General features: G+C 37.0%; 2 protein-coding genes and 1 non-coding gene across 6 annotated transcripts; 2 read left to right on the top strand and 1 right to left on the bottom strand.

The window, feature by feature from the left end:
- Positions 1-29,455: 29,455 nt before the first annotated feature.
- On the top strand, positions 29,456-29,587 carry LOC139185496 (small nucleolar RNA SNORA72). Its single transcript, XR_011569078.1, has one exon. It is a non-coding gene; the product is annotated as a small nucleolar RNA SNORA72 (small nucleolar RNA).
- A 447-nt stretch (positions 29,588-30,034) lies between these two features.
- Positions 30,035-55,136, bottom strand: AP5M1 (adaptor related protein complex 5 subunit mu 1). 2 transcript variants are annotated; one of them, XM_019968972.2, is made up of 8 exons: positions 54,800-55,136; positions 47,555-48,200; positions 43,979-44,206; positions 43,272-43,411; positions 42,466-42,551; positions 42,257-42,375; positions 38,884-38,980; positions 30,035-35,855 (listed from the first exon to the last, which is right to left on the bottom strand). In XM_019968972.2, the coding sequence occupies exons 1-8, from the start codon at positions 54,871-54,873 to the stop codon at positions 35,773-35,775; spliced, it is 1,473 nt and encodes a 490-aa protein (XP_019824531.1). In that variant the 5' UTR covers positions 54,874-55,136; the 3' UTR covers positions 30,035-35,772. The 2 variants fall into 2 exon arrangements, with proteins under 2 accessions (XP_019824531.1, XP_019824532.1); XM_019968973.2 differs by lacking the exon at positions 38,884-38,980.
- A 179-nt stretch (positions 55,137-55,315) lies between these two features.
- On the top strand, positions 55,316-112,977 carry EXOC5 (exocyst complex component 5). Of its 3 annotated transcripts, XR_011568925.1 has the most exons (19): positions 55,316-55,641; positions 70,568-70,662; positions 71,292-71,439; positions 72,483-72,677; positions 76,350-76,414; positions 79,188-79,216; positions 80,234-80,343; positions 81,079-81,123; positions 81,228-81,368; positions 82,375-82,457; positions 83,454-83,663; positions 84,919-85,066; positions 94,587-94,695; positions 99,577-99,697; positions 102,029-102,115; positions 103,966-104,074; positions 104,270-104,485; positions 105,103-109,395; positions 110,894-112,977. XR_011568925.1 is itself a non-coding variant. In XM_070797649.1 (18 exons), exons 1-18 carry the CDS (start codon positions 55,519-55,521, stop codon positions 105,289-105,291), a joined length of 2,223 nt encoding a protein of 740 aa, XP_070653750.1. In that variant the 5' UTR covers positions 55,316-55,518; the 3' UTR covers positions 105,292-112,977. The 3 variants fall into 3 exon arrangements, 2 of the variants coding, with proteins under 2 accessions (XP_070653750.1, XP_019824530.1); XM_070797649.1 differs by having other exon boundaries at positions 105,103-112,977; XM_019968971.2 differs by having other exon boundaries at positions 55,318-55,545; positions 105,103-112,977.
- Positions 112,978-135,915: the final 22,938 nt, after the last annotated feature.

Below are 135,915 nucleotides of genomic sequence, written 5' to 3'. Positions count from 1 at the left end.
TGTCTGTTCTTTGTGTACAGCTGGACTCAGCTTGAACCAAAGAATCAGCAACTGAAGCTGGAGCCTACCTTTCTGCAGAGAGAGTAACGTTTGATGTTTCTGGACATTTTTGCAACACGTAACCCCTATCTTGAGCTCCTGCTGCCTTACAAGCCCTTCTCACACGAAAGTACAAGGTTCTAAAACAGTACCTTCCACACACTGTCCTCTCGTTTAGGAGGCAAGCAGACAGTGTTTTCTGACAGTTGCTTGTCCATCTGGTGTTTGATGTGGCAGAAAAGCACAGTGGGGTGATAAGGGAGATGCCGTTTCTCTAGGTGACAACTCTGCATTCCTGAGAGCAGGCTCCTCTGGACTCCCTACCCTTCGGCCCTACTTCTCCCCACAGGACCCTAGGCTGTCTTCTCAGTGCAGTGCAGTGAAGCTCTTTCTATGTGCCTGCTTGGCTTTTCATTGATTCACAATTTCTTGATGACAACAAACATTTCAGCCACTTTCTGATGGTGCTGTCAGCATGAATGCATTGGTAAAGGTTGGTAAAGGTTTTTTAACAGTTCCATTCTTTTTCATTGTTTATTTGTGCCTGAAATTCTCTTTCACTTTTTATTTATTTGTGAATATTTTCTGGTCTTCCCATTATATTTACGTTAGACAAAAAGCTAGCTTTTTGTTACTTGGCCTTGTAAAGTGTGTCAGGCCAAAGATAAATTTTCTAAAACTCTGATAATCTTCAGCTGACTATGTTTGAAGTTTATAAATAGTTCAGATATTTACATACGCATTGCTTTATTATGCATGCCCGTTTTGCCTACGGACTAAGTGAGAATTCATTGCCACATTCTGCTACCTCTCAGCAACCTTTCTCAGAGCCACCAGCAACTTCCCCTTATGTCTTTTTATTATTATTTATTTTTTTGGTCACAGCATGCAGCATTCAGGATCTTAGTTCCCTGATCAAGGATTGAACCTGTGCTGTGCAGTGGAAGCATGGAGTCTTAACCACTGGACCACCAGCGAAGTCTCAGGCTTCCCCTTAAGTCTTATTGGCCAAAAGAACATTGCTTGCCCATGCATAGGCCAATCCTGACAAAAGAGTGCTGCCATCATAATTAACTCATATCAATCAAGACTCACCATCTAGGCTTTGGAGCTGGTGCTGTCTCCTCTGGAAGGACATGGCTTCCAGGAAGAGGGCAGATACCTGAGAGAAGTCAGAACTCACAGGAAGGAAGAAGGGGTGTGGGAAAAGGGGTGCCCAGAGTAAACTTGGTAGCCAGGTCACCTGTATACTCTGTGCATAGAGTACAACAGTATCCATGTCCTTGATTATATTTTAAATGCAACTGAAATGATTGTCTGTGATGGCTCCTGTTACATAGTCCCATCTCTTCTCAACTGCCAGAATCAATAGTGAATTTATTTTGTATTTGTGTGGGAGGAATTGAGAAAACGAGTTGGAACAAAGTCCAATTAAACCCAGTTACTACTAGCAACTCTGCCAATATGTCTTCTCTCCTCTACCTATGGGCTCATTTAAATTAAGTCTGAATATTGAAATTATCTGCATTCAGGAGTTTGAATCAGATAAACTTCCCAGGGAAAAGTTATTCCTTATTATGGTTGTCTATTCCTTACTTATGGTTGTCCAGGAGGATTCCTGAAGAGTGAAACCAGAGCAAACAAATTGGCATTTAGAATTTAGGGCCTTTTGGTTAGTCACGTACACTCTTTGCCACATATAAATTTGGTGGGGCGGAAGGAAGCCAATGTATGAAAAAAGATGAAGAAAATTGCATGGAAGAAAAAGGTGATGAATGAAAGTAGGTGGAAGAGCGACAGTAACAGAGCACATATGTAAGAGGGAAGGAAGGAGCTGTGTGCTTTTTCACTATTATGTTGCTATGGTAATGAAGCAAAATTAGGCGGATGCTGCTCTAATGGTTTTGTTTTGAATGAGGAACCAACTATGAGCAAGAAAATGACAAATTAACTCTTCAGTAAACCAAAAAGACAGTCTATCTGTATTTCATCTATAATTTCAATATAACCTTTATAAGAAATCTGACATTCCTCTGAAACAACAAGATCTAAAAACATTCTGAAGACTTATACAATAATATTAAAGTTTCCTTTTGTGAATTAGCAGTGAATGAAAACATCTCCATTATAAAACATGTTTGCTGTGGAAAAAATTTAAATAAATAAAAGAAAAAAAATCAGATTAATAATAATAAAAAAAGCACCTGATTCTGGCTGTTCATGTTTTCATGAGTAGTTCTTTAGTCTTTTCATTTGTGGGTTTTTACCAAATGGGATTGTACTTTATTATTGTATGGTGAATATTTGGGCTAATTCTAGTTTTTCACCATCTTAGCTTGGGTGAAGCTTAGCTGCTACAACAAATTACTGTAGGCTGGGTGGTTTATAAAACAAATATTTACTACTTCTCATAGTTCTGGAGGTTAGGAAGTCCAACATCAAAGTGCTAGCAGATTCAGTGTCTGATGAGAGTTGGTAGTGTCTCCTTGGTTTGCAGACAACCACTTTCTGATTGTATCCCCATATGGCACAGAGTGGATAGGAAGAGTGGGCAAACTCTCTTGCCCACTACCATTAATAAGGGCATTAATACCATTCATGAGACCCCATCCTCACGACCTAATCACCTCCCAAAGGCCTCACTTCCAAATGTTGGGAATTAGGGTTTCATCATTTGAATTTTTGAGGAATACAAATATCCAGTTCATAGTACACTGTTATAAACAAGGTTTCAAGGGGAAATTTTACCTTTTTTGTATACCTCCATAAATTACCTACGGGCTTCCCAAGTGGTGCAGTGGTAAAGCATCTGCCTGCCAAAGTAGGAGATCTAGGTTCAGTCCTTGGGTTGGGAAGATACCCTGGAGAAGGAAGTGACAACCTACTCCAGTATTCTTGCCTAGAAAATCCCATGGACAGAGGAGCTGGACAGGCTACAGTCCAGGGGATCGCAAAGAGTAGGACATGACTGAGCATATCGATATATAAAAGTTAACTTCAGCTACTTGTGACATATTGTGGACATTCAACAAATAAGAATTATAATTTTCACTAACAACCACACAAGTTTAGTGTGGTCAATAATTATTTTTTGGCTTATCAACTGGAGTTCCTTTGAATAATATAGAAGGTAGTAGCGGGGATCCTGTTCAAGAGTATGGCTGGAGGGATTAAAAAGCCTTCTACAAGTGGGTCCCAAAAAGTGGCATTTATGCAAGCTTTTCTAAGGCTTCCAAACCTGATATTTTGCAGAACCTGCAATTGCCTAAGCAAGCAGGATTTGGAGATGCCAACTCACATAACTAAACTCACAGTAGAGATGGTGAAATTAACACCAAAATTTTAATTGGCAATGAGAACTATAACTGCTAGGAATATGGTGCATTTCCATCTGTACAACCAGTGTCTTCCCCCTTTATAGTCAAACAACTCCCCAAAAGAAAATCAGAAGTTCACTAATGAACAGAATTAGATGAGATATATGTAGTCTTGTTATTCAGAGAGGTCACTCTTTTTCCTGGACAGTTCATACAGCCTATCTCCAATTTCAATACTATATAATTCACTATATTAGTTTATCCTTTCTAAACATAAGTTTCAGATATTCTTAATTAAAATTGTGGAAATTCCTCATTGTGGAATTTAAGTCACATATTTATAGACAAAGTCTTAGTTTACTTCCTCAGATGGCTGTTCATTTTTTGTGGATATCACTACTTAACTCTAGGTAACTGGGTAACCTTATTTTTCTTTATCAATATATTCATCAATGATCCCTGGACCTTGGGCATTTTGGCAGAGAGAATAAAAAGGGTTTAGTCTATTTATTAAAATTGTTACAGAATAAAAAAATTTAAAGGCTATGGATATATCTTGAAATATATGCTTGACGGATATTTATTATTTAATGAAAAAAATGGAGTAACTCATCATGTCCAGGAACTGTGGATTTCTCTAGTGGCATAGAGAAGCTGCCGTTTTAAAATTGTGGTAACTTTTACTGGCATCTTCTGAACTTCCTCGGAGGAAAGGATTTGGTCAAGAATGCAATATCACTTTAAAACACTTCAAAACAATTTGATTTGGGGTTATATGAGGTAGTATGGGCCAATAAGCTGAGTATCATCTGAACTAGGGGTTTTGGGGAGGACAAATCAAGGAGTATGTGAATATTCAGGTCTGAGTCCAGAAGATAATTGAGGACAGTCATGGTCCGTCCTCAGGCTGCTCAGTGTCTTCTGTGAGTCTCCTGTGATCCTATATAACCAAACCTGATGGCCTAAATGGTCCAGGCTGGAAAGAGAAGGAAGTAGACCTCAGAGGAGGATGGTATAAGGGAGAAATGGGCAGGGTCTGCAGACTGGAGTCCTACATGAACTTGAAAATTAGGTTTAGTGCAAGTATGAGATTGGGGCTGATGGAGACAGACGTGGGATAAGAGAAGGCTGTGACAGGAACATGGAATTTCTGATGTGGAGGAGTTACAGAAGTATACATTTTCAGGATGCAGTCATGAGAACGAGTTCTTATCAGAAGGTAATGAACTAAACTGAACTGAATGAATGATGGATAGAGGGAAGTTGGGGACATTTGCCGCTTTGTGCAGCCCTCTTTTATCCTTTGGGAAACAACCCTTCTAGTAAGTAAACAATCCTTCCAGTAAGCCTAGTGAAAAGTGTCTGACTCTTTGTGACCCCATGGACGGAGAAGCCTACCAGGTGCCTCCATCCATGGGATTTTCCAGGCAAGAGTCCTGGAGTGGGTTGCCATTGCCTTCTTCAGGGGATCAGTAAGCCTAATAGAGTCTGCAAATCACAGAAACCCACCCTCTTCCCCACAGGTTTGGGCATATCATCAAAGCCTGTAGAATTCTTCCACAGGACTTTTCAGTACTTGGTTGGTGAAGTAGGTAGGAGAAAAGAAAATAGAGTTTCCATTGGGCACTGAGCTGTGAGGATATGATTCTGGAACAACACTCCAGATGATTCCCAAATCAATACCTCTGGCTCTAGTCTCTTCTTTATCCTCTAGAACCCCTAGAGATATCTCCATCTGAATGCCTCATTAACCCAACCCATGTTGGGAAATAAGATTCCTCATTTCCCCCACCCAAACTGATCTCCATACTCCATTGCCCATCCAAGCTAGACATCTGGAAGTCATCCTCAACATCTTCCTCTCCTTCACCCTTAAGAACAATCAATCCCCAAACCCTGCTAACTTTATCTTATAAACATTTGTAATTTTTTTCCCTTCTCTCTTGTTCCACTGCTAAAGCCTTAGTACAGATCTTTATCACAATCTCTTAACCGGTCTTCTTGCCACCAGTCTTAAAAAACCCCAATCTATACTGTCGTATTCCCACCCTTATTCTCACCTTGGGTAGAAGGAGCTTTGTCCTTCAGCTCACTCCTTCTGTCTCTGCAGCCCCTTCTCTGGCCACATCCCTGCTTGTGGTTTCCTGAACCTTCCGTGTTCTCTCCTTGCTCCAGCCTTGAGTTCAAAGGCTGCTCACTTTGCCTAAAATGCACCCTCTTTTTTCCTTCATGGCTAACTTCTGTTCAGGATTTAAGGGGGGATTTGGGTGTTGCGGCTCCGGGCATCCTTTGTGACCTTATCTTTGTGACCATCATTTTCACCCTTGGCTCCTTGATTGAGATCTTCCAAACACTCTTAAAGTGGTGGCATAGGCTAGCAGAGGACTCACTGTTCTGTGTTGTGAAAACGAATTTGTCTTCTTTCCCCACTGAGTTCCAAGTCCTTTGAGGGAAGAGACTTAATTATACACAAATTTATATTCTATTTCCTCTTTGGAGTCTGACACATACTAGATCCTTAAAAAAACAATTAAAGAATAAATAAATGAGTGAATCCAGGGAAGATGCATCATTAACTTTAGTTCGTGGATTCTGTGGACACCTTCTCTTCTTGAACAATGATGGTTTTACGAAGCTCTGCTAGATCATGTTTTGTCTGAATCCTGTATCCTCATTAAAATTTCTTTTGCTATCAAAGCTAGAAAAATAGTCAATGTCTTTAATTTTAAAGATGAGGAAAATAAGGCACAGAGAGGTTTGTACACTCAAATGCAACAGCTGGTGTAGGATCTTGGGCTCTTCTGTCCTGACCCAGGGTGCTCTCCTAACTACTAAGCTGCCTCCCTCAAGCACTTGTAATCGCAAATACTTTTAGTTTTGTTTCTTACAGGAATGTGTTGAGTGTTTCTAGCCTCAGGAAATCAACACTCCCACCTGCAGACAATTCCCAGAAATTATCTGACTCCTTTCTAAAATCACGTTACTCTGTATTTCAGGCAGGAGGGTTAAACAAAGTGCTTTCCAACTTGGCTACCCTCAGTCTCCTCCAAGTACTTCAAAAATTCCAGGAAGGGGGAACTTCCCGGATGGTCCAGTGGTTAAGACTCCATGCTTGCTATGCAGGGTCATGGGTCTACTCCCTAGATCCCACATACCTTGTGGCATGGCATGGTCCCCAAAAATCTTTTCCCAGGGAAATAAAGTCAGCTTCTCCTCTCTGACTGGGAACATGAACATGGATTCTGGGATTGGATCTTCTTGGTTGGGTATTGGGCCTCCCTGGTAGGTTTTTATAAAAACCATTTGTAAGTTAGTCATGAAACTTCCCTGGTGGTTCAGATGGTAAAGCATCTGCCTATAATGCAGGAGATCCTGGTTCAATCTCTTGGTCGGAAAGATCTCCTGAAGAAGGCAATGGCAACCCACTCCAGTATTCTTGCCTGGAAAATCCCATGGACGGAGGAGCCTGGTAGGCTACATTCCATGGGGTTGCAAAGAGTCGGACACGACTGAGTGACTTCACTTTTTTTTTTCTTTCATGAAACTAAAGCAGTTGGTGCTGGCGGTGGTGAGATGGGTGTTCAGAAAGTCAAGCAAAGCTGAGATTTGTTTCTGTGCTCATTTTCCACAGGAATTCAGGCTTCTTTTCAAGTCAGGCCTAGTTCTAGCACTTGCTTCTGCTTCCTTCTTTCTTCCATCCTCTCTCTGACTCTGCCCCCATCTGTTAAAATGATCACTCTTGATTTTTCTTCAGCTTATTTCTCTGATAACTGTACTTACTGCTTGTGATATTTAGGCATGTTTAGCAAGTCAGCCTGGAGAAGATTTCCTTCAATTATATGACAAAACCCAATTTAAACTTTTGATTTATTGGAATTGCTGAATTAAAAATACTGTTGGGCATTTTGCAGCAATTTTAAAAAGAGTATGCTTTACAGATGGCTAATCTGTTTGTTAGATTATTGCTTTGTACCATTTCTCAAAAGTTTTCATATTCTTAAAAAAAATTTTTTTTGTTATTTATTTATTTATTTATTTTTAATTAATTTTATTTTATTTTTAAACTTTACATAATTGTATTAGTTTTGCCAAATATCAAAATGAATCCACCACAGGTATACATGTGTTCCCCATCCTGAACCCTCCTCCCTCCTCCCTCCCCATACCATCCCTCTGGGTCGTCCCAGTGCACCAGCCCCAAGCATCCAGTATCGTGCATTGAACCTGGACTGGCATCTCGTTTCATACATGATATTTTACATGTTTCAATGCCATTCTCCCAAATCTTCCCACCCTCTCCCTCTCCCACAGAGTCCATAAGACTGTTCTATACATCAGTGTCTCTTTTGCTGTCTCGTATACAGGGTTATCGTTACCATCTTTCTAAATTCCATATATATGCGTTAGTATACTGTATTGGTGTTTTTCCTTCTGGCTTACTTCACTCTGTATAATAGGCTCCAGTTTCATCCACCTCATTAGAACTGATTCAAATGTATTCTTTTTAATGGCTGAGTAATACTCCATTGTGTATATGTACCATAGCTTTCTTATCCATTCATCTGCTGATGGACATCTAGGTTGCTTCCTAAATTTTTTTTTTAATTTCTTTTTGTTTTTATTTTTGGCTACGCTGCTGTGCACAGGCTTTCTCTAGTTGCTGTGAGAAGGGCTATTTTTTCCTTGCAGTGCATGGGCTTCTCATTGGGATGGCTTCTCTTATTGCAGAGCACAGACAGTAGGCTCGTGGGCTTCAGTAATTGCAGCACACAGGCTCTAGAGCGTGGGCTCAGTAGCTGTGGGGCATGGGCTTAGCTGCTCCGCAGCATGTGGGATCTTTCCAGACTAGGGATGGAACCTATGTCCACTGTGTTGGCAGGCGGATTCCTAACCACTAGACCACCAGAGAAGTCCCATATTCCTTCTTTTAAGTGATTGTTAAGAATGCTTACTCACCCAGAGAATAACATTAAAAAGTCATAAACCTGAACCAAACAGGTCAGGCTGATGGTGAAGACTTTCCATCAGACTTTCCATCTTAGGCGGGCTTCTTTCGGTTCCACTTTGAACCATAAATAACACACTGTTTGTATATATGGGTGGGTGTGTGTGTAAGAGAGAGAGTATGTGTGTGCGAGAGTGTGTATGTATGTTTTGTATACAGATATATACACAGTGCATGCTTGTTGGGTTGTCAAATCAAAGCACCCTCTAAAATTCTCTACCAAGGGCAGGAACAATTCTGAGCACAGTGGGGGAATTCAAGGAAACCTAATTAAAAATATTTGCCTAAGCAGATATTGATTTTTCATGTAGAGTATTTATCACAGAAATTTAGCTTTCTTTAAAAAAAAAAAAAGGTACTCTAAAGTAAGACATTCTGAGTCAATTTCTTCCTCATTATAAATTCTAGGTGATGAAATTACGATTGTGATTACACAATATTAGAAAGCAATGATTGATCTGGGGACTAACGCACATGAATTCCATGGCGGCTCCACCTGCCAAGTAGAGGTCTAAGCATCTTCACAAATCCATTCTTCTTGTACATGTTTTCTTGTAGCCCCTATGAACGCCTGCCCAGGCAGCCTCAAGCTTCCGGTAGGGGTTGCTGTTGTCTAATACAAGACCTATTGTTCTCAATAGAATTTGGTTATCTCTTCAAATCATTGCTAACCTTTGCCCTTTCCCAGGATTTAATCTGTTTAAATTGATATTGGTTATTTGCTCTTGAGTTTACTGTGAATTTAATCTTATATTACTGTTTAATACATTAAAGTGGTATTTTGGTTGCTGCCACTGCACTGATTAGCATTAATTTTCCCCAGAATGTGTTCTGAATAGCAGTGAGCTTGTTCGGGAGAAGGAATGATAATTTTATTGTTTTTAAAACAGTGAAGTATTTGATTACTTTGCATAAAGTGAATTTTGATGAGATCAGTTCTAGAATCAAACTAAGACTTTCAGAGGAATGGAAACACTGGTCTTAACATACAGGTTTTGCCTTTAAATTTTTATTTCCCTGCTAGTAGAGATGCATTATATTTGCATTTTTGAGCCTGAATAATTTTAATTCCATTTTTATTATACAAACCCAAGAGGAACATTTACTTTGTTTTCACTGATTAGTTATACAATTATTCTTTTCAGATACTACACGAACCATGAACCATAATATTATATTCCTTGCTAATACATTTTGGCAAAAGTATTTACATGAAAACACAATACATAAATGTAATGACTTTCTCAAATGAGCACACTGTTGCCATGAAGCAATCACCTCTATTTTAATACAAGTAAAATTCATTAAATTTTTCTCAATTAGCAAAGCGACTTTTCCAAATGAACTAGTGAAGGAAAAACATTGCCTGTTTTATCCTAACCCAGCTGATTTGCCTTTTATTACCAGATGCCTATTTCAGGAGGAGAAAAAAAAAAAAGTCTTTAATTTTAATAAACTTGATGCAATGCTGACTCCTAGGGGATTAAGTATGGCTCTGATATACTTAGTTTCTTTTTGGTTAGTTTCAAAGTAAAAGTTAGATTCAAAAGCAAAAGCCTTTGAAGCCAAGATACTACCTTCAAGGCTCTCTAATGTTGAAAAGAGGAACTTGGAGACCCAAAGGAACAAATCCTTTGAATTGCAAAACTTAACTTAAACAAAAGAATATTTTTTCCCCCTTTTTAAAATGTTTAAATCCCATCATAAGTCTAATAACCAGATTATGTCATTTGAGTTGAGCCTTGTATCTGTAAATACAAATGTAGTTTTCTGGAAAAAAATATAATTAACTTTGCATTCACATTTATATAGTATAGCTTTCAGACTAATTTAGCTGCCCCTTTCTGAAGTAATTTTTTTAGTTGTAGTGTTGGTTATTCATTTTATGTGTAGGGTAAAAACATCTTTTTTTCCCCCCCTTTAAGTTGAAAAAAATGACACTAGCTGTGCACACACTGAATAACTCAGAGTATGGGATTTAGAAAATCTGTTAGCTATCCCTAATAAAAATGCAAAGACTAAGAATGTTAACTATCTTATATATTTGTGGGCCTCTTGCTCTTAAAATACTTAATATCACTGGATCTAATTCTTGGAATACCTGTTTAGCATTCTTCAGATGGATTCTAAAATGTTAGTTAAATAATATTTCTAAGGGTACAAGATTAAGAGTGAAAATTCCAATTTCTAGTACTGTTTTTCTAAGATAAGGGACAACTAATATAGTCTTCATCTTGTAAGAAGCTAGAGTCAGATGTTAAAGTAAAGTTTACATTAATCCTGAGGAAAATTATCAGTATCTTTCTCTTTCCCTGGTATTCAAATAGCTCTTAAGTTGACAGTGGGGTGGAGCACAGCAATAAATTAGGGGTATGTGACATTCTCTAGTAAAAGGAATCAGGTTCCTTGGAAAAATGGCTAATTATAGGACTGAGGCAGAAAATATTCAAGATGAACCAGGAATATCCTGTAGTGCCAGCTAGTGAGGAAGTGCACAAAAAACAAAAAGAAACAAACAAACAAACAAAAATGAGGCAAGTTAAAGAGAAATAAAAGCCAACCTGGAAGAACTTACTATCAGACAAACCTGGAACAATGTGGGCAACCAAATAAATAAGGTAGTATTAGATGTATGACCCACAGTGTAAAATAGTCTTGAATCCACAATTGAACAATAAAATATAAAAAATGAAATACTAAAATATTACTATGAAATAGCACGATTAAAAACTTTTAAACATTACTAGGTAGTTAAAAATCTTTTTGAAATACTGTTCAAAGAAAATATATTTGTGAACCAAACTGAGTTGCAGTCTTCTATTTGCTTTGGGTTCATTTTTCAAGAATATATAGGGTCATGCAAAATTTTCATGGCAACTGTAAACCTGAGTGAAAGTCACTCAGTCATGTCCGACTCTTTGCAACCCCATGGACTATACAGGAATTCTCAGGCCAGAATACTGGAGTGGGCAGCTGTTCCCTTCTCCAGGGGATCTTCCCAACCCAGGGATTGAACCCAGGTCTCCCACACTGTGGGCAGATTCTTTACCAGCTGAGCCACCAGGGTAACCCTGAAGTTTGATGTTAATCTTTGGGGAATAGTAAGCTTGTTAAGATGTGAAAAAAAGGAGATAAGAAAAATGGACATAGAAATCCTGTACACTCCTTGCCAAGGAGCTACACTATTTTCTCATATAGAGTTGATCCCACTCATCAAAACCAACCTGCTTTCTAAGGTCCTTCTGATCAAAATGGATCCTATCTAGGCTCATAAAGGAGTGGAGAAAGTCCCTCACCTTTGATAGGAAAAGACTGACAAGATACATTGTTAGGTGAAATGCAAAGTAGAGAACAATGTCTAATATAATACTTTTTGTGTTAAAATAGAGGAAAACAGAGATATATGTTTACAGCTGCTTGTATAAGCATGAAATAAATCTGTAAGTTTACATAAGAAATTAAGAACGACTGTGAACGTATAGAGTGGAAACGGGGCAGATGGGACAATCTGAAAAGGAGGCTTTTGTTATATACCTTTTTCCTCAGGTAGACTATCACCTTTCTGACAAATGAAAGTTAAAATATACTCTGTTTTAATCACAAATCCATATTCTACTAACTTAATTTTAAAAAAATGTGTTTTGTCAGCTCATGTACTGGAAGACTCCGAGGACAGGGGTAAGACATGGCTGGAGGAATCAGAACTTTCTTATTTTTGTTCTCTTTCAGGTCTCAGATCCTGGGTGTTGGCTGTATTCTCCCTTCCAGTAGATATCTGACTCTCAAGGTTCAGGAAAAATGGCCACAAGATGCATGAGTCATAAGCTTATATTATTCTGAGAGCTTGCCAAAGAGGAAGAGAAAACATCTTTCCTTCTCTGACAGAGAAGTCTAGACCATCTTGGGTTACATATCCTTCTTGATCCCTGAACCAGTCCTTATGGTCAGGAGATAAAATACTCCAACTGCCCAGGCCCAGGTCACATGGGAAGGTGAGGATGCTCTCACTTGTACCACATGGGAAGGGGAGGAATATTCACCCAATGTTGTAATAATGGTCAAAGCCAGAGTGTGTGTATGCTCAGTTGTGTCTGATTGCAAAGGATTTTGCAATCCTTTGGACTGAAGCCTGCCAGGTGCCTCTGTCCTTGGGATTTTTCAAGCAAGAATACTGGAGTGGGCTGCCATTTCCTTCTCCAGGAGATCTTCCTGACCCAGGATTCGAACCATGTCTCCTGTGTCTTCTGCATTGCAGGTAAATTCTTTACTAAAGAGCCAAATATGCTTAAAACCAAAATAAATCCAAATCCCTGTGACTCAAGCCTTCCTGTCTAGACTTACTGCAGAACTTAGGGATTCACAAGCTGCTGCTGCTGCTGCTGCTGCTAAGTCGCTTCAGTCGTGTCTGACTCTGTGTGACCCCATGGGCGGCAGCCCACTAGGCTCCCCCGTCCCTGGGATTCTCCAGGCAGGAACACTGGAGTGGGTTGCCATTTCCTTCTCCAATGCATGAAAGTGAAAAGTGAAAGTGAAGTCACTCAGTCGTGTCCGACTCTTAGTGACCCCATGGACTCTAGCCCACCAGGCTCCTCCATCCATGGGATTTTCCAGGCAAGAGTACTGGAGTGGGGTGCCATTGCCTTTTCCGCCACAAGATGCTAGGGACTTGGAAAATGACAATTAATCATATAAAAGTTTGCTCTCCATTTCTGTGGGTTATGAACTTTAAACTATAACATGATATCCTTCTCTGAGACCTTGATTAAAGGTGCTGTAACAAAACTAGAAAACACATCAGGTCCCTTCCCTTCACTCGCTGTTTATTCATTCCTGATATAAATAGTTTTCCAAGTCCAAACTTAAATGATGAGACAAAGGAAGATGTTTGCCAAAGGAAGGAGTAATGCAAGAAGCTCTGACTCCATAACTGCTGAATTAATCTTCATAACTGCCATAATTTTAGAGAATAAAAAACTCAGCTAAGCTCATTAAGAAGTCATCTAACCTGATGATTGATGACAAAAGGGTGGGTGTTCAGTTAGTGAGTCACCTGACTCATGAATCTTGCAGCTTTTGCAGCTCATTAGGAGATTTAATTGCTTTAAGAGAGAAAGCTGGTACACTCAAAAATATCTACACACTCTGCTTTGTGAGAGGAAGCAGGGTGAACTAAGCCTCTTGAAGCCCTTTAAATGTCAGTTTCCTCATCTGACTAAAACTAAAACAAACTAAATGGAGATTAGTTTCTTTTGCAAAGCTATTGGGGTTGTATTTGTGCCCTATTGCTCCTATAACAAATTACTACAAACTTAGTGGCTTAAAACAACAAAAACTTATTATCTACAGTTCTGGCAGTCAGAGTTCAAAATGAGTCAACAGGACTGTATTCTTTCTGGAGTCTCTAGAGGGATAATCCATTTTCCTGCTTTTTCTGACTTCTGCAGGCTACCCACATTCCTTAGCTCATGGCCACATCCCTCCAGCTTCTGCTTCTGTGCTCGTATTTTGTTTTCTGATGCTGACCCTCCTGCCTCCCTCTTACAATGATCCTTGTGATTACAGTGGCCCACTGGATAATCCAGGATAATCTTCCTGTATCATGATCCTTAACTCAATTACATCTGTAAGTTCCCTTTTGCCATATAAGGCTTCGCTGGTGGCTCAGATGGTAAATAAAGAATCTGCTGGCAATGCCTGCCAGATTCGATTCCTGGGTCAAGAAGATCCCCTGGAGAAGGGAATAACTACCCACTCCAGGATTCTTGCCTAGAGAATTCCATGGACAGAGGGGCCTAGCAGACTACAGTCAATAGGAATGAAAAGAGACATGACTGAGCGACTAACACTTTCACTTTTGCCATATAAGGTAACACACAGAATTCAGGGATTAGAATAAAGACATCTTTGGAGGTAACTATTCTGCCTGCTATAGCAGTATAGAATGAAACAATATCTGTGATGATTCTTAGCCTTGTGTTTCCACATAACAGATATTTGACCAATGCCTATTGGAAGTTTGTAAATTTTAATAATTCAGGTATTTGACTATGTATTCTGTCCAGCAATAAATTCTTAGATGTTCGGTATCTTTGTAGAGGCAGAATACACAATGCCATGTTCTCATGGACGCCAACCTAATTTTATACACTTATGAGCTCTATGTACTGACCTTAGAAAATACTTTCTATTCAAAAGTAAAGGGCAGTCCTTGAATGGAACTATTTTAAACAACAAATGGTAAACATTCAAGTTCTCTTTAGTTACTCTTTAAGGAAGACCAAATGCAGCACACAAATTGTGGAGAACTTTCAAAGAATACCTAATGTCCTGAAGAATGCTACAACTTGGAAAAGATAGTCAAAAGGCTATTTCATCAAAGTATGTTGTAAGAGGTCATGATGTAGCAATACAGAGTTGGTGCCGCAGCAGAACTCCTCATTTGTATTTGGATCAACAAGTTCCCAAGGTATTTTGGCATCCCTCTTTTGGGGAGGGTCCTGCTGGCCCCAAACTATACTCAGTGTAGTGCACTACTGAATCAGGGTGGGTGGGTGCATGCTAAGTCACTTTAGTTGTGTCTGGCTCTTTGTGACCCCACCAGGCTCCTCTATCCATGGGATTCTCCAGGCAAGAATACTGTATTGGGTTCATGGTTGCTAAATGTTGAGTTTTTCTCCAGGTGCATGATACTCCAAGGACTTCAGTGACCAAACAAAACTCCCCATCACTTTGAAGAAGGTTGGCAGTAGGCTTCGGGAACCTCTCTGAAAGACTAATGAAGCTTAGTCACATATCTAAAAAGAAGTAAAGTGAGCTCTCCACTAATTTTAGTAAAAAAAAACAAAAAAAAAAAAAAACACCAATGACATCCAGAGGAGCCAATCTTTGCAGTAATGAAGTTTCTATTTGGTACGATGGACCATCCCTAGCATGTGCTCTTTCTGGTTAATAATAGTTTTTGTTTAGCAGTCACTCTTCTATGAGGGAATGCTAATGTAATACAGTTTTCTGCTGCTGGCTAGGACCTATTATCAATAGGTCATAAATAAACTACCACCACATAGGAAAGACAATATGATTATATAGACTCCTACTACCCCCAATTACAGTTAAGAGCAACAATTATAAGGTTGTACTCCTACAGCTATCCTAGGGAGAAAATGGGAGGAAAATGCTCCATTAGCTTAATGAAGAGAGCACAGCGGAGGCACGGTGCAAATTTTCTCACTATTAGTACCTGTGGTGTTCCACAAGGGAAGCTGGAGATTCAGGGTAACAATTAAACTTTCTGACAATTAGCCCCTACAAAGTGCATTCCCTGAACCCAAAGGAGATATTTAAAGAATCATATTTACATTTTTTCTCACCTCTTGCCTATGAAGTCTGAGTGAGTCATTTTGCATGTGGAAACAGAGGGAGTCAGAATGAAAGTTTAGTTCAGAGATGACTACCAAGTATTATTGGCAGGCTTGCTGGAGAATACACGTCAACTGAAAGGCGCCCTTTGTAAAAGGGGAGGTTAGGAGAGATCAGAGCAGGGAAACATTCATTCACACCAACCAAATTAGAGAAAAGATGGATTCATTCAATGTGAATAATTTAGCTTCCTTGTTATCTCTGCTAAGAAGACCACAAGGGTGGAGGGTGGTGGGGGGAGGGAAGAGATATGAAGTCTTTGATTGCAACTGCCAAAGAAATCAGATCTGCCTCCTAGAAGGCATTGTATGAGACAGAGGAGAGTGCTTCCAAGACTGGCTGCCCTATGCTCTGACTCTGGTCCACACTTAACCTCACCAGTTTCCCTGCTCTGCAAGATGGAGCTATCAAAGCTCCATAGGTTATTGGGAGGATTAAGAGAGAAAACGCCTAGGAATTAATCAACAGTAAGTGCTTAACAGAGGCTTCCCTGATAGCTCAGTTGATAAAGAATCCGCCTGCAATGCAGGAGACCCTGGTTTGATTCCTGGGTCAGGAAAATCCCCTGGAGAAGGAATAGGCTACCCACTCCAATATTCTTGGGCTTCCCTTGTGACTCAGCTGGTAAAAAATCCCCCTGCAATGCGGGAGACCTGGGTTCGATCCCTGTGTTGAGAAGATCCCCAGGGGAATGGAAAGGCTCCCCACTCCAGTTTGTGGCCTGGAGAATTCCATGGACTGTATAGTAAGTACCTGGGGTCCCAAAGAGTCGGACAAGACTGAGAGACTTTCACTCTCTTTCAAGTGCTTAACAAATGTTATTTGTTATCATCTATGTTCAAAATCTGGAGAAGGAAATGGCAACCCACTTCAGTATTCTTGCCTGGAGAATCCCATGGACAGAGGAACCTGGCAGGGTACCGTCTGTGGGGTCGCAAGAGTCATACACGACTTAGCGACTACTATTACTAAAATTCACATTGGAGAAGGAAATGGCAACCCACTCCAATGTTCCTGCCTGGAGAATTCCATGGACTGGGGAGCCTGGCAGGCTGCAGTCCATGGAGTCACAGAGAGTTGGACACGACTGAGTGACTAACACACACACACACGTTCAAAATCAGCCTAAACATTAGGCATTTGGGTATGGTAAGAGTAAATATTTGTGTGGTAATGAATACTGAAAATTTCCTACTAGAGATCAAAGTTTAACTTGGGTGGTAGAGAGTGAACAGTTCACTTGGTTTCATCTCAGTTTAAGGAAAAGAAAAGGATATTTTTGCGATCTGGAGTTGTGACTGAACTGCTCTATAAGCTAATCATAAAAATATGGATGTCTTCAGTTGTGTTCGACTCTTTGCAACCCCATGTACTGTAGCCTGCCAGGCTCCTCTATCCATGGAATTTTCCAGGCAAGAACACTGGAGTGGGTTCCATTTCCTGCTGCAGGGGATCTTCCAGACCCAGGGATTGAACCTGTATCTCCTTCATTGGCAAGTGGATTCTTTACCACTGCGCCACCTGGGAAGCCCCCCAAAACATGGATAAGTAGAGGCAAATAGCCCGATTATTTGTTGTTTACCAAGCCCAATTATTCAGAGTACAAGGGACTTTTGCATGGTTCACCCGCTCCACCCAAAGAAGCAGAATACGGACCTTGATCACACCGGTTCACAGCTGCTGTGCTTCTTACTGCCCCTCAGAGTCGCTGTTGAAAAATGTCCACACATCCGAGTTGCAAGGAGGCGTCTCTGAGTAGGACAAAGCCCATCTTAGATGAAGGCTAACTCCTCTTCCTTGCAGCTGGCTTTGACCAGGGTATGCCTATTTCTGTTTTACACCCTGAGTCCTGCAGAGTACTGGTCAGCCTCAGCAGGGGGTCAGGACTGGTTCAACCCATAACCCTTTTCCCCCACCCTTCCCTGGATTTAACACATCCAGGAATTGGGCAACTTCTCAGTTTAAACCCTTGAAATACCCTCAGAGTAGCCTCCTGGATTACAAATTTCCAACCTCTGACTTTCAATAATAGTTACTGAGAGAAAGTTGAAAAGAAACAGGGCAAGTCCTGTAGCAGACTGTACCTTATTGAAAAACAATATTGCCTAGGAGAGTGTTTCAACATTACTATCCTTAGTGTCTGTGGACTTTGCTCCTGTTTCAGAAGGTAGTTTGTGACTGCAATTAGGCTTAAGATGTTTGGTGAAGTTATTGCAATTGTTTTCAAATCATTTAGGTTGTAACAAGGTACTGAGTTTGAGAAAAAGTACTGCTCAATGACACCTCAGCAGCCCTTGTGACCAGCGTGATCATGTCCTTTCCTGAATCGTGTGGCTACTGCTTTTCACAACATCTGCTGCTCTTTTCCTAATTACCAGAGGGCTCACTCTTGTCCCCGCCACCAGCATCCTCAGTTTCTGTGGCCATTGTGCATTATGTTATAAAATTATAGCCCTGGACCTCTGCATCCTTCTTCCTTCCCTTTTTTTAAAAAGAATATATATTTATTTTAATTAATTTCTTTGAATGCACCGGGTCTTAGTTGCAGCACATAGGGATCTTTGATCTTCGTTGGGGCATCTTTAGTTGCGGCATGTGAACTCTTGGTTGCAACATGAAGGATCTAGTCCCCTGACCAGGGCTTGAACTCAGGCCCTCTGCAGTGGGAGTGCAAAGTCTTAGCCACTGGACCACCAAAGAAGTCCCCCTACCCCCCTTGTTTTGATTTCAAAGAATTTATCACTACTAACAGACTCCATATTTTACCTATTGTTATGACTTAGCTAACATTTATTAAGCAGGGCCCCGGGGTGTCAGATGATGAGCCATGAGGGGTTCAGTGAAAATCACCAGTGAAATAGAGAAGCTTATTACTCATAGGTCCTGGGGGAGGTATATGACCCCCTGGAAGGGTCCATGAGGAGAAGTCGAGTCAGGGTGTGGGTAGAGAGAGTGTGTCAGGACCCAGGGCGTGTCTTAACAAGGTCCTCAGGTGGACTGCTTTGGCATTCTCAGGTCAAGGCTGAATTAGTCAACTCAACCCAAAAAATTCCCGTGGTTATTGTTGAGTTGAAATAGAATATATTAAAGTTTTAAATGAACACATTTTGATAACTTATCTTTTAATAAACATTGTACCCTGCATGTAGATTAATTTGGACAATTCTCGATTACGCTGTTGGCTCCACATGTGGGGCTGGCTGCAGCCATTCCTTTCCAGAGTAATAACAATTGAAAATTGCTGAGGCTTCCTTCAAAAGCAGTTCTCTGTCTAAACTTTGCAGCACTACATAATCCTGTGTTTAAGCAGTAATTTTTTTTAAATTAATAGTTTGCACAATGACTGGAAAGATGAAGAAATAGAACCTGAGGTTGCTTCGATTCAGTCTTTCTGGGCAGCTTCTATCACAATAGTAAAACAGCATGCTAACTCTGAGGTATGGTATAATGTTCGAGAAGTGTAAATTTTGTTTCAAACATCAAATCTTTTATTAATTAGAATAATATTTTCATGTTAATATTTGTTTTAAATAAGAATACCAAGAAAATAGAATGTTACATCTGTGGTATGATTTAGTTGTCTCAGCTGTACCTTTTTAAATGTATTTTGGTTTTATTAAAATTCACTTATCAATTACTGTAATGTTATTATTTGTGTATCAGACTGATATGTATGTATAATTTCAACCCCCTTTAAAAATACATTAATGAAATTTAAAAGTAAGGACATTGTAATTTGTTCTGTAATAAATATTTCATTTTGTATTTTTATGATTATTTTTATATACATGGCATATAGATACATATACGAGATACACACATACGTACATATATATTCAATGAAAGACAATTTTTACTATCTGCACCCCTTTTTTGGCCATCATTCTTGTCCCTTTGGTCTTGCAGAAAATAATTTTGTCATTTGGTAGTGAGAAGTATTAAAAAATGATCCACTCCATATATTAAATATTCCAGATATGCCACAAATATTCACACCTGACATTACACTGAGATCTTCTACTGGCATCTCTAGTAACAAACAGTAACTTTGCAAATAATACTTTGTCCTTCCGTTAATTTTTCTAGTGATTACTAAGCCAATGGGCTATATAACAAATTGAGTTCCATTTTTAACCCCATCAAAAGACAAGAATTCTTATTATTGTAATTACTTTGTCTTTACTGGTTAAATTAACATTCAGCTATTGCGGTTGCTGTGCAATATACGATATGATTTTACCTACTGTGTGTTCAAAGTAGTCTTGTCACAGTAACAGCGTGGTAGCTTGAAAAGCCTTATAGCAAATAGGTAAATACACGTCTTTTGTGAATTAAAAGGGGTAATTATGTCAGCCTTCCTGCATTTGTGGGTGAATAGCTAAAAATAATTGAAGTAAAAATGTCAGGAAATATTTAACCTTAAATACAAGTAATCAAAACGTTGTCATAAAAAATGAGAATGACCTATCAAACATAATTTTTAGTTTCTCTTGATAGAGTAGCCACATTAGAATATGAAAACACATGCACAAATACTCTTTTTAAATTTTTCTTTCATTTTAAGCAGTCCCAGTCCCTTACACTACAGGTACAATTGCTGTAATTTTCCTGTCAAAATAGAACTTTGCCATAAAAGACCCCCAAATTATTATTTTTATTTAAAAAATTTATCTTTATGCTTTATACAAACAGAACCCAAATAAACCCTGATACTGAAAATATTTTGGCTTGCTAGAAGTACACAGGATTATGCTGTACAGGGTATGCTTATTATTGAGACTCATTTAAAAACAAACACACCAGAATTTGCAATTGAGCTTCAAAGTAGTCTTTGGTTAACTACACACTTACTCCACGATTCTGTCTTTGTGCCAAATTTTCCTGAGAATTCCTTTTTTTTCATGAACAGCCTTTAAACCATGTGGCATATTCTTCCAAATATTTGATTTCTTAAATTTAAGCCCCATGACTATAAGATGGTTGATTAAACCAGATAAAATGGTTTCTGTATTTAATACAAAGCAGCAATCATAAGGTCCATTTTCTGTCTGCAGCGTTTAAATTAGCTTTGAAGGCTTTTGCAAAGAAATTCCTCCAAATATTTTTCTTTCTGATAGCTTCACTAGAATCACTTATAGAGAAGACTAATCTAAAAGACAACATGTATATATTTGAATACTTGGAACTGGTGGTGGTGTTGATGATGCAAGCAAGTCCCATTTTTAAAAGATGGCTGAATGGATTCTAATGGCTTTTGATGTAAAACAAAGACAGTGACATAACTAAGTTAGCTGTGTTTGAGCAAGTGAAACACTTCATGTTAGAAGTCACCAGGAAACTGTCTGACACAATCAGTTTCAGGATCACATTAAATTTTCTCCAATCCTTTTCTCTTAAATTTTGCCAGGAACATTATCAGTGGTGGATCAATGACACACTTTTGCGTATATAATTATTCTCGGCCTCATTCCAAAAATGATTTGAAGAAATTAAATATAAAGGATATAACAGTATAATTAGTAAAGACCAATATAAAGGCTATGCTATGCTATGCTAAGTCACTTCAGTCATGTCTGACTCTGTGTGACCCCATAGACGGCAGCCCACCAGGCTTCCCCGTCCCGGGGATTCTCCAGGCAAGAACACTGGAGTGGGTTGCCATTTCCTTCTCCGATAAAAAGGCTAGGGTAGTACAATATGATATAGTAGGATAAAAAGATAGAGAAATTGAGGCAAAGGGAAAGTAAAGTTAGAGTAGTAAAATGATTCAATACAAAGATGACAAAAATATATATGAAAAATTCTGCACCTCTTTAAAAAAGGTCAAGATTTCAGCTCTCAGCTTCCTAGTTACCAGAGAAAAATGATCTGTTACAAGAACAATAACATATATGTGTGTGTATGAATTCACTGTCTCTCCCCCCACTTCCCCCTCTCCCTGACGCCATGTGTGTGTGTGTGTGTGTGTGTGTTTAAGAAGAAGCAGTGGGATTGGTTGTCTAACTACATGGAAATCTAAATCTAACTTTGCTATTAACACAAACTTTAAATTTCTCTGTCCTATAGTAAATGTGGGAATTTAATATTTTACTTTTCCCTATTGTGCTGCTGCTGCTAAGTTGCATCAGTCATGTCCGACTCTGTGTGACCCCATAGATGGCAGCCCATCAGGCTCTGCCGTCCCTGGGATTCTCCAGGCAAGAACACTGGAGTGGGTTGTCATTGCCTTCTCCAATGCATGAAAATGAAAGTGAAGTCACTCAGTCGTGTCCGACTCTGAGCGACCCCATGGACTGCAGCCTACCAGGCTCCTCCCTCCATGGGACTTTCCAGGCAAGAGTACTGGAGTGGGGTGCCATTGCCTTCTCCTCTATTGTGCTATCACATTACAAAAAAAAATACTTGGGTTGTAAATAATAGTGACCTACTTCCAGTTCCTAAGTCATTAATAAAACAGTTGATTTGATGCACGATACTGGATGCTTGGGGCTGGTGCACTGGGATGACCCAGAGGGATGATACGGGGAGGGAGGAGGGAGGATGGTTCAGGATGGGGAACATGTGTATACCTGTGGTGGATTCATGTTGATATATGGCAAAACCAATACAATATTGTAAAGTTAAAAAATAAAATTAAAAAAAAAAACAGTTGATATCTTTATTGGAGGGAGAGTCAAGGGAATGTATGCCATCACCTATGTACCATTCACTTTATAGGAGCTATGTCGTTTTATTGATATAAAATTCTTATGAAGATTCCTATTTCACAAATGAGGAAGCTGGGGCCAAGGTTTCCTTAAAAAAGAGATGGCTTTTGAACTGTGTCTGCCTAACCTGAAAGCCACACTATATATTCCACTGACCACGCTGTTTACTAACCCCTCCAAGGGCTTTCCTAGGAAACTATGCTGATGGCTCAGATGGTAAAAAATCTGCCTGCTATGTAGGAGTCCCTGGTTTGATCCCTGGGTTGGGAAGATCCCCTGGAGGAAGGCATGGCAACCCACTTCAATATTCTTGCCTGGAGAATCCCCATGCACAAAGGAGCCTGGCGGGCTACAGTCCTTTGGGTTGCAGAGTTGGACATGACTGAGTAACTAAGTACATACACACTAGTATTCTTGCCTGGAGAATTCCATGGACAGAGTAGCCTGGTGGGCTACAGTTCAGGGGGTCTCACGAGTCAGACAGGACTGAACAATACTTTTACTTTTTTTTTCATGCTCAGCAGCACAATGAACAGAGAAGGCAATGGCACCCCACTCCAGTACTCTTGCCTGGAAAATTCCATGGATGGAGGAGCCTGGTAGGCTGCAGTCCATGGGGTCGCTAAGAGTTGGACACGACTGAGTGGCTTCACTTTCACTTTTCACTTTCTTGCATTGGAGAAGGAAATGGCAACCCACTCCAGTGTTCTTGCCTGGAGAATCCCGGGGACAAGGGAGCCTGGTGGGCTGCCGGCTATGGGGTCACAGAGTCAGACACGACTGAAGCGACGCAGCAGCAGCAGCAGCAGTAGCAGCAGCACAATGAAGAATCTTCCTAGTTTTAGATTCCCTGAGCGTCTAATCTTTCATTTTCAGAAAGCCCCCCAAGATAACTTTTGTGCATTCATTTGAGTTTCAACCTTTCTGTTGTCATTTAACACCTAAACTCTTATTTACACAATATTTTTCTTTATACATATTCATTTTAAATTTAGCTTTAAGGAAGAAACTTTCTATTACCATTAAAAATGTAAAACCAGTATGTTTGCTAGAAACAAAAACATAGAGAAATAACTATTAAGAGATGAGTTTAGATGCCTCTAGCAAGCTCTCCGGCACTGCTGACAGAGAATCCAAAGGGTGTCCTCCTTGCAGGACTAGGGAGTTAGGAAGCTCCTCCCCCCTTGGCTGTGGGCAGTGTCTTCAGAAGGAGTTTCCTGGGGCTCACATCCAGGCCTGGAGAATGTTATCACGTCACTCACTTTTCTACTTTCAGACATCAAGATAGGCCTGGCGTGGTGGTAGAGACTCAGGCCTAGGGAAGATGAAGGAGTATGCCCACTGGTATTAGAAATCTGCAGCTGCAACTCAGTACTTTATTCATAGAGCTAATTTGGGCGAAAGGGCTAGTGCAATAACACAAAGCAAAATGTTACTATCCTGTGAGAAGAGAACAAATTATTTTCAACTCTTTTTAGCATTACTAAGATTTAAGTGCCATGATCTAAAACTTCAGATATCTAGGAAGCTAAATTTGACAATTTAAATGTTTCATTAAATCAATAAATCAATCAATCTGACATTTAAAAAAATAATTATACTGTCAAATAACTTTTCTACTTTTAGGAAAAAAATCTCAAGAAAATTTAAGAAATGACTTCCACATGTAGCAATTAGTTATGAATGGTACAGACTGTATCTTGGACAACATAAAGAAAAGCCTTCCAGAAGTTAATTGAGCTCCATTAATATTTTGTGGGTTATTACTGCATTTGTTTAATGTTCCTGTGGATTAATTTTATTTTTGTTCAATCCCACTTTTGGCAGAATATGGCTGTTCAGTCATCTTTAATATGTGAATTTTGAGTAAATGTCTTTCCATGAATAATGATAAATTGTTAAACTTTAGCAAACTTAAACACTTACACCTACTCAGTTCTATAGCCATTTTATTAAATCCCAAAGACCCATTCAAGCAATGGAGTAGGCATTCCTGCAATGTAATATACAGCTGAACATTTAAAACCAAGGGCAAATGGACAATACATATAATTTTGATAGTCTGAAGGCATAACTATCTAATAACTAGTTTCATGAAAAGGCCATTTTTAATCTTTGATATGGAAGGGAATGAACACTAACTGAATACCTATGTAGTTAGAAATTTGCATCATTCAATGCTTACAATAGCCCTATGCAGCTTGGATAAAAGTGAAGACCTCAGACGTTAATTTATCCAGGACCACCCAGCTTGTAAATGGCAGAGCCTGGGATTTGAAATCAGGCCCGTTTGACTTCAAAGACTGTATATTTCCTCTCTACCATTCTGCCTTTATGATAAATGGAAATTTTCAAAATAATCACTTGGAATTCTTGGATGCAGGCAACTCTGTTTCATCAGTACACAGGACTCACTGAAAGCTGTGGCTTTATGGGGTGAGGGGAATCTTAGCATATCAGGTCATATTATACTGAACAAAATCAGGATCAACTCTGGTAAATAGTGGGGAGCTCACAAAGCCATTGGAGAGTGAGCTCCAGAAGGGAATTCCTAAGATGAGAGTGCCAAATGCTTTAGGGTTCACTGAAGCATAATTGCAAAGAATGTGTCCTAGGATGGGCAGTAAATGCAGACCTCAGCTGTTGCAAGTTTAACAGGTTGAGCCAAAACTCTGCAGAGTGTGTCTGAAGGGTAGTGTCATGGACAGCAATAAATCTTCCAAATAGTGTTAGAGATGACGATCACAGGGCAGAAATCACCTGTGCTGAATGTGGATGGAATCACAGTTTACACAATGGACTTTTAATACACACATGCAAAACCATAATCACTAGACATTACTGATTTGTGTGAAGTGGGAGAACAACCTGCTTTACTTCATTTTTAACATTTCACTTAATGAACCAATATTAAGCTTGTTTTGTGTTTCTAGTAGCACTAGGAATACAAAGATGTAAAGAGATGAATGTCATTGTCCTCAAGAGGTTCAAAATGTTAGCATGAGAGGTGGGGTAAAATTTGCAAACTAGTATGTAAGAGCAGTGCTCTGGAGCCTGCATTTTTTGTTTTACTTACACACATATGCACATTCATGTGTATATGCATGTGTATATATCCAAATGAAACATGGTTAAGAATGTGTTCCATGGTAGTTCTACGGGATGTTAACTAAAAAATTTAGCTTATCAATTGACTGAGTATGCTGTATATTAACGTATCAGATTATATAACAGTTCTTCACATATATTTTCTCTATAGTCCTATTTATACATTTATATTTTCTTCATTGATAATGCAGAGCTAAGTCTCATATGAGCACATGTGAACATGCATTCAATAATTAGCAAGGAAGGCAGAGAGGGGAGACAGAGTGTGGAAGTGTATATTTGTCTTTAGGAATGTGTTCATATGCCTGAATATTCAGGTGGAAACTAAATATAGTAATTGCTTTCCTTAGAAATTTATATCTATCTAAATATTAAAATATTGAACATCTGGAAGGAAAAAATATTCCCTTGTATGCACATGTACATACTTACTGTAGTAGACGCTCAGGTTTCTGGGATGTTCTTTTCAGAGAACTAGACATCAGGTTTATGACCTTGTCCCTGGGATGCCCTTCTTTCCTTTGTATGCCTGGTGAACTTCAACCATCCCACCTCTTTGAATAATTTCCGTACAATGTATCAATCAGTTCAGTCGCTCAGTTGTGTCCGACTCTTTGTGACCCCATGAATTGCAGCATGCCAGGCCTCCCTGTCCATCACCAACTCCCGGAGTTCACTCAGACTCACGTCCATCGAGTCAGTGATGCCATCCAGCCATCTCATCCTCTGTCGCCCCCTTCTCCTCCTGCCCCCAATCCCTCCCAGCATCAGAGTCTTTTCCAATGAGTCAACTCTTTGCATGAGGTGGCCAAAGTACTGGAGTTTCAGCTTTAGCATCATTCCTTCCAAAGAAATCCCAGGGCTGATCTCTTCAGAATGGACTGGTTGGATCTCCTTGCAGTCCAAGGGACTCTCAAGAGTCTTCTCCAACACCACAGTTCAAAAGCATCAATTCTTCGATGCTCAGCCTTCTTCACAGTCCGACTCTCACATCCATACGTGACCACTGGAAAAACCATAGCCTTGACTAGACGGACCTTTGTTGGCAAAGTAACATCTCTGCTTTTCAATATGCTATCTAGGTTGGTCATAACTTTTCTCCCAAGGAGTAAGCGTCTTTTAATTTCAATGTACAATGTATAGTCTTCCATATTACAGTGCTAAATTGCAGGAGTTATCATGTACCATTCAAAATCAGGTAGTAGTTGTTGTCTGTCTAGTTCTGGAGTGGCATATAACAGGAGCACAGTAAAAGTTTAATATTAATTATGCATTTTCCTTGACTAATGTCTCAATTTCAACTGGATTACTTGGTAGTTTTTTTTTTTTAATTTATTTTACTTTTGGCTGTGCTAGGTCTTTGTTGCTGTGCATGGGCTTTCTCTAGTTGTGGTGAGCAGGGGCTACTCTAGTTGCAGTGGTTACTCTTGTAGATTCGGAGTAATAGGGCATGCGGGCTCAATAGCTGTGGCTCATGAGCTTAGTTGCTCCACAGTATGTGGGATTTTCCCAGACCACAGATTGCATTTGTGTCCCCTGCACTGGCAGGATTCTTAACCACTAGACTAACAGGGAAGCCTACTCAGCAACTTTTTTTGGTGTTGTTTAGGCCTTTAACATTAAATTATAAAATTAAATGTTTATTAAATTTGACATTAAATTATATGACTATTTTAAGTATAAGGGAAATATGTTAATTATGGGCCTGAAGCCAACTTATATTAAAAAGTCCTCTTGCTGCTACCAGTTAGGAAACTGAAAGCATTTACTAACCACTTCTCCTGGTGATTTCTTTAGCAAAAGCAGAGTTAGAAGCTTGACATTTGCTTTATTTTAGATCCAAAACTTTTTTTTTTTTTTTTTAAGATTATGGTCAAAGATTGAAGTTCCGTAGAATATTTTAAATATTTAGGATATTTTAAATATAAAATATCCAGTTTAACTCAAGTAATTTTAATCATTTCTAGACTTTAAAAAATATATGCTGTTCTGCAAATACCATAGAAAATGGTAAATAATAAAATATCTGGCAAAGAGGTTCTCAAGAGCCTATAGCATATGTTAATAATCTTTGCTAAGTATAACAGAAAGATTTTTAGGCTGAAATACAGAAGACTGACAACTTGTTATCTTGGTGAATCTAAGAAAATTGTTCCTCAAAAATTAGTCAATCCATCAGACTACAGAATACTGAATTGTATTCCATAACATCTGCTAAGATACCAAGTAAAATATGGTACTTAGATCCCTATTAAATGCTACACTTCTACTTCTAAAAGTGATTCACATTGTTCATTTCCCATAAATGAAAGCTAAAATTTTGAATTTTTAATTATTGCTTTCCTCAATTTTACCAATACATATAATACTAACTTTTTTAATGTGAGATTGGCATTCCTGCTTTTCACTGATGTCTTGTTTAATTCTCAACTTAGTCTTTATGAGGTAGTTCAAAAAAGCTCTTACAATTATCAAGCTATTTCTCCAATACATATATATCCAGTAACAGACTCACTTAAGTAATTTCATAACTGTTTTTATTTGTTATTTTATTATGTCTCATGCATTGCAGAGTCTGGGAGGAAAGTTACGTAAAGCATTTGGAAATAATTTAAATGTGTATTCGTATTCCAGTGAATGATTTTTTTTTTTTAAATAGGATACTTTTCCTAGTGACAAAAAAATCTTTAAAAGAGAAAGTATCGATATTTTTTTTTTGATACTTGAGTATTTTGAAGTAAGATGGGTCAGGAACACTTCAGTTAAATGTTACTTATTTTTCTAAAATGTACAAGTGACTCATTTTTATTATCACTCATGCACTGTAATAGAGAACAGCAGGTTGCTTGAAGATGCAACAAACATTCTTTGAACACTTCAATAAACAGAATGTAAACATTCACTTTAATAATGTTTCCTTTGTTAATGTAAAACCGAGTGCATTTTTTCCTTGCCTCTGGCTGAACCATGACTAGCTGAGTAGCAACAGCACAGTGCTGAAAGAATTTTTCAACAGCAATTTGCTTGTTCTAATTTACTTTTCAAGGTTGATGATCAGGATCATTATGTGGCTTGCAAAAGGATCTATTTCTATTAACTTGATCCAGTCATTCCTCTAGTTCTCATCATATTTAGTTTCCCTGGCAGTTTTAAGTGAATCAGAAGTGCCACCAGTGCTCCAGTCCTATAGTTTCATATAAAAAATGAATTCCTATATCCTTTTGAAATAAATCTGTTACACTTGTTGAGAAAGTATGTGTACTTTGAAATGAGTGACTCAGATATGAAATCTTTGCATTTTAAGTAAAAATACTCTTTCTAGTTAGTAGATCTATGCAACAATAATACCAAAGCATTATCTGTTCAATCGTAACTTTTTTTAAATCAAGAAATTCTAACTTGGCCTTATGTTTTGAGCTTGAACACAATCACCACTCACCAACAAGATTAAGAAATAAAACTCACGTAATTTAATAAATTTACATGATGTATATTCAAAAAGGTTTATTTATTTCAATGTATAATATTCTAAAAATGTAACTGGAAATAATCAAGTTTTTCTCCACATTTTCAATAAATTTCAAAATAGCTGAATATTTCCCCAATCTGCTTTCTATAAGAGAAAGTGTATTACTATAGTTCTAACATTTAAAGAGTTCCACCAAAAAAAAAAAAGCCAGCGAAGTGATTTGGAAATTCAATGGTATTAACATTATATTCTTCACACTGAACTATAAAACTGGCAAAAAAAAAACCCTTACTTCAATCACTGGCAAATTAACAAAGTTAACAATATGAATAAAATAGATCACATAGGCTTTGCTTCTAAGAGGGAAAAACCACAGAGTTTAAAAATACAGTCACTGCAAATATTCTCACTGTTCTGATTTTGCGATAATTAGGGCAGGCCAAATGTTCACTATGTTAGGACCGTGCATGTGTCCCCAGATCTAGTTCTTTACCTAGGTCTCGTTTTATAAATGCTGGTGATAAACCAAGTCCGATTTATATGTTGCATCTTGTATGAGAAGTGTCTGTGACTCTAGGTATCTGATCAACACTGAGAAACGGCAGCACAGCTAGTGTGATAGCTTTTGAAGATAACCATTGCTAGTTTTGATGATTAGCAGTTACCATTAAATGAACTGAAAAATTATTGTGCTTTATTTTCTAGGTGATTCTGATATCATTAGAAGACTGGAACAAATTGATGAAAAGTAAATCAACAGTTTTCCTTTAGTAAAACTGGTTGGAGCTTTTTTTTTTTTTTATTACAGTCATTGGTATCTCTATAACCTGTAGAGGGCACTCAAGTCCCTTGAAAGAAAAACTAAAAAATTTAAGAGTTTTCATTTTTATTTATTAGTAGTGTGTTAACTAAACAATGTTTTTTTCCTACAGAAACCATCATTTAAAAAGAAGACATTTAAACAAAACATAGCTTCATTTTAAATGTTTAATGGAATATTAAGATATACAAATTTTCACATGTCCTACCGGAAAAACAATTTAGCAGGTGGTTTCCATTCCAGAGCATCTGTCCATCTATAAATGCTGTGCATCAAATATTAAACACTATACTGCCATCAATTACACAGATTGGCCAAGGCCTGAGAAAAGTCAATCTGGACCTCAGAATAATCTGCTTTCAAAGCAGTAAACTAGTAATACAGATAAGGCATTCCACTGCTCCAAGCTATATATAGACAATAATGTTATCATATCCATAAAACAGCTGTTGATAATAATGGTTGAGAAACTTTCAACTCATACTAGTTTTAACCATTTTATAAAAGTAACCTCACGAGTTTCTTTGGCAATACTCATTTTCTGCTTCTCTTCATTACTACTAAGTGTGGTTAGATCAAGATATTTGAATATTTGACTTCGAATATTCTTCTTCCTGACATGTTAATGAAATATTTCATAGGGAAACCTCCCAAGTTGGACACACTAACATATAATTATATAAACACATGCACATAAACATCTATGTTTTATATTTTTTTTTCTGATAGCATATTTCAAAATATACTACAATGTTAACTAAAAACTTACTGTATAATTATTAAAAATACTATTGTAGTTTCTTAGCAACATGGTCAGGGATCCCACCTTCTATCTTATATTTTTTATGATCCTCAGTTTTACCATGATTAAGTAACTTGCTATTAAAAGATATTCCGAAAGTTTAGTTATTAAATTCAAATTAGAGATGCTCATTTGGCACCAACATAAGTTAGATATGCCCTTATTTGAGTCACTGTTTCTATTTAGAAATTGGATCACCCTTGTCTGATATATAGTTTCAATTTTCTGATTCTATCTATCACCTTATTCAGTCTTTGGGTACTTTTTTCATTTTAAATAGAAAAGAGCATTTCAATATTGCTTATATTCGAGAGAATATCATTAAAACATGTATATTATCATATGTGAAACAGATTGCCAGTCCAGGTTCGATGCATGAGACAGGGTGCTCAGGGCTAGTGCACTGGGATGACCCTGAGGGACGGGATAGGGAGGGAGGTGGGAAGGGGGTTCAGGATGGGGAACACATGTACACCCATGGCTGATTCATGTCAATGTATGGCAAAACCACTACAACAGTGTAAAGTAATTAGCTTCCAATTAAAATAAATAAATTTAAAAAAAAGAAATTGGATCATAAAAGTCTGAGCCAAAAAGATGTATAAGAAAATTATCCAAATATATAACCTACAAATTGATACTAGAATAATGAACAACTATAAAGCATTTAAAAAAGCTTTGTCTATAGTAATAACACTAGTCATTAAGAATTTACCATTTAAAAACAAATTTTGTTATACATCAGTGTTTCTACTTTTAAGGTTCTCAAAATATACTCGAGAAATAAATCTCCAAATTTGACATCTGGCAAGGTAAACATTGACACCGATATTGATAATAGTTTTACAAAGTGAATTCCTTGAGAAATCTAGCATGAAACATCTTACAAGTTTATCCTTCAAATATTGTACACATTTTCATAGAATATTTCAAAGATTAGAGTTATGGAAGAAGGGTACCCAGTTAAGCAAGAAAAAGGCAGAAAAATTAGTAAAATAGTAAACAATACTGTGGAAAAGTTATTTTGATAAATTTAAAATAATGAGTTTGAAGTATTTTTGTAATGGTATCTTTATGAAAAAGATCTGATTCATGATGGGAACATAATAAGCTTTTTCCTCAAGAAAGGACAAAGTTAAATAAAGCTCTGAAATCAGAAGTCTTAAGATGAGTAATTGTATATTGTGACGTGTTTTCCCCAATTGGATTTACCACATTCCATGACAGTTTTTAATGGGGGCGGATGGGGAGAAACTGTGCAGTTTCATAAAATAGAAGCATTTCTCTCAGCCTAAGCCGCAGCTTTGATTTTTGGGTTATCTCAGGGTCAATATATATACACTCTAGTATATGAAACAAAACTAGAAGATATACTTAGAATGTAGTCTTTGTTACTTCAAAGCCTAAGTTTCCTAAAATCATTGTTGGGCAAAGTAAAAAGAAACGTTTGTTCTATTACGTAAGAAATAAACTTCATTTGGTATTCAATTGACTTTCTAACTTAGCAGGCAGGACTTTTACATCTTCAAATACTGAAAATAAATTGCATTCTTGGCCCTTGCTTTAAAAGGTTATGGAGAATAAATGCACACCCTGGTAGTGTTCTAGTGATCTCCCTAATCTCAGTTGCACTTTGTCAGAACGAGGTAACTGGTAGTTAAGTGAAATACCCTAGATCAAAGGGGGATTAATCACCAACTGAATCCTTGCTGAATAAACCTGTCATTCAAGAAAATTATTTCCACTGAACTTAGCAGAGGATTGAAGGTATTTGCATAACAGGGACCAACGTACTTCAGCCAGGTTAAAAGGTTCAGAATTCATCCCATGTTTAGCTTTTTGCCTCCTTTTCCTTTCAGCAGGCTGGTACAATGGTTTCTAATCTGATAATACAGCTAACTATCTAAATGATGTCAGAACAGGAAAGTATTGCAAAGTTTGGATGAGGGATGGATCAATTTCACTTTCAGTAACTCCTAAATCTGATTTGTTGGAATTTAAGATGTAATCCTAAAAAAGTCCCTTAAACCTGAGGACTGTTTATTAACATCCCTTTTCTGACCTTTGTCTTAGAAACAACCATTGTGCTGTGGCAGCGGTCCCAGCAGAGACTCTGGATGATAACTCGACCTACCTACCTCCCAGGGGTGGTGCAGAGTCCATGAATGTCTATAAAGAACTCTGAAATACTACAATAAAAACTAGAAGAAAAATACTAGCAGTTGTTCTATGTATAAAATTGTGCTTTGAAACACCTTAAACCATATGATGTATAAAACTAGTTTAAACTCACTAGAAATACTGTTAGTGTGAATAAATTAATTTTATAAGACTGTTTTATTAAAATTTTTTTAAACAAATAATTTAAGAATTCCTGACAGGTTATTTTCTTCAAACCTGACATTTGAATTAAGTATTTAAAAAGTAAAAGGTAAAAATTGCCCACCACTGTAAGGGGACTGACACTGTAAGGGTACTGCTGACTTTAAAAAGTTTAAAAAATACTGTTTATAAAAAATAAAGAAATAAAGAGTTTTATCAAAATCATGAACTATCTTTTCTGGAGTACATTTTCAGAAATTTAACACTTTTTGTACATTTTGGGTCTACTGAAGAATAATCACCCATATGATAGACATCAGATTTCATAATCATATTTTGGCACTAAAAGGGAATTTAGCAATTCTGCCTCTGGAGTAGGTCTGACACCATCCAAATCTTTAACTGGAAGTAGGTGCTCATATTCAGTGCAAATGCACAGCATCTTTCAAGTTAAAAAATGCAAAGAATAGTTATCAAAGAAAATGAATAAAATCCATAGTGGGATAATTTTTTAGAAAATGATTGAAGTTTTAACCCAAGAAAGGACTCTTAAGAGTGTCTTATAGCTTAGAATAAGAACATGTCAATCACGATTAAGCTTCTGGAATCGGAATCCCTTTGAAATGCAGCTGTTTCTTCTTTAATTGTGGCAGCGGACTCTGAAGAAAAGAAAGGTCCAGCCTTAAAGATGAGTAAGGAATACAAAATAGCTCAGGATTAGTTGTGGAGTTCAAAGGTCGCTAATTACACTAAGGAGTTCCCAGACACAGAGAAAACATTAAACAGGTCACCTACCAAACGGGAAACAGACTTTGTCTTCAGAAATTATCCTGAAGTGACAGGTTTCTAGACAAAATCAAAAGCATCACAGTGTGCCCAGCTGATCTCAACAGGATGAAAACATGAGTTAGTTTAAGTTCTGTAGCGGTATGTTAGAATGGAATGGCAACAGATGGCATCAGGTTCCCCATCGTCCCTATACTTCTCCAGTACTTCTTAGATTTTCCTCAGGTTTCTAGAAATGTCAGAGCAAAGATTCACTGGTTTTTCTGACTGCTTACCTAGGGGTTTATTATATGGAATCCCAGCCCACTCACTAGAGAAATGCCTCTTCCCTGTTTTAGTGTACTTGGATAAATATTTATACAATCAAGATGTACAAATAGCTCCATTAATATAAGTGAAATGTTAAACTTCTCTTGAGTTTAAGAGAGTAAAAAAAACTTAAGGAGAATGATTTCTTCTTTCAAAAGGAAAGTTTTTTTACTACTGATTATCTGTGATGAGCCTAGAATAACAAGCTAAAGTCCTGGTCTGGAATTTACTCCATTTTTATTACTTGGGATAATTCTGAACATAGAACATTATGCCATAATGCTTTGCAGAAAAGGAATTTATAATGAGTAGGACTGACCTTAATTTTAAAAATCATATTTAAAATCCCAAATTAATATGCAATCTCATTTCAAAGTATCATAGCTTTCTTTCACGAAGTTCGCCGCTTTTTCTAAGCTTTTCTTTAAGAGACTCATAAAAAAGAAACCAAGATACAATTTAACTGAATATTAATTTGTGATGCATATTTTTTATAACTCTTCTGTAAAAATAAACTTGACATGGAATAAGTTTTGAGGAACTTGAGATTTCATCTTTTCTTGCATTTCATCTTTCCTTTAAAGTCCAACTTGACAATGAGCTACTATGAAAATAGAATGTGATATATAATTGTAAAAATAGGTAGAGAATAGAGTATGACTGGATGGCTCCTAAAGAAACCCAGAGCATGCCAATAAGGAAACAAGAGTGACAAATGTAAAGAAAATGTGCTACATGAAACTGAAATAAGATTAAGTGATACTCTACACCCATAAAATAGCTTTTGAATTTTAACCTGAATGCATCCATTAATGAATTATAATAAAACAGAAAAAAACCAATACTATATCTAAATTTATCTTTACAAATTTGGCTGCAGATATTCAGTAATCACAAAATACTATGCTCATCTTCAGAAGGTATCCCACCCCTCTTAATGTGTTTACTGACATCCTAAACAAAATGTTACTGTTGCAGCTTAATAAGTTTGCTTGAAAAGTAACTCTAGAACAGAGATAAGCACTGTAAATAGAATTATGCAGATTCTTTATTAGTCAGTAGGATAGTTCTTATTAAAAAACATGTTACTATTTAAACGATTTTCCTTCATTTTCACTGGCTATTTTCTCAAGAGATTTACAGTTGTTTCTAATTGGTCTCTGGTATTCTGTAACAAAGCATTGTACTAGCACTTAGTACTCAGGTTTGCAAGAGCAAATAGTTTTATTTTACATGTCATCTACAATCCATTGGGAGTGGCAGCCTGCAGCTCTGGATTGTGAAGGAGCCTGATTCCAAATCCAGGAATCCCAATGGAGAAAGACGGCTGTGATTGATTAGCCATGTCTGCCACAGGAAGACGCACGTGGCAGGAAGGGCAGGAAGAAGCATGTATAGCAAGGAAAGTCAAGACTAGTCTAAAATAAGCTGAAAGTCAATCACTAGATTTTATGCTCTGAATCATACTTAAGTAAAATCAAGGGTAAAAAAACTGGATACATTAGTTTTTAAAATGTTCTTTCAAACTAAATCAAACTAAAAACATTGAACAAGAATATTTTATCATTAAATAAATGATTTTCAATTACAGGTTATGTGTATATACATTAAAAATAAAAGACTATGATTTAAATTGTTACTAGTGTATAAATCCCATTTAAACATGAGACAATTACAGTAATAATGATCCATATGTTACTGGAGCAGGAGCTTTAGAATTCCAGATGTAATAGTCAGAAGAAATTAGCTTCCGGTCTAAAAAAAAAGATAAGATTATATTAACAAAAATTCAATGAGAAAGCAAAGTCATGGTATTTAAAATTTTGGAACACAATTATTTCAAGGGAGGAAATTCTTTGAGACAGTCATTTCAATTCAATTTTCATCAAGGCATTATTATAACTTCTACCACTTTAAAAGTATGGGTTTATTAAATACATGAATAATCCATCTTTTAGCCTATATATGCCAAATTTATGCCAATATCCTTCGTGCTAAACCTGCTAATTTTTTTATCACATCTTCCCTAAATTCTGTTTCTCATAGACCATTACTTCAGCTACAAAAACATTAAAAATACGTTCACTGGTTTCCCTTCTGTCACCTCTTCATCACAGTTCTGATTCTATTCTTGCTATTCTTTACGCATTCAAAGTTTCATAGATAGAAATACATACTCAACTTTCTAGTAATGTTTTAAAAAGGTTGCTTTAGTGGTTTCTTATAGTTCTAATCAGATTTAAGGTTTCTGTTTTAATAGTTTTGAACAAATGACAACTCTGAATTAAAGTTTTTTGACACATAAAACTGAGATAATGCTCGTTTGGAGCTAGACACATGTAAATTCTTATTCCATACATCTCTATTTATCCAATCCTGCCTTTTCTACAATACCTCTTCATGCATCTTCTTCATAATGAAAAGGATAGGTGTATAATACTGGCGTGCTGCTGTCCATGGGGTCACAAAGAGTTGGATACAACTGGGTGACCGAACAAAAACAACGATCATTACCTTGTTGCCTTTTTTCACTGTTACTTCAGTTTGAGAATCTAGTAACACTGAGAGGCAAAAGCATATTGGTTAGGTGGTCAGGCTCCAATGACCGACTGCTTGGATTTGAGTTCCAGTTCCGCCACTTACTAGCTATGTGATCCTAATCTCTCTGTTCCATCAGCATCCTCATCTATCAAATGGAGATAACACTTACATAGGGCATTCTAAGGATTTAATGAGTCAGCCTGTATTCAGAACTGTGCCTGGCACATAGTAAGCAATAAAGATTAGTTATTATTATTTAAATTGCCATCATTAGCATTATTAAAGTATTATCAGAACTAAGTTGTATATTATGAATATAGATTTTCTTGTCAAGATGATGGCAAAATAAAGTTTTCCACATAGTTGCACAAAGTGATAGCTATATTTTGAAACTAAAAGAAGAAGGAAATAAGAGATTGGTTATAATTATCCATTTAAAATGACCTCTTTCATTCATATATTAAGAAGCAGGTATATTACTGAAACATTCCATTCTGTATTATGCTCTCTGAAAATTACTACAATGTTTAGTAATATTAACAATATACTTACAATACTTTAGATTTTATCTAAAGAGACAACATATTTCCCACAGAAACACTCATCTATTTACATTTATACAATACTTCTGGTTTGTCCAAGCTAACAACTATACTGTGCCTTCATAAAAAGTTTTTTAAAAAGCATTATGAAGATTCTTTCATATGTATGAATTTCTTAAAAAAAAATGATATAGGAGAAAGCATAGGGAAAACCTATGGCAGTAAAGAATATGGCTTATTCTGGTTATACCTCATAGAATCTATTACTGCCATTCAAAAGTAATTTCCTAGAATTCAGTAGTTCTGAGTTCTATAATCTTTTGAAACTTTCAAATTACAAATCTTGTCCTATCTTTCCTACTTTAAGGACCCTAACCCTTAGTTTAAGATTGTTGTTTTTCAGCTGCTAAGTTGGGTCCAACTCTTTGTGACCCCATGGCCTGTAGCCCGCCAGGTTCCTCTGTCCATGTGGTTTTCCAGACAAGAATACTAGAGTGGGATGCCATTCCCCTCTCCAGGCTATCATTTGAACCCAGGGATTGAACCCACATCTCCTGCATTGGCAGGTAGACTATTTACCACTGAATCACCAGAGAAGCCCTGATGATTTAGATATACTTATCTAAATATTGGAGAAGGCAATGGCACCCCACTCCAGGACTCTTGCCTGGAAAATCCCATGGATGGAGGAGCCTGGTAGGCTGCAGTCCATGGGGTCCCTAGGAGTTGGACACGACTGAGTGACTTCACTTTCACTTTTCACTTTCATGCATTGGAGAAGGAAATGGCAAACCACTCCAGTGTTCTTGCCTGGAGAATCCCAGGGACGGGGGAGCCTGGTGGGCTGCCATCTATGGGGTCGCACAGAGTCGGACACGACTGAAGTGACTTAGCAGTATCTAAATATGATAGTTTTATTCTTAACATATGAGGCAAAAAGGTTTCTACTTATGTTCAGCTAACTCTACCCTCATTCTAACTACTTGTTTTATGCCATATGTCTGTATTTGATCCGAATTAAAGTTTTAATTCAATAATTTTAATTAAATTGCTGTTTCCTCTACCTATATTTTCACATATGTGTTTATATACATAAAACACTGTATACATATGAAACACATACATATATATATGAAACACTAACAAACTCACTAAAGGCAGGAAACTTTCTATTGGTCTCCTTTTGGTAAAGCAGGGTACTAAGTAATGGTCACTGACTGTGGCACTGGCTAAAAATATTTTAAATTTTAATATTCACACTTAACATTTATTGAATCCATGCTACATGCTAAATATTATGTTGAGTGCTTGATCAATATAAATAAATTTTATTTACATCTCATAACAATCCTGAAATAAATACTACTACTAATTCCAATTTATACATGAGGAAATTATAACTTTAAGAAGTTCACTAACTTGCCGAAGAGTCAAAGAGTATATTATAAACTGAGCAAAGCAAATTCAACTTTAGACTAGAGCCCACCTCTATGTCAATCCTTGCTCATTCAGACCACTTTATAAATAGGAGAAGGCAGAGGGCAATGTACATAACCGATTAACACAGGATGGATTAGGCCAGAATTCTTATAAATTGGGATTATTTTATCTTTTTCTTTCACATTTTAATTTTATCTTAGTTAATAATAACATAACACCATTTTAATTCCCTCAAGTTGGCTTGAAGCTGTGCAACTTACATGTACTTATTTTTGGTTTTCCTGATGCAAAAACTTGAACTGAATGCTGATCCACATAACATCCAGTGAGTGTGTAATCTAAGATCCTAAAATGAAGCTAGAACCAGAAGAGAAATGTACCAAGTTAAGGTGATTATTTGGTAAAAATGATGGTCACATTTTTTTCCCTTGACACAATTTTAGGAATTTATTTCACACAATTCACAAAAATCACAAATAATATTGTTAATGTGTGCATGTGTACACAATCTTTCCCTTTAGCATTAGAGTCATTTCTTTGTAAGGCTGCCGTTACAAAGTGCTTAACACATACCAGGCCCGTCACTAATGTACAGTCTAATCTACACGGCAAGTTATCTGTATTCTGCAAACAAGGGAACCGAGGTTCAGAGGTGGAAACAGGTAGTAGAACGGACATTTGTGCTCAGAGCTGACTGATTACAGATGTTGCTGGCCCCTCCCTGCGGTCTGCTGTTCTGTACGTTCTCTTCTGTCTCTAAGACTAGGTGATTGTGATATAGTTCAGACCATAATACTTTTACACACCTTTTAGCAAAACACAAGCATGTAATTACTAAAAAGGGAACACCAGTTTATCTGGTTTTGGAGGGAATAAAATGCTCTACTTAATTTTTCAGAAAACTAAGATTTAACTTATGTAGAACTTTTCTAAAATGTAATCAACGAATGTAATGAATGAATGTAAATTCCTGAATTTAATTGATCATGTAGTGTCATTAGTATAAATGCCAGTTAATATATTGTGCTATAACAGAGAGGGCCATTAGTACCTTCGCTGAAGGCATAGTCATAGCCACATAAACTACGAAAGGTCTATCACAGACCAGCCTCCTTTTGTTGTGATTCTCCTCATCTTTGCTGCTAAAAGCTTTTGAATTTGCAATAGCCCGATAGTTTTTCTATACTTTTTTCTTTCTTCTTCTTTTCCTGAATATTTCTCTCATTTCCTGTCTTTCTTCTTTTGATTGTCAAACTAACTGATCACATGCAGAGATGTAATTTTCAGGTCTCCTCAGCAATTTTTTTCCCTATTGCCACTCAAATTATCTAACAGTAAAGAGCTATGGCTTCCTTGTTTGGCAAAATTCTGGATGCTGGAAGTTATGACAAGGCAGATTTCCACAAAACTAGATATTATAAAAAATAAATCTATTCAGTGAACACAAATATCTATTACATGCTTTCTATGACACTGTAACTGGTTAGGTGATGAAAATGAATAGAAAAGTTATAGTCCCTACCTTTGAAAAAACATATAAGATAGTTAACATCCCACTTTTTTCTGAAAAACATACAGAAGTGGGAATTTTTTTAATAATCATTGAAACAAACCTTGTGGATACAGTTGAAGTCAATACAGAAGAAATACCATCAGTGTACTTCTGATTTCACTACTATTTCCCCTAGTCACTTTTATGTATAGATTCCAGTCTATCTTCTTTGATACTATTCTATTTAGATTTTCCCGCTACCTTTCTGATCACCTTTTCACTTTCCTTCACTAATTCTCCTGAATCTTCCTATTTTCTCTTATCTTTTTCTGACCTTATTCATTTCTACTGCCTCAACTATTTCTTTTCCGTGGATAACTCCTAGATCCTATGAACAGCTGAGCTTTCTTTTAAGAATCAACTTCAGATTTTTTAGCCCCTATTAGACACCCACCTTGGTATAAATTGCTATTACCTGCAACAATGTGATATGAAGCCCACTCCCTCTCAACTTTCTCTGTATTTCTTCTAAGAAATAGAGCTTTCTTCTAAGCACGTTTATCCATTCTTCAAATATTTATGTGTGAGGTACTAAACTAGATGCTCAGAATAAAATAATGCATGAGATTCACATGGTCTCTGCTTTCTGGGAGCTTCAAGTCTGGTTTGTTTTTGTTTAGTCACTCAGTTGTGTCCGACTCTTTTGTGACCTCATGGACTGTAGCCTGCCAGGCTCCTTTGTCCATGGGATTTCCCAGGCAAGAATACTGGAGTATGTTGCCATTTCCTCTTCCAGGGGTGCTTCTCAGCCCAGGGATCAAACACATGTCTCTTGTGTCTCCTGCACTAGTCAGACAGATCCTTTACCTTTGAGCCACTTGGGAAGCCCCTAGTTTAAGTCATAATTGTTTTTAATGACACCATCTTTGACTTAAAACTATTTCTTATCTTTCTACTTAATTAGTGAGATTAAAGGATTTACCCTTATCACAGCTCTATTCTTTTTTTTCCCTTTTTTTCTCTTTCTGTGACACTATACTAGCTCAGCATCATTTATTTATCAACTTTCATCTGAAATACTAAAAAAGTTTCTTTGTCTCTAGCTTTTATCCTCTCTCATCTTCTTCACATCCATTTCAGGCTGATCCTCATAAAGTACCACTTTCTGAAGGAGCACTCCCATACTCAAAAAAAGTATAACATTTTCTAACAAACAGTGAAAGCCAGATTCAAACCCTCTACAGTCCAGACCTAAATCACTTATCTAGCTTTCTATGTAACTACTGTTTCTAGCGCGGGTTCCTAAATATGCCTAGGTATCCTTCATTCCCATGATTAAACCATGTCTTTACCTATACAAATGTTAGTTCCATCTTCAAGGCTTCATATTCATGCTTATCTGGGCCTCAGCGTTTTCCTTACAGTTCATCACTACTACAAAGCTTTCCTTGACCACTTTGGTTGGAAGAGCTTAGTCTTTTTTTGAAAGTCCAAAAGCAGGTAGTCCTGATTAATTACTGACAAGCATTACTGAAAAATCCATAGAGCACAAAGACTGTATCTTATATTCTTTGTATACAAATCTCAAGTGCGGTATCTTAAGAGCTGAGTAGAAAGAGGTTAAATTGAAGTGTACTAAATTTTACATAATTCTTTCCTCTTAAAATATTTAAGTATTACGTGAAATAGAAAGTGACTAATAAATAGAATTTTACTAAAATCTAGAAGAGGACTTAGATAAAAAGAATTTCTATCCCCCAAAAGGATTACAAAACATTAAAAATCAATTGCTGCTACTGCTAAGTCACTTCAGTCATGTCCGACTCTGTGCGATCCCATAGACGGCAGCCCACCAGGCTCCCCCGTCCCTGGGATTCTCCAGGCAAGAACACTGGAGTGGGTTGCCATTTCCTTCTCCAATGCATGAAAGTGAAAAGTGAAAGTGAAGTCACTCAGTCGTGTCCGACTCCTAGCGACCCCATGGACTGCAGCTCACCAGGCCCCTCCGTCCATGGGATTTTCCAGGCAAGAGTACTGGAGTGGGTTGCCATTGCCTTCTCCGAAAAAAAATCAATTAGATACATGTATTTCAGAAACAAAGGCAAGATCTCTAATGTAGTGAGCCATATAAATATATTTACCTTTAAATATGCTGTACCTCCGATGCAAATCTGGTCAAATGGCTGCTTTTCATGGTTCTTGGCTCCAAAAGTTATAGTTCCAGAAAGACTAATTTCCATTGATTTGGGAAACTTCTGTCCTAGAAACAGAAATATACCAATCAACTATTTTTAATTAAATAGGTTCTACTGCAAATGAATGAAAGAAAAAAAAACAAAACCTAGTTTACCAATAATCCAGACCAATAAGCTTTTCTCTCGAAATACTTCAAGCTGGCCAAAACTAGCTTTGTACTCCACATGCGTGATGGGACCTCTTTAAAAAAAAAAATGGAGATAATAGAAACAAAAAATCACAGATTTAAGTTTGAAGAGATATACGTCAAATCTTGCTACTGTCACTTAATACAAGGACAACATAAAGCAGATCTGCATTTAAGTTTGCAGAATAGAGCAGAATAAATAATGAATATCATATCTCAAAAAACACGGAAACACAATAAACCTTTTTGGTGATGCTACACATTTCATTATTAATTCTAAAGATGACCACAAAGTCATACAGAATGTATTAATACAGGCACATGAATTACATAACATTAAAACTATGATTTTTACTATATAGTATGTAGCCTTTGAAAAGAACTATGCTGTAGAACAAATTTAAAAGTAGAACTGGTAAGGAAAAATCTTATAATTGACTTAATTCACCAGGTTTTATCGTTGGCTTAACTTATTAATATAGGTACAGTGCAGAGAAATTGCTAGAAATAAAGCCAGTAGAAAAATAATCCCCGAGGAAGCTATACTGGCTGGAGCTTATAATTTACTAGCAAATTTAACCAGAAAAATGGTGACATTTAAAAACAAAGAGATTATTTTTACAACTGTTTTGGTTCAGAATCAACATACATTTGAATAACACAAAATTTTTAGATCTTAAAAATAAGGTAAAAACCAAGACAACTTTATTATAGGGCAGTGCCAATGTACTGAGGAAGGCAGAAATCATGGCATCATGTAATTTTATTCCTACCTGTTGTAAAAAGGTATATGAGCTTCACAGAATTCAAAACTATTTTTCACACTTTCATGAAGTTTTAAATTAACTGTTATTTTTAGTTGTACTTCTTCCTCTTTCACTTGATAAAAACCCAAAATTGGTGGAACAGGGACCTGGAAACAAAACAAACACATTTTCTACATGATTCTCAAGTTAATGGGTCTAAAATGCCAATAGTGACTGAGGAAAGAGCTGTGCAGTAATATAGTCATTATATACACATATGTCTTTAATGACTATTAGGTTACTCTAAGTCATTCTGACAACAGATGATGGAGCTACAGTCCTTCTAAGGACAGGGATTCTTCCATCTCTTTCCATTTCCAGAAAGGTACCTTACAAAGGTGTGTAATACATTCTTCTTCCTCCTCTTGCTTGTCCAGATTCTCCTCCTCCAGGTTCTCTATGACGTACAACACAGAACATGCACTAGCCATACTGATCCCTGACACACACCCACAGTTCCTGCTGCTCTGCTTGTATCTTCACTCCCCCACCCTCCCAGGTCAGCAGTCACTTAAATTAGTCATGAAAAAGCTGATTAAGGGGAAACAATCTGAATCTTCTGGTAAGTAACTCATGAAAAGGTTTTGTTTCGACCAAAAGTATGGTGATTTCCTAACAACACAATTCATAGATGTAAAGATTAGCAAAGTACCAACTTCTCCAAGGTTGCTTACCTGGGAAGTGTAGTAGCATAAGTTGAATGACTCTAACGGTGGAGTGAGCGGAAATTTGTACGGTCCACTAAATGCAGAATCATCCATTGCATCAATGCTACTAGAGGTCAGAATGGCAGAGTCAAGAGATGTCACACAAGGATGAACCAGAATATCCTGAAGTGGAGATCCATTGGTAGGGAGACTCAAGCTAATGGTAACATTTGGCATGCTTCCCTCTAGATCACACTGCAACACAAACAGATATCACCAAGAGCTTTGAAGAAGTCTTCTTCTGGATGAGGCTTTTCTTAATTTATCTGAGGCACTTTTCACAGCTTAACTCACTTTTCTTTCAAGGAATTATTCTCATTGCTTTCTGTGTTCTGGATAATGATTCTATTACGGCTCTCAGAAACCCAAGCCAGAGACCAGGAGAGCCTTCCTAGAACGCTCTGCTTACATTTAAAATCCTTAAAAAACTACTTTTCTCTATTCCTGTTACAAAAAATATTTCTGTCACAGCCCTCTAAGTGTATCTAGACTCACTTTCCTCTAATCAATAGATTCTCCATCAATGCCAGAGCTATCTTAATAAAATAATTCTAATTCTACTGTACCCATGCCAAAACCTCTCAATAGTTGTCCCTCAGTTTTATATTACTTTTAAAGCCTTTGCTGTTTGGTTCCCACCTATTTCTTTAACCATTTTCTACCCCACAAGTAATGCTCTAGACTTACTGGATTCTTGAATTTACCTGAATAAACCATATCTTATATCTACGCTTTTGTATGTGCTATTCCCGCCAGCAACAATGCTCTTTTCTTCTTAGTCAATTCATTACATGTGTTGTGTGAAGCCTTATATTCTGTATTGTCACCTCCGTGGCCTACCTTTGTTATGCAGAGAAGCCCAGGATCTTCTTCCCTATGTGGTCTGGGTTAGTTTGCTAGTGAGAGGTACTCATGAGAGATTTAGGAGATAGAAGGGAAAGGGAAGTCATTATAGTAGGAAAGTCATAGAAACCAGATATGATAGCTTCACAGACCTCACTCTGAGCTCTGTTTTAAGGCACTGGTGGCCAGACACAGCACTTTCTCAGACTTTTCCATGAACTCCTGCTTTGGGGTTGTAACACAGATGTGGCTGCTTTTCTGTTAACTCTGGCTTCTCTGTGTATCCTAGTCTCTAGGCTAGAGTCATTAGTGACTGTCAGAGGATCAGAGACTTACTCTCTCAGTTCCTCTTATACTTGAGTAAACAAACCTTCATTCCTACACTAAACATCATGATCATCTATCTGTATTAGACCAAGAATAGAAGCCAGTTCAAAATTCCCAGAAGCAAAAAACTAGGGTCAGTCTACCAAAGACCTATTTAAATACCATGATATGAATTAATATTAAATTATATATAACATATTCCCTGTTCATTACCACAGAATGAAAAAACACATAGTGAATTTCCCTACTTTTATTTTACAGAACTTAAGAGAAAAGTGCATTCAACAACTTTAAGAGGTGTGAAGGACATAATCTGCAAACACCTTAAGTTGGAGACATTTACGGTAATTATTTCCATTAAAAGTAGTAACTGGAATGTATTTTTGACCATAATAGAAGACAGTGTAAAGGAAACACATACATTTTTAGATCACTTTAAGGTTAAAAGGGGCTTCCAACGTGGTGCTAGTGGTAAAGAACTCATTTGTCAATGCAGGGAAAGTAAGAGACACAGGTTCAATCCCTGGGTCGGGAAGATCCCCTGAAAGAGGGCATGGAAACCCATCCTAGTATTCTTGTTTGGAGAATCCCATGGACAGAGGAGCCTGGTGGGCTACGGTCCATAGGATCTCAAAGAGTCAGAGTTGGACACAACTGAAATGACTTTGCTTGCACACAAGGTTAAAAAGAAAAATAAAGACTCAATTTGTCTGCCAGGACCATTTTAATTCTCTGTTCCTGAAATCTACTTTTAATCTATTAGATTTTTACATAGCTACTCAACATTAATACGGGCTTCCCGGACAGTTAGTTGGTAGAGAATCTGCCTGCAATGCAGGAGTCCCTGGTTAGATTCCTGGGTTGGGAAGAGCCACTGGAGAGGGAATAGGCTACCCACTCCAGTATTCTTCGGCTTCCCTTGTGATTCAGCTGGTAAAGAACCTGCTTGCAATGCAGGAGACCTGGGTTCACTCCCTGGGTTGGGAAGATACCCTGGAGAAGGAAAAGGCTACCCACTCCAGTATTCTGGCCTGGAAAATTTCATGGACTGTATAGTCCATAGGGTCGCAAAGAGTCAGATACAACTGAGTGACTTTCACTCACTCAACATTAATATGATATATAAAAAGTTTATTAGTGCAGAAAATAAAGGGAGAAAACAGAAAGACACCTCAGAATATTAATATACATGTATATGCATTTTTTGGAGGGTTTCTATTTTTGATCATTATTGAATGTGGCAATTATCAGTGCTAACTGTATTGTTATTTTCATTGTCTTTTCCTATTACTTAACCTTAAACAAGAGAACCCTATATTTACCTAGTGACTTGTTTAAATAAAAAGGTTAAAAAAAATAAAATGAGTCCCTGAAAATGATTTCAGATATTAAGTCAAAGATTTATCAATTTCACTCTCTCTAAAAAAAATGGAAAATAAGTATAGTGACTTTAAAATATTTTCACAAGTTCTTTGATATTACTGTTTCAAAAGATGGAGCCTAATTCCACTTCCCTTGAATGTGGGCTGACAAAGTGATCTGCTTCTGGTGAACAGAAAGTGGTAGAGGTGATGCTATGTGACCTTTCAGTCTAGGTAATAAGAAGAATAGCTTTCACTTGTGCCTCAGGTGGCTGGCTGGCTGCCTGCTCAATTGTCTGTTTGGTCAAAGGGAAGTCACTAAGTTGTGAGAATCTTAAGCAGCCTGTTGAGACGTCCATGTGGAAACGAACTGAGGTTTCCTACCAATAAGGGCCAACTTGCTAGCCATGTGACTGAGTCACCTCACAAGTAGAACTTCCAGTCCCACTCAAACCTTCAGGTGACTGCAGCCCCAGCTGAAATACTGACTGTGACAGACATCCACATTAGAAGTTCCCAGCTAAGTTGCCCCTAAAGTCCTGACCTACAAAAACTACAAGTATAGTAGATGTTTATTGGTTGTGATGACAGGTTAATTCATCACACAGCAATGCAGCTGACCCTCTGTGCAGTCAAAAATCCATGTATAACTTTACAGTCAGCAGTCTGTATCCCAGGTTCTGCATCTCTGGATTTAACTGTACATTCAGCCAATCGCAGATAGTATGGGACTGAATGTAGTACGTATTCAAAGAAAAAAATCTGTATATAAGTGGACCCATGCAGTTCAATCTCATGCTGTTCAAGGGTCAACTGCATATGGATAGTATATTTAGTAAAGAATGCAAAAAGATAACATTAGAAAATTTCACTTGAATATAATATCTAATGATTGCTGTTTATGGTAAGAATCAAGAATGTCACATTATGATGTAAAATAAAGTCAGCAAAATTTACTTTTCTCCATAAATATTAAGTGGTATGATAAAACAAGTATCAGAGAAAATCTCACCTTGCAAGTGACAACTCCAACGACCTGCCATGTATCTGCTATCTCCTGTTTATCATATTGCATGGAGTTTACCTTTTCAGTGATAGAAATAGAAACTTGTGGTTTTCCTTTGTATGTTCCAGTTTTCCAGGCTGGCTGTTTTTGTAGGTGAGTAACAGAAGCAGAATTAATACTGTCCAATGAATTCTGTAAGTTGGCATCTAACAAAGTGCCAAAGGGACACGTTTGTAAAAGCAAGTCAGACAACTGGCTCAATTTGGTATTTAGCTCACTGTCAGTTTTTTGACCTGAGGAAAGAAAATCCTGAACCCCAAAAAGAAGTTCAAAGCCTTGTGAAATTCCACTAATGCTAATTAATGGTGGACGAGGGGATAAAGTTTGTTCAACCAGTGGAACACAAGCATATATCATGCCATTCTTCAGAAAAGCAACAACTGGCCAGAGTTCTTCACCTCCTACTGGGACTCCGTAAATGGATGTTTTATTGATGTGTGAGCAGCTATCACGACTCTCCAAAAAGTCCTTCTCGTCATCCAACAATCTCAGTTCAAAAAGCAGTGCTTTCAGGAAGGGACCATCTTCAGGAACAGGCACATAACTTGCTCCATTGAAGACTTTAGCTCTTTTTTCAACAGTTGGATACCGTCTGCCTCAATGGAAATAAAAACATAATTAATTCCTGCAAAAATTGGAAGTCCAAAACCAATACAAGGAAAATACTAACAAAACACACAATAATAAACAAATACATACGCTGACACATGAAAATCACAATAAAAAAATATTATATTAATGTTAAACTCTTATGTACTTGATATATCTCAAATGATAAATGCTATTTTATTTTTAAAAATTGAATTTAGTTCACTTTTTAAATAGGTAGGATATCTGTTTCTAATTCAAAATCCTAGACTCTTGGCTATTCAGATTCCCACTTGGTAAGCAAGGCATGTGTATGTTTAAAACATAAACACACTGCCATTTTTAAAAACCAATGATACATTTTGCAGTGAAACTTACTTTTTTCCAAGTTAGTATTCATGAAGCTACAGCTGCATAGTATTCCCTTGGGTTAAGGAACTACAATCTATCTGGATTCCCATTGGTAGAAACATCACTTCTGTTGTTACAGATAAGACTGCAAAGAAGATTTTCTTGTCTTGTTTTTCCTTCCCTTTATCTTTCCTTCCTCCGTCCTTCTTTTTCCAATTGAGGTATAATTTACATATGACATTATATTAGTTTCAGGGAAGCAACATAATGATTTGATATTTGTATATGTTGCAAAATAATCACTGCAGTAAGTCTAGTTAACATCTGTCACCTTATATAGTTACACATATTTTTTTCTTATAATGAAAACTTTTAAGACTTTCTGTCTTAGCAACTTCCAAATATGCAATGCAGTATAATTCAACTATAGTCACCATGCTGTACATTACAACCCTATGACTTACTTATTTTATAGCCATGTTTGTACCTTTTGATTCCCTTCATAAATTTTTCCCACCCCACCACAGGATATTTTTTCTGATTCCATCTTAGTAGAGCAGGATCGAAAAAAGTGGTTTAATTTAATCCTCCACATTAGGAATTCACTAGTACCCTGAGTCTTCTTGCCAAGCCGTACAAAAATATGTAAGGGCGTTTCAATAATAGTGGTTTATCTATATGGCCTTGGAAGATACTATGAGGTAACAAAAAGAATAAAATAAGAATAACCTTTTATGGTTTGCAAGCTCTATGCTGAACAATAAGTTACTAATTCATCCCTTTTTGGGAGAAACAGGAGATACTTTTTGCTTATTTACAAAAATGTTAGATCACATTTTCTTAATTAAAAAAAAAAGTACTTTCCCTATTCCTTATTTCTCCACTCCAAAGTCTACAACAAAATCAATTATTTGCTATTGGTTTCTGTATAGGGCTTCCTTGGTGGCTTAGATGGTAAAGACTCTGGCTGCAATGTGAGAGACCTGGTTAAATCTCTGAGTTGGAAAGATCCCCTGGAGGAAGCATGGCAACCCACTCGTGTTCTTGTCTGGAGAATCCCCATGAAGAGAGAAGCAGGCTACAGTCCATGGGGTTGCAGAGTCGGACATGACTGAGAGACTAAGCACAGCACAGCTTTTGTATAAATTGCTTAACTTCCCAAAGTCTATTTTCTTATTTGTAAAATAAGGTATGGCTAAAGAACATACAGGCAATTCTGATCAAGGATCAAGAACACACCTAGCCAAAATGTTTTTCTACTAATTCTCTAATACTACTAATATTTTATTAGTATAGGATAAATAAGTGACAGATGAATTATCTGGATACAGCTTATGGCCTTCATAGAGATGTTGAAATGTCCACCCAAACATATCTGCAGTTTTGAAATATTCTGAGCATGGTGGGAAAAAACTCTGAAAACAAGAAAACAAGAACAACTTCTTCAAGAAACTAATTATTCTACACAGTATAAAAACCTTACCTCTTCAAGATAGTAAAATAAGCTACAAAGCCACAGATATAAATACAATATGTTGTTGGCATAAGAACAGATAAAGTAACAGAACTGAGACAAATTGCTGTTTAAATAATTTTAAAAAAGAAAAATGAGAATGTATTTAAAGTTATTCATGTATTAGTGAACCTAATTCATTTACATTTTGATGTGCTATCTTGATTGAGGAAAGGGTAATTTTAGCTCTTAAGTGTTCTCTTAAAATTCAAAGTGCAAGAATTTCATGACTAAAATTGTAAAAATAAGTCAATCTGGGACCTTATGCGTAGTGCTAAATCGCTTCAGTTGTGTTCGACTCTTTGCGACCCTACAGACTGCAGCCACCAGGTTCCTTTGTCCATGGGATTCTCCAGGCAAGAATACTGGAGTGGACTGCCATACCCTCTTCCAGGGGATCTTACCCACCCAGGGACTGAACCCAGGTCTCCTGCATTGGCAGGTGGTTTCTTTTACCACTAGTGCTTCCTGGGAAGCCCCCTGGGTCCTTATCAGATCAGATCAGATCAGATCAGTCGCTCAGTCGTATCTGACTCTTTGCGACCCCATGAACTGCAGCACGCCAGGCCTCCCTGTCCATCACCAACTCCCGGAGTTCACTGAGACTCACGTCCATCGAGACAGTGATGCCATCCAGCCATCTCATTCTCTGTCGTCCCCTTCTCCTCCTGCCCCCAATCCCTCCCAGCATCAGAGTTTTTCTAATGAGTCAACTCTTCGCATGAGGTGGCCAAAGTACTGGAGTTTCAGCTTCAGTATCATTCCTTCCAAAGAAATCCCAGGGCTGATCTCCTTCAGAATGGACTGGTTGGATCTCCTTGCAGTCCAAGGGACTCTGGGTCCTTATATGATACCTCAATATGTGCTCAATAAATACTTTGTTGGATGACTCAATCTGTCTTTTCAGATTTATTCTAAGGTTTTTGTGAAGTAGGACTTGAACTTTAAATGGCCCCACAACTATAGGGAAAAATAACAACCTAAGCTAGACTTGAGTTGGTGCTGTTACTGTCTATCCAGACAGCAAATCTCTAAACCAGAATCTAAATCAAGTTTTGTTGTGGGGAAAATAGTAGTTAGAGGAAAAATCATTTGGATTCTCAAATCTTAAGTGATGGCCTTTATCCTTTGGCAAATATGTGGATAATACATATACCTGTTTCACTCCAACTCTAGGCCCAAGAGGTCAGAAAACAGAAAAAAATAAAACCTAATTAATTTGTTCAGTGATACAAGATAAACAAGTGACAGATGAATTATCTGAACTGAACTTGCTGCCTTCATAGAGATGCTGTAAAGTCCACCCAAACGTATCTTAAGTTTTGTTCTGAAATATTCTGAGAATGGTGGGAAAAAACTCTGAAAAAGCACAACTTCTTCAAGAAACTAGTTATTGTATGCAGTACAAAAATCTTATCTCTATAAGATATAAAAATAAGCTACAAAGCCACAGATTTAAAAACAGTATGGTGCTGGCAGAAGAACAGAGAAAGTAATAGAACTGAGACAAACCAATGGAAGACATAAAAAACTCAAAACAGCACACAAATCAACGAAGAAAATACATATTGTTTGGAAGATGATTCAGAAAAACTGGCCCATAGTACAGAGAAAAACAAAGTAAGATTCCTACTTAATGTCACATCCAAAGATGGACTATATAGATGGATTAAAGGCCTAAATATAATAAATAGAATGACAAAGTCAAGAGAAAATAATGTAGAAAGACATATTTGGGCAATAAGGGTAGGGAAAGACTACAACAAATCCCCTAAAGGGCTAACTACTATGTAACAAAACTAAGGGTTTCCGTTTAACCAAAGTAATGAAAAGTTCATTGACAATGATAATAAGTTAAGATCAAGTGTCTGTAATAGCTAAAAATGACAGGACTAATATCAAGATTACAGAAAAAACTCCCACAAGTTACCAGGAAAAAGCCAGCAAATCTCAAAGAAAAAACAAAGAATATGTATAGGCAATTCACAGAAAAGGAAAGCCCAAGGACTATCGTCATTGCTACCATGCTGCTGCTGCTGCTGCTAAGTCGCTTCAGTCGTGTCTGACTCTGTGCGACCCCATAGACAGCAGCCCACCAGGCTTCCCGTCCCTGGGATTCTCCAGGCAAGAACACTGGAGTGGGTTGCCATTTCCTTCTCCAATGCATGAAAGTGAAAAGTGAAAGTGAGAGTCGCTCAGTCTGTCTGACTCTAGCGACCCCATGGACTGCAGCCTACCAGGCTCCTCCGTCCATGGGATTTTCCAGGCAAGAGTACTGGAGTGGGGTGCCATTGCCTTCTCCACATTGCTACCATAGAGAAATGCAAATGAAAGTAAGATATTCTTTACACCAATACTGGCAAAAAGTGCAGTAAGTGTTAGAAAAGAAAAGAGAGTGATGGTGAGAGTGTAGACTGGTCAAAGTATTCTGAGGAGCTAATTATTTGGTAGTAGTCAAAACCAGTATAGATATGTCTCATGTAACTGTTTGAGGTTATTTACTGCAGCATGGTTTTGATAGCTGAGTTGGAGGCAATTTGGGAGATCAGCAGCAGGAGAAGGAGATATATAAAATGTGGCAGATGGAAACCATGGAGTACTACAGAGCAAGTAGAAACAATGGCCTAGATCTGCACTATCCAGTATAGTAGCTGCCAGCCTTACATGGCTTTTTAAACTTAAAATGAAACAAAATTAAAAACTGAGTTCCTTAGTTAGAATAACCACATTTCAAAAATTCAACAACTACCTGTGGCCAGTGGCTACAATTTAGACAGTTTAGAACATTTTTTTTTTTATGTTCAACACTTTTTTTTTTAAACTTTATTTTATTTTTTAACTTTACAATATTGTATTGGTTTTGCCATATATCGAAATGAATCCGCCACAGGTATACATGTGTTCCCCATCCTGAACCCTCCTCCCTCCCCATACCATCCCTCTGGGTCCTCCCAGCGTACCAGCCCCAAGCATCCAGTATCGTGCATCGAACCTGGACTGGTGACTCGTTTCATATATGATATTATACATATTTCAATGCCATTCTCCCAAATCATCCCATTTCCATCACTGAAATGGTGGACAGTGATGCTTGAGATGAACACAAAGTAACCTGGATATTTCTTAAAAATAGGGCAGAGAGGACTTCCCTGCTGGTCCAGTGGTTAAGAATCTGCCTGCCAACGCAGGGGACACAGGTTCAGTTCCTGGTCTGGGAAGATCCCACATGCGGTGGAGTGAGTAAGCCCGTGGGCCACAACTTCTGTGCCCTAGAACCTGCAAGCCACAACTACTAAAGCCTATGCTCTGTAACAAGAGAAGCTACTGGAACGAGAAGCCCGCGCACCACAACTAGAGAGTAGTTACCAGTCACTGCGACTAAAGAAAGCCCACACAGCAAGGAAGATGCAGTGCAGCCAAAAAAAAAAAAAAAATGCTGAGAAATCTGACAAATGTTAAGAAATGGGAATGACACCTGTATTGTTAAATTATATCATTTAAAAAAATATATATATATGAACACACAAAAGCATAACACCAATCATATGAGGTAGGCAAATGGCAGAAATAAAGATACCAAGGGGAATATATAAATAACTAAAGCAGGAGTATCTGGGAAGGATGGACCAAAAAGGCTGATGAACCATATTAAAGATTATAAATAACCTCCTGAGGTACTACAACAACAAATGTAAGCCAAGTGTCCCTGAGAAAATGGTAAACTTCAAGTCTCTATGTCTCCAATAACAGAAATTGTTTAGGAAGGAAAGGGAATTATTCATATTCACGTTGCCTACTACTTTTCACTTAAAATACACTCATCTTTATCAGCCTCAATCTAGATTCAGAGCTAGCTATGAATACTTCACTATAGAGCTTGTCTCAGAGAAGAATGAATGTTTACAAGAATAAAAGGTGAAACAAGTTACTCAATTGCCGCCCATACTTTACAATGAGTTACTGTATGTGTAACTCTCTTCACAGAGTTATTTTGATAAAACGTGGCAAATTTTATATAAGTGGCACTAGATCGGCTCACACCATTTTTAAAAAGTAATTCAGTTTAATTTTTTTTTTTGGTATTTTTTCAATTTTCAACAATTAGGAACTTTAGAAGTAAACAGAATTTCTAGGAATTAAACATAAGAAGCTGAAAGTAACAGTCTCATACTGCTCAGCAGGGACTTTCCAGAAGAATGAATTAAAATGTCCTTACATGATTTTTATTAACAAAAGTAGAAAAATCTGAAACATTTACTGCTCAGAAAGTTTCCTTTCCTTTTGTCACCTCGGTACCAATCTTACGCAGGTGGTAAGGCTGGTAAGATGGTAGGGCTTAGCTGGTAGCTCAGCTGGTAAAGAATCCGCCCGCAAGACGGAGACCTGGGTTTGACCCCTGGGTTGGGAAGATCCCCTGGACAAGGGAACGGGCTACCCACTCCAGTATTCTTGCCTGGAGAATCCCATGGACAGAGGGGCCTGGCGGGCTACAGTCCATGGGCTCGCAAAGACTCGGACACGACTGAGCGATTTTCACTTCACTTTATTCAGGAGAAAATGTGCCAGGCATCAACTCATTTCTCATTTAATTATCACAGTCTCCACTTATTAATAACAGGTGTTATAAGGGTTAAGTAACTTGCCCAGGTGTTGGACCAGGGATGCACAGCATCACAAAATTATGCTACACTATCCATCCATCCTATCCATCACGCCTAAAGATACAGATTTGCATTTACCTGGAGAATTTGACAATGCCACCAAGTGGAGTTCCTGATTCGTGGCTTATAAGCCACACTGCCCGCTGGGCCATGATAAGCCACTAAGGCATCAGCTTATCACTAAGGTGGCCACGGAGGCAGAGCGCAGACTGGCTTTCTCAGGCGTCTTCAGAGCCACCTTCTGCTCCACCGCAAACAGATTGGGCTCAGCAGAGAAGCTAACTCCTTCAGGTGAAGTGACTAAAACCTTTGGGTCTGTCCGGGACAACGCACGCCACAAAAAGTTCCGTGAATCCCCACTTTAAGTCCTCATAAACTTATCTCCATCAGCCCAACTACCTTCTTTCTCCCGAGTCCACTTCCGGGACGGTGGCCCGCAAGGATCATAATTCCTCACTCGCTCGCGCGGGGAGCTTTTCTGCAGTTCGCCCGCTGCTCGCCTCCTCGCCGGCCCCTCCCAACAGCTACCCGGGCGCGCGCAGCTCCACTTCCGGCGTACGAGGCGGTGACAATGGGAGCGGCGCGGGCGGCGCTGGGAGGCAGCTGACAGGCGTCTGCGGCTTCGCTTCATGGCCGTTCTCCCGCCCCGCCTGGGCTCTGTGGGGAGCGGGGCGGCCCGCAGCGGCCGGGAGCCGGAGCTGGCGAGCCGAGCGGGGACCTGTGTACCGCGCCGCTGAGGCGCAGCATGTGAAGCGGAGACGGCATCCAGTGCGAGGCGTGCCTCTCAGCCGGCCGGGATGGCCACGACGGCCGAGCTGTTCGAGGTGGGTCCCCGCGGCTCTTCAGGGAGTGGCAGGCCGGGGCTGCGGGCAGAGGAGTGGGCGTTCGCCGCTGCCCGAGAGCAGCCCGACGGAAGGAAGGTGCGACGGCGAAGGAGTGGGGTGGTGGCTCGGGTGTCGGCGCAGGCGGAGCGTGAAAGGGGGGAGGGGTAGCTTGGGGCCCCGGGTGGGGAGGTGGGCAGGGGTGCGAGCCAGGAGTCCTAGCAGAGCAGCGTCGGCTGGAAGGGAGCCTCGGGGTTTGGGCTTTGGAAGATGAGCTCGGGATGGGACGGGCTGACTTAGGGCGCGGAAAGAGGAGGCTGACCCAGGTCTGGCGAGTTCCGTCTTGTCGCCTGGATCCCCGCTGGTATTCTGGGCGGGGGCGCGGCCCTTGAGATTGGGACGACAGGGGGCTTCTCGTGATTGAGTAATGACTCCGTTAGCCAGTGTTGGAAGCGCCGCTTTACCAGTTTACCCTTTCATTCGAGAAGGCTGTAGTCTCTTTTTAGGACAATAGAGGCCTACTAAACCCTTCCCACTGAAGAAAGTCAAAACTAAAACTAACATTTGTGTTCGGGTCTTGAGGAGTTGAAGTGTAACGCGTGAGACATTGACATTCTAATGTGTTTCCTGGACCGTTTTCAGTCTCTAAAACTTACAACTGAGCTAAGGGGAATCCAGTGTGAGAAGCTGTGATGCTTGAGATAATAGAAGAGGAAAATTTTAATTGGACCACCTAACAACAGGGTATCTCCTTTTGTGAAAGAAATGAAAGCTGAGATGTGAAGGAGAGAGAAGGATGGACCCTTTTTGTGTGTGCTTATGTTTCATACTGAGTAACAAAAGTGTAGGTAATAATTAAGAAGACAATAAGTTGACAGTAGATAATTTCTCCATAGGTGAAAATTGGATTCTTTTTTCTGTGTAAGATTCAGCAGGCTTTGTTTTGTTATTTTGGGTCTTTTTTTTTTTTTTTTTTGGCTTAAAATTTGAATGCCACAGCTTTTGTAACAACTGGGAACTTTTCATTTGTTGCTGTTAATTTAACTATGTTTTGGAATTCTGTCAGCTTTTGGATAGATAATGCATTTGTTGAGGAATAGTGTATGCTATTGTTATAATAAATTGTAATAAAATAGTAATTTGTGAGTGAAGGAGTATAATTATTAGAAAGAATTGGGAAATATTAATTATATTTCCTCAGATTTAAGTGTAGGGACATATATTTATTGCATTAATTTCTCTAACTCCAAAATTGTGCCATTTGTTTATTGATTGACAGGAGCAGGGAGACCTTCTTGCTAAAAGCTTTTACTGTGTGTTCCTGAGCCAGATACTAATTTATGAAGTTGAAATCTTTCATGAAATAGGGAACCAGCCAGCTGTTAATATACAGAAAACTGTTAACTTTGTCATACCGTTCATAAGATATTAACCTTTGGGCTTATGAATTCCCAGTTGTCTTTTTTTCTTTAAATGTTTGATCATATGAGTCCGCATATACTTCCTTGAAAATGTATTTGATTTCTGTTCTGCATGGGGGAAGGAGAGGAAATAGAGAAATACGTGTAGTTTATTTTGCTTTCTCATGTCTTGCCATTTACTAAGGTAGTTAAACTAAATTAGGGTCTGAGTTAATGCAATGACATCAGTTACGAGAGCACGTAATACTTAACAGTGATAATACAAACAACTAGTCCTGTGTCCACAGGGTTTATAGAGTGCCCTTGATTGAACATGCTTGTGGATCTTAACACATGTGACTTTCTCTTTGCTGACCATGTGTAACTTGTTGCTTCATCAAAATTAAAAGTGTATTACATTAATAGTTACAATTAAATGTTAATAGGAATGATAAGTGTATTTATCTTTTCAGCCCTACAGTGGATTCTACCCTTGAATAAGTTTTCACTGCTAAGTGAAAAGTTGGTCTGTTTGCTTTACAGGGAGAAGGAAAAAAGAAAAGAACCAAACTTTAGCTATCGCTGCCATTTCCTGTTGCTATTGCCTTTAGAAGATAGCTTGTAGGACAAGTCAGGGAGTGCCTTTTTTTCTCTTATTTTCCTTCCTTAGTCACAGCTGGAGAACTATGGAAAACAGATTAGGATGTAGTCAAGGATATTTAGTTTTTATGCATCCTGGCTTTAATGTACCAATAAATTGGATTGTGCCTTAATTTTTTCACACTGAAAAAGAAGTTAAAGCAAAATTATGCTTTGCATCTGTGAAATGTCTTAAGTGTTAACCCTGTTTCTTTTAAAATCTTGTTGATCCTGTGAGACTTCCTTTTTAACATAAACACTTTCATACAACAAAAGTGAACTACACGATATTTCCTCAGTTGACAGAAAAGATTTAAAAGTTCTGTCTGCAGTGTTTCTAAATGATCACCTCAGGATGGACATTCTAAAAAGAGTTCATATGTGGTTTGTGTTATGTCTTCTACATATAAAAAGTGGCTGGGATAGTAAATTTTTTCTCTGTTGTCATAAGTATTCTTCTCTTTTCACTGCACTACTGAGAACTCTGTACTCCCTTCTCGCTTGCTGTTTTTCTCTCCTGTCATTCTTCTGCTTGGGCAAGTTACCTTTACGGGAGGATTCTTTGTTAAGCAGAGTCTGTTGAGTACCTACTAAGTTAATGAGGCTTCATGTCTCAAAGAATTTGCTATAGACATATTAATCCTATGAGATGTGAAGAAAAAACACAACTGGTTTAGAGCCCAAAAAAGTTTTGGATATGGGCATGCTTTATTTCATTAGAGATTTACAATATTCCTTGGTATGTTAAAGATTTTAAGAAGTTCATTTCCCAAACTTCTTTGACCATGAGAATGTTTTATTTTCTACTATTAATTTTGTGAATTCCATGGAACATTGGAAAATGTTGAATTATAAATAGAACTTGCCCTTAATGTTAAATAGAGGGAGAGAAGATAGATATATAGCTACATACTTTTGAAATAAAGTTATAAATGGTGTCAGGGGTCTAGGTAAAGTGCTATATAAGTGGAAAGGATAGGAAGATTACCTCTAGAAGTGGGAAAGGATTAGAAAGTGGCATTTGAATGAAATACAAAGGATAAATTAAATTTGAGTTTGTGAAACTGGGTGGAGGGACATTCCAATAAAGCAGACCATACAAGTGTAGACCCCCAAAACAAGGGAAGAGTTCATCTTAGTTCATGAAGTATAGCATGCATGAAGACGAGGAGTGGCATGTAAGGTAAGAGTTTTTAATCACTGAGAATTAAGAATTTGATTTTTTTTTTCTTTTTTGTAAATGTGGATGCATTAATAATAGTGCTTGAAGTCAGGTAATTGGACTGTGGTGACAATGACTCTTTGACTTCCAGATTAGAATTTGAACAGTGAAGAACACCTTTGTATAAAAACATATTTATGTCTCTTAGATTTCAAAATAAGTTACACAGACTGAAGACTTATTCAAAAAGATTCTGTTGTTCAATTAACTAGTTAGTAATGAACATGAAATATACAAGTAAGGACCACTCCTTTACTTTCAAGATGTTGATATGCTACTTGTTTTAGCCATCAGATCAGATCAGATCAGTCCCTCAGTCGTGCCGGACTCTTTGCGACCCCATGAATCGCAGCATGCCAGGCCTCCCTGTCCATCAACTCCCAAAGTTCACTCAGACTCATGTCCATCGAGTCATATTAGCTATTAAATACGTATTTATGGAACTTGGCCATCGATTATAGTATCAGTGTATAAAATGGATTCATTCAGTAAACATTTAGCTTTCCTTACCTCACCTACCCTAGGCCAGAAATCCTTCCAGGTACTGGAATTAAAAGATGGTTTGAGTTAAAAATCTAGTTGAGGGAGTGAAAGAAAAACAAAAACAAAAACATTTCTTCTCTCAACACTTTACCAGTACTCTCAGTATTGCATTACTTCTGACACCAGATGTATGGGGATGGAGGTTTTTTTCCCACAACAATTCAGTTTTCCAACAGACACTGACTGGGTTTTCTACAATTCACTCTAATTCTGATACTGTTTACCTGGAGTTAGCTTAAGTCCCACAAAGGGCTTGAAGTTAAGGGCTCAATCTCACAAAAATGATCCTACTCTGGATATCAGTGTTGTCATCTCTTTCTGATTGGCCAGCCATAAATTGGAGGTTCTCATGACCTCCTCTTTGGGTTCAGTAGTTTGCTAGAATGGCTCACAGAACTCAGGAGAACAATTTAGTGACTAGATTACTGGTTTACTAAAAAGCTCAGGAACAACCAGAGGGAATAGGCGCATAAGGCAGAGTATGGAGGAGTACCACGCTGCCATTCTCTCCTTGGGTGTGCCACCCTTCGAGCAACGTGATATGCTCCAAAACCAGGAATTTCCCTGGTTACCCCACACTTAAGGGATTTTTATGGAGATTTCATCATGTAGAGAATCAATTATTCACTCAATCTCTAACCCTTCTCCTCTTCACAGAGTATAGTGGATGAGGCTGAAAGTTCTGGGCTTCTAATCATGCTCTATCTTTCTGGTGACCAGCCACCATCCAGGAACCCATCAAGAGTTGCTTCAGTGGAGCCAAAGGTGCTCCCAGGAGATTCCAAGAGATTTAGGAGTTCTGTGTAAACCACTCCTATCAACTTTGTCACTCAGCAGATTAGAAGAGTTTTAGGAGGACTGTGTCAGGAACCAGGACCAAAGACCGCTGGAACAAAAGCTCTCCTGGCACGCTTATCACTTAGCCTCGTAGTTGTCTTGTGTGTGCTTTCTTTTAGCCTTTCCTTGGGTAAGATGAATCCCATTTTGCTAGCCTGAAACAAAACATTTGTAGTGCTTTTCAAAAGAATTAGTATTCAATAAATGTAATTAAATCCACCGCAAAACACAGTCTCATGAAAATAAAATCAAATGTGGTTAAAAGGAGAAGCCAAGTGGGTACAATTCATTGAGTTCCAGTGCTGGAATCACATAAAGCTCGTGTTTGGTTTCTAGTAGAGTCTTGGATTTACAGCACCATTAGAATGCCTATTTTTTATTTCTAGAGTGGAGCATGGTGGTCCTGTCTTTTTTTGGTTTTGGATATAAGGGGCAAATCTTGATTTTCAAGGTCCTCAGCAGGGGATTTAGCTATGGGCAAGCAAGTATCGTGAATTATTGTGCATCTGCGATGTGCTCAACGTTATTCTGTTGACCACAGCTGGAAAGTAAGAGAAATAGATGACAAAACCTGCCCTTGCTTTCAATTTAAGTGTAAGAAGAGAGAAACTTACAGATGTTACTGCTTCTGCTGCTAAAGTCACTTCAGTCGTGTCCGACTCTGTGCTACCTCACAGACAGCAGCCCACCGGGCTCCCCTGTCCCTGGGATTCTCCAGGCAAGAACACTGGAGTGGGTTGCCATTTCCTTCTCCAGTGCCTGAAAGTGAAAAGTGAAAGTGAAGTCGCTCAGTCGTGTCCGACTCTTAGTGACCCCTTGGACTGCATCCTACCAGGCTCCTCTGTCCATGGGATTTTCCAGGCAAGAGTACTCGAGTGGGTTGCCATTGCCTTCTCCCACAGATGTTAGTATAAAGCAATAAATGACAAAATGGAAGTGTTACTGGTATCAAATATTATTCTGTGTTGGGATTTGAATTTTTAAGCCTCGTGTGCACGTGTGTGCGTGTGCTTAGTTGTAGCCAACTCTTTGCAACCCCATGGACTGTACCCTGCCAGGCTCTTGCGGTCCATGGGTTTCCAGGCAAGAATACTGGAGTGAGTTGCCATTTCCTTCTCCAGGGGATTTTCCTGACCCAGGAATTGAACCCTGGTCTCCTGCATTGCAGGCAGATTCTTAATGAAGTGGGCCACCGGGGGAGCCCTATCAGCTTCATGGGGATTGTTTAAGAGTGAAGACATCAGTTGAGATAATCTAGGGAAAAAATCCTTTTCCCACAAGTATCCTTGTGGATTGAGTAACTTGGTCACAGGTAAGGAAGCAGAAGTAACATGAGTTTGAAGAGAAGATGAGAGTAGGCTCGTGGTAGTGTGCCTGTTCATTTTGGGGTGCAAAGAAATCAGGTCAGGTAGTTCTGGATAAGGAAATGGCAACCCACTCCAGTGTTCTTGCCTGGAGAATCCCAGGGACGGGGGAGCCTGGTGGGCTGCCGTCTATGGGGTTGCATAGAGTCGGACACTGAGTGACTTAGCTTCAGTAAAATAAGAACTTAAAAGGGTAGATTTAAGAGCGTGAACATCATAGTTTTGAAATTGCATAGGGAAGTTTCTGACTAAAAGTGAATAGTGTTTTAAAGATTAGTTTGACAGTGGTCTGTTACATAGTGAATTTAAGAAAAGTACTTTGTACAGGAAGTACCTGAACCTACTTGTTAGTTGCTTTAATAGGACCCAGAAATACTTCTTCCTGAAATCCTCTGAGCCTTTTTTTTTTTTTTTTACCTTGGTAAGTGAAAATATTATAGGTTCTTTGAGTTTGTAGGTGCCTGTAACAATGGACACGTTTTTGGGTAGACTCCAGCAGTTGGTGATGGACAGGGAGGCCTGGTGTACTGTGGTTCATGGGGTCGCAAAAAGTCGGACACGACTGAGCGACTGAACTGAACTGTAACGTATTTTATTGAATATTTTTGAGAAAGTTTAGTTGGATTTTCTCAAGGAGAAAGTGTTAAATTAGGGATTTATGTTCCTGTTCAAGGGCTTGAGGTCTTAATTTTTAATAGAAATGACTACAAACCCCATATTTTTATTACAATTGGTAATAAAGAATATGAAACTTATAAGAATATGAAATCAGTTTAACAGATAAACATACTAATAAATTATGTGAAGTTTGTCTTCCCTGGTGGCTTAGTGGTAAAGAACCTACCTGCCAGTGCAGGAGATGCTGGTTTGATCTCTGGATCTGAAGGTCCTTTGGAGAGGAAATGGCAACCCACTCCTTTTTTCTTGCCTGGGAAATCCCATGGACAGAGGAGCCTAGTGAGCTACAATGTATGGGGTGGCAAAGAATCAGTCACAATTTAAGTGACTGAGCATGCATGCAAAGTTGAATTTAACATGATAGTATCTTTGTAGTACATACTTAGATCGTTTTGGCTGATTTTGCTTTTAATTACTATAGAAAAATAGAGATTAAGATATACTTTTGTTAGATTCATGAAATTCTAGAAGATTTTGGGGGGAATTGTTTACAGGTATCTTTGAGAATCCTCAGGAGGAGTTGGTCATTTAGAGGTCTTGAAGAATTTGTTAATTTGCCTATCTTTTTCTCATTGTAAATGCCTTTGCAGTGCTAAGTATTAATAAGTTACTGGGATTTATTTAGTTTTATAAGCAGAAAAGACTTTTTGTTTTTTGTTTTTTTAAAACTTCCATTTTTTTAAAATCAGCAACTGATTTATCTTTAACTCTTGTGATAATTTGATTGCCTCAAGATAAAACCTGCACTTCACTTCCAGGATACTGTTCTCTCCTAGTAGTTCCTCCTCCTTTACTGGTCCCTCTTATTTTGTCTCTTGATGGTTTCCTTTCCTCTTCCTATTTCCACATGTTGGCATGCCCTTCTTCCTGGGTGATCTAATCCAGTTCTGAGGTTTTAAATAACTTTAAAATTATATCTAGCACCAGTTTCTTCCCTGTCATACAGCTTATTTTTCTGACTATGTGCTTTACATTTTCACATGTATATCAGATTGGCATCTTCCACATATAATATGCAGAATAGAGCTCTTCTTTCCCCACTCCCTTTTCCATCTCCTTCCCAGTCTCAGTAAATGGTACCACTCACTGTTCATACAGTTGTTCTGGTTGCAATCATGATTCCCTTTTAAAATTTCTTGCCATATCCAGTTTATCAGCATTCAGTTCACTCACTGTATCAGTTCAGTTCAGTCGCTCAGTTGTGTCTGACTCTTTGCGACCCCATGGACTGCAGCATGCCAGGCTTCCCTGTCCATCACCAACTGCTGGAGGTTGCTCAAACTCATATCCATTGAGTCAGTGATGCCATCCAACCATCTCATCCTCTGTTGTCCCCTTCTCCTCCTGCCTTCAATCTTTCCCAGCATCAGGGTCTTTTCCATTGAGTCAGTTATTCACATCAGGTGGCCAAAGTATTGGAGTTTCAACTTCAGAATCAGTCCTTCCAATGAATATTCAGGACTGATTTGCTTTAGGATAGACTGGTTTGATCTCCTTGTATTCCAAGGAACTCTCAAGAGTCTTCTCCAACACCACAGTTTGAAAGCATCAATTCTTTGGCGCTCAGCTTTCTTTACAGTCCAACTCTCACATCCATATGAACAGATCCTTTAAAAGGTCATGAACCTGGCGATTTGACAGTATCCCTTACATTGCTACTTTGATCTGAGTCATTAGCATCTCTTGACTAGACTACTACAATGTTGTAGGTTTTCTCAGAGAAGCTGACTTTAAGACAGTTTAGTCCCATGGACGGAGGAGCCTGGTGGGCTGCAGTCCATGGGGTCGCTAAGAGTCAGACACGACTGAGCGACTTCCCTTTCACTTTTCACTTTCATGCATTGGAGAAGGCAATGGCAACCCACTCCAGTGTTCTTGCCTGGAGAATCCCAGGGACGGGGGAGCCTGGTGGGCTGCCGTCTGTGGGGTCGCACAGAGTCAAACACGACAGTAGCCGTGTGCAGAATATTTATTAGAAAGTACCCTTGGGGTGAGTATATGTGAAAGGACAGGGTAGATAAGCAAAACTGGGTCTTAGGAGAAATAGCAGTACAGTGCTGACCCAGCAACAGTGGTGATGATTCCTATGGGAAGTTCTGAAACTAAAATTACCTGTCAGAGTTGCCCTGATTTTTACTCAAGTGGTCAGGCCTTTATATCCTTGTCTTAGTAATTAGATAGAGACCACATTGGCTTTCCCAGGTGGTGCAGTGGTAAAGAATCTGCCTGCCAGTGCAGGAGACGCAAGAGACCTTGTTTGATCCCTTTGTCGGAAAGATCCCCTGGAGTGGGAAATGACAATCTGCCCCAGTATTCTTGCCTGGGAAATTCCATGGAGAGAGGAGACAGTCCATGGGGTCGCAAAGAGTTGGACGCAACTGAGCAGACACAGACAACATTGGGAAAAGTATGGCATTGAGTGAAGGAGCTCTGTGCAGCTGAAGGATCCCTGAAAATACTGCCAGGTGAATGCTCTGCTGGCAGCACTGCTGGCAGCTAGAGCAAGACCCTTCTTGAAGGAATATCTGGACTACACATCTGTGTTCCCTGCAGAACACTCCTGTGCCACTAAGCTCCATGTTTTCATATACATTGGTGGGGGGAGGAGACAGGTAGCTCTTCTAGCACTCCATTTGGGGTTCTTACCCTGGAGGAAAATTAGAAGTGGAATGAGTGGCAGAGTCATCTTGTCTACCTGGTTATTTATTCTTCCATAGTAAATGTCTCCTTGTGGATGTTAACATGTGATACTAAGATCTTCATACTTCATGCCCAGTCTCATGTGTCCATTCATGTGTGTCAACCCCAGATTTCCCTGTTCTCTTTCTTCCAGTCTTTCTCCTCTGATAGCTAGGTCCTTGGCCACTATCCATGAGTCCATGTATATTCTAACTAGGTCAGTTTTCTGACCACCCATGAGGATGAACAGTCATTGCCTTTTGGGAGGATATTTTTCTTGTCACCGAGTTTCAAGGCCACTGCTGAGGGAAGTTGTGATTGCAGCTGCTGTTCATTTTTATTTGACACCAACATGCTTAGCCAACTCTTGATGAAGTAAGCTCATGCTTTTCCTTCTCTGTCATCTGGTTTCAAGTGATTCCCATAAGGCCATACATATGAATTAAGGGAAGCATGCTAGTGCAATAGTAGTGAAAAACATGGGCTACCTGCTTATGCGTTTGCTTTCTGGCTCTGTTCTTGTTTGATTCTGGGGTTACTACTTCCATCTTAATGATGAATAGTTTCTGGATCTACTTAACATCATGATTTCTTGAGTCCATTGGAACCTAGACCTCCAATGAAATCTTATGACCCCATGGATTATACCTCACCAATGTGGCCTTGGATTAAATACCCCCTTGTATTACAATTTCTCAGGTATAAAACTAGGCTATATTAATAGAACCTACCTCATAGACTTGTTAAGTATGTGTTAAATAAGATTGTAAGTGCTAGGCACATATTTGGCACATAGTAAACACTTTTAAAAATTGGTCATTACCGTCTTATTTAGAAGTCTTTCATGTGTTTGTCAGACTTTCTGAACTTCTGAGTAGCTCTAAGCATAAATTCCTTTGAGTCATTGTTTCTCAATTTGTGCTTGTAAATTAAGATTTGTTAAACATGTCAACTCTTTTGTCTCAAGTGAGGTAGACTCAGGTATGATTATATAAATATGTTTGCTAAGAGTTGGAGAAGGCAATGGCACCCCACTCCAGTACTCTTGCCTGGAAAATCCCATGGAAAGAGGAGCCTGGTAGGCTGCAGTCCATGGGTTGCTAAGAGTCAGACATGACTGAGCAACTTCACTTTCCCTTTTCCCTTTCATGCATTGGAGAAGGCAATGGCAACCCACTCCAGTGTTCTTGCCTGGAGAATCCCATGGGTGGAGGAGTCTGGTAGGTATGGGGTCGTGAAGAGTCGGACAGGACTGAAGTGACTTAGCAGCAGCAGCAGCAGCTAAATGAGTAAATTGTATTTTAGAGGATCAGAATATTTACTTTGCAGAATATCTAACTCATCCTTATGATTTAATCATCAATCATGTCAGCACCTGGGTAAACTGAATTTATTTATTTATTTGCAGTTATTCCAAAATATTGGCATATTCCCCATATTATATAATACATCCTTGTAACATATCTTACATCCAATAGTTTGTACTTCCCATTACCCCACCCTGATACTGTCCTCTTCCCTACCATTGGTAACCACTAGTTTGTTCTCTATATCTGTGAGTCCACTTCTTTTTTGTTATATTCACTAGTTTGTTGTATTTTTTAGATTCCCCATTATAAATGATTTTGTACAGTATTTGTCTTTCTCTGTCTGATATATTTCACTTTCAGCATAATGCCCTTCAAGTCCATCTGTGTGCTGCAAATGGCAAAATTTCATCCTTTCTTATGTGTTGAGTAGTGTTTCATTGTATCTATATACTGCACCTTCTTTATCAGTTCACCTGTTGATGGATACTTACATTGCTTTCATATCTTGGCAATTGTAAATAATGCTGCTATGAACATTGAGGTGCATATATCTTCACAAATTGCTGTTGTTGTTATTGTCTTTTCAGATATATACCCAAGTATGGAATTTCTGGGTCATATGGTAGTCCTGGGCTTCCCTGGTGGCTCAAATGGTAAAGAATCTGCCTGCAGTGAGGGAGACTTGGGTTTGATCCCTGGGTCGGGAAGTTCCCTTGGAGAAGGAAATGGCAACCCACTCCATTATTCTTGCCTGGAGAATTCCATGGACAGAGGAGCCTGGTGGGCTACAGTCCATGGGGTTGCAAAGAGTCAGGACATGACTGAACAGCTAACATACTTGGTAGTTCTATTTTTTGTTTTTTGAGAAATCTCCATACTGTTTTCCACAGTGGCTGCACCAATTTTTATTCCCACCAACAGTGTAACAAGGGTTCCCTTTCTCCACATCCTGGCCATCATTTGTTACTTGTGTTCTTTTTGATGATAGAGGAGAAGGCAATGGCAACCCACTCCAGTACTCTTGCCTGGAAAATCCCATGGATGGAGGAGCCTGGTAGGCTGCAGTCCATGGGGTCGCTGGGGGTCAGACACGACTGAGCGACTTCACTTTCACTTTTCACTTTCACGCATTGGAGAAGGAAATGGCAACCCACTCCAGTGTTCTTGCCTGGAGAATCCCAGGGACGGGGGAGCTTGGTGGGCTGCCGTCTATGGGGTCGCATGGAGTCGGACACGACTGAAGTGACTTAGCAGTAGCAGTAGCCATGTTGAGCATCTTTTCATGTGCTTTTTGGCCATCTATATGTCTTCTTTGGGAAAATGGCTATTCATTTCTTCTGCCCATTTTAAAATCTAGTTTGAACTGAATTTTTTAAAAGTAGCTAGCAGTTTTGTTTGCTTTTAATGCCTTGATCATATCGTATGTTTATATTTCCTAGAACTGTATTACTCTGGCTGCTATTTTTCAGTTATTTTGACCACTATCAAAGAACCTTTTAAAAAGAGTCTTTAAAATTTTTTAAAAACCTATTTATATTGTTATGTGTTCTTGCTGCTGCTGCTGCTAAGTCGCTTCAGTCGTGTCCGACTCTGTGCGACCTCATAGATGGCCTCCTACCAGGCTCGTCTGTCTCTGGGATTCTCCAGGCAAGAACACTGGAGTGGGTTGCCATTTCCTTCTCCAATGCATAAAAGTGAAAAGTGAAAGCGAAGTCACTCAGTCGTGTCCGACTCTTATCGACCTCATAGACTGCAGCCTACCAGGCTCCTCTGTCCATGGGATTTTCCAGGCAAGAGTACTGGAGTGGGGTGCCATTGCCTTCTCCGGTGTTCTTGCTACTTGATGTTTATTTTTTAGCAATAACTGATATTAACACTAATAAAAATTATGGTTTTCTTTTAAAATATGTATAGTTTGAAAGTTGATCATGGATTTTATGTATACAAGGCATGTGACAGTTTATCAATTTATCAATAAAATTATTGGCTTGTATTTTAATGTTAAAAGACAGAATCAGTGATGTGCATGTGCCTTCATGTGGCAGTTTTCACCTTTTTAGCTTCACCTCTTATTCTCACCACCTAAACTTTAGGCACAAGGAGCTATTTGTAGTTTCCCAAAGCAGTGGAAACAGCAATTTAAATCTCAACTCTGCAGTATACAGCTTGCCTTATCTTGCGCAAGTAAGTGTCCTCTCTAAGTCTCAGCTTCCTCATTATAAACTGGGGATAAAATAGGACCTCTGGTCTTAACTGCACACAGTGAATGTTAAATGATTATGTGAGCCGTTATTCTCGTTGGTGTTTCTCCTCTTTTTCTGATGGTTATTGTTCTGACTGAAGCTTATCCTCTCAGTCCTCCTCGAATATCAGACTGGTAAGCCATTCTCTCAAATTCCAATGTGATGTGATGATGATAAAAAGACAGGTTATCATCTCTGGGTTTTAACTGTCAGTTCTGTCTACATCCTTCCATATGTGGTATTTGTGATCTAGTCCATTTTCCTTTAATGGGTTAAGCTCTATCTTCTCTTTTCCTAATGGTCTGGAAAACTGTTCCATTTTTTTTCTGGCTGATTTTTCTTCTTTCCTCTGGTCTCAGCTAAAGTGTCATGCTCTCAGAAAGTAAGACTGTTACAATACTCACTTTTTATACCAGTCTTCTTTCATTTCCATCTTCCCTTCATCTCTGTTGCTGTTTTTTAGAGCATTCAGGAATTTCTTTCCCTCACATTTATCACAATTGTGATTAGTTATTTCTGTAATTACTGTTTAAGGTTTGTATCCTTTGTAGAAGATCATTTCTGTGAGAACTTGCAGAGACTTGTGTATTGAATTCACATCTGTATTCTTAGTGCCTGCCACAGTGCTCAACACAAGAGTAGCTGTTTACTAAACATTTGCTGAATTAAGAAATATTCTTTTTCCATCACTCAACTACCTATTGAGTTAACAACTCACTCAGCAATGTTAGTACTGAAGTTTGTGTACAAATTTTAAATTTTACTTGTCACGTACTATTACTGTATTCTTTATACTTTTTCCCTGTTCATGTTGTAAGTTTCTGAAGGGTGCCATTTGTGTTATATACATCTTTTTATTCCAAAGCCTAACAGACTGCTTGGCAGTGGAAATTTTATTGTTCAGTGAATGTTCATCAATGAAAATATGTTTTTAAAGTATGATTAAGAATGGAAAGTTTTACAGATACAAGAATTCAAACTGAAATCACCAACAAATGCTATCAGTTTAAGTTACATGCTAAGTGTGAGGCAATATATATGATACCTGTTTATATGAAATAGGGTAATATGGAAACTATGTAAATTCATGTGTTAATATTATGTTTAAAAAACACATTATCAGCTGATGGTGAACATTTGAATGATAATTTTCTTAATTGGGCCTTCTATTCTGATATTTTTTTTAATTCTTTTTTTCTATAAAGTTTAGAAAATTTTGTCTTGCTATTTTAATATTAGATATTATATGTGAGCATTTTTTATCATTTCATTAAATTTTTTTACAACATGATTTTAATAGGAACATAATTTTTTATCCTGTAAATTGAGTATAATTTTTCAATAATGATTCTGTTGATATTTCTGTAAGTAACTTTTCAGCATTATACATATTACAGAAATTTTGCATTCATACCTACTTTTTCCCTTAGAGTTTTAAAAGTAGAATTACTGGGTTAAATGGTGTGAGCATTTGTAGACCTGTTGATGTTACCAAAATGTTGCTTATTGCCCTCTAAAAATATTGTACATTTTAACTTTTCTAACAATAATGAGCCCACTCCAGTGTTATTGCCTTGGAGAATCCCAGGGACGGGGGAGCCTGGTGGGCTGCCGCCTATGGGGTCGCACAGAGTCGGACACAACTGAAGTGACTTAGCAATAAAGAGAGTGTGAATTTCAGCCTACCTGCTCCTGTATTGCATATTGTAATTAAGGAAATATTGTATTTAAATACTGTAATTAAGGAAAAAGAAAAAACGTTGTCAGTGAGGCCCCCCAAAAAGTAATAACTTGACCTTATTTGATTTCTAGTGAAGCTTTATAGGTTTCATGTTTCTTGGCCATTTTTATTTCTTCTATAAATTGTTTTCTTTGCTCACTTTTCCATTAGTTTGTTCCTGCTTATCAAACTCTTTAATATCCTAATTTTCATTAAATGATTTGTTTATTGAAGACTTTTTAAATAGAGGAAGCTTGTATATTTTAATAATTAGATATATTTAATTAGTAGTTTAATTTCAGTTCTCACATAGTATTACCTATTTCATTTTTGTAAGTAGTAGTAAGTTATGTATGAAACTTTTAAAAGAACATTTATTTTGTAAACTAGGAGCCTTTTGTGGCAGATGAGTATATTGAACGTCTTGTATGGAGAACCCCAGGAGGAGGCTCTAGAGGGGGACCTGAAGCTTTTGATCCTAAAAGGTGAAGTAAAATTTTTTTTTCATAGACCCAATCTAGTACAAGTTTGTGTCTGGAACAGAGGTGACTGTTGGAATTCCTTTCAATATTCATGAAAAGGGAGTTAACAACTGGCCAATAAAAGGAAGAAGCATTAGAAGCTTGAGCTTTATTTATTTTTCCTTTTATGTTTCTTTTATTTTAGAAAAGGACTTTAAGTGACATGGGGGAAAGGATTTTATTGCATTATGAGAATTTAATCTTTTCTCCAATTAATAATAAATTAGAAATTACTGGTTATACCTCTAAAATAAAACATGTTGAGTATGCCGTTTTAAGTATTGTTGTAAATTGGGGGAACAAAATTCACCATACCTCGAATACACAGTATTATGTTTATATAGTACATTTTACCCTTTTGACTATTTCTGTAAAATTGGTTTCATTTCTGGGGGTTAATCTGGAGATTTCCTATGAGGTTTTCATTTATATCAGAGATAATCCCTAACATAATGCTAGAGAGAAAATTAACATGTTCATCCCTAACTCAAGGAATGCTCACTAATACTTCATTTACAATTATAAGTGAACTGATCAGTTCCTAGTGATCAATTATAGATGGATTGATACATATTCTAATTTTCTTTTGTTAGATTATTAGAAGAATTTGTAAATCATATTCAGGAGCTCCAGATAATGGATGAAAGGATTCAAAGGAAAGTAGAGAAACTAGAGCAACAGTGTCAGAAAGAAGCTAAGGAATTTGCCAGGAAGGTACAAGAACTCCAGAAAAGCAATCAGGTAAACTGTTAATTGAATAATGAATATACAGACTTTAATATGTTTATATCCTTTCAGTTTTAAGTTTTTTTTTAAAAAAGTCTAGTCAAATAGTAATTGTTGAGGTTTCTTTATACTGCTCCCATCTCATGTCATAAAATGTTAATTAATTGTTACCAGGCACTCTTGGTGCACTTGTTTGCTACTGAGTGATGGTTTGGGGTTAGAGTACTCCCTTCTTAGGATGGGATGGTATTCAGTACAGTGTGGTCCTTGCTTCCTCTCTTAACAATGCAAATTTTTAAGAATGATACCTCAGCAGACCTGTATTTTTAGGGAGTCATGACTAGCTTGGATATTTAGGTATTTATTTGCATTCTCATTTAATCATAAAGCGAAATAATAACACCAGACCAACTATTGCCTGGATCAGATTTTTCCCTAGAGGAAACCTAGTCTGGGAAGTTTCACAGAAGTTGTGAGGCAGATACCCTAATGAGAATGCTAGTGTAACTGGGAAAAGCAGATGCAGAACTCTTCCTCAGTCTATTTTGGAGAAAAACTAGACCATTAGCATTAGGGTGACTCTAGGGTACATAGGCCAAGCTTCTTAGCCATTCTTACTTCTTAGGCCCTAGACTTAATCAGGAACCTCTGAACCTCTTTCACATCCTGAGCCTGATGTGGAACTTGATTGACCTTTAGTTAGAAGTGTAGTTAGAAGAGCATGTTTAGCATTGCTGCCTTGTAGGGGTTGTTTGTTCTTTAGTATTAAGGATTAGCTAGCTGATTTCTACTCAGTTTTCATATGTTTAGATTCCTTCACTTAAGCCTGTATAACTGTTAGAAAATATTTAATAAACATTTATTAATAAATTAATAAATATTTATTAATATTTAATAAAATAATAAAACAATATTTACGTAAGATAATGTATTTTTAAGTAGTTAAAGTAATAGATTCAAAATACTTCTAATGCAAATTCCCCTTGGTAATAACAATAGTATTAATAGTTAATCTGGGTTCTCTGATTGTATTTTATGCTTGTGCATGTTTCTCCTAGGTTGCCTTCCAACATTTCCAAGAACTAGATGAGCACATCAGCTATGTAGCAACCAAAGTCTGTCACCTTGGAGACCAGTTGGAGGGGGTAAACACACCCAGACAACGGGCAGTAGAGGCTCAGAAGTTGATGAAATACTTCAATGAGTTTCTAGATGGAGAACTGAAATCTGATGTTTTTACAAATTCTGAAAAGGTGAGCACTGTCAGAAGGATAAAAGCATGTAAAAACATTACTAATAATGCTCTAATTATGAACTACAATTGCTGCTTTCCAGAGTCAGACTTCCAGTCACTGAGTAGCTGACTTATTAAAAGTCTTTATTCTGAAAAATACACTTGCCAACAAAATTTATATTCAAATTTTTAGTTGGATTGCCTGGTATTTTGTTTATGAAATGTGTATGGTTTAGAAATATTTAATTATGTTAATAAGTATTTCTTTTTCATAATTGACTTTTAATATTAAAAGAATTTAATAGTCATATTCCCCTGGGTGAGGGGGTGGTATGACCCTAAATCATTTACAAACTGAACTATATTTCTGTGAAAGAAATTCAGAGCTTCTAGTTTTTGTTACTTGAATAAAGTTCTTTTATAAAAATTAAAGCATAGTTTGGATCAAAAAGAATTGAAAAATCCAAATTAATTATTCATGTTAATCTTTTTCATAGCACTAGTCACTTAATCCTGGTCTAAGGTTGTATGGTGTTGGTTACGCTACAATCTTGGGAGAAGGTTATTCAGCTCATTTTCTTCCCCTCAGGGGGGGAAAAATTAAGAGTGCATGAAAAAATAGACATTCTTATGGATAGTATATGCACGTAGTAATAACATTGTCTATTAATATGTTGAATACAGTCTTCCAGAATATTTTCCAGGTTTACTCCACGGGATATCTCAGGTAGTGGAATGTTAAAAGCTAAGTTGTTTTGAAGTTCACTTTGAATTAAGCAACACATTGTTTTGTGAGTAGGAAATATGTGGATTTATGGAGTTTATAATTTTTAGAGATCTTTGAAAGAAATGTTTATATGTGTAGAGAAAATTCCTCTATAGAAAAGACAGTATTTTAAATAATGAGTTCCAGGAATTATATTTATAATATAAAGTAGAGCTGATAAGATTAAATCAAGAACATAATCATACCTAAACTCTTGTAAAACGCTGGCAATGTATAGCTTTTATACATTCATGTGATTCTCACACGCACACATACACATAGGGCTTGAACACCAAACTGTTTTTCAGGGTACAGTTTTGTTTTGTTTGAATGTTTTTGTTTTGTTTCCTACATGAAACATACATATTTCCAATGTATTATACAAGTATATATTAATACTTATATATATATTTTTAATTGTTTTATATATATATATAAAATTGTATGTAATTCAAGTCTTATACCTTGGGTTACCTTGGATTATACCTGTTGGATTGTAAAGTATATTTATGCTTTGTTATAAACAAAATGCAGATATTTTACCCAGTGCGAGTTGGTCTGTTTATTTCATGCAGCTCAAGGCAGCCATTTAGAATCTAGAGAAAAGTAAATATTTTAAAATTGAATGATTACGTGTGTGTGTGTTTGTGTGTGTGTATGCTCAGTTGTATCCTACTCTTCTGCTATGGACTGTAGCCCACCAGACTCCTCTGTCCATGGGATTCTCCAGGCAAGAACACTGGAGTGGGTTGCCATTTCCTTCTCCATTGCATGGAAGTGAAAAGTGAAAGTGAAGTTGCTCAGTCGTGTCCGACTTCTAGCGACCCCATGGACTGGAGCCTACCAGGCTCCTCCGTCCATGGGATTTTCCAGGCAAGAGTACTAGAATGGGGTGCCATTGCCTGCTCTGTCACTTGGTCACTAGCTGTCTAATTTTTGAGGAATAAGTACAGACTTAACAGCGTTTAAGCTAAGTCCTCTTATTTTCTTTCCTTTATGTCACTCTCTCCCATATCTCATTTTGTTTCATCTTGTTTCTTTTTTTCTTATACTTTAGTCCTCTTTTCACAATTGTCTTGTTTTTCTCTCATGTCTCCCATAGATTTTGGGTTACTGTTGAGTCATTATTTTTGGCCTGGTGCTGTCACAGTTAACTACACTCAGGAACCTCATATATGGTACTAGATTGCTAATTATTAGGTAAACTTCTGGCTGTTTCAGTTTCTGCACTGTGTACCAGCCACCTTGCCAGTGGAAAGAAAAGGAAAATCACCCATGTCGGTGTGTGATTGTGGAAGGAATTAGAATGGGAAAAGATAACACATCTTAGTCCTTTTTCTTCCTGCTCCATAGTCATTTTTGCTGTTTTTTTTTTAATCTTTACTTTTCAAAATCTTCTAATTTTCTTCTCGGGGAAAAAAAACAATTTTATGTCCATAGTATGTATTCCCTTTTACCTTCATCTTTACAAAGTATGTTAGTTGTTTTTCTTTTTGGAATCATGACTTAATGTTCTCCATGTAGATAATGCCTGGTGGCCCTGATTATCTTTAACATGTTAGCTTTGGGTGGTCTGTCACCTCACGCTGACATCAGTAGCAGATGTAAGCAGGTTATTAGATTGTGGTTTTGAAAACTTCTGTGCCTAGAGTGTATTTTAACTGACAGATGACTTTAAGAACTACTGCGCTGAAAATAGTTTTTGTAAAATAATTTGGTAATTCAATAAAATCATATGTTATTTACTCTGCTGTACTTCTTCCTATATTAAGTGAAGTTTGCAAACACTGCATAATGGGGACTTCCATCTCCTAACAAGAACAAACTCCTGATGGAAACATAAAGCATGTACCTGGCAGGTTCCTTCTGAAGGGAGTATTGGTAAGGAGAAAATGGTGGACCTTGCTAGTACCACTAAATGGCATGTTGAAAAGTGACCTTGCAGTGTTAATTTATGCTCCTGTGCAGCAGAATTAAACTGAGCGTCTGGTAACTGAAAATGGCAGTGACATGCTGACTAGGAGAGAAGTAGCTGAAGCAGAAATGCTGTCTATATTCATTCTTGTTTGGCATCAGCAGTATCATTTGGCCTTGCTCTTTTTTTCCCACTGTTGTTTGCCAGACTTCACTTGAGTACTCACTTAGAAAGCTCTGTTTGAAGGTTCTCAGCTCTTCTCTCAACGTTTGTAGGAGTCTCTTTCTTTTTTTCTTTTTTTTTTCTTAGTGTTAAAGAAAGTGAATGATAAAATCAGTTACTAAAAGTGTGCCAAAATTAAACTCAATGCTTATTTGAAATTTGTTTTCAAAAGTTAGCATATATAACTCTCTATACATTAATATGAATAAGCACAAATTTCTACATTTAAAAAATTTTAGACTCCTTGTCTAAATCCTTTAGTTACACAGTTTGAATAAGTACAAACATTTTTGTCATATTCTATTCAGAAGACTTCATGTTAACAAGTTTTAAAACTTTATATGTTCATTAAATGACAAGCATTTTATTATTTTCTTCACCTAAAGTGGGCTATATGCACCAGTATGGTCTGAATTATTTTCATAAATCTTGTTTCTCTGTTCATAAACTCACAAGATACTTAAACTCGCTTTCAGCAGTCAATTATTTGAATTTTTTCAGAGTAGATTTGAACTGCAGGTTTCATTGGGAAGGGATTGTGGCATTATAAAATCACAAGATTTCAATACCATAATGACAAATGTTTATGTTTCAATGACTCATTATTGGTGATACCCCAGATGTATTCCTGTTGCTCACAAGATTTTATTGTGTATTTTAAAAGAAAATTGTTTGGGTGAGAGTCTGTGGACATACATATGAGAATATTACTATTTTTAAATACAAAATTATTTTTTGATACATATAAAGGTTTTTTTTTTTTAATTATTGCTTTTATTTTTTAATAGATAAAGGAGGCAGCAGACATCATTCAGAAGTTGCACCTAATCGCCCAAGAGTTACCTTTTGATAGGCAAGTTTATTTCTCAAGAGTTAATTTGTCTTTATGGTGTGTAATGTATGGAATAAAATTGTACTTTTACCTGTGTTACTCATTAATTCAACAAGAACTTACTGAGGACTGCCTTTAAAAGATACAGTATGCAATAGTTGATTGAAAAAATATGGTCTCTTAGCAACTAAATTTAATGATATATGTTGAAATAATCTCAATCCTTTTTCTTTTGAAAAAAAATTGATGGAGAATTTTGAAATTGACAAGTGACATTTTGAATTTTCTTTTTTTTTTTTGGACTGTGATAACAGTGTAGAAGGGCACAGAAAGATTAAACATGGTTTCTTGAGCTGCTTTTTCCTCTAGATGAGAGTTCTTAAGCTTTTGGGAGTGTTGGACACCTCTGAAAAGCTGGTGAAAGCTATGAAATTGCCTTTAAAAAGTTCAGATAAACAGACTGTTGTATACAATTTCTTGGTGTTTTAGACCATTTAACCTATCTGAAGGCTCCTTCCTAGGGACCTTAAGGTTACAAAGTCCTGTTTTAGATGCCAGGCCTTAGGACCATTGCTAAGTCAGGTATTAATGGTTTCAACCTTAAAGAAGCTTCACTGAGAAGAAAATTCTTTCATGGTTTCCTTTAGTCCATGGAATGTCAGACTCTAGTTTTATTAATAGTGGTTCTCCCATTTAAATATCTGGAAAAACATCTCTTCTCTTAAAACAGATAATGTATCCTTTTGTGGTACTTGAAGATCCTCGGGTATAAGTAGAATGTAAATGTATTACTGTACTTAAAGTTTGCCCATTATGTCCCAATATTCCCTACCCATAAATATATTTTATTTTACTTTGAACTTTGTGTCATCATAAAGAGTTAGCAGTAATAATCATTTAGCTATTATTGATACTCTTATGCTTGTCCAACATTATAAGCAATGATTTTTAATGTCACCCACAAAAAAGCTTTTATTTCAGAGTTAAACCATTTACTTAAATGGATAAAATGTATGGCTCACAATGGGTATATGATAATTTTCTCCCACCCATACAAACATCAGACGTATATACTCATCTTCTCCCACTTCTCAGTTACATACTTCTCTTACAGTTTTGTTTTAACCTCTCTCCCAAGCCTTAGAATTGAATTTACATCCTAATCAAATTTAATTTTCTCAGAGATCAATAATAACCTAATGTATTCTGTACTCTGTGATCCACCATAACTTTGATATATCAATTTTGTTGTCTGTGTGCTCAGTTGCTAAGTTGTGTTTGACTCTCTGTGACTCCGAGGACTATAGCCTGCCAGGCTCCTCTGTCCATGGGATTTCCCAGGCACAAATACTGGAGCGAGTTACCATTTTCATCTCCAGGGGTTTTACCAACCCAGGGTTCATTCAAACCCACGTCTCCTGCTTGACAGGCAGATTCTTTACCACTGAGCCACCTGGGAAGCCCATATCAATTTTGTATAGTTCTTTGAATTATTAGCCTCTTTATCTATCTTTGGCATCTTTTTTGCCATCCCCTCACCTATCACTTTAATTATGTGAGCTCTTTCAGCCTTAATTTTCCATGTTGTGCATTCCCCTCGGTGAAGGCAATGGCACCCCACTCCAGTACTCTTGCCTGGAAAATCCCATGGATGGAGGAGCCTGGTAGGCTGCAGTCCATGGGGTCGCTAAGAGTCGGACACGACTGAGCGACTTCACTTTTACTTTTCACTTTCTTGAATTGGAGAAGGAAATGGCAACCCACTCCAGTGTTCTTGCCTGGAGAATCCCAGGGACGGGGGAGCCTGGTGGGCTGCCGTCTATGGAGTTAACACAGAGTCGGACATGACTGAAGTGACTTAGCAGCAGCAGCATTCCCCTTTGATATTTATGATTTGAAAAAGTTCTAGTGTATTTTAATTGATATTTTAGTTTCTGAATTTGCAGAGGTTGAATGCTAGGCACACACATGGGGTCCTTTTTATGGCTTCTATTTTATTTTTCCAGTTTTAAAATAACTCGTTTATATATCAGTTCAGTTCAGTCGCTCAGTCGTGTCCAACTCTTTGCAACCCCATGAATCACAGCACGCCAGGCCTCTCTGTCCATCACCAACTCCCGGAGTTCATTCAAACTCACGTCCATCGAGTCAGTGATGCCATCCAGCCATCTCATCCTCTGTCGTCCCCTTCTCCTCCTGCCCCCAATCCCTCCCAGCATCAGTCTTTTCCAGTGGGTCAACTCTTCGCATGAGGTGGCCAAAGTACTGGAGTTTCAGCTTCAGCTTCGTTTATATATACTTATTGTTTATTTTCTTTTAAGTGACAGTAATGAAACTTCATATGAGAAAATCCCAACAGAAGGGAAAAGAGACAAATATCAAGTGAATTTAAAATGCCAATGAATATGAGTAGGGACAATAAATCAGTTGTTAGGACTGGCTCAGTTAATTAATGTCTGGTTCAGAATTCCTCCCTCTTTAAAAGGGATTTGGTTATTCTGTGTGAATTTCCTCAGTGAGAACAAGATACTCATCTGAATTGCCCGGTTTCAGCTTTGTTAAATGGCATGCTTCCTGTCAGCACTCTCTCCCCTCTGGCCATGTCTTTGGCCTCCTTCCTCGGCCACACCCTCCCTCTCCCTCCCTTCCTCCCTCCCCTCCCTCCTATCCTTTATGAAGACATTTAGTATGGAGAATTCCAATGTATCCCCATTCTCCCTTTTATTAATACCTTACATTACTATGGTACATTTGTCACAAATAATGAACTTCATCATTGGTTTCTATCTTTCAGATTTTCAGAAGTTAAATCTAAAATTGCAAGTAAGTGGGGTTCTATTTATTTAATTGTTTTGGATAGGTGATCAAACTACTTTTATAAAAGAAAATCGTAAAGGAAGAGAGTGGGAACAATGTCATCCTCCCACCCAATCCGTGAATTTGATTCCTCTTCCTTGAAACAGCTACTAAATATTATCTGTTTCTTGTGTATTCTTCCATAGTACTCTATGGATATCTTGATATAAGCATAGAACATAAATGATGTATATAATATGTAGAATTTTTTTATATGTTCTCCAGGTATTTTAAAATTGGTGGCATCCTATACAAATAGCTTGATACCTTGTGTTTTTAACAGCATATCTTAGACATTGTTTTTGTATCCATACATACCTGTCTCTCTCTTTTTTTTAAAAAAAAGCTCATATGACCATTTTAGTACCTATTTAACTCCGTACATGGTAGCTTGAAACTTGTTCTTTAGATTGTATTTTAGGCAGATCATTCCAGATTTCTTTAATAGTCACTATATTTCTAGGCTCTAAGTCACTGTTCAGGAACTCGCTGAAGTTCAAAAATCATCTGTTTTGCCAAAAGTGTACCGTAATAGCCCCAAGAATGTAGTGAATCAAATACCACATGTTGTCTTATAATCTGGTATTGAATCTGCCTTTGTTCATGGTAAAGATATTTGAACTCTAGTAAAGAGTTTGATAGTTCTCTTTACTCTTTCTCTAAAGTCAGGTTTAAGACTTTTCCTATCTCTTGCTTTCAGAAATGACATCCAGGTTTTTCCCATAGTCGTAAATGGAAGTCAGACTATAGGAGCTGATCTATTTTGCCAATTGGGAAGATTTTGTGTGTGTGTTGAAAATATAGATTTATATACCTTAGTATATTATAATAAGAGTTTTGATCTACTACCTATAATCTAATGGTTTTCACAATTCTTTTAAAAGAAAGCTAGGTTCATAGTCATTATATTTATAAAGAAACTGTATACTTACAAATAACCTGTGTACTTTGTCTCATTGTAGCTGAATGACTTTCTATTTTTAGGTAAATACCATGATTTAGAATGCCAGTTGATTCAGGAGTTTACTGGTGCTCAAAGAAGAGGTGAAATCTCCAGAATGAGAGAAGTAGCAGCTGTTTTACTTCATTTTAAGGTACATAGAAAAAATTTAAAGTGCAGATTAGTCTTAAAGAATGTAGAGATAATGTGAATTCTGTATGTTGTTGTTTTGTCACTAAGTTGTGATTCTTTGTGACCCCATGGACTGTAACCCACCAGACTCCTCTATCCATGGAATTTCCCAGGCCAATAATATTAGAGTGGGTTGCTGTTTCTTTCTCTGGAGGATCTTCCCCACCCAGGGACTGAACCCGTGTCTCCTGCATTGGCAGGCACATTTTTACCACTGAACCACCAGGGTGTTTTACGGTCTGTGATTTTGCCCTGTTGTTTTAGTGTATCACAGTGTTAATTTTCATTGTTTGGAATAATTTGAATGTATATTTTTTATGTTTCTCCAGAAATGATACTAAATCCTAGGTCTTAAAGATCTTATATTCAGTACTATTAATACTTATTATTAATTAATATTAATACTATTAATAATAAAACTATCACTGAATTTTTATATAGTTTGATGTAGAAAATTGTCTCCCTTCTGGCTGTTTATTGTTTTTTTTAGTCAAACATTTTATGAAATAATTCAAAAGCAAGAAGGCTTGACCTTAAGTGTCCACTGGAATACAGAAACCAGAGAGTAGCTGTTACTGCTGAGCATTTATTGAGGCATAGAGATAGCTTTATTATATATAATACCTCTTTTATTGACGTTGTTATTGTTGTTATAACTTAACCAAAAAAGTGATGTGCATTTCTCTCTTCTTCTTAGGGTTATTCTCATTGTGTTGATGTTTATATAAAGCAGTGCCAGGAGGTAACATAACAGTACACTTCATTTGATTTTATTTTATGCTAGTTTGTGTTTTAAAAAGCATTTTAAATTATATATTCATTATATAAAATTCCTCTGCTCTTTAGGGTGCTTACTTGAGAAACGATATATTTGAAGATGCAGCAATACTCTGTCAACGGGTAAACAAACAAGTTGGAGATATCTTTAGTAATCCAGAAACAGTACTGGCTAAACTTATTCAAAATGTATTTGAAATCAAACTACAGGTAATTTTAAACAGTGACTAAGTAGTTCTTAAGACTGTATGTGTTTTTTTCCCTCTGTTTTAAAAGTTTTTAAAAATTGAGTTTATTTGTGTAATATCCTTAGGAACAGCAATTCACTTATTAAGTATAGGGGAAAGGAGTGACAGTGTTGAGCTTTAAAACAAAGTGTTAAAAGGTGCCACTCACAGTCATTAGAGCATGTGTTTGAAATTACATGTGTATCAGTAGTAGTGTTAACAGGTGTGAAAGATTAGCCTCAGATTTTAATATTCACTGGGCTCTCACCTTGACCAATCGATAGCATTTTGAAATGCTAAGAATGATACTTAGCATTGACATTGCTTACCTTATTTTACCTTAGTAAAGTAAATTTGAACAAGAATTACAAGATCTGTAGAATTTTTTGTCATATGGCACTGACATGAAAAGAAAAAACTCTGAATGTTTCCTTTACAGCCTTTACTTCCATAGCTCTGTACTTTAAGGCAACATTTCCTAAACTGTTTACCAATAGATTCAGCAGTGTTAAATAAATATTGTTTTAAAAACACAACTTTTAATATCCTTTAGAGGTACTAATATATATTGTGATCCTCTAGAAGTGGAAATGTAATGTACTGCCTTTCCCAATTTTATAGTAATGTCTCTTAGTGTCTCAAAGGACAGTAGTGTTATTTACAGTTTGGGAAATGCTACTTTAAAGAATTGACCATATTGATATAGCTTAAAGTGTTGTTTTTTGGTATTTTTTTCAAAAGACAAGATATTTGAGATTCTTAATGTTTAGTCCCAACACTGATATAAATGTACAAGTAAATATGAGAAGCAGTAAACTAAAAACCTGTTTTTTAATTTTTTTTATATTGGTCTATTTCCTATGCATTGCCTTTGCCGCTGGATTTTAAGTCAGAACAGATCAAGAAAATGGAGTAATTCTAGAGGAAAAAAATGTTGACTATATAATTTAATATTATTTAATTAACAGAATGTTGACTTTTCTTTTTAGAGCTTTGTGAAAGACCAGTTACAAGAATGTTGGAAGTCTGATGCAGAGCAGTATCTCAAAAGTCTCTATGATTTATACACAAGGTATATTTTTAATTATTAGAAAATAGTAATATCTCACCTTTACTTTTCTTCAAATAGAAAATTGGGAAATATTCAGGTGTTTTTGAATAACAGTTTGTCAGATAGCAATGTAGCTTTTAGCATTAAATACTTGGCTGTATAGACTAGTATTGTATGAGTATCTTTCTTAGCATGTTAACTATTAGATATTACGCTTTATGTTAATATACTTTAATGAAGTATAAACTAAGACCTGACTATGACTAAGTCTTGTTTAAACTAAGACCTGAGAATTATGTTTTTGATCTTAATTGTAAACTAGTTCATTATTGTTTAATTTTTTTAAGAATGAGTAATAATTACATTTATTTTCATTAACGCTTTAGAAGTTGAGAAAAGGAGTGACAAATTCTTAACCAATGATGGTTTCAGACTTAACTCTGATGTGAAAATTTGTCTTGTATTTTGTAAATGGCAGTGTTACACTGTGTAGAAGCTTCATGTGGAGTTTTTTTCCAGTCCTGTTGCTTTTCTTCATTGTCATTTTGAGAAGAGGGTTTTCAAAAGTAGCTATAATCAGGAAGTCTGTTTCAACAGCAGCACTATTGTGAGTCTATCTTCAGCAGTGAGAAACAGAAAATTAGAGGCAAGTCCAGAGAAGAGAATGAACAGAGGAAGTATTTTGACTTGGTACCATGTCATGAATGGCATACTTGAAGCCATTCTGGCATTGTTGCCATTTCTAGACTGGTTGGTTGCCTCAGTTTCCTCTTGTTGAGTTATCTCTAGGAGTTTATGGCAGTTTTCAAAACCATGATATTTGTAATATACATTCTACTTAATATATTTATATAACCTTATGCAATTGCTCTCTCCATTCTAAGTAATTTCCCAGGGTTTAAGAAATGGTGGTTTAATGTAAGTTTTTCAAAAGTCACATTGTAAAAATATGTATTTTTTAATATTATTACCATACCTAAAATATACGTTTATCTTTTCCCCCTTTTCCATGAAAAGAACCACAAATCTTTCCAGCAAGTTGATGGAGTTTAACTTAGGTACTGATAAACAGACTTTCTTGTCTAAGCTTATCAAGTCCATTTTCATTTCCTATTTGGAGAGCTACATTGAAATAGAGACTGGCTATTTGAAAAGCAGAAGTGCTATGATCCTACAGCGCTATTATGATTCAAAAAACCATCAAAAGAGATCCATTGGCACAGGAGGGTAAGTGTTTTTGTTAAATGTTATAGTTAAAACTAAAGATATTAAAAACATTTTTATATTTGGGCAACTTGTGAAATATTGATAGTCATTAGAATTTTCTTTGAAGAATTATCAGTTTTTTTATACCATTCATCAAATCCTGTCTTTTTAGCCACATGTTGAAATATTTTAACATTATTAAAATGTAAAACAGAATACCATAAAGAGTTCCTCCCATCCTCCCCCCTTTCCTTTTTTCAGACTGAGTTAATTATTCCAGGCTATTAGGAAGTAAATTGTTTTATTGCTGCTGTTGCAGGTGTGGTTAAAAAGAATAAAAACCCCTGCAAATTGATACCCTGAGCTTTTTAAATGACTTGGGCATGAACTTGTTTAATACATTAAAACTTGAATTTACTCATATCCTAGGAGAAAATAAAATGATTTGCTATAAGAATTCGTTGGCAGCTCAGTAATCTAGATCTTACCTATCTGGAATTTAGTTGATTCTAGGATGAATCAAAATGACTTTTGTGAACCATCAGAGTTGATGGTTCATATAATATTCATAGCTAAATCAGCTTCTTATTTCCCAGCTTGTTATATATTAAATAATGATCATGGAGAGATTATAACTAGGAATAAGAAGTGACATCTGAAAGGCAGAAAGTAAAAGAGAAAAGCTAAAAAACAACCATAAGAATTTTTTTTTAAAGTTCACAATCTGGAGCTATATATTCTATAAATAGGAACAAAAGTAATCTAGCCTTCTATAACTATAATAAATGTTCTTAATAACCCTCAGTCATTTAGAAAAGCTAAATTATGTTTAATAGTAATAAAGAAGTGTACAATATGCTTAAGTAGTATATTTAAAAAGCTTTAAAATTTTAAAGTTTGTTTTAAGCAGGGCCATTTAATTATCTGAAACATTAGCTTACTTCGAAAAGCCTACTTCCTAAGGAAACCAAACAAGAAGTTTTTGGCTAATGAGTCAGAATTATAGAGCTAAATATTGAGTCAGAATTGTAGACCTAAAAGAGACTTTAGAGATAATAACTGCAAATCTACTCACTTTTCATATGATAGTCTTCTATTTAGAGATTAATGCTTGCTTCACTTTACAGAATTACTTATTGAAATTAGAAGTTTTAGGTCTCCTGCTATTGGTCCATTTTTCTTTTTATTAGTTCATGTATACTAAGTTTGAGAGTACTTGACATTGAAATCTATGTATATTAGTTTTCTTTTTTCATTTGTTTCTATTATGCACTAGTATTCAAGATCTGAAAGAGAGAATTAGACAACGCACTAACTTACCACTGGGGCCGAGTATTGATACTCATGGAGAGACTTTCCTGTCCCAGGAAGTGGTGGTTAATCTTTTGCAAGAAACCAAACAAGCCTTTGAAAGATGTCATAGGGTAAGAATTGTACATGTATTTAATTTATATATAGCTATGTATTTTAAGTTTTGCTTGTTTATACTAAGATGGTTATGAACACCTGTTTATCGTAATAAAAAAGTAGGATTTTTGTTTAGGGAACAGAATTATTTTTAAATTGTTTAGAAGTATATTTTAATATGATTTTAAACGAAGATTCCAAATTTTCTTCAGTGAGATATTAAATCAAAATATGAAAGTGAGGGTTAGAACCATATCATAAAGAAATACAGCATTAGGGAGAGAAAGATGTTTTAAGAACAGATATCAAAGGAAAGGAAAAACTGACTCCATTAAAAATTTAGATTGCCTTCAACAAACACACTTCAACAAAGTAAACAATTAAGCCAGGGTGTGAAAAGAAGGCTTTAACCAGTTTTACTAGCAGAAGATTTATAAAACAAATAATACTTGTTAGTAATTGTATAGCACATACTATGTTCCAGACACTATTCCAAGCACTTTAAGTATGCATTAACTCATTTAGTCATTGTAACATTTCTGTGAGGTTGTTATCTCTGTTTTACAGAGGAAGAAGCTGAACTACATATTTCTTAAGTATGAAATTGAGAGTTGAGGTAGTCATAATTTTTTATTTGTATGATGTATGTGGTCTATATATTTATATTGATGTATCAATATAGACTAAATATAAATATAAATCGATAGAAAACAAGTCAAAGGCTATACATAAATACAGAAAATGTGAGTTATCAATAAGATATTTAGTCTCAGTGGTGGGAAATGAAACTTAAGACAGGGAAAATACTAATTATCAATAGGTTGGCAAAAATTTTGTTGATACTCTTGGTAAGGATATGGAGCAATAGAAGTTCTTATACACTGCCGATGGAAGTAATAATCGGTATACTTTGGAGAGTAATTTGTTAATTAAAGAATTTGTAAGTTCACAGGACATGTCTAACATCATAAGCTACATTGTTTGTCATGGTGAAAAATTAGAACCAAACTAAGTGTGCTGTAGAAAGAATTGATAAAGTGACATTGTTCATATACTGGAAAGCTAATATACCAATTTAAATGACTAAACTAGAGTTACATGTGTCAGCATGAGTAAATCTCAAAAATATAATGTTTAGTGGAAAGAGCAAGATGGGGAAAGATATATGTATTATACCACAATATAAAGTTCTAAAAAGTAAAAATAGTTTGTTCAGGAGCATGCACAACATGGGTGTGATAAACAGTTTGAGAGTAGTGGTTGTCTTGGGAGGAATACGTACGGCACTTTATAATGTTGGACTGCCCCTGCCACCACAGAAGAAGAAAATCTGAAGTACATTTGGAAAATGTTAAGATATGACACCTCAGGGTATGTGATGGCTGTATTTGATACAGTAATAGCTCTACTCTTCTGAATACTGGAAATATGTTAAAATATTTCTATACCATCAGATCATCAAATCTGAAGCTGTCAACATATTTATTGTTTTGAGTCACAGTGTGTGCTTAGTCACTTTAGTCATGTCCAACTCTGTGCAACCCTGTGGGGTGTAGCCCACCAGTCTCCTCTGTCCAAGGGATTCTCTAGGCAAGAATACTGGAGTGGGTTGCCATGCCCTTCTCCAGGGGATCTTTCCAACCCAGGGATTGAAGCTAGGTCTCTTGTATCTCCGGCATTGGCAGGCAAGTTCTTTACCACTAGCACCACCTGGGAAGCTCTTGAGTCACACTCAGTAACTAGATCTAAATCACAACCTTCTGTCTGGATAAAGACAAAATTGAAAATCAGTTTAATTCATTGCAGTCTGATCTAACAAAACATTATTTTCTGTTTACTTTGTACCACCTGACATGTTAGGCATTAAGGTTATAAGTACAAAACATACACATTACTTTTGAATAGTGAGAAAAGAGGTAGATATATAAAGAATTAGTGCAAGTAGATATACACTATGTATATAGTGACAGATTTCCTCTTCTTGGGCTCTAAAATCACTGCGGATGGTGACTGTAGCCATGAAATCAGAAGACAATTGCTTCTTGGCAGGAAAGCTGTGAACAGACCTAGACAGTATATACTCTGCTGACAAAGGTCCGTAAAGTCAAGGCTGTGGTCTTCCCATTGGTCATGTACCGTTGGGAGAGCTGGACTGTAAAGAAGGCAGAGCACCAAGAATTTATGCCTTCGAACTGTGGTGCTGGAGAAGACTCCTGAGAATACCTTGGACAGCAAAGAGATCAAACCAGTCAATCTTAAAGGAAATCAACCCCGAATACTCTTTGGAAAGACTGATGCTAAAGCTAAAGCTCCAGTATTTTGGTCATCTGATGTGAACAGCTGACTCATTGGAAAAGTCCCTGTTACTGGAAAAGATTGAGGGCAGAAGGAAAAGAGAGCATCAGAGGATGAAATGGCTGGATGGCATCACCGATGTGATGGACATGAACTTGGGCAAACTGGAGATGGTGAGGGACAGGGAGGCCTGGCGTGCTGCAGTCCTTGGGGTTGCAGAGTTGAACAGGACTGGGTGACTGAACAGCACAACAACAGATACACACTGTTGAGACTTAAAGAGGAAGCAGCTGGCTCTGACTGGTTAAGGAATTAAGGACGAGTATTTTTCAGGGAAGATTTCAAAAAGGAGAGGACATTTGAGGTCTGGGTCTTGAAAGATAAATAGGGTATCTTCAAGATTCTGGCAGGCGGTTTCAGGAAAAGAGAATATTACATGCACAAAGACATATACAGAGAACAATCATGCAGCATGAAATGCTTGAACTGTAAAAGGATATGGGGAGAATAATGAGACGGGAATTTGAAAATGTAGACAAAAATTCTTTCTATACCATACTTAGAAATTTGGCCTTGACCCTGTTAGATGTTGATGGAAATATTAAAGGATATAAAACAGGGCAGTGTAATGAGAAGATTGGGTGTATTTTTCTTTTTTAAAAAGCTTAGTAATGTCGAGATATAATTGACATTCAGTAGACTGCATGTATTTGAACTATACAGTTTGGTAACTTTGGTAAATTATGTGTACATTTATGAAGCTATAGTGCAATCAAAGTAATGAACAGATCATCACCCCCAAAGTTTCCTTTTCTACTTGTAAATTCTCCTTTTCTCCTCCCTTGTTTCTGTTCTCAGGCAACCGTGACCTCCTTCACTGTAGATTAGTTGTCAAAAAGAAGTTGTCAAGATTCAGGACTGAGTCTTGAAAACTAAATAGGATTTTTCAAGAAGTTGATTAATTTTCTAGAATTTTTAATAAATGGGATTATAATGTAGTATATACATGTGTTTCTGGATTCTTTAACCCAGCATAAATGTTTTGAAATTCATTCATGTTGTGTGTATTAGTACGTTCTTTTATTGCTGAATAGTATTTTATTGCATGGAAAAGAAGTGAAAGTGTTAGTTGCTCAGTCATGTCTGACTCTTTGTGACCCATGGGCTTCTCCATCCATGGAATTCTCCAGGCAAGAATACTAGAGTGGGTAGCTGTTTTCTTCACTCGGGGATCTTCTCGACCCAGGGATTGAACCGTGGTCTCCTGCATTAAAGGCAGATTCTTCACTGTTTTGCTTATCCACTTACCTATTGATGGCAGTTTAGATTGGCTCCAGTGTTTGGTTAAAAATGAAGCTGCTTTGAACATTCATTATGTATCTTTATGCAGACATATGCTTTCATTTCTCCTTAGTAACATTTTTAAAAATTGGGTTCTTATTTCTTGACAGTTGTATATGTAGTTAAGACTCATTTTTTTAAAAAATTTAAAGTGAAGTTGCTCAGTCGTGTCCAACTCTTTGCAACCCAATGGACTGTAGCCTACCAGGCTCCTCCATCCATGGAATTTTCCAGGCAAGAGTACTGGAGTGGGTTGCCATTGCCTTCTTCAGGGGATCTTCCCAATCCAGGGATCGAACCTGGGTCTCCTGCACTGCAGGCAGACGCTTTACTGTCTGAGCCACCAGGGAAAAACTCATTTATCAAATACCTAATGTGCAGATTTTTTTTTTCAGTCTGTGGTTTGTCTTTTTCATATCTAAACAGTATTTCAAAGAATAGAAGTTATTAATTTTGACACTTTTCTGTTATGGGAGGTATTTTTGATATCATATATAAGGAATCCTTGCCTAACCTAAGGTCACAAAGATTTCCTTTTATATTTTCTTTTATTGTATTTGTTTCCTTTAAGTTTTCTTTCTTTAAAAAAAATTTTTTAAAAAATTTTTATATGATTTTGAAAGGTTACTCTCTATTTACAGTTACTACAAAATATTGGCTATATTCTCCACGTCGTACAATACCTTGAGCCTGTCTTATGCCCAATAGTTTGTGTCTCCTACACCATATCCATATATCCCCCTACAGTGGTAACCACTAGTTTGTTCTTTGTCTCTATGAGTCTGCTTCTTCTTTGTTAAATTCACTAGTTTGTTGTATTTTTTAGATTCCACATATGTGATATCATACACTATTCCTCTGATTTATTTCACTTAGCATAGTGCTGTGCAGGTCCTTCCATGTTGCTGTAAATGGCAAAATTTCAATTTTTTATGGCTGAGTAGTACTCCATTCTGTATATATTACCACATATTCTTATCCATTCATCTGGTAATGGCACTTAGGTTGCTTCCCTATCTTGGCAATTGTAAATAATGCTGCTGTGAACATTGGGATGAATGTATCTTTTTGGGTTAGTGTTTTTGTTTTTTGCTGTGTACCCAGGTGTGGAATTGTTGGATCTTATGAAAATTCTACTGTCAGTTGTTTGAGGAACCTCCATACTGTTTTTCATAGTGGCTATACCAATTTACGTTCCTACTAACATTTTACTAGGGTTCCCTTTTCTCCACATCCTTGCCAACACTTGTTTGTAGACTTGATAGCCATTCTGTATGAGGTGTGTGTTTGATTTGCATTTCTCTGATGATTAATGATGTTGAGGATCTTTTCATCTGCCTGCTGGCCATCTGTGTGTCACCTTTGGAAAAATGTCTATTCAGATTCTCTGCCCAAGTTTTAATCAGTTTTTAAAAAAAAATATTGAATTATATGACTTTTTAATATTTCTGGATATTAATAACCTCTTACCTTGCATATCATTTGCAAATATCTTTTCCCATTCAGTGTGTTGCCTTTTTGTTTTGCTGATGGTTTCCTTTGCTGTGCTAAGCTTTTAAGTTTGATTGTGTGCCATTTTATTTTTGCTTTTGTTTCTCTTCTCTTGCTTTAGGAGACAGATTGGAAAAATATTGCTAAGACTTATGTCAAAGAGCATGCTGCCTGTGTTTTCTTCTGAGAATTTAATACTACACATTTTTGATCACTATAACTATAAATCTTGCATCAGGTAGTGAAAATCCTCTAACATTTCCATAGGAGGCATTTTCATATAATTCACATGATCAATTTGTCAGTTTCTGGGGGGAAAGAAGTTTGGTATTTTGACTGAAGTTACTTTGAATCTATAGTTCTATTTATGGAGAAGTGACATTTTAGCAAAACTGAGTTTTCAGATACAGTTGATTTTTATATGTTGATTTTATACCTTCAACCTGACCTAACTCACTTATTCTAATAATGTTTCTTATAGATTCAATAGGATTTTCTGTATAGAGTATTATGTTTTCTGCCAATAAAGTCAGTTTTAACTTATTCTTTTCAATATAGATGCCTGCTTTGTTCTCTTGCTTTGTTGCACTGGTCAGAGCTTCTACTATAATGCTGAATATAAATGGCAAGAGCATACACCTTGCATTATTCTCAAAGTATTGTCTTTTATCATTAATATGATTCCAACTGTAGGTTTTCCTTTTTTAAATAATTTTTTATTGAAATATAGTTGATTTATAATATCATGTAAGTTTAAGAATGTGTGTGCGCGTGTGTGTGTGTGTGTGTTAGTAGCTCCGTCACATCTGACTCTTTGTAACCCCATGGACTGTCGTCCACCAGACTCCTCTGTCCATGGGATTTTCCAGGCACAAATACTGGAGTGGCTAGCCATTACCTTCTCGGGTATCTTCCCAACCTAGGAATTGAACCCAGGTCCCCTGCACTGCAGGCAGACTTGACTGTCTGAGCCACCAGAGAAGCCTAAGTTTTAGGTGTACAGCATAGCAGTTCAGCTATATGTATATTTATGTGTGTATATATATGTGTGTGTATATATATTTTCCTTTATAGATTGTTATACAATATTGAGTATAGTTCCCTGTGCTATACAGTAGGTCATTGTTGGTTGTCTGTTTTATACATAGTTGTGTGTATATGTTAATCCCAGCCTCACAATTTATCCCTCCCCATCCCCTTTTTCCCTTTGTAACCATATGTTTGTTTTCTGTGTCTGTGAGTCTCTTTCTGTTTTGAAAATAAGTTCATTTGTGTCTTCTTTTTCTTTTAGATTCTGCAAATAAGCTATATTGTATGATGTTTGTCTTTATCTGACTTACTTCACTTAGTATGATAACCTCTAGTTCCATACACACACACATACATATACATACACTCGTATACATATATGTGTGTGCGTGTGCTTAGTTGGGTCCGATTCTTTGCAGCCCCACGAACTGTAGCCTACCAGGCTCCTCCGCAAGAATACTGGAGTGGGTTGCCATTTCCTACTCCAGGGGATCTTCCTGACCAGAGATGGAACCTGAGTCTCTTGCATTGCAGGCGGAGTCTTTACCACTTAGCCACCAGAGAAACCCTGTTTGATTAGGACCCATTTGTTTTTCATAGATGCTCTTTATCAGATTAAGGAAATTATTTTATTCATAATTTTCTAGGTGTTTTTATAGGGATGGATATTAGGCTTTGTCAAATACTTTTTTGTTGTTGTTATTCTGTTAATGTGAATTACGTTGATACATTTCCAAATGTTAACCTTGCATTCTTTTAATAAACTCCCCTTGGTCATCATGTATTGTCCTATTTATGTTTTGTTGGATTAGGTTTACTAAACTTTTGTTTCTGTTTTTGTGTTTGTGTTCACAAAGGATATTGATTTATACATATTTTTTCTCATAATGTCTTTGTAGCTTTGGTATCAAGGTAATGTTGGCCTCATAGAATGAGTTGGAAATATTCCTTCGTCTTTAATTTTCTAGAAGAGTTTGTGTAAAATTAGTGTTATATCTTCCTTAAATATTTGGTAGAACTTAGTGAAGTCTTTTGTGCCTGTAGTTTTTAAATTTGTGAGTATTTTTAGCTACAAATTCAACTTCTTTGGTAGATATGGAACTATTTTAGTTACCTATTTCTTTTAAAGTGAGCTTTGGTAGTTTGTGTCCTTTAAGATTTGTATATTTCACACAGATTGTTGAATTTTGGGGGATTAAGTTGTTCATGTTATTGTCTTATCCTTTTTTTTAATGTTCAGTTGATTTTTGTGTGTGTGTATGTGTTTTTTAATTGAAAAAAATTGTTTAAAGTTTTGTGTTAATTTCTGGTGTATAGCAAAGTGATCCAATTATGTATATATTATATTATATATAATATGTATATTCTTTTTCATTATAGGTCATTATAAGGTATTGAATATAGTTTGCTGTACTTTACACTATGACTTTCTTGTTTATTACATATATAGTAGCTTATTATCTTTTTAAAACCTGTTGAATCTATAGTGATGTCACCTATTCATTTTTGATGATTTGTGTCTTGTGTGTGTGATATAGGTTTATCAGTTTATTAGTTTCCCTGGAGAATCAGCTTTGGTATCATTGATTTTCCTGTTTTGTATTTCATGGATGTCCACTCTTTATTATTTCTTTTCCTTCTGCTTACCTGGGCTTCATTTGATCTTCTTTATCTAGTTTTTAAGGTGGAAGGTGAGATCAGTGATTAGAGACCCTTCTTATTTTCTGATATAAGGATTTAATCTTCTAACTTTCTCTTTAAGATACTGCTTTAGCTTCATACAATAAATTTTTATTTGTTGTGTTTATTTTCATTCAGTTCAAAATACTTTTAAATTTCCTTTTTGATTTCTGTTGACTGAAGAGTAGCTTAGAAGTATGTTATATCATTTCCAGATATTAGAGGATTTTTTAGATATCTTCTGTTAATGATTTCAGTTTGATTCTGTTGTGGATAGAGGATGTATTTTGTGTGATGTGAATCCATTTTAAATTTATTGAGACTTGTTTTTTAGCCCAGAATATGATCCATCTTGGTAAATGTTTTCTGAATACCTAAAGAAAATGTATATCCTAATGTTGGATAGCATGTTCTATGAATGTCATTTAGGTCCAATTGGTTAACGGTTATTTTTGTCTTGTATATCCTTACAACTTTTTCAGTCTACTTCTTGTTTCAATTATGCGTGAATATATGGATGTAGAGAGGAGGAATGTGGAAAATGGCTTGCTAAAGACATTTGTAAAGCATTGAACAAAGAAGGGAGGTGAGAGTTGTGGTAGAGAAGGGTAAAAGTTGGGGTAGTATTAAGACCAACAAGGGAATCAAGTAATACCAAACTCATAACTATAAGCAGTAGAGATTTAGAGAATTTAAAGTGGGTTATGCACTTTTAAACACCCAGCTGTATATATCAGATAACAAGCATTACTCTCAGAGGGAGCGTGAATAGAGACAACAAATAGGCAACAATCAATTGATTAATAATGTAGGCAGCAGTTACAAGAAGTTGAGAGGTTATTTTCCAACATTTTAAGAGGGATTTAATTTTCTCAGCATAACTACTAATGATTCTTTTACTAAGTAGTTAATCAGCAGCAACATCAACATCAAAATGAACATTTATTGTTGTGAACTTATGTGCCAGACACTAAGCTCAAAATATCTTACATGTATTTTCATACTTTATTTTCATCTCAAGGCTAGGATATAAGTACCATTAGTACTATTCCTACCTTACAGATGAAGAAATTGAGGTTTGGTGGGGTTAAATAACATCTCAAGGGTTCACTCAATGGGAAGTGAGGAAGGTGGGATTGAACCTGACCTATTTTATAGTGTCTGTTATTGATTTTCCTGTCCCCACCCTCCAATAAAATGAAGAATCCTTTCTGGTTCTGAGTTTTACCAGAATAGCTTTTATTCAATAGGTGACTCTCAGACTTCTTTTACTATGACATTAAGAAAGGCATTTTACATGGCAGTTGAATGTACTTTATTATATGTACTTATGTGTATGTTATGTTTGTGTGTATTTCTTTAAAACATACTTGGCTTTAATGTGTACCTTAGATTTTCTTTTCTATTGGTTCTCTCTCCTTTTCTTTCTTTCCTGTCACGGTTAACATGGATTGCAATCCAGGTCAGAAAACAGTAATCTTATTTAAGCTGGGAGAATTGTAGACAAATATGGAGCACTGTAACTATATGTATATAAGAAAGGCATTTTGGGTGGGTGGAAGAGATTTAAGTTACCATTTGACACCAGAGCACTATATCTTATACAAAGTAGATTGCTTTAAAAAAAAAAAAAAAGTTGCCTTTTTTTTTTTTTTTTAAGGTAAACCTGAGGATTGATGTATTTGGTTTTTCTTTTTAAAGCTCTCTGATCCTTCTGATTTACCAAGGAATGCCTTTAGAATTTTTACCATTCTTGTGGAATTTTTATGTATTGAACATATTGATTATGCCTTGGAAACAGGACTTGCTGGTAAGTATATTTATTTATATTATACTTCATCTTAAATTCCTTTGATCCTGTTTGGTTTAACTGTATGCATACTGTTATTTTATATATATTTATCTCAGTCAGTGCAGCAAAATGCTTTTTGAACTTCCTGTAGTGCAAGGATTTGTCAGATGCTAAAAGCTATACAAAGACACAGTTCTCATGTTGCTTACATTGAGCAGGGCAGGATAAACTATATAAGTCACAGCAGTGTGTGGCAGACTGTAATACAATGCTGTAAGTTATAAAATGCCAAGGGGGCAGAAATGGAAATGATAGCAATTCTGCTTGAGACAGTTGAGTAATGTAAAGTTTGGAAAGGAAAATAAGCCTTATCAATAAGCCTGGAAAGGAATAGATTCATATGAAATTTTTTCTTTTGTTTTTGGCCTTTTGAGTTTACTGATATTAATAAGATAATAATGACCTCTTCCCTAAATTCTAGTCCCATTAGTTCAGTTGCCTCCTTGACTTCTCTCATCTGTTCTGTGTACATCTCAAATTTAATGTATTCAAAATGAAACTCTTTATCTTCCATCTAAACTTCTTCCTTTCCCATTATTTCTCATGTCTTTAAAAGGCATTGCTATTTACTATTTACTGAAGCCCCAAACCCAGGAGTTGCCATAATTGTTCTTTTCATCAAACCTGAAAACCAGTCTGTCAGCAAATCCTGTCTATATACTGTCAAACATAACTCAAATTCTCCTACTTTTCTCCATCTCCATTGATACCAACTGATTTAAACATCATGATCTCCATCTGCTCCTAACTGATCTCTCTGTATGTTCTTACCTTTCCAAATAACTGACTCCATGTAACAGTCATGGTATAAATTTAAGGGTCTTAAATTTTTTTTGTTTAAGACATTTTAGTGGTTTCCTATTACACTTAGGGGGAAAACAGCAACAAACTCTTTACAAAAGCATGGTTTTGATCTGGCCTCCTCTTATATATTCATCCTCATCTCATCTGCATTTCCCTTCACTACCCCAGCCACTCTGGCCTTTATTCTTTTTCCTCACTCAGGTTCTTTGCACTTGGTGTCCCCCCCTCCCAACCCCCATTTCTTTTTCTTCAGCTCTTTTCATGTCTGGCTTTTCAGGCTTCTGATCTTAACTAAGGTACCACATTTTTAGAGAGTCTTTTGGTGATGGACCTAGCTAAAGTGACCCACTTCTCCCAGCCTAGTTACTCATTATTTCATCATTGAATTAACTTTTTTCATAGCACTTGTTACAATAAAATTTTCATGCATTGGTATTCGCCTCACTCATTGAACATATACTTAAGTGCTTATTCTTATGAACTTACATTCTTATGGAAAAGATTGACAAATGACTAGTAAGTACAGTGAATAAAAATAAAATTGAGTAAGAAATAGAGAATAGTAATGGGAGGTAGAATGGGGAATTCAGGGGGAAGAGGGCTTTTTTAGAAAGGATGGTCAAAGAAGGCCTCTGAGGAGACATGAATCAGCTGAATGAAGCGAAGGAATAAATTGAATATTTGGAGAAAGAGTATGTTAAGCAGAGAGAATAGCATGTAAGTTCTCGTGGTTAGGAATCTTATTTGTCTTAATTGCATTATAGTCTAGCACCTAGAAAGCTAGTGGAGGTGATGGAATTCCAGCTGAGCTAGTTCAGATCCTAAAAGATGATGCTGTTAAAGTGCTGTACTCAATATGGCAGCAAATTTGGAAAATTCAGCAATTTTTGAAAATTCAGGTCAGTTTTCATCCCAATCCCAAAGAAAGGCAATGCCAAAGAATGTAAACTACTACACAATTGCACTTATCTCACACGCTAGCAAAGTAATGCTAAAAAATTCTCCAAGGGAGGCATTAGCAGTACGTGAACCAAGAAATTCCAGATGTACAAGCTGGATTTAGAAAAGGCAGAGGAACCAGAGATCAAATTGCCAACATCTGTTGGATCATAGAAAAAGCAAGAGAATTCCAGAAAAACATCTGCTTCATTGACTACATTAAAGCCTTTGACTGTGTTTGTTCCACAACAAACTGGAAAATTCTTAAATCGGAATACAGGACCACCTTACCTGCCTCCTGAGGAATCTGTATGCAGGTCAAGAAGCAACAGTTAGAACTGAACATGGAACAGTGGACTGGTTCAAAATTGGGAAAGGAGTGTGTCAAGGCTGTATGTTGTCACCTTGCTTATTTAACTTACATACAGAGTACATTATGCGAAATGACGGGCTGGATGAACAGAAGCTGAAATCAAGATTGCAAAGAGAAATATCAATAATCTCAGATATACAGATGACACCACCCTTACGGCAGAAAACGAAGAGAAACTAAAGAGCCTCATGATGAAAGTGAAAGAGTGAAAAAGCTGGCTTAAAACTCAACATTCAAAAAACCAAGATCATGGCATCCGGTCCCATCACTTCATGGGTCATAGATAGGGAAACAATGAAAACAGTGATAGACTTTATTTTTTTGGGCTCCAAAATCACTGCAGATGGTGACTGCAGCTATGAAATTAAAGGACACTTGTTCCTTGGAAGAAAAGCTATGACCAACCTAGACAGCATATTAAAAAGCAGAGACATTGCTTTACCGACAAAGAGCCATCTAGTCAAAACTATGGTTTTTTCAGTAGTCATGTATGAAGGTGAGAGTTAGACTATAAAGAAAGCTGAGTGCCGAAGAATTGATGCTTTTGAACCGTGGTGTTGGAGAAGACTCTTGAGGGTCCCTTGGACTGCAAGGAGATCCAACCAGTCAATCCTAAAGAAAATCGGTTCTGAGTATTCATTGGAAGGACGATGCTGTAGCTGAAGCTCCAATACTTGACCACCAGATGCAAAGAACTGACTCATCGAAAATGTCCTTGATGGTGGGAAGGATTGAAGCCAGGAGGAGAAGGGGATGACAGGATGAGATGGTTGGATGGCAACACTGACTTGATGGACATGAGTTTGAGCAAGCTCCAGGAGTTGGTGATAGACAGGGAATCCTGGTGTGCTGCAGTCCATGGGGTCACAAAGAGTTGGACATGACTGGGCAACTGAATTAAATTGAACTGAAGGTACTAGAAAGCACATAGCACATGCTCAAAAATGTTTGTGTGTAACATCTTTCTTTAAAGTTTCTAAGGTTGAAGCAAAATTACCTATAATCCAATAACCTTGTGGTTTATATCCCCCCTCCCCCGCTTTATTATTATTATTATTTTAACCTAGTTGCTCAGGATGTGCATAAACGTTTGTAGCCTGCTTGCCTCCCCTTCCCCCTTATAGCAGAAACTTGACATCAAGTATTTAACATTTGCAATTTGCAAATAACCTAATGTGGTCATTTATATTGAGATAGTATCTCCCTCAAAGAATGAAGATTAATGAAGATAATAAAAAAGTAACAAATTTGATTCCATATGGTATGAAGGATTTGTTCTTTAGTATGGAAGCCTAGCATCTTCAGTTTAGTAGCAGTATTCATCATTTGGAAGGGATTAGGAAATTTTCTGGTAGGATGAGAATATGCCTTCTCTTCCTATGCATTTTCTACGCAGCTGTAGTGAACTCTGTAGAACTTACCGTGTTTTCTTTCTTTTGAATTATTTTCTCTGGATAAAGTTCTGGAACTAAAATTACCGGATCAAAGTGTGTTGCAAATTTTAAAAATTTCGGTGCATATAAACAAACTGTTTTCCTAAGGATTTTTTTCCCCACTAATCTATACTGTTACTGGTGTATATGCTTATACCCATTTTTCTACCCTCACTGAATTTTCTATAAGAACTTTAATAATTTAGTAATTTAAAGACATACATAACTATTGCCTTATCATGTCTTTCATTAATAGCTGGGATTAGTATTTAATACATACGGGTGTATTGACTACTTTTTTCTTTTGTAAGTTTGTGTTGGAGACTTTAGTTTTCTTGCCAGTTGTGATTTTGTCATTTGTGGGAAAATAAAAACATTGTTTTAAAACTTTGGGGAAAAAAATCATCCTTCTGTAAAGAACTCTAGGTATTAAACTTTTAATTCTCATTTTCTCTGAATATTTCTCCTGGTCCTTCATGCCTTTTAATTTTAGCTAGGAACATAAATGTCTATGGTTAGTAGGCACCTTGGAATTTAACTATTACTCTTTTGCAAAAGAGGAAACTGAAATCTGAAGAGGTCAGCTGTTTGTTTTGCGGTCAGAATGTGAAGTGGCTTGAATACAATGGTGAAAATCAGGAATTTATTTTGTTGACAGTGAGGAGTCTTTGAATATTTTTGAGGAAATGATAGATAGAGAACATAGTGAAATATGTTAAGTACCTTACTCTGGCCACAAGATACAGCATAAAAGATTAGGAAATTTGAACTAATAAGAAAATTATTTTACCTGTTATCAGAGGTAATGAGGCCTGCTGCTAAGTCACTTCAGTCGTGTCCGACTCTGTGCGACCCCATAGACAGTAGCCCACCAGGCTCCCCCATCCCTGGGATTCTCCAGGCAAGAATACTGGAGTGGGTTGCCATTTCCTTCTCCAACAATGAGGCTTGGTTATAAGAAAAATGGTATTAATAGAAGTGTGTTCATGGTTCATGTGAATCTTTAGGCACAAGAAGGTGGGGAAGGAGAAGGTATAGTCCAAGATGATTCACTTACAAGTTTAGTCTTTGATTTATCTCAGCAAACAATGAAGACTTGAGTATATGGTGAAAATTTGGCATTAAAACTTTGGTATTAATGAGCTTAATTTTATTTTTTGTCCACAAAAATTATTGCTGACTTATTGAAACAGCAGTTCTTTTTTATGCATGTTATCCACATTCTTTTTTCTGTTGCCTAGATGAATTTCTTTAATATGATTCTAACATATACATGCCTTCCAACTTTAGGAATTCCTTCTTCAGATTCTAAGAATGCAAATCTCTATTTTTTGGATGTTGTGCACCAGGCCAATACTATTTTTCATCTTTTTGACAAGCAGTTTAATGATCACCTTATGCCACTAATAAGGTTAGTCAAATTGTCTGATTTTCATTGGTATTTCAAAGAATACTATAATATTCTACTTTATGTTAAATTTTAAAGGTAATATCTGTTCACTGAAACATCAAACAGGGCAGGAGGGTGTGAAATAAGCAACCTAGTTGCTCTCAGGGTGTATGTAAGCATTTGTAACCTGCTTCTTTCCTCCCCTTCATCTCTGACAGCAGAAATTTGACATCAAGTATTTAACATTTACCATTTGCAAATAATGTAGTGTGGTAATTTGTATGGAAATAATAATATCTATCTCAAAGATGTGAAGTTTAAAGAAAAATTTTAAAAAGTAACATAAACTCTTCCTTGCCTTCTGTATTCTCTTCCTTCTGTGGTATTAATTTTGTTTTATTTGAAAACACTGTGTCATAAACCTAAATCTGTATGAAAGGTGACTTCTAGCTTGTTCCCACTTATTATAATGAAAAGACCTGCAGTAACAATTTTATGCCATCAGTAGGACAAGTTTTGATGAGATATTAAATAAGATTTGGTTTATATCTTCCTGTCAATTTATGTGAACTTTTGAAGCATATGAGAATTATGTGAAGTAGTGTGTATGTGAGCATGCTTTATAAAATTGTATGTGTAGTACTGTCATAAGAGGAAAAATATTCATATAAAAGATAAAATTCTAGACATTTTTTATAAACATTGATATACCAAGTAATTATTAGTCTAGAATTGATCTCAAAGATAAAGATTACTTGTGATCTCTGAATCACATTTTGAAAGGAAGTTTACTTTTTAACGAGGTCTAATGCCAACATCTGCTGGATCATCAAAAAAGCAAGAGAGTTCCAGAAAAACTCTATTTCTGCTTTATTGACTATGCCAAAGCCTTTGACTGTGTGGATCACAATAAACTGGAAAATTCTGAAAGAGATGAGAATACCAGACCACCTGACCTGCCTCTTGAGAAATCTGTATGCAGGTCAGGAAGCAACAGTTAGAACTGGACATGGAACAACAGACTGGTTCCAAATAGGAAAAGGAGTACATCAAGGCTGTATATTGTCACCCTGCTTATTTAACTTATATGCAGAGTAGTAAATCATGAGAAACGCTGGGCTGGAAGAAGCACAAGCTGGAATCAAGATTGCCAGTAGAAATATCAATAACCTCAGATAAGCAGATGTCACCACCCTTATGGCAGAAAGTGAAGAGGAACTAAAGAGCCTCTTGATGAAAGTGTAAGTGGAGAGTGAAAAAGTTGGCTTAAAGCTCAACATTCAGAAAACGAAGATTATGGCATCCGGTCCCATCACTTCATGGGAAATAGATGGGGAAACAGTGGAAGCAATGTCAGACATTATTTTTTGGGGCTCCAAAATCACTGCAGATGGTGATTGCCACCATGAAATTAAAAGACGCTTACTCCTTGGAAGGAAAGTTATGACCAACCTAGATAGCATATTCAAAAGCAGAGACATTACTTTGCCAACAGAGGTCCATCTAGTCACTAGGCTATGGTTTTTCCAGTGGTCATGTTTGGATGTGAGAGTTGGACTGTGAAGAAAGCTGAGCGCTAAAGAATTGATGCTTTTGAACTGTGGTGTTGAAGAAGACTCTTGAGAGTCCCTTGGACTGCAAGGAGACCCAACCAGTCCATTCTAAAGGACATCAGTCCTGGGTGTTCTTTGAAAGGAATGATGCTAAAGCTGAAACTCCAATACTTTGGCTACCTCATGCAAAGAGTTGACTCATTGGAAAAGACTCTGATGCTGGGAGGGATTGGGGGCAAGAGGAGAAGGGGATGACAGAGGATGAAATGGCTGGATAGCATCACTGACGCAATGGACGTGAGTTTGAGTGAACTCCAGGAGTTGGTGATGGACAGGGAGGCCTGGTGTGCTGCGATTCATGCGGTTGGTTTTTAATATAGGAAAGCTAAATACAACTGGATTGAGTGTTAGTCTACAAATTTTAATTAATGTAATTTACTATAGTTTCAAGAGCCTGTTATTTTTCTTACTAGTACACCAGAAATGTAATTAAAAAGGAAACCAAATAATTCCAAAATCATGTTTATATTCTAAAGGGATAGCTCCTCAGAGATGAAAAGAATAAATCTAAATCCTCCTGTTTTAAATGATAAATTTTTCCTATCATGACTATTGTAATGAATTGAGTGTAGTGAATACTAAATAATTACTGTTCATATGCTTCTTGGATTTGGAAGCTAATTAAAATTAAGTGTGTGTATGTGTGTCTAGGTATGTAACAATAAGCAGGAATTGTGAAAACTTTTAGAATTCTAAGGTTACTAATATGATTTTTATTCCCCCTTTAAACATTCAATAGCTCTTCTCCTAAATTATCTGAATGCCTTCAGAAAAAAAAAGAAATAATTGAACAGATGGAGATGAAATTGGATACTGGCATTGATAGGCAAGTTTTTAGTTTTACTATTTCTCTTGCTTTTTTTATTTGTAAAAACACCATTATAACAACATGAAAAATATTTTCAGACAAGAAAAAAGTCTATTTGAATTCCACTATCCTGCTATAATGTTTGATTTTATTTTTACATATTTATTTCATCCTAATAATGTCATTTTATTGGATTCCAGATTTATTATTTATGGAAGTCAGCAGGTTTAGATTAACTTTAGACCAATTCAATTTGAAAATCTTTTTTTTTTTTTTTTTGTAAATGCTGCTGTAGACACTCTGTCTCTCTCTGTCCCCATCCTCCCTCTCTCTCCCCATCTCTCCCTGCCTCCCTCCCTCCCTTCCCTTTCCCTCTTCCTCTTCCTCTCTCCAGACTCCTTAAAAATAGTATGTAACCCAGAAGATTTCAGGCTTATATCTGAAATGCATTGAATTAATATACCAGTTTTTAAAAGTAACTTCCATTGAGTGAAAACTCTACATTTGAAAAATTTTTTGATGTTTATTTTAGTTAATTACCTGTTCATAATATGGAGTGGTGGATTCTGTCTTTTGAGATGATAGTGGACATATGTTGCTGATGATAGTCATCTATTTATCAAGCATTTATCAGGCATTTGCTATATGCTTGGCACAATACAAGGATCTTTACCTGTATAATTTCATTAGCCTGCAATGCAGGAAACCCAGGTTTGGTCCCTGGTTTAGGAAGATCCCCTGGAGCAGGAAATGGCAAACCACTCCAGTATACTTGCCTGAGAAATCCTATGGACTAGGAGCCTGGAGAGCTGCAGTCCATGGTTTGCAAAGAGTTGGACACGACTGGGTAATTATTACTTTCACTTTCTTTCACTGGCACAGTACAAGGATCTTTACTTGTATAATTTCATTTAAGTAAGAAATACCATTTCCATTTTACAGATGAGGAAGTGAAGGCTTAAAGAAATGAAGTAGTTTGCTAGAGATCATACAGTTAATGCTGGTAGAACTGGAACTCAAATTCTAAAGCCCATGCTACCAGGTTTGGGCATATTTTTACTTCCTGTAATTGTCTTTTCTCTTCCATTCAAGAAGACATAAACGAATATAAGTTACTTATAGGAACTCTAGCTCTAAATATCTTTGCCTTTTGCCAATCTGTCCTTTACAGCTTTGTTTATTCTTGCCAATCTGTCCTTTCCCAGCTTTGTTTTATTCACTGTTAACGCTTAGATTGCTTGTTCCGTATCTTTAATTACTCCCTCATAATTACCCTAAAATTTATTTCCTTTGATCATAACTATCTTACAGATCCTAAACTCTGGATTAATGCAGATTCTGTTATTCTGATAACTGGATGGCTTATTGCTGTTGGAGAATGTCACAAAACTCAGACATTGTTCGTTGCATTACAAACTCATACTTCATTTCTCAACTGGGCCTTCAGTACCACTTATTCAGCCTCCTGCTTATCCTTAGACTGTGAAACTTGGGTTCTTCTCACCTGTTCTTCCAAACTTTGGCCATTCCTTATAAGTTGTTCTATCTTACTCCCTTCCTAAGCATTCTCCAAATATACTTGTGAAGGAAATGAATTAGTGACAGTCTTCTAAGATCTTTAAGATTTCTTTAAATAAAGTAATGGACAAATGAATCTTTGCCCTGTGTTTTGAGCAGGAAGCTAATAAAAACTAAGATTTCTTTGCTATCAAGATCTAGAATTTACTTGTTTTAAAATCTGAAGTATACCAATAGTAAAATAGTTTTATGGTGACATGAAATTAAATAATTTAAATTTAATTTAGAATAAATAATATAAATTAAAGTAAATTAAATGGATCAAATACATGGTATTCTCAATTCTCTAGGACATTAAATTGTATGATTGGACAAATGAAGCATATCTTGGCTGCAGAACAAAAGAAAACAGATTTTAAGCCAGAAGATGAAAACAATGTTTTGATTCAGTATACTAATGTGAGTAAAATGATTTAATATGCTAGTAAGAATATCTGCCTTATTTGTACTCTTATTAACATTTCATTGATGTATCTTATTATGCTCCAAGTGTTTTTTTTTAATTCTTAGAGATTAATGAGAAATTATATGTATTTTCTCCTTAGCTAAGCTGATACATATTTCTGTGTAATAAGTGTAGAAAAAATTTTACAGGCCTGTGTTAAAGTCTGTGCTTACGTAAGAAAACAAGTGGAGAAGATTAAAAATTCCATGGATGGGAAGAATGTGGATACAGTTTTGATGGAACTTGGAGTACGTTTTCATCGACTTATTTATGAGCATCTTCAACAATATTCCTATAGCTGTATGGGTGGCATGTTAGCAATTTGTGATGTAGCTGAGTATAGGAAGTGTGCCAAAGACTTCAAGGTATGTATTCACAAATATCAAACTTGTAAATAAGTTCAAGAACATAAGTCAGATCATAAAAATGTATACTGACATAATCATTAGCGGAAAGTTTATAACTTTTGTCGATACTGTAACGAGACAGATCTGATATTTCCTAAATGAAAAAGTATTATTCCAGTCAGTATTAACACATTTTTGCTTTGAGCTTTTAGAAAATGCTGTATTTTAGTTCCATAGTCCAGATGACCTTATTAATGCCCATAACTAATGCTGTATATCATATATCAAGAAAATATGTTCTTTCTTCATGTATATCTCTCTGAAATTAGTTTCCACCCAATGTTTAAATTATTTAAAAAAGCTGTAAATTAATGATAATTAGTTCTGCTTTACAAAAGTATAAATGATTATTACTGTTTGAGTAAATTGGCACAGTATGAATCTTTTCAAAAAGATTATGTTGAGTTTATATAATGTCTGAAATATTTGAGTTTTTTAACACTTTGGTAGCTTTTAAAAATTCTAACATTGAACTCTTTAACATTAGTTAAGTCCTGATAGTACATAAGTGAGAAGAATTTACAAACTGATTATAAAACTAGAAATATTTTTTTCCTTCTCTTACCTCAATTCAGATTCCTCTGGTATTACAGCTTTTTGATACTCTGCATGCACTTTGCAATCTTCTGGTAGTAAACCCAGATAATTTAAAGCAAGTCTGCTCAGGAGAACAACTTGCTAATCTGGACAAGAACATTCTTCACTCCTTCGTACAACTTCGTGCTGACTATAGATCTGCCCGCCTTGCTCGACATTTCAGCTGAGGTTGAATTTACAAGGGAAATGTGTTGTACTCCAGCAAGCCTTGGTTGATAGAAAGCACAGAAGGTTTCTTATGACACAGCCAACATTTTATTGAAAAATGACTGTTTGGAAAAACAGCAGCCATACTTACCCTTGAGGTTTTATTTGAAATTTGGACAATACTAAGAATATTTTGCTTTTTCCTTAAGTTTTAATTCCATTTCTGAACTTATATAAATTTCAAACTCTGTAAAGCTATATGTCATTGTTTTCATCCTGGAAAATGTTGATGTCAGAAGGTAAATGAGATTGTTACCAGTATTCCAGTTCATGTTCTTTAACATAGTCCATTGGGAAATTTCAGCTTCTTGTTTTGCACTAATGTTGGGTAAAATACAGCAAGACTCATTTATTATTTATCAATTTTCAATGACCTTTTCAGCACTGGTAATTGTTAATCAGATTATTTTTAAGTTTTCCTGGAGAACTTTTTACCTATTTCAGAGGTTGAAAATTGGGCATAATTTCTGTAGTTGGTTCATTGAATTTTTTCTGAGGTACAACAGTAATACTATTCCAAAAAAAATGTTATAAATAAAACTAAAATGAAATACATTTTATGTAGGTATTAGTGGTGGATCAAAATACATCTGCTTTCTGGGTAAAAGGAAAAATAAAAGTTTACAGTTTCTTATTTGGTAAACAGAATTTAAGCCAATGCTAGCAAGAAATTAATAAAGCTACCTTATTTTATATTTCACTTAAGATAAAGTAGAGGGAGTTAACTAAAGGACCATATTTATTCATTATTTTAATATTATAAGGGAAGTAAAAAAGTGAGGTATAGACTAAATGGTGCATATGAGAATTATTGGCAGTGTTTAGCAGCAATGCAATCCTTTAAGATTTTTATCCTTATGCTAAACTGAAATAAGATGGAATGGCTAAACATGCAGGTAGTCTTCTATTCTAAGAGGAATTGGAAATTGATAGCATTATATTCTAGTCCAGAGATGAACTTTGTAAGGACTAGTAGTTTTTAAATATATAGTGTCTGTCATTATCTTTTTCAAGGCATTTCTGAAGTGATTCCTACTGAGTGTAGTTAATTGAATTGGCTTAATATGGTGACATAATACATCACTTATAAAATTTTAAATATCAAGTGGAAATTTTAAAAAATTGTTAACTAGAAACTTTCTCTGCAAGAATGCGTTCTTAGCTGTATGTAGTGTTTCAGCTTCCATTGTATTATTTATAGTCTTCCAGGAACAGATAAACTTCAATGTTTGACTCATTTTTGGCTTTTCTTTTTCCTCTAATATAGGCTTTTTGGCCTAATTTTGGAAAACTACATTTAAGAATATGTTTCTGAATGTTCAACTTTACTGAAACTTCCAGGTCCAGAGTGAGCTAGCTACTGTTTAAGTTACTTTTAACTGAATTTTCCTCATTTTCTGTTTAGCCCAGTGTTATCAAGGTAAGCAAGAGAAATAAAGTATGCCAACATTTATCAAAGCATTTTAGGAAATTGTGGCAGCTTTGGAAGGCTGTCTAGTTTTCTATTCCTTAGCCAAAGGAAAGCCAGAACAGGTTTGGATGTTAGAGAAAGTCATGTGCTGTACTGTTGCCATTTTAGAAAGCTCTGATGTGAATTCAGATTATACCTCTGTTACTTAAAGCCAACAGTTTTAAAGCAGTAGTTTTACTGGCCATTTGAACTCTTTGTACAGTGTCAATTTGTTTTTAAAAAAAAGGGAAAAAATATCAAATAAAACATGAGAGAACATTATAAGACTTCCACATCAGAGAAGTGTTTCAAATTATTTTGTTTGGATTAATTTTTTAAATGTAAAGCATATATTTGTTGCTTAGCTCTTTTGTTAATTTTTATTTTTATATTTGAGTTCTGTGCAATATTTTCCATTATGACCATTGACAGGACACTAACAAAGAAAACTTATAAGTGAATACTTAATTTAGAAGTGTTAACATTATTGCTCAATAAACAAATTCCCTGTAGTTGTTTTTTTATTTCACTCCATTTTTACATTTTGAAGACATCATACTGAATTTTATAAATTATTTTTTATTGAATTTTTAAGATGTTCCTTATTTTTCATGGCATTGGTTTTCTCATTTCCTTTTTAAGCAGAAAAATACTTGACTATATAATCAAAATTAGGAACAAAAAATTTCTCTAAGAAAAAAATTGATTGTATAAAACAGTGTGCATTCTTTGGATTTGTTATATTTGATTTTTAAAGTAGTTTTCATATTAGTGGGCAGTATGAAATTTTGCCCCAAATATATATGACTCAAAAGAGATGATAGATAAGTAAAATGTCTTCATATGCATATGGTAAAATTTTAGGTAGTGATAAAGGAGCTTTGTACATTAGTAACTTTAGCCAGCATTTGAATAAGGAGAATCTTCATAATTTTCCAGTTTCACATGACCTAACATGCAATGTTTATATAATATTTTGAAGTTAAAAATATGCTCTTAAACACTGCATTTTTAGAATATGCAGAAACACTCAAGAAAAAGCTTGCGTGTATTATGTTTTCATAAAATGATACAGAAAGTGAAATACAGAATGCAGGTGATATTGAAAATGACAGCTAACCAAAGTAGATGAATACTTCTTATGAGGAATTATTACATAATGGCTGGATGCATCCTTAGGCAGTTGGCTATCTGGCTATTCTAAGTCAATTATTAGTAGCCTCATTTTGAGTACCACCATTGTTGCAAATCCCTAGCACCTTTCTTCTTTTAAAGAGAGCTTCTAAGTAAGTTAATTTATGGTATAGTTTAGACTATCTCTTTTCTCTTTCACTTGAAATATTTCACATCATAAAATAATTTAATTATCACCCAGTAGATAGATTCAAAGTGGAGAATTTGCTGCTTCCTTAAAATGCCTTTTGCTCATCTATGATGATGAGTATTTACATCTAGCAAGATAAAGAGATTTTTGTTCCTGAAATGCCAGAAAACCTGTTAAGGTGGTCATGTTTATATATTTCCTAAGGCATGCTTGAACTGCATGTGAGAGTCAGGTTTCCTGGGTGTGTGATTTGTTAGTGACTTCAAAAACTCACATCTTGGAGTTTGAAACGCTTTTTTTTGTTTTAATGCAGAGATATTCTGTGTATTACTCTTATTTGCCCTTTGACTCAGAAGTGTGAGATGTTTTCTAGAAGCATAATTTCTAGTGGAGAATTTGACATACAAAGCATTGTGTGTTTTCATCCAATTAGTTTAGCTGTATTCAGTTCTCTGGTACTTCTCTTTGCTTGAGAAAGTCTGTCCTGAAATACATTGTGTACTTTGGAGGAAAAGAACCAGTCCATATCGTTACTTTAAGTAATTCTACATAAACTAAAAACAGCCTTTAAAAAATTTTGATGCATAATAAAGGTAATTATAGCTATATTTATTGACTCAAGTCCTGTGCATTGTGCTAAGCCCTTTGCATACGTAATTTCATTTGGTTTCAAAGCAGCCCTAAGAGCAGAGTACTGTTATCTCCATTTGAAGTTACCCATTCCCCAGAAAGTTTTAAGCAGATATGCTCAAGGTCTGTAGCTAAGTAAAAGGCTCAGATTGAAACCCGAATCATTCTCGCTCTTTGTGTTCTGTACACTTTTCTCCTTGCTGCTGCTGAGTCACTTCAGTCGTGTCCGACTCTATGCGACCCTGGGTCCTTTAGTTTGATGGGCTCATTAGTTTTGCTTAATCTTTTCTTTCATCCAATATTTGGTTCTCATTATAGTGTTTAGATTATGAAATTGAGATACAGAGCTAATAACTAATTTACTGTTAGACTTTTTTTTAATGTGTCCATTGTGTGGTCATACTTTTAAAATTTGGTTTTAAAATTTTATAAGTGGTCATGCAATTTAATTGAATATTAAGTTTGTGCCTACTAGAAATCTTTTCTTCAAAAAGTTCTTTAGTATTATTTTGTGTAATCATAGTGCTACTTGAGTTATAATTTTTGCAATAGAATTCAGATATTTTGTGCCATATTTTGTAACGGGTGAACGACAATTCCACCTTTAAAGATATGAAGAAATCAGTATTTCTGCCTTCAGAAACAAACTATTTTAATGTCGTAAGTTTGCCAGTTCTGTTGATCATTTAGTGCACTGGTAGTCTTAAAATAGCTAATGCTAGAGTGAAAATGTAAGAGAAAAATGTACTAGCAGTGTATTAGCAATAGGCTGTCATTTTCATGTAATCAAATATTGCATATTTAATCTTTTTAAAATTGCCTTAACTCTTAACTTTTATTCTCACTACTGATCCGTCTTTCTGTTTCCTAATTTAATGGGAGAAACAACCCTCAAGTGTATGTAGAAGAGAAATCTGACACATTAGAAAATAAGAATTTTAATTGGTGATTTGAAGCAGCTAGGTTGGTAACCCTGGGCTTAAAAAGACTGATATTTTTAAACGAGGCCCTGTATACTTTCGGGGCTTCCCTTGTGGCTCATCTGGTAAAGAATCTGCCTGCAATGCAGGAGACCTGGGTTCGATCCCTGGGTTGAGAATATCCCCTGGAGAAGGGAAAGGTTACCCACTCCAGTATTCTGGCCTGGAGAATTACATGGACTGTGTAGTCCATGGGGTTGCAAAGAGTCAGACTTGATTGAGTGATTGGCACTTTCACTCTATATTTTTGGGCTTACCCTGGTAGCTCAGACAGTGAAGAAACTGCCTGTAATGTAGAAGACCTGGGTTTGATCCCTGGTTTAGAAAGATCCCCTGGAGAAGGAAATGGCAACTTACTCCAGTATTCTTGCCTAGAGAATCCCAAGGACAGAGGGCCCTGACAGGTAGCAGTCTATAGGGTCTCAAAGAGTCAGACATGACTAAACGACGAACACTTTTTTCTCTGTATACTTGAACATTGTTATCTGGGAGGTAATGCTAAACTTCACTTCTTATAATTAATAACACTTTTGTGGGGGAGAGACAAGTAATTAACCATACTTGCTCATTTCCTAAGTGGTTTAGAAGGTTGCTATCTGCCTCACCGTACATACGAAGCCAATTGAAATATGAATATATCACAGTCATACTCCAAACAGCAAACAAGCTCAGAGGAAAGTCATTTATTCAGAAGGCATAGATTTGTGCTAGACAGCAGTGATGCATTACAAATATATAATTATTTTCACTAATATTTGAGCAGGTGGAATGGATTAGAACATGGTCAACATTATGCTGCTGATAACATGTATTTTTCTATATTAATATGTACTGTGCAACATGTATTAAAATTGTCAATAATTCATTTTAGCTGAGATACTAATATTTATATTACTGTGTTGAAGAGACAGTATCCAACTGAGCTACTTTTAATTTAAAAGTCTAAAACTGTAATTAAGTTTACTTTCAAAAACCACTTAAATTACTTTATAGTCACTGGAAGGTCAATAAAACATAGAATTATCAGTGACTGGTCACTTAATAGGAAGAAGTATAGAAAGTTAAGAATAGGGATAAGAATCTGGAATAAGTTAAATTTCATTTATAGCTCAGATGAGTTACCTCCTTTTGTTTTCACCATTGGCAATATTAAATGAAGGAAAATGTCTTTTTCCCAGAGCATCCTCACGTTAATAAACTAACTCTGAAGATTGGATGGAACCAACTCCAAGGAATTAATCTTCAGTGGTGGACTTTCAGATTTTTTAAATTTTGAGAGGTAGGAAGCCTTCTTGATTCCCTTGTAATCTTAAATAGACAGGTGCCTTGGAATGGGGCCACCCCTTTTTACCTACGTGTTATTTTAATCTTTATACTGTGGATAAAAATTTGGTTTGTTTGAACTCTGGCATTTTGTGTGGCAATCTATCAAACCTTCAGCTTTTTGCTATAATTATCCAGGTAGAATCTGGGCAGTGCTGAACTAAAGAAAACTGTGACACTACCTCTTAAGTATATTGTTTGCAAATGCTGTGTGCTATTTAGAGGATTCACATAAAAATATGTGAAAATACTTTATAAGGAATAATACTAAGTGCCTCTATATTAGGATTCTTCAGTAGAATGTATTTTCAGTTTTTGCCACAAGGGGGAGGAGTTATTTTTATAGTAATACAAACATTTTGTTCCATTAAAAAATAGAGCTCACCTAGCTTCTCTGTCTCACAGCACCTATGAACATGTCACTATCCTAACAGGAAGAGGGTGTGAGTATGTGTGTGTCTTTAAGATTCTGAAAATCCCGTGTGAAAAGAATTATCTGAGTGAATTAATGACATAAAACTAAAACAGTTTTGAAGAACGTGTATGTTCACAGTGGACCCAGGAGCTGGACAGAAGAGTTCATCATAATTAAAATTGTTTTATAGGGCTACATATCTCATAGAATTCCTTTATCAACTCTTTAATAGGAATCTATTGATTAGTTTTTTGGTTTTTAAGTAAAAAAAATTTTTGAAACAATCTCTGACTTACAGAAAGGTTTTAAATATTGTACAAATAAAAATTTTCCACTTTGAGAGTAAGTTACTGTCATGATGCCCCATTACCCTGTAATACTTTTGTATTTCCAACAAGAAGAAATTCTCCTATATAGTCATAATACAATTATCAAAATCAGGAAATTAACACTGATATATTACTCCCATCTAATCCTGAGACCCCTTTCGAGTTTCACTGAATGTCCCAATAATGATTTCTAAGGATCCACTTTAAAATCATGTGTTGTTTTAGGTTGTAGTATCTCTACTTTCTTCCACTCTGGAATGGTTTCTTAGTCTTTCCTTGACTTTTGCTACCCTTGACACTTTTGTAGATTATAAGCCAGTTATGTAAAATGTTCCTAAATTTGAATTTATTTCCTCGTGAATCGATTCCAGTTGTGCTTTTTTGGCAGGGATATTACAAAAGCAAGTCTGTGTTCTCATTGCAGCCTATAAGGTAGTGCACAATCTCAGTGCACCATTTCTGATAATACTCATTTTAATCACTTGCTTACGTTGCTACCTATCAGGGTTCTCTACTATAAAGTTACTTTTTCCCTTTGTAATAATTTTGTGAGAAGGTAGTTTGAAACTATGTATATAGCCTGCTCCTAATCGAAATTTCAGTTTGAATTAATGGTTTTCTGGTCAAAGGATTATAACCTGTTGCTTATTTTGAATCTCAAATTGTCTCACATTTGGTTAATGGGATCCCCTTCAAGTTGGCTCCTATGTCCTTTAGACATGTTGTCATCATTTTTTAAGTGCTTTCTTACATTGGGCACACAGCTTTCTCCAAACTCATCTTGTATTTGCCTGCCCTATAGTTTGAATCAGCTGTTTCTTCATCTTTTTAGTGGAAATTGGTATTTAGAAACTACAGTTTGTACATGAGATATGCTTATAATTGAGATGTCTGTGCCACCACTCTTCAGTGGATGGTGCTGTGGGGCTTTGTGTGTGTATATACATGTATGTTTTAAATTTACATACACATACACTCTCCTATGTGATACCCTTTTTACCTCATTTGAGCTCCAGTACCCATGTTGTGTTTCCTCCCCCATGCAAGAGGGGGGCTTCCTCACTTCACTCAGCCTCTGAGGCTTTAGCCGTAGAACCAGGTAGGGGGGATGAAAACAGTTATTACAGAAAACATGTAAAGATTTAAAAATTCTAAATAAAAATTACTCATAATCGCTTTATTCAGAAACAACAAATTTTTGGTGTATTGTCTTTTATTGTAGTGATCAAATTAGTAACACTGAATTGAGAAGGGTAAAGTGTTTATGCCAAAAACATGAGACTTGTATTTATTTCGAAGGAATTGAACTGAAATCATGTCATATGTTTTTCTATAATACATGTCCTTGCTATTGTGAGTAGTTGTTAATTAATGATAAAGTACATCAGTGAAACCAATTCTGAGAATGGAAATCTGACCATTAAGGACTAAATACCAATAGGATATTTTTACTAATAAAATTCAAAAGAAAATAATCATAAAATTATTGTGTAGGCTGATAAAAATACATTTAAGTAAGATCAATTTTATATGAGAAAGTCTGTATCTAGACTGGATTTAATACATGTTAAATTTCATTTGAAATAGTCTATATCGGGGCAAATTGTTCAGCCCTCAGTTTCCTTGTTAGTGCTCTGTGATCACTGCTATAGCAAGCTAAAATTCTGTAATTCCAAATGTAGGCATACTGTTAAGAACCTATAGTGATATCAGAAATAGATTAGCTTAAGAAGTCATGTCTGAACCCAAATGATATCTGAGAACTAGATCCTCCTACAATACTACCACTTGCAGTGACCATATACCACTTTGATTAAGAGCTAAGGCTTTTAAATCAGCCCAATGGCAGATGTGCATTGTGACCTTGTCACTAATTGTGTGACCTTGTGCAAGTGTTATAAAGTGTGGAGAAAAGACACTTGTAACTTACTACAGGTGTTTAATAAAAGGCAACTTTAATAGTTTTAATTACGTACCATCCCCACCAGCTAACAAATGTAATAACAGCTTGCTGTGGGCTCCTACAGCACCTAGTTTCATGCTCCCATTATAACACTTATTACTGGCTTATTATTAGCTGCATACTTTAACTTTCTCAGTAGGCTAGACTTTTGAGGGCAGTATCTTTTTACTTAATATCCCTAACTTCTAATACTGTACTGAACAAAAGACAGCATTTCAATAAATGTTTGTTAGATGAAAAATAAGTGAATGAGATGATCCCACATAGGACTAGAAATACCTTTAAAAAGCTGACAGAAGAGATGATGAAAAACAATCACAAGTGTCTTTTCTCTGCACTTTGTAACACTTGCACAAGGTCACATAGTGACAAAGTCACGATGCACATCTGTCGTTGGGCTGATTTAAAAGCCTTAGCTCTTAATCAAAGTGGTATATGGTCACTGCAAGCTGGTAGTACTGTAAGATACTCTCAGATATCCTTATTTGGGTTAAGACATGACGTCTTAAGCTAATTTATTTCTGACATCACTATAAGTGCTTAACAGAATGCCTTTTATTAAACACCTATTATGTGTCAGGCTGACTTCCCTGGTGGCTCAGACGGTAGAGAATCTGCCTGTCATCCAGGAGACCTGAGTTGGATCCCTGGGTTGGAAAGATCCCCTGCAGAAGGAAATGGCTACCCATTCCAATATTCTGGTCTGGAGAATTCCATGGACAGAGGATCTGGCGGTCTACAGTCCTTGGGGTCACAAAGAGTCAGACTCAACTGAGTGGGTCACTATTATATGTGAGACACCTTACTAATAATACATTTGTTACTGCACTTAAATACAATGGGGGCTAAGTACTGTTGTTACCCCCATTTTACAAATGAATTAAATGAGGCATAGTGAAGATAGCTAACTTGACTGAAGTTACATTTCTTAAAAGTAACAGAGTCAAAATTCAAACTATAACCATGGGTTGCCAGAGCCAGTGCTTTAACCACTTTGTTCTATTACCTCTACCTCCAAAAAGATTTCGCAAAAGAAGGTTAGATTTCAGCTAGGCTTTTAAAAGACAGTATTTCAGAAAATGGAACAGGTAGAGGGCATTCCATGTAGAGGTGACTCATACTTGCAAAAGTGTGGTGCATGAGTCCCTGGTGTATTCACTGTGAGCAGATCTTAGGGTACGTGGTCTATCAAAAAAGCAAGTAAAGCTGGAATATTTGGATCAAGGTTAGTTTCTTAAGAATCTTAAGTGCTATGCAAATTGTGTAGGCTTTACATAAAAATAATAAAGAACCAACCATTAATGATTAAGTAGGTGAAGAACATGAACACTGAAAAGATGGCTGATAGGAATATGTAACATGATTGAAGGGGCAAAAGAGAGCTGAAGCTAGGCTACTGCCTTAATCTGGATGGTGAAGGCCTGAACTAGGGGAGTAGAACAGGAATGCAGAGGAAGTGGTGGATTCAGGAAACAGTTGGAAGATTAAACCAGGGGGACATATATTATTGATTATTGAATATGGAGGGCAAGGAAGAAGGAATCAAAATGATTCCAAGATTCTTAAATAACTTGTTGAAGATTAACATTACTGACTTACATTATATACATTAGCAAAAGTACACTTTTTTAATCATTTTTTCAAAAATACTAGAAATTATTGTGGCAAAAGAAAAACATCTATTTTTTTATGGCTTTGAAACACGAATGATTTTGAAATTTGAATAATATTTTATTTGATAAATGTATAGTTGTTGTATTTTTGTTTTTTTAAAAAAAGCTTTATAGCATTTCAGTATATGGATATAATGGGTAGACTCAAATGACACCAGTCCTAGAAAATTTAAGTTGGGAAGTATGACTTCCTATAGTTGAACTGTAAGTTCGGTTCAGTTGCTCAGTCATGTCCGACTCTTTGTGACCCCATGGACTGCAGCATGCCAGGCTTCCATGTCCATCACCAACCCCTGGAGCCTACTCAAACTCACGTCTGTCGAGTCGGTGATGCCGTCCAACCATCTCATCCTCTGTCATCCCCTTCTCCTCTTGCCTTCAATCTTTACCAGCATCAGGTTCTTTTCCAATGAGTCAGTTCTTTGCATCAGGTGGCCAAAATATTGAAGTTTCAGCTTTAGCATCAGTCCTTCCAATGAATATTCAGGACCGACTTCCTAATTCTGAACCAGAATTTTAATCTTTAACCTGGGGGATATCAAGTGTCTTCTGGGAAGACACTGCAGATCTGTAACAGTTCTCAGCCATCATATTTAACTGTAATCCCAAAGATGCATGTTTATCTCAATAAGGTTAACAATACTCCTTAGAAACAGTGTGCAAAGCATGAATACAAATTATGGATATATTACAAATTAATTGTATTTGATGGATTTTAGACACATTTTGAAGGTATAATTTTGGATCTTTTGGAAATTTTACATAACTGAGTTGTCTGAAGCAGGCTACTAGTTAACCAAAGGATTAGCAAAATCTTCTAGAAGTAATTTATTTCTGAATTTGATTTAAAAAAACACACATTGTCATTCTTATACTACAGATGCCTTTCTTTTTTAAAGTTTATTTATTTATTTATTTTTTGATGATCATTTTTAAAGTCCTGACTAAATTTTTTACAATATTGTTTCTGTTTAATGTTTTGGTTTTTTGGCCATGAGACATGTAAGATCTTAGCTCCCTGTCCAGGGACCAAACCCACACCCCTCAGCATTGCAAGGTGAAGTCTTAACCACTGGACTGCTTAGAAAGTCCCTTCAGATGCCTTTATGTCTGCTTTAGCAATTTTATTAACACAATGAAATAAAATTATTTTCATTGTGATTACTAATGGATTTGATCAGAAGAGATATACAGAATATTGATTACTTTTACTACCTAAGAAAATTATGGATACACTTTAAAATTTTGTAATTTTGTAAATAATATACATATTTAACTTTCATTAGTAAAGAGAAAGGCGTTTTTAAAGTAGATTTTAATATTTTGATTTTTCTGTAAAGGAGATTGATTATAAAGTAAATGATAATCAAATATAACTACAGAATACATATTCATTTTAAGTGCACATGGAAATTTACAGAATTGACTGTGCTAGGGTGATCACTCACCTAGAGCCAAACATCCTGGAATGTAAAGTCAAGTGGGCCTTAGAAAGCATCACTACGAACAGTGCTAGTGGAGGTGATGGAATTCCAGTTGAGCTATTCCAAATCCTGAAAGATGATGCTGTGAAAGTGCTGCACTCAATATGCCAGCAAATTTGGAAAACTCAGCAGTGGCCACAGGACTGGAAAAGGTCAGTTTTCATTCCAATCCCAAAGAAAGGCAATGCCAAAGAATGCTCAAACTACCGCACAATTGCACTCACTTCACACGCTAGTAAAGTAATGCTCAAAATTCTCCAAGCCAAGCTTCAGCAGTACATGAACCGTGAACTTCCAGATGTTCAAGCTGGTTTTAGAAAAGGCAGAGGAACCAGAGATCAAATTGCCAACATCAGCTGGATCATGGAAAAATCAAGAGAGTTCCAGAAAAATATCTATTTCTGCTTTATTGACTATGCCAAAGCCTTGTGGATCACAATAAACTGTGGAAAGTTTTGAAAGAGATGGGAATACCAGACCACCTGACCTGCCTCTTGAGAAACCTATCTATATGCAGGTCAGGAAGTAACAGTTAGAACTGGACATGGAACAACAGACTGGTTCCAAATAGGAAAAGGAGTACATCAAGGCTGCATATTGTCACCCTGCTTATTTAACTTATATGCAGAGTAGTAAATCATGAGAAACGCTGGGCTGGAAGAAGCACAAGCTGGAATCAAGATTGCTGGGAGAAATATCAATAACCTCAGATAAGCAGATGACACCACCCTTATGGCAGAAAGTGAAGAGGAACTCAAAAGCCTCTTGATGAAACTGAAAGAGGAGAGTGAAAATGTTGGCTTAAAGCTCAGTATTCAGAAAACTTAAGATCATGGCATCTGGTCCCATCACTTCATGGGAAATAGATGGGAAACAGTGTCAGACTTTATTTTTGGGGGCTCCAAAATCACTGCAGATGGTGATTGCAGCCATGAAATTAAAAGACACTCCTTAGAAGGAAAGTTATGACCAACCTAGGTAGCATATTCAAAAGTAAAAACATTAGTTTGCCAACAGAGGTCCATCTAGTCAAGGCTATTGTTTTTCCAGTGGTCATGTATGGATGTGAGAGTTGGACTGTAAAGAAAGCTGAGCACCAAAGAATTGATGCTTTTGAACTGTGGTGTTGGAGAAGACTCTTGAGAGTCCCTTGGACTGCAAGGAGATCCAGCCAGTCCATTCTAAAGGAGATCAGTTCTGGGATTTCTTTGGAAGGAATGATGCTAAAGCTGAAACTCCAATACTTTGGCCACCTCATGCAAAGAGTTGACTCATTGGAAAAGACTCTGATGCTGGGAGGGATTGGGGGCAGGAGGAGAAGAGGACGACATGATGAGATGGCATCACCGACTCGATGGACGTGAGTTTGAGTGAACTCCAGGAGTTGGTGATGGACAGGGAGGCCTGGTGTGCTGCAGTTCATGGGGTTGCAAAGAGTCGGACACAACTGAGTGACTGTACTGAACTGAACTGAACTGAGGGCTATAATGTCCTAACAGTTTCAAAAATGTTACATTCAGAGTATGTTCTGTGACTTTGGTGGGATAAAGTTAGAAATGAATTGATTTGGAAAAAAATAAAATTTCTGAATAACTCAGGAGTCAGAAAAATTACACTGGAAATTAAAAAATATTTGAACTGAGTGGTAAAAATGCAACTTACCAAAACTTGGGGGATGCAGCTAAAGCAGTGCATAGAGAAACATTTGAAGCCTTTAATGTGAATATATTAGAGAAGAAGAGAACATTTAAATCTATTTCAAAAAGTTAGAATAAAGCATCAGATTAAACACATAGGAAAGAAGGAAAGAAAATAACAAAATATTAAAACATATAGAAGAGAGGATCAGTAAAAACAAAATCTGGTGTTTTGTAAAGATTAATGAAACTGATAAACCTCTGCAAGATTGAACAAGTGAAAAAGCACAAATTTATCTGAGGAAAGAAGAATGAAGTTCTAGTTCTGTACATATTCTGCAGATAATATAAAGTAAACCAAAGATTAATATTACCAACTCTTTGCCAATAAACTTTAAAAAATAGATAAAGGTTATGCTTCAAAAACTTTTTAAAAACTTAATGCTGATATAAATTAGCAAATACTAATTCTGTATCTATTAAAAATAGTTACTTCGTTAAAGACTTTGCTGTGAAGGAAACAGGCTCGGATGACTTCCTTGGTTAGTAATGGTAGGAATGGAAACTGTCTTCCTGAGATCAGTAAATTCTTGCTACCACCGCTTACATTTAATATTGTAATGGAGATCCTAGCCAACACAATAATGCAAAAAAAAAAAAAAAAAGCAGGAAGAAATAAAACTTATTATTTGCAAATATTGTGATTATGTACATAGAAGGTCTACAAATAAGTTATAAGTGAAATTAGCAAGGTTACAAACTCTATACTACAGATCAGAAATTATTCTTTATACCAATAAACAATTTTAAGATAAAAATTTTAAAACAATTTTAAATTACAAAAACATCAAATATCTTAGAATGAAACTAGTGAAAGACATGTAAGACCTCTATGCATAGCATTATAAAACAGAATTTAAAGGAGGTGGAAAGCCATATTTATAGCTCAGGAGACTCAGCATTATAAATCAGTCCTCCACAAAGTGATCTGTAGACTTAATCAAAATTTCAGCTCATTTGTTGTAAAAATTGACTGACTCTAATCACAGCAAACTATGGAACATTCTTGAAGAGATGGGACCACCTTAAAGAAAAGCAGAGACCTTTGCTGCTAAAGGTCAATATAGTCAAAACTATGGTTTTTGCAGTAGTCATGTTTGGATGTGAGAGTTAGACTATAAAGAAGGCTAAGCACTGAAGAACTGATGCTTTCGAATTGTGGTGCTGGAAAAGACTCTTGAGAGTTCCTTGGACAGCATGAAGATCAAACCAATCAATCCTAAAGGAAATCAACCCTGAACATTCATTGGAAGAACTGAAGCTGAAGCTCCAATATTTTGGCCATCTGATGCAAACTGCTAACTCATTGGAAAAGACCCTGATGCTGGGAAAGATTGATGGCATGAGGAGAAGGGGCGACAGAGGATAAAATGGTTGGATGACATCACCCATTCAATTGACTTAGGTTTGAGCAAATTCTGGGAGATAGTGAAGGACAGGGAAGCCTGGTGTGCTGCAGTTCATGGACTCACAAAGAGTTGGACACAACCTAGTGACTGAACAACAAAATTCATATGAAAGTACAAAGGTCCAACAATAGCCAAAATTTCTTAGAGAAGAAAAACTTGGAGAACTTTCAGCACTAAAAGTTACAGTAGTTAAGACAGTGTGATATTGATGATAAATAGAGCAGCAGAGCAGAATAAAGGGCACAGAAATGGATTGGACTGATACATACATGGATACTTCCACTTATGATGAAGTTGGTGCTGAGGAGTAGTATATTTATGAATTTTGATCCCTCTTCCCTGCTTAATACCATACACAAAAAGGAATTCTTGGTGATTTATGTACCCAAGTATGAAAGATAAAACAATAAATCTTCTAGAAGATACCAGGCAAGTATCTGTGTGATGGTATAGGAAAAAAAATCTTTGCAGGTAACAAAAAGAATTAGCTCTATGTTATCTTTAAATTACATTTAAATTAATTACATTTAAATTAGGAACTCTTAAGAGTAAGGAGAATATTTGAAGTATACATAATTGAAAAAAGACTAGTATCCAAAACAGGAATAAACTTCTATAAATCATTAAGGATATTTCAGTAGAAAAATTGGCAAAAGATTTTGAACCACAGTCTACAAAGTCGGATATTCAGTGCCCAACAGATAGATAAAAAGATACTCAGCCTCATTGGTTATCAGGAAATTGTAAATTAAAACCACATTGAAGTACTATTAATGCATTCCCCAGAATGGTACGAATTAAGAGGACTTGAGAATTCCAAGTATTGGCAAATGCGAAGCAAGAGGGATTAGTATTTGTTTCTGGTAGGAACAGATGTATTGCTCTTTGGGTGGCTATTTGCTATGTTCTACTGAATGTACATACCCAGCAACTCCACTGTTTCCTTTGAGGGGAAGGATAGGTAGTATCTGAGGAGGTAGTTCAAGAGCTTAGGTTCTAGAGTGTTTTATTTCTTGATCCAGGGCACAGTTACATGAGTGTGTTCACTTTTTAAATAATTCACAGAGAAGTACATTTACAGAGCGTACACTTTTCTGAATTTAAGTTACATTCTATTTAAGAGGTTGCTTAAATAATTGAAACAGAACTACTCTGGTTTTATATTAATAGCCATTAATGGTGCTATTAAAAATAATATAAAATCTAGAGGCACATTTTCTAGAACTTCCTGGATATTATACAGCTCCTTGCTTGTGCTGTTTGTTGAATAATTTATATGACCTCAGAGGATAAGACTTACTAGAGTAGTAGATGGATTAATCTGCTACATCTAGTAGTAGATTAATCTACTAATACCAGTAGATGGATTCAATCCACCTGTGTAAGTGGATTAAAACACATGCATATATATACAATATTTTTTCTCTTTCCTCTTTAATAAAGTAATATATACACATTACAAATACCCCAGACATTACAGAAATACACAGTGTAATATAACCAGAAATATACAGGCGATGTACCCTTGCTTTATTGACTTGGATTGCAAAAGGTCAATTTTTTAAAAGTGCTAAAATTTGAAGATGTAAATCCAACACCTTGAATTCCCTCAAACCTAAGGTTGTAGTGGTTAATAAAGCTTCACTGCATGCTTGGGGGGTAACCAAAGAACAGCCCCAAAAGTGATTTTACTCTGCCATTGGCAGTGATTTTTCTCAGGTTCATGTGCCCGTAATTCAGTATCAGGGACCCTGTGGAGTTTCTCTCTGGCTCCCAGATGTTGAGGCTAATTTAACGCCCATCAACAAAACCCAAGAGCTTTCAGGCTCCAAATCCAGATTCAAAGAATCTCTCTCTGCCCCACCCCCACACTCCTGGTCCGAGGCCCGTTCATTTTTCTGCTTTAAAATGATTGACAGAGGGACTAGATGGTCAGTCACAGTAGAGTGGATTTCTCAAAGCCCAAGTAGGTTCATTTTAATAACACTACAGAGGAACACTGAGAGTCTTATCTAAATATACATATAGGAAAGCATCTCTCCAGTGCTTCAAGTGCTCAGCACCAGCAACACTGTATCTGGTTGCCAGACAGAACTCCTCATAATAGCTAGTGCTCATGGAACATTTACTTTATGCCCAGATGTTGTTTTAGTGAATTTAAGTCTACATAAAAGCTCCATGAGGTAGATACTAATATTGTCATTATTATCTTATGGATAAAAGAGATGTGGAGAAACCCAAAGCAAATTCACTCAGGTAGGGGAAGGTAGAACCAGGATTGAACCCATATGGGTAATCAGCCATTGGTATATGTATTCCTAACCACTGTGTTTTGTTTCTTGGAAAATAAGCTGCTCAGATAATATCATCTGGATTTGGACTTCTGAGGGCTTCATGTGTTTCTCCAAGATCACCTGAAAAACTGTTACTTTCTTGTAACAGACTACCCTGGATAATTTCCCCCAAACATAGAGTACATCTCAGAATATAATGGATTTATCTACTATCAGAAACCCAAACTATCCAGCAACCCCCAAAGCCCATATCATGTCACAAAACTAGTACATTGAAAAAGTGAAAAATTCTAAGAATCCTGCTCAGCACTCAACTCTGTTAGTAGTCATGTCATGAGTTTTGACTGGGGTAGCTTCTCACACTAGATAGGTAGTATCTGAGGAGGTAGTTCGAGAGCTTATTGTTCTTTCTTAAAGAAATCTATACTTTTCACCTTAAATATGCAAGTTAAGCATTGATGTGACCCTGAACAGAGCATGGGCAGAGGATGAAAATACCTGAACCACCCTGAAGAGTTTAAGGAGTGAGCCTTTCCTTTGTTATTTAGAGCCAGTGAGTAAGAATCCATAGGCCAGTTGGTAATTGTTGTTCAGTCACTAAGTCATGTCTGACTGTTTGTGATCCCATGGACTGCAGCATGCAAGGCCTCCCTATCCCTCCCTATCTCCCAGAGTTTGCCCAAGTTCATGTCCAGTGTTTGGCTAGGCCAGACCCAAAGCCTGCTGCAGGTTTAAAGATGGTCAATAAAGATGACTTGAACTAATTTTAAGGTTCTAACCCAATTGACAAACCTGCAAAAGAGCAGCAATATGAGATGTGAATGGAGAGGCCTTAGTGTCTCCTTTGGTCTTCATGGAAGGATGCCCAATGTTCAGAAGTCAACGTGACATATTTCCAGTAATGAATCACCACACAGCTCTACTTCTACTTTAGCCTAGGATAAAGACTCTATCTTCACTCAACGGTTTATTTTTCATTCACTCAATTCAATATTTACTGAACACCTATGTGCTAGGCATTGGTCTAGGTACATGGGATTTATCAGTGAACAAAGTCCCAGATGTTGTTGAGCTTCTAGCAACAGAAACCAATCAATACAATTAATAAGTAAATTCTACTGTACATTAGAAGGTGATAAGTGCTTTGGGGGAAAAATAGAGTACAAAGAGAAAGAAGAGTTGGTAGGGAAGAGTTTCTCTTTTAAATATGGCAGGGTCAGGTTTATATGTGTGCCATCTGTGCAGTTATGCAAGGCCCAGGCTCAGAAGGTTTGAGGTTCTATTCACATCATCTTGAAATTCTTAATAATTTTATCTTTGCTCTTAACTTTTTTTAAGTGAAGTTTGATGGGACAATGGAATATGTGTATAAGCAGAGGAGATACTGTATGTACAATGTGCATGCCTGCCATGTCTGTTGAGATTCCAATTGAGACTGCATTACATTGGTATATTAATTTGGGGGAAATTGGCATTTTTAGATTATTAAGTTCTTCCAATTAAAGCAAATGGTGTGCTTTTCTATCTGTTTTAATGTGCTTTGGTGATATTATATAGATGTTTTCTATATAGGGTCAGCACATTTCTGATTTATTTAAATTTAAATTCTATTTTAATTTATTCCTAGGACTTTTCTGGGGAAACAGCAGTTTCAATGCAAGGGACATCTTTTTCATATTAAAAAATAGCATTTTGTCTTTTGACTTAAAATCATGGGAGAAGGGAGAAAGTTCTGGAAAAACACACAACTAGGAACAAAATAGTCTTTTGTTCCCTGGCATGTTGTATTTCTGGCCATCCTTTGTTTACAAGTTTATTATTCTCATTTAGACCCATTGCTGCTGCTGCTGCTAAGTCGCTTCAGTCGTGTCCGACTCTGTGCGACCCCAGAGACAGCAGCCCACCAGGCTCCTCCGTCCATGGGATCCTCCAGGCAAGAACACTGGAGTGGGGTGCCATTGCCTTCTCCAATGCATGAAAGTGAAAAGTGAAAGGGAAGTCGCTCAGTCGTGTCTGACTCTTAGCGACCCCATGGACTTCAGCCCACCAGGCTCCTCCGTCCATGGGATCCTCCAGGCAAGAATACTGGAGTGGGGTGCCATTGCCTTCTCCGTCAGACCAATTGGAATTGGATAAATAATCCCTTTCAGGGGAAAAACACAGCGATCAGTGAATCTCAGAGACGTGGATAAGACAAAGCCGTGAGAGCAAACTGCTCTGTGTGGTTACTTGTTGGGATAACCGTGGCTGTCAGCAAGGTCAAAGGGAAGTAGCCGGAGAGGTGACTGACCGCACGCCTTTGGGTGGGGTCCACATATGTACCTTTGACACCAGTGGCCACTGAGGACCAAATGTGAAGAGCAGCACAAGCAGAGACCACAGGGGCTGATGGGATGTGTGGCCCAGGCCTGATTTGTGCAAACCTAGGAAAATGAAGCTCATTCCAGATCAAGAAGTCTGTAAATGTTATAAATGTCAATGGACACATTTAGTCAGCAGAAATATTTTCACTAGCAGTGTGGGATGTGCAAATGCACAGAGATGGAAACGGTTGAAAAAGAAAAGCAAAATCTGAAAAGTAGCAACAGTGTTATGGCAGAAACAGGTGAACATTCTAGACTAAAATTGAGTGGACACAGAGATGTTTTGGTAGGCAGCTACAACCCAGGAGCATACTGCTGGAGACACTGACTCCCATAGGGCATTAGCCCTGCGAGACAAACACAGATCCAAGAGGAAATGAGGCAGAGAGAAGAGGTACCACCACTCTGAGACAGCTTCTTTCTGCTGTGGGCCATGGGAAAATGCCTAGCCCAAGGATAAATGTGTGGAATGTAACAAATTAGTTGTACCCAAATGAAGCATTTTAGTGGACCCCCGTGTCATTTACTCATATGGATGTATTTTCTTACCAATAAGGAAGCAGGGACAGGGACTTCCCTGGTGGTTCAGTGGTTGCACAGGTCCCATCCCAGGTTGGGAAAGTTCCGCCTGCTTTGAGTTGCTGCCAAAAAAAAAGGAATTGGTAAGGAGCCAACTTGTAATTTACAGTAGACAAGAGAGATCTTCATTCAGGTGTTAGAAGAGAAACAAAAGAATCTTGCACCCATGTAAATTTTAAGCCATGATACTGGTTTCTATCAGAACACTTGTCAGACCCCAGTTCATCAACCACTGCTGTTTTGAGGTTCTGAGAAAGTAGAATGGAAGACTGATTATTTCGATCCAGAATGGCAACACTACTCTGGAGCATTCCCTTTTCAACTGAGCATTGTGAGAACCACAGGCAGGGAAAGAGTTAAGTATGTCAGACTACATACACAAAGTGAAAAAAGAGGGAGAAAGAAATGTTACCAGCATATTTTTAAACAATAGACATGAAAATGCCAGCTCTTCTGAGTATGGAAAAAAATGTCCTTTTCATACATATTGACAGCCAGAGGGGGTTATTATTGAGAATATGGGTGAAGTTACTGCCAGTTTCTACTGGTACTCATGTTTAAAAAGAAACTATGGAAACCAGAAGAAGGAATATTAATTAACTTCAAATTTGGAATGTCTTTGCCAGGAGTGGATGAATGAATTCAATGAAGCAACCTGTTGGGTTGTAATTCAGTGTTTTGTTAGCAATTTAATAGAATGCTGAACTTTTCATAAATTAACACTTTGTTTTAATAACCTTATTAAAAGGCTGTTTCTTGATAAGTTTCTAAAATATGACTTTGTTTTAAATGTAAAGAATCAGTATGTATTTATTTTTCACAATTTAAAATTATTGGTTATTTATAAAAATACTTAATATATTTACATGTTTAAAATAAAAAGCATAAAATAATATAGACAAGTAAATCTTTCCCACTTTAGATTCTGTATCCCTCCACCCCTAAAAAAATCTGTCATTAGTTTCCTGTATATACTTTAGAGATATTATTTGCACATCTCTTTCATACAAATTCACAAAATCTGTTCTCTGTTAGATAGATTATAACTCTTTTTATAAGTTCCCTATTTATATTCAAGGCCCTTTGATAATCACATCTTTGGGGTATTATTTATTAAGAACACATGCCTTTTTACAAGAAAATATTTTGTAATAGTGAAAGTAATATGGATGTCTGGAGAGGGTAATGCTAATGAGAAAATACAAAATGGGAAAAATTATTCACTTGAAAAAACCTGGAGAGTTTACAAGTAAGGCTTCACTGGCCACTGCAGGGTTTAAAGGAAGTTTCCACTTTACAACATGAATATGTTGTGGTCGTCTTAGTCCTTAGACTAATTTGCTTCTTTCTGGTGGGGAGGATAGCAATGTTGAGAAAACACTGACTAAACCAAAAATCAGCTCCATTTAAATGTGAAGCTGCGTTCTAAACACAAGCAGAGTCTGCTGAAGGGCTCTGAACATTAAGCTGCATGCCTTGCTGAGTTTTATTCCAAATAGACAACAGCAGATGGTAACAATGCACTTCTCATAGATGGTAGGAGGGAGGCAGTCTTGTTTCAAGTAATACTATTTCTGGGCGATAATCCAAAATGCGCAGTAGGCAGAAGTTAAAAGGAAGCGCTTGCTTTTAGGTTTTTAAAATATATCCCTTAATCCTGGGTGATGATTGACAATCATGATTTAGAGTATGAGGGGCCTCTCTTTAATCTGGCAAGTTTGATGTTATTTGCGTATCTAGTAGGGCTTTTATTCAACTAAAACTAAGTGGAAGCCTGTGCAATTGATGCCGCATTTCAGAATTGATTCCTGGCCTGGTACTCTATTTACAGATTAGTAAGTACACAGGATCCATCCTCCTCATCATCTTTTTGAAATTTAAAGGCTCTAAAAGACACATTTACAATTAAAATGTGTCTTGCTGTGTTAGACTATGACCAGGAGATGACGTTTTTCCCCTATGATTTAATTTCTTGAGAAAAGAAGCAGTCTATAAGGTTATATTATAATCCTGATTTGATTCTTAAAATATAATATTAGCCATTGGTATTTCCAGATGATTAAAATGTTTTCATTACTGGCTTCATGTGGTTTGTTATTAAGTCCTTGGGAAAAATTTAGAGAATTACCTCCAATTCTCCTGCTCCTATTACAAGGTTTCTAGGGAAGTTTTTGTAAGAAAAAGATCAATGTTCAGCCATTGTATTCCTATTGTTTTATCATTTGTGACAATAAATTGATTTAAAAACACAGTATTAAAATAGAATTAAGTTATAAATTCTAAAACGTGATATAGTTAAGGAAAGGAAATTCACAGACATGAAATTTAACAGATGAATTTGACAATAGTAACAACAAATGTGGTTTTCATTGAGGTTTAATCACTACTGTTAATGTCTCTGTCACAATGCATTAAACAAAGCAAGACGGGCTTATGAGAAGGGAAAGGAAGCTATTATGTGAAACCCAAATGATTTAATGTTTAACTTGTGTTCCCATTATTATGTTTTTAATTATGTAATTTGGGGGAAATTTGTAAGAAGTAAAACACATTCATTATAGAAAAATTTGGAAAATACAGAAAAGTGTAAACAGAAAATAAATGTTACCCTCAATCCCAATTTTTTTCCCCTTATCTTGCTTTAATCCAGATTTAAGGGCTAAAATATACCTCCCAGGAGACATTCTGGCTGCTGGGAGTGTGCAGAAGTGTTCAGAAAGGGTCCCGGGCAGCCAGGAGCCAGGGTAAGTGACACGAAGTGCTATAGGTTTGGGTGTGTTTTGTACTGCAGTAAGCAGAGCTTTCTTCCCACAGAAGCCCCAGTGATGGGAACCTTTGTGTTTAGAATATATTCTAACCTAGTAAGTGAATGTTGATAATACTTTCTGTTAACATTTCAAAAGCACATTTTTGCAGCAGAATCATGTATTTGATATTTAAAGGCTAATAAAATAAATCCAAGTGATAGAAAAATAGTATGAAAATCATATTAGAATATCCATTGCAAACAGTTATTAAACCCAAATTTCCTTTTTGCCTTTGGACCTTCAGTTTCTTGCCAGTAAGTAATTGAGTGATTGCAAAAATGAGAACACTACTTGCCTACAGCTTTGCTCAATTTATTCGTAAGAATTGCATAAGTTAACTCACCAAATCTTTATGAGAATTTTATGAGAAGGTAGACCTAAGTCTACAGGCTCAAAAATTAAATCCCAGGCCCTCAGAATGCCAAATCCGGGGAAAAGTCAAGGACCTTCCTCTCCAGTCAGCGATGGCCATCATCCCAGAAACCTATTCCTGTCACATGGTTTTCCCTCTCCCTGGAGTGCTCTTTGCCTCTCCCTCACACCCTCATGTCACTGGCTGTACTCTTCCTTGGAGATGCTGCTCATTTGTCTCCTGTGCCATGAAACCTTTGCCTCTTGCCCCTGGCAAGGTTTCTGACACCTCCCTCCACAATGCCAGGGTTCTTCACGCGCACACACACACACACACACACACACACACCTCCTCTGCGGCTCTCACCAACTCCAGTTTCCACCATTTATTTACTATCTGTCTCTTCCTTACTTGTGAGCTTCCACAGCCTAGCACAGCATTAAAAAATGATTTGTTGACTGATTGACTTACTAAATAGATGAATAAACAAACAGATAAGTGAATTTACTCTTATGATAAAGGTGTCTAGCACCCAGCCTAACAGCACAGTTAGTTAGCATGCATCGTGGTGATAATGGTTTCGGATGCTGTGACTCTTACTGAATAGTTACTAGATACTGTGTCCAGTGCTTTAATGCATTACTCTTTTATGGTAATATTATTAACCCTATCCTACAGAGACTGAAGGGCTTCCCTGGTGGTACAGATGGTAAAGAATCCGCGTTGTAATACAGGAGACCTGCGTTCGATCCCTGGGTTGGGAAGATCCCCTGGAGAAGGGAATGGCAACCCACTCCAGTATTCTTGCCTAGAGAATTCCATGGACAGAGAGTCTGGTGGGCTACAGTCCATGGAGTCACAAAGAGTCAGATACAACTGAGCGACTAACACACATACACAGAAGGAAACCCTTGAGTCTTAGCAGGAATAAATCGCTTATCAAAAGTCATACAACAAATAGCTCACAGGGAAGGGACTCAAATTCATGCTGTCTCTTTCCAAAGCCTGTGTACTTACAAATATCAAACACTACCTTTTCCTGCAGAAGGCAGTCAATACTTGTTGAATAAATCAATAAGTGAATGTGTACTCTCCCTATATGTGAGAACTTTTGGTAAGAAGCAAGTAAGAAGCTGAAGTAAGACTTAGCATCATCAGTCATATAGTAAGGCATAAGAAATGGCCACTGGCTTTATTTAATCATCTGTTCTATGAAGTGAACAACACAAATAACATCAATGAAAGCCTGACTTGAAATTAGGGCTAGACTGATATGTGTGAACACCATGTATGTCAAATATACTTGTTCAACATTTGTTTAGTGGGAAGGCAAGAATGCTTTTTTTTCTCCCTTTAAGTTTCTTCTAAAAGTGTATGTGCTGCTGCTGCTGCTGCTCCTAAGTTGCTTCAGCCATGTCCGACTCTGTGCGACCCCATAGACTGCAGCCCAGCAGGCTCCCCCGTCCCTGGGATTCTCCAGGCGAGAACACTGGAGTGGGTTGCCATTTCTTTCTCCAAAAGGGTATGTACTTTAATAGAAATGTGACCATGTTCCATTTTGCCCTTTATGTTAGGAGGCAACACACTTTGTGGTATTTTTAGCACTTCTAACATATTGGTTTTAAAAGATGCTTACTCCTTGGAAGAAAAGTTATGACCAACCTAGATAGCATATTGAAAAGCAGAGACATTACTTTGCCAACAAAGGTCCATCTAGTCAAGGCTATGGTTTTTCCAGTGGTCATGCATGGATGTGAGAGTTGGACTGTGAAGAAAGCTGAGTACCGAAGAATTGATGCTTTTGAACTGTGGTGTTGGAGAAGACTCTTGAGAGTCCCTTGGACTGCAAGGAGATCAGCCCTGGGATTTCTTTGGAAGGAATGATGATAAAGCTGAAACTCCAGTACTTTGGCCACCTCATGCGAAGAGTTGACTCATTGGAAAAGACTCTGATGCTGGGAGGGATTGGGGGCAGGAGGAGAAGGGGACAGACAGAGGATGAGATGGCTGGATGGCATCACGGACTCGATGGACATGAGTCTGAATGAACTCCAGGAGTTGGTGATGGACAGGGAGGCCTGGTATGCTGTGATTCATGGGGTCACAAAGAGTCGGACACGACTGAGCGACTGAACTGAACTGAATATATTGGTACTACCAATTGGTCTTGTTGGGTCCACTGTATAATCTGGCTCTGCATAAAGAGGGATATCATTATGAAAAGTGCCAACAGATATCACAAGTCCCAGGTGGTCTCCATGGCTCAACAACTCTCAACCCTACTTTTGAATCAATTCATTTTAGGAGTTTAAAAAATCTTCAGTTTCCTAGCACCCAGTCTCAGAGTTTCTGTTTAAGAGGACCCAGGGAGAGTTGTGGTTGACATATGTGATTTTAGGAAGCTCAGCACTGTGGATTGGGATGTGCAACCCATGTCCAGAACTGATGGAACAAAGTACATAAAGACTTTGTCATAAAAATATAACTTTCCTTACCCTGAACCCTCCTAAGCAGAATGGCAGACAAAAAGGGAGTAAGGATTTATTTTCAGCCCTGTCCGAGGAGAAGCGACTCTGACTGTGGATATGCTAATTGGATTAACAGTTATAGTTCATTGGTTCACAAAGTTGACTTTTCTTTGGATTCACCCCAGGGTTGTTTCAAAAAATAACCTGAGTTCACTGGCAACACATTTGTGTGGTAGTTTTTGAACTCCTAATATACTGATGCCATGGACTTCCCCCCCTCCCCATAGGGTCCCTGATCTAATTGGTCTGGGGGTTGATGTAGGTATCAGGATTTTTTAAAGTTAGCAGGTAATTCTAGTACGCAGAAGAGCTTGGGAACTACTGGTCTAGTTGAGGACACTACATTGGATATTGGATAATTGACTCTTTATAATATCTCTAAAATAAGATATTCTCATGGATTGATACTTCTGCCACTCCCAAAGCCTAAATCTCAGAAAGCAGGTCTCTGTTTCAAAGGCAAGGAGAAGGAGGGGCAGTGAGTAGGGCTAAAACATAGGAATCTGTAGTTTTCTAGAATTTCAGAATCTCAGGAAGCATTTTGTAGAAGCAATTTTTTGTAATGTATTTTGCTCTACCTTTATTCTCTCTGAGGAAGCTCTTGACTTTAATTAAACTTCCTAAGTTAAGGTGTACACTAGCTAACAGGAATAGTCCATTTGGCAACCAAAGATCCCACTAAAAATGAATATGTTGGTATTATGACTTGTGTATGAGCCACCTCATGAAGGCCTGACCACTCGCAGGTGCAATGATAGAATTGGTGCAGAGCCCACCAAGCTGAGACCCAGACCCAGCTTTCTTGATGATCGTAACAAACTGCCACCCCATGAGACTTGTGCAGAAAGAAACATCTCTTTCATTTTAAATCCATCTCTTTATAGGAAGACCCAGGGACCATCTGACAGGATTTACCATGTTAAATAAATTGGAGCTTCTTGCTCCCTTAGCTGAGGGCTGGAAATCATGGGCAGGTATTTGACTTAGACCTAAGAAGGAAAATATCTGACAAAATAAAGATAACTGGAGGGTCTCAGTGCAGGCATGAACACCACTCAAAGGGCAGTGTCTCTGAGAAGTAGAGCATGAGATAGAACAATCCTAGGCCAAATGCACGTGTTTAAAGAACCCTCCAATGTCCAGTTCCATGAGGTTCACTAATGGAGATGGGAACTATAGGATACTGGGGGGCAATTTCAACACAGAGATCTCTTTCCGATTCTCCCTCTACTCTGCATCAATCTTGTGGTCTGCCTGCAAATCTCATAATTTAGGCTTTGTTATTTGATATAAAATACAACTACTATTTCCATAGAGGGTAACAAGCCTTCCCATTAATGTCTTTACAGTGATTCTCAACCCTGGCTACATGTTAGAATCACTTGGAGGGATTTTTGTTTTGTTTTTAAAATACTGAAGCCAGGGTTTCATGTCAGAGATTCTGATTCAGTTGGTCAAGGGTAGGGCCTTGGCATTAGTATATATTTTAAAAAATGAAAGGTGATTTTAACGTGCAGCCAAAGTTGGGACTCACTGGTCTAGAGTGTGAAAAATTTGATCATATCCTTTCTGGAGGGCAGATTTTGATTGGAAAGGAAAGAAAACTGAATCCTTGGGCAGAGGGAGGTAGGAAGAAGTACCTGGGGTTTTTAAAGGAAGATGGGGAGAGTGGAGATTAGGAATAAGGAGGTAGTGCTGAAAATAAACTTCTATTTGTCAGTTTTGCCTAGGGCTGGCTCTGACCCAGGACATAAGAGAGATAAGAGGCGAGGAGGAGAATGAGCTTATGAGAGAAGTGCATCTTCATGAATACATATTTAAAAACTGTCTCACCAAGCATTCTCAATGCCACTGGGCTTTGGAAATTGACCACCTCTAACAAAGCACTTTTAATTCCTGTAGTACTGATTCTTCCTGGAAAATCATAAAATAAAAATTAGTGCAAAATTTAGTATTAAAATGTCTATAGGAGTAGTGGTGAGTGAGGTGTTTGCTTAAAGATCCCTTAGGACAGTTTCTGTAACAACCTTAAAGTGTGCCCTTAGACAAATAAGTCGTATTTTTTTATTGTGAATTCACTGTGTAAATATCTTTAAAAAAAAACACCAATCCAATTTTATCTTGCTTTAGTTAGCTTCTTCATCATTTGCTAGCTAAACAGCTTGCCCCTCGCCCTGTTCACTTGTCACTTTACTTGACATGAAGAATATTAATTGGTTTTGTTGGTTGCCCTAACTTTTGTTTAGAACACTTTCCGGGGCTTCTGTGGTACATCTGATCCACAGCCTCTGAGAGGCAGTGTGGCATCATGCACTGAATTTGTGCTTCCTGGATTTGAATCTCAAGTCTTTGTCCTTGGACAAACCTGATTGATTTCTGTTTCCTCATCTGCAAAATGGGAATGATGTTAATACACTGCCAAATTATGAGAATTGAATGACAATATATGTGAAAATTGCTTTATAAACTATGTACCATGCTGTGCAAAGGATTTTTTCCCCCTTCTATGGCTTTCCCACAGGGAAAGCCTGCTAAAGCTCTTCAGGATACAATGAAAGTGAAAGTGTTGAAAGTGAAAGCATTAGTCGTTCAGTCACTCAGTCACTCAGTCGTGTCCAGCTTTTTGCGACCACATGGACTGTAGCCCACCAGGCTCCTCTGTCCATGGCATTCTCCAGGCAAGAATACTGGAGTGGGTAGCCATTCCCTTCTCCAAGTGATCTTCCCAACCTGGAGATCAAACCTGGGTCTCCTGCATTGCAGGCAGATTCTTCACCATCTGAGCCAACAGGGAGGCCCACCAGGATAGGATGAAAGGGACTGGATTATTTGGGAATATTTTTAAGATATTTTCTCTTGGTCTATGGCTCATTTCAGAACAAATCTGCTGATCATTCTCTGGCCTTCCTGTAGCCACAGTTCAAGAGTCACAATCACCAGACTCTGAGCACATTACTCATTGGGTGCTCTGCCCCAAAATCTGACGGGAGAGAGATTTTTATGGACTGTGAGGGTTGGCAGATCCGACCTTAGACAGGGCTCTTCAGTTTGTGATACTCAGAGTGAGCCATGTGACTTTGAAGATACAGAAACAGTTTCCTCTCAAGATCACCATCTTAGCTTTGGGTCCACCAATCTCTAAGCCCTTAAAGGGCCCCTTTGTGGTCTGCAATTCCTCGGGGATGTGAGAGTTTCCCATGACATCAACCCAAGACACTCTCTGAGTAAGAGCTTTATTGATAGGACTTGTGGTTCTTCATCAGTGTTGTATGGTAGAATCTGCTATGATTCAATAGAAAATACTGGGGCTTGTTTGTCCGTTTCTGTATTAGGCTATTTTTGTCTTGATTTAGGACAGTGGTTCTCAAAGTGTGATTCCCAGAAGCAGCATCACAAAGGGAACTTGTTAAAAATGCAAATAATGCATCAGCTCTACCCCCCAGAGCTTCTGAATTAGAAACTCTGGGAGTGGGGCCCCACAATCTGTTATTAAAAGCCCTCCAGATGATTTTGATTCATTAAAGTGTGAGAACTACTGATGTAGGAAACTGTGACCACCTGTGTTCTCTGCCGGGTTCATTGAAAGTAGAAATGACAATCCTTGGATGCTTCTCTTAGGTACCCTATTGTAGTCACCCAATGAAGAAGCCATTATCAGTGGCCCTGTGCTCTGAAAGCAGGCTGGCTGGGTGGCATTGGATTCTCCATCCAGCTAACTGCTCTCTCAGAGCTTTGCTTCATCAACTTCCTGAATTCAGCTGCCTTTACTTTTAGGCTTAACAATTTTGGGAAGAAAAGCATATGATTTCTCTTCCTGGGTAAATGTGCATTTTGTTATCTGACCTCAAGAAATAGCATGAAATTAACTTATTTCCCCTACCCTTGGTTAAAAGAAATGTAATTTTGTTCTGTGGCTCTTCACACGTTTGGTAATATCTGACCATAAATAGTTTTAGGACTACAGAGGGTCAAGCAAATAAAACAGGCTTGCCCATAGGCTGGGGGAAAAAAATTCTGCCCAACAAATTTAAATTGCCTTTCCTTTGATCATAACACATATTGGTGGCCTGAAGGAGGATAGTACCAGTGTGCTAAAGGCTAAAATTTCCATTTCTATCACTTTTTCTTTACCCACTGGAGTGGCTATCTGAGGGACTGTTGGTCATACTCACTCTCTAAGTAGGGTTCTGTGTCAATTTTCACTTTCAAAATGTGCTGGAGATCTGAGTAAATTTTTAACCAATAGCTAGTATCATATGTTTTCTTGTTTTGCATATGATCACCTCTATGATATTAATATCTGAATAGTAATATTAGGTAAATATAAAGAAAAAATATTTTCCTTGCCTTCTTTGGGGTTTTGAGCCCTAAAAGTTTGTTTCTCAGAAGGTTCTAATTGAAAAGGCCTATTCAGGACCTACAAATTTAATGGTAGTTTCTGACTGTTATTCAACTCTAGGATTCACTGAAATAGGTTCCATATTAAATAAGATCCCTTCTTCAGTTGGCTTTCCTTGTGATTCAGATGGTAAAGAATCTCAATGTGGGAGATGCAGGTTCAATCCCTGGGTCAGGAAGGTCCCATGGAGAAGGGAATGGCAATCCACTCCAATAGTCTTGCCTGGAGAATTTCATGGACAGAAGAGCCTTGTGGGCTACATTCCATATGATTGCAAAGAGTTGGACACGACTGAGCAATTAACACTCTTACTCTCCTCTTCAGTTGACCACAAATTCAAGATTCTATGGTGTGGCAATGAACAGTTCACCAAAACTTTACCATTAAAGCCAGTATGCTAGATTATCTCATATTCTGACCACCAAATACTTCACGGGAGAGCTAGTGATCTTTGACTTTCACTCCCATTTGAGTAAGCTAATTTTTGTTATCCTTACTCATCCTAAGGTGACAAGTGAGGACTGAAAAAATCACCTGGCTTAAATGTGAATCAGAATATGACCAGATTATTACCAATTGTCCAGT

This window comes from Bos indicus, chromosome 10 (genome assembly GCF_029378745.1).
Source record: "Bos indicus isolate NIAB-ARS_2022 breed Sahiwal x Tharparkar chromosome 10, NIAB-ARS_B.indTharparkar_mat_pri_1.0, whole genome shotgun sequence".
In the NCBI taxonomy this organism is placed as follows: Eukaryota; Metazoa; Chordata; class Mammalia; order Artiodactyla; family Bovidae; genus Bos; species Bos indicus.
This window is presented reverse-complemented; position numbering and strand designations above follow the sequence as displayed.

Excerpts from the sequence above, each read along its gene's own strand:
- EXOC5 (XM_070797649.1), top strand. The coding sequence starts at position 55,519 with ATGGCCACGACGGCCGAGCTGTTCGAGGTGGGTCCCCGCGGCTCTTCA. Across the intron at positions 82,458-83,453 it reads CTCTATGATTTATACACAAG|AACCACAAATCTTTCCAGCA; the intron begins GTATATTTTTAA and ends TTCCATGAAAAG. Across the intron at positions 102,116-103,965 it reads TTGGATACTGGCATTGATAG|GACATTAAATTGTATGATTG; the intron begins GCAAGTTTTTAG and ends TCAATTCTCTAG.
- AP5M1 (XM_019968972.2), bottom strand. The coding sequence starts at position 54,873 with ATGGCCCAGCGGGCAGTGTGGCTTATAAGCCACGAATCAGGAACTCCA. Across the intron at positions 43,412-43,978 it reads TATGCTACTACACTTCCCAG|GTCCCTGTTCCACCAATTTT; the intron begins GTAAGCAACCTT and ends TTTTGTTTCCAG. Across the intron at positions 35,856-38,883 it reads AAAACCAAAAATAAGTACAT|ACCGGAAGCTAATTTCTTCT; the intron begins GTAAGTTGCACA and ends CTTTTTTTTTAG.